This window comes from Saccopteryx bilineata, chromosome 5 (genome assembly GCF_036850765.1).
Source record: "Saccopteryx bilineata isolate mSacBil1 chromosome 5, mSacBil1_pri_phased_curated, whole genome shotgun sequence".
Classification (NCBI taxonomy): Eukaryota; Metazoa; Chordata; class Mammalia; order Chiroptera; family Emballonuridae; genus Saccopteryx; species Saccopteryx bilineata.
This window is the reverse complement of record NC_089494.1, coordinates 209,521,314-209,665,492: the sequence shown is the minus strand read 5'-3', so window position 1 is coordinate 209,665,492 and position 144,179 is coordinate 209,521,314. Positions and strand designations below refer to the sequence as shown.

Sequence of the window (144,179 nt, the reverse complement as noted above, 5' to 3'; positions counted from 1 at the left end):
TGTTCTTTATTTTAAATATTGTATTTGTTCCCGTTTTGTTTTTTTACTTTAAAATAAGATATGTGCAGTGTGCATAGGGATTTGTTATAGTTTTTTTTATTGTCTGGCCCTCCAATGATCTGAGGGACAGTGAACTGGCCCCCTGTGTAAAAAGTTTGGGGACCTGTGCTCTACAATGTATTGCGTTGCCAGGTATTATGGATATTGTTTTGTGTTTCTGCACTCCATCATGTCTACCTAATGCCCATCTGTGGCTCCTGCTTCTGGTGAGAAGAAAAGGAAGGGAATAACTCTTGAGATGAAACTCAAGGCAATTGCCCAGCCATCATCTAAAGTAAGTGTTCTGAGCACAGTTACGGTAGGCTAGGTTAAACTATGATGTTTCGTAAGTTAGGTGTATTAAATGCATTTTTGACTTAAAAAATTTTCAACTTCCATTGGGTTATCAGGACATAACCCAAGCATATGTCAAGGAACATTACTAAGTCCCAGCCATCACCAGCCTTCTTTTAGTTATCAAAACACAAGCTCTTTCCAGCTTCTGTCCTTATTGTTCTTTCTGTTTGGAGACTTTTTCTCTAGGCTCTTTGCAGGGCTGTGTAATTTTTATGCTTCTGTCATCAGCTTAAAATGTTACTTCTTCAATGACTATTATTCTAATGGTAGGTATTGCCAGCCCATGTGGCTTTTATCAAATTATGAAAGCATTCTGACTCTTCATAGCATCTATTGCAATCTCTCTCTTTCTCTTTTTTTGTGTGTTTTTCTGAGTGAGAAGCAGGGAGGCAGAGAGACAGACTCTGCATGTACCCTACTGGGATCCATTCAGCAAGCCCACTAAGGGGCGATGCTCCACCCATTTTGGGCATTGCTCTGCTGCAACTGGAGCCATTCTAGCACCTGAGGCAGAGGCCATGGAGCCATTCTCAGTGCCCAGGCTGGCTTTGCTCCAATGGAGCCTTGGCTGTGGGAGGGCAAGAGAGAGATAGAGAGAAAAAAGAGGAGGAAGGGTAGAGAAGCAGATGGGCACTTCTCCTGTGTGCCCTGGTGGGAATCGAACCCGGGACTTCCACATGCTGGGCAAACACTCTATCACTAAGCAAATTGGCCAGGGCCGCAATCTCTATCTTGTTTCTTTTTTCCATTGTACTTTGACCTCTCCCACTATATTATAAACTCATGGCCCTGTTCATTATTGTATCTTGAGCTCTTAGCACAATAGAAGTATGACAAAGTAGGCACAAATACAGAAAAGTCTAAAGACAGTGAATCATAAATTGAGGAAATTACTACCAAAGAAAGAGAGAGTGAGCACTTGAAGAGAGCAGACAAAAAAAAGTGCAAAACTGTTGCGAAAGGGGATGGGAGAAAGATCAAGAGAAAATGAAAGTCTTTTTTTTTTTTAATTATGTAAATGCCTTTATTTGAACTAATACATTGCTATCAGATTACAACACTTTTCAGAGTTAGAGTAAGATTATAATCTTGAAAACTATAGCAAACAGCTTGACAAAGCTAGCGTACATAAGTCCTACATACATAGAAAATGAAAGTCTTTACACATCATTCAGTCAGTAGAAAGAATCTGGAGAACATGAGTTGCTGTAAATCTGAATAGCCAAGTGATTTTTAAAACTCTGTTTGGCACATATGGTAGTCATTAGTATTGCCATTTGTAATATTGTTGTTATTATATATATATTTTAAAATATTTTCTCACAGGTATACACTGAATCCTTGAGGAGAGAAAGAAGTTGTAAAGGTCACTCTAAACTCTATCAACTAGTCTTTTTTAATGGTTTGTTTTTAATGGTTTATAGGAGTGCTTCTCAAAAATACTACGCATAAGAATCTTGTGAAACACTTCTTAAAATACAGATTCCTAGCAATCCCCATCCTTGGGTCTGAATTCATAATTCTAGGGAAGAAGTCAAGAGTTTTTTTTATTGGAATATGGTTTATATGCTGTAAAGCGCACCCTTTTGAATTATACAAATCAGTGGTTTTTAATATATTCATAAAGTTGTGCAACTATCACCACTAATTCCAGAACATTTTCATCATCCCATAAAAGGAATTCCATCTCTCCTCAATCCTTTCCTTTACCAGGCCCCTAGAAACCACTATTCTTTTTGTCCTGTGGATTAGGCTGTTCTAGACATTTTGTGTAAATGGAACCATACAAAATATAGGTTTTTGTGTCTAGTTTCTTTCACTTAGCATAATGTTTTCCAAGTTCATCCAGGTTATAGCATAAACTGAGTACTTTCCATGGCTGAATAATATTCTAATATATAGATACATCACATTTTGTTTCTCCATTTGGAAGTTGGTGAACATTTGTGTTTCTACTTTTCTGCTATTGCAAGTAATACTGTTATGAATATTCATGGACAAGTTTTTGTGTGGACATATATTTTTAATTTTCTTGGTTATATACCTAAGCATGAGACTTCTGGTCATATAGCAACTATTTATATATATTTAAATTTTAAGGAATTGCTAAACTCTTTTCTAAAACTTCTGCACTATTTATATTCCCATCAGCAATGTATAAGCATTCCTACTTTTCTATATCCTTACAACATTCAACATTATCTGCCTTCTTGATTATAGCTATCATAATATGTATAAAGTGGTATGGTACATTTGTTTTACTTTTTTTGTGACAGAGACAGAGAGTCAGAAAGAGAGACAGATAGGGACAGACATACAGGAAGGGAGAGAGATGAGAAGCATCAATTCTTTGTTGCGGCACCTTAGTTGTTCATTGATTGCTTTCTCATATGTGCTTTGACTGGGGGGCTACAACAGACTGAGTGACCTTTTGCTCAAGCCAGTAATCTTGGGCTCAAGCTGGTGAGCCTTGCTCAAACCAGATGAGACTGTGCTCAAGCTGGTGACTTCAGAGTCTCAAACCTAGGTCCTCTGCGTCCCAGCCTGACACAGAGCCACCACCTGGTCAGGCTTTTTTATTTATTTACTGCATTTTTAAAAATTAATAATGATATGAACATTTTCTATGTGCTTATTGGCTATTGTGTATCTTCCTTGAAGAAATTTTAATTTAAACACTATGGCCATTTTTATTTGAATTATTTGTCTTTTTATTATTGAATTCCAAGACTCATTTATATATTCTGAATACTAAATACTTATTATATATATAATTTACAAGTATTTTCTTATGTGGATTGTTTATTTTCCCTTTCTTTATAATGGTAATGGTATTTGGTGAAGCTACATATTGTAATTTCAGCATATACTGTAAGTCAGATAACAGTAAAAAAAATGCTAAAGAATTCTTTTAGCAAAACAATGTTCTTAAAAAAAAATTGCAATGAAAGCATTTGAGCCAAAACAGGGCAGGGCGAACCAGAGAAGAGCACTTTAGAAGAATAAAAATTTAATCATTTTAGAAAAAAAATTTAGCTAGAGAAAACACAACTTAATTTTGTCCCCAGAAGTATTATCTTTTGTCTAACAATATAATTTCACAATTTAATAATCCAGGAAGAGAAAGAGATCTAGAATTGGTATGAGTCCAAGGTCAATTGACTGATTGATTGATTGGATCAAAAAAGCAGAAGGCATTCAATGCAAATGTAAGCCATACCCATTGAATATAAAACCAGAAAGATTTCATTAGATCATGTTACATTTAAGTAGAAGTAAAAGTTTGACTTACATGTAATGTAAGTCATGTGACAGGCTTATGCAATGGGTTAATATTTTGACATATTAATTAACGTGTTTGCCTTCAATCTCCTCACAGCAACAAAGTCAATAGATTCTACCCAACACTGACACTCCCAAGGAGCCACAGAAGACCTAACCTAACATCAGCAGATCATGCATCCCATTTCAAATGAGCACTACATATCACATTTGTTCAAAAATTACATACTTTCTTCTGGTCTCATTGAGGACCTACCCTTAGCATCATTCAGCATGTTATTCATTGAACATCAAGAAGTAATCATAACTACCTATTCATCTAAATTTTTCTCATCTTCTTTCTAAAATATACCCTATGGACAACCCATTTATCAATGTCCCATCTATATATAATTCCTCAAAATAGAAAGTCAAATCTTCCTAGAGGTTCAACAATAGCATGCAAAGGAAAGCCTGAACAGTGAAGGTAACTAGAAACTAACTGGAATTTTCCTCATCTCAAGCCAGAAAAAGGGTGACGCTGCTGCAAACACATACCTGTTATAGTTGTAATTCTCCTAACAATGCTGCCACTGGCTTTGTTCCTGGTTGTTGTTTGTGTGTTTGTTTTTGAGATTTGGCTAAGACTTATGGTCACCTACAAACATCTTATTTGGGGAAGAGATTCTAAATACTCTATTTAATATATAGCTAATGAAAGGGAGAAATTTCAAAAGCTAAAAATAAAAAGGAAGCATCCAAATTGGTCATTGCTACAGCCCATATGGGATGCAGCAGTCATTAAATGTTGATCTAAGTGTAACAAGACAGCCTTCAGTAAAACCTGATATTTGTACTTTGGACAGCTAAAAGACTTTGAGAACTCTTGAACAAGCATAAATTAGCTGACTATGTGAAAACTCCACCCTTCTTCATCACAACATGCTGTGGCATATCATCTATGCACAATGTGCAAAAATAAAAGATGAAATGTGCTTAGTTGTACATATAATAAAAGTTTCTTGCCAGTAACAGAATTAAGTTAACAGGTTTTAAGACAAGGAAATGAGACATTCCTCCTAAAAGCAATGGCAGAAATTTAAGAGACAAAAAAGCTAAAATGGACAAAAAAGGAAATAGTTAATGTTTAAGTATACCCTTAGATGAGGTGTAAAATTAACTTTCTGAAGCCATAAAGTTACTCTGGAAGACTTTTCCTGACACATCCTATTTAACTTTACAAACACACTGTAGTATTACCAGTGGTATTTTACCCTATTTAGCTTTTTGCACTTTACAAAACTTATCTAGGTTGTCCTTTCTTGGCTATTATTGAGCAACTGTTACTAAACTTACCTTTTGGCTAAAAACAATAAAAACTAAACAAAATTTATTAGGTAATGGCTTTCAGGCATTTTATAAGAGGCAGTGGAAAATCCTATTTATTGAGAGAAGGAGAACACAAGATGTGAACCCCTCAAAAATTCTGACATTCTGCCTTATGGGGTCTTTAACCTGCAAAGAGGAAGAACCCGAATAGAGCTCAAGCAGAGCTGACTTCTAAAGGAGCCTCAATGGGTGGGATGGAGTTCTGAAGAAAACAAAGTATGTAGGAATTTATGCAGTTTCCTGGCCCAAGACTGGGTTATTCAGGTACAGGGTGAGATTCTGTGAGACTTACAAAATATGACCAGTTATATGCCTGAGGGCTCTATAGTGATACAAGAGGACATATAGTGCTAGGAATGTTGTAGCTCTGGCCTGAAAAGAGAAAAGAGACCTTGCTGAATAGTTCCAGTATTCAGGTAAGATGAAAAAAACCTATAATGGTTGTCCTATACGTAAAGAACATATCCTAGGATTAAACTCAAACCCAAATAGAAAAATAATTCATCCTGCCAAGACCAAAATATTCTACCAATAATATAATACTTCCCAAAACAAAAGTCAATATCCTCTAAAAGAAAACAACATTCCAATTTCTGACAAGATTGAATATAAAATGTTATGCACATAATCCAGTGGTTCTCAAAGTGTGTGCCAGGGCACACTAGTGCACACTAGAAGATTTCCAGGTGTGCCCTATGGTATTCCAAAGAAATATATGCCTGTTGGGACCAAAAAAACCAGCAATTAAGAGTAAAAAGAGAGGAATTCTTCAATGTATCGACAAGGAAATGAGGGTTTGCCTTTCAAATATATGCTCAAACATTGAAGAAATCGCTAGGACACATCAGGCTCATATTTCTCATAAACACAAGAATGAAAAAACTTAACACATTCATGCTAGGACCTGCCTGATTTACTATGTCTTACTAAGAATGTATCTATATATATATAAAAAGATAATTTTTTTGTCATTTTAAATTTTTTACCCCCTCTTTTTTATGAATTCTAAAAAGCATAACTCAAAAAATGTAACATAAAAATGTTTTTTAATGTCAGAATAAATTTAATTTTGTCATATTCATTACATTTAATTGCCATAAAAGCATGCTTGGACTTTATAATATTTTTCTTTAATATTTGACTTAATTATTATAACATGTTGCTCAGAAATTTGTATATAGTACATCTACAATTATTTGTATGATTTTTTTTAGTATTTATTATACTACTTTTTTTATTTTAATGCAGTGACATTGATAAATCAGGGTACATATGTTCAGAGAAAACATCTCCAGATTATTTTGACATTCCATAAAACAAAAGCGATAACAAGTATATCTTCTATCACAGTTAGAAATTTTAATACCACTTACTCAGTAATTGACAGAGTAGAAAAACTACCACTTAATATACAGTTGTTTTGAAAAACACTATCAACCAACTTTACTCACTTGGAAATAAGACAATTATATCCATTCTCATTGTTTCAACCTTACGTTATGCTGGAGGCTTTATCTGGTGAAATAAGGCAAGAAAAAGTAATAAAGACTGAAAAGGAAGAAATAAAACTGTTTCTTTTTTATTCAAATAAAATAACCATTTATCTATAAAACATTTAAAAACAATCCACAAAATAAACCTGTGGAATGGCAACCTATGGAATGAGAGAAAATATTTGCAAACCATGTATCAAATAAGGAGTTAATATCCAAAATATATGAGAAATTAATACAATAGCCAATAAATAATCTGATTTAAAAATGGGGAGAGGATATGAATAAACTTTTTCCCAAAAAAGACCCCTATAACATGGCCAACAGGTTCATGAAAAGAAGTTTAACATTATTAATCAACAGGAAATGCAAATTCAAACTGCAATGAGATATCACCTTATATCTGTTAGAATGATTATTAAAAAGACAAGAGTTAACATGTGTTGAGGATGTGGAGATAAGAGAACACTTGTGCACTGTTGTTGGTAATGTAAATTGGTATAGCCAACTGGTAAAAACAGTATGGAATTCCTCAAAAATCTATTATCTGAATGTATCACAGTTTATTTATTCACCTATTGAAGAACATCATGGTTGCTTCCAAATTTGGACAATTATAAATAAAACTTCAATAAACAGGTTTCTGTGTAGATTTAATTTTCAATTCCTTTACCAAAGAGAATGGTTGCTGGACTATATGCTTAGTATGTTTCTTCTTTGTTTTTGTTTTTTAAGTGAGAAGAGGGGAGCTAGTGAGACAGACTCCTGCAGGTGCCCTGACAGGGATTCACTAGGTAACCCAGTCTGGGGCTGATGCTTGAGTACTGAGCTATTTTTAGCACTTGAGGCCATCACCTTTGAACCAGTCCAGCCACTGGCTGCAGGTGGGGAAGAGAGAAAGAAGGGGGAGGGAGAGAAGCAGATGGCCACTTTTCCTATGTGCTCTGATCAGAAATCTAACCCCAGACGTCTATACCTCAGTCTGATGCTCTATCCACTGAACCACTGGCAAGGGCTGTATGTTTCATTTTGTAAGAAACTGACAAACTGTCTTCTAAAGGGCTGTACCATTTTACATTTTGAATGAGCAGTGTATGAGAGTTTCTGTTGTTTCATAACCTTACCAGCATTTGATGTTGTCAGTGTTCTGGATTTTGGTCATTCTAATAGGTTTGCAGTGGTTTCTCATTGTTTTAATTTGCATTTCCCTGATGACATATGATGTGGAGCATCTTTCCATATGCTTATTTACCATCTGTACATCTTTTTTGGTGAGGTGTCTATTAAGTCTTTGTCATATTTTTTAATCAGATTATGTTCTTGTTGTTGAGTTTTAAGAGTTCTTTTTGTATTTTGGAATAAAAGTGTTTTATCAGATATGTGTTCTGCAATATTTTCTCCCAATCTGTGGCTTGATTTTTTTATTCTTTTGGTAGTGTCTTTTACAGAATAGAAATTTTAATTTTTGTATAGTCCAGCTTATAAATTCTTTTCTTCATGAATTGTACTGCCTCAATTTATTTTATTTCAAATCATCATTGAAAGTTAATTGAATATACTTCATAAAAAATATTCCACAAGTTTCCTTTATTACAAAGAACTAACTTGTGCCTGACCTGTGGTGGTGCAGTAGATAAAGTGTCAACCTGGAATGTTGAGGTCTCTGGTTTGAAACCCTGGGTTTATTTACCTGGTCAAGGCACATATGGGAGTTGACGTTTCCTATTCCTCCCCTCCTTTTCTCTCTCACTCTCTCTTTCCCTTCTAAAATAAATAAAACCTTTAAAAAAAAAGCACTTGTGCAAAATCACATTGTGAGAGATATCAGCTTGGATCTACCCCTAATACACTAGTCACTATTATATTTTTTTCTATTACATTATCCTTCATCATAGCATTTACCAGTCTTGTTCTCAAATTTAAATTAGGGAAAAATAAAAGCAGTCCCCAAGAAACATTCTGTTCCACAGAGAGTGACTTCCAGTCTGATATACTAAGGCTGAACGTTTGGAAACCAAAATTATTCAAGGCAAAACATTTTGTAAAATAGTTTGGTTAATTTACTCTCCAGGGGAAGTCATGCTTTAAATTCCAACTGGTTAGTAGTCATGGTCCAACATTAGCCAGAATTTCTAGGATTTTTTGACTCTTAGTTTGGCATTACAACATCACTTATGTCAGTGAGACCAATTTACTAATTCTCAATTCTTGTGAAAATAGTATTTCACAAGTGTATAAAGCTTGTTATGTAGTGGAAATTTACAATCATATTTATGAAAAAATTCATGGCAAGAAATCAACTATAGAAAGAAGTGTTCTATTCCTATTTTTCTCTTTTTATCTTTGGTTTGCTAATGTTGTTGTTTGTCTTAGTTCATCCAGGAAAATTTAACAACATACCATAGACTAGGTGGTGTATAAACAACAAAAATTATTTCCACCTTTCTGGACACTGGGAAGTCCAAGATCAAGGAACTGGTAGATTAAGTGTCTAGTGAGAGTCTGCTTCCTGGTTCATAGATGGTGAGTTCTTGCTGTGTTTCACATGGTGAAAGAGGTCAGGGAGCTCTGTGGGACCTCTTTTGTTAGACACTAATCTCCCATCTTAACACAATCACACTGGGGGTTAGGAACTCAATGTGAATTCTGGGGGAACAGAAATGTTTAGACCATAGCATTGTTGTTATTGTTGGTAGTGGGGGAGAGGGGTGTTATGTGTGTGTGTGTGTTCCTGTGTGCTAGTGGTTCAAGTAGTAACAAAGTAAGTAAAAAAGGATTTTGATTATCTAGAAAGTATATAAGTCACATGTAGAAATACATCAAAATTAGTCTTATAAGAACAGCAATCAATGAAGTTCTAATATATATTAAATGAGAATGTAAAGTGAAGCATCCACCGGGTATAAACAAATGTTGGAGACTTTCAGAGGTATAGATGTAACTTTATTGGCCTGTTTCACCCGCGCAGGGACGAATTCCCTGGTATCTGGAGACACCGTACTCAGTAGGAGCTGCAAATGGGAATCGTGCCTGGCGCTTACAACTAGTTCCTTATATGTATCCTAAGTAAGCAAGCATAAACAGAAGCAAAAATAGCGGTTACCTATTCGCTAAGGGAGTTGCACATAGCATAGCAACAGGGGCTGGGTCTAGCTCATTGGCGAACTTCAAACATAAACTTCTGATAAGGATCTCTAAACAATGGAATGCAAACGTTTGTCTTCCTTTGTTCTTAGCCTTACAGGGTCCCTATCCTTACCTCCCTGTCTCTGCGTCTACACTCTGGAAATCCCAGCACACTTTCCTGAATCTAACAATTTGATCTTTTCTTGATCCTTACATAAAGTATTGTGAGTTTATATAGAAGTGGATATTACTCCGAAAAATGCTATGAAGTTTAATGGTGTCAAAACAGTACAGTAAATAACCAATATTAAGCATAGCATTAGAAGTTTAACTTTTATAACGGGCCTCTGCAGTATCATACCAAAGACTTCTGAAAATTTATTTAAGAATAGTCAGAAATGTAAATTACAGCATAGGGAATATAGTCAATAATATTTTAACAACTGTGATTAGAGCCAGGTGGTATTTGAAACATCAGGAGGACTACTCTGTAAAATATATAGTTTTCTAATGCAATGCCAGTGGCTGAGGCCAGACAGGTTCACATTGGATTTTGGCAGACGGTAGAAAAACTGTGGAGCCATTTTGGGCCATTTTGTTTAATAAAGTCTCACAATGGTGGACAAGCACACTGGCAGGGGAAACCACCTCTCAGGCAAACAAACAGCAAAATGGCCCCTCACAGTGGCAGGCAGGCAATCTGCGCATCCGCAATCCCCCATCTCTCTTGGGCGCAAGCACCCACAGCCCTATACAGGCCATACCCATGTGCCTCTGCCTCATGCTAATGCACTAATCAGGTAAAGTGCTTGTAGCTGGTACACCAGCGAGCAAGCCTAACACAGCTGCCCCACATCTAACCACTATGCTATACATCTGAAACCAATACAGAATATAAACCATAATTGAAAAATAAAAAAACAGCTCAGATATATATATGTTTTTTGCTTAGCCTAGAACAAATTTCTGAAGAAAGCAAAGAATGCTTCCTCTTCCTAAAAAGTCCAAGGCTTTCTGAAACATTTAAAACTTTAATACTCATCTTCTTCTTTTACATATTATCTCTTGTCAACAAAAACTTTTTGCAGGCTTGCACAGCTGAATGAGACAACTAGCTTTCTTGTCCACCTAGGAGGAAGCAAGGAAAAGCTCACCTATGGTTACTTGGAGCCCAGCTCAGTTTGAACTCAATTAAATATTCAACCATTTATTTCTTTTTCAAGCAGACTTATTCTGAAATGGGTAGGAAAAAAAAGATTCTGGACAAAAGGAGAGGGAATATGTTTCTGACATTTCACAGTAAATATGGGCAATTTTGAAGCAAACTTATTACTTAATGATGTTGCCTCTTCAATCGACTGCCAAGTCCACTGTGGAAGGAGGCAGACTGCATTGATATCACAAAGTTAACCCAGAAGTAAATGGTTTTTTCATTTTCTTGGGCATTCAAACAAGTAATTCTATCCTCCACTTATTGATTGATAAATTCTTGTACTGTTAGCCTTGATGTGCTTAACTGATAATGATATGTGCATCTTTAATTACTGCAATCATACAGCATTGCCTAAAGATAATATAAAAAGTAGTAGGCATAAAAAATACAAACTTAAAAAACTATTTGAAAAGACTGATGCCATATATTGATTTGTTAGAAGAGACAATTTAGAATAACATTTCTAAACTGTTAACATTCAGCACAATATAACTTAATCAGAATTTTCCCTTGTCATTTATTTTCATTAATCTCTAAGTCACAGAAAATATGTAATTTGGTTGATACTTTAGTTGTACAACTCTTTTTTTTAATGTCAAATATCCAGCTCTCTTCTGAACATTCTTTTGAATAGTTCAGATTTAAAGACAAAATATCATTTGAACTGGCCCTAAGAAGAACCAAGAAACAATTTCCAACTTAGGGAAAAACCAACTCTAAATAGATTTTCAAATGATTACTGGCAGTGAATGGCTTCATCTTTCCTTTTTAACTTTAAGATTCACTTGTAATTTAAAGAACACTGCAAAATAAAAAGTCATTATCTGTCATCAAACGTTCATTGGCTGCTTGCCACTGAACTTGAAACTTATGGGAAGTTACATGATAAATATACGATATCACCACTGACTTTAAAGAGTTTATAGTTGGCTGGAGGGAAACAAAAATAATTAAGTAATAAACTCAGTTTCATGAGATAGTTATTACAAGTGCACTCATGTTCAAAGATCAAAGGTAGTAGCAATACATTTCAATTGGCTTTGTCAGAATAAACCTCAGAGGAGACAGGGCTTGGTACTGATCTTGAAGAGAGGGAATTAAAAAGCAGGTAACAGTTTCAGGCTGGTTAACCTGGAAGACTCTTGGACTTTTGACATCACTGTGGTCTCAAAGGCCAGGAGTAGATACTGGAGATTTCAACAGCTTAAAATATGATTGTTGGGCAATACAAATCAAATGGTTAACCAGATGTGGAGAGCCATGGCGTGTTTTGCCAGTGACTGTGAAGAAAGTGGTTTGTAATCTGGAAACCATTAAAAATTTATTGTGGCAGATTCTCTAGCACTTGACTTCCAATCCTGGATTTTCTACTTCTTAACTCTCCCTCTGGCTTTCCTTTCCTTATTTGAAAATGAGGATGGGACACTTTTGCTTATCTTCCAAAGAGAATTAATATGAAGTTTAAATAAAAATGAGCTTGGAAATATTTTGGAAGCTATAAACAATTAAGAATGTTTTAATTCTTATTATTTTACTATGTGGTATTGTAACTAAAATTTTATTGCTTTTGACAAATCAATCTGTCCATATATATCAGTATCATTTTGCGGATTGTTTTATGATAGCTTGGAACAAAAAGAACACTGCGCCTTTCATTATTACTTGGACACAATGCAGGTAAAACAACTGGCTTACCTTTAAATTGATGATAAAGAAGCGATTACTTTAAATAGCTCTGCCTTCTATGGTACATGGTACTGTCATTTTTAACTACAGGGAGTCTTGGACCATCCACAAGCCTATCTGTCTTTGTACAAGGCCCACATCAGAGATGCCTAGACAGGAGCCAGACATGGGCCATGTGCCAGATGATTTTAATGAGAACCCAGGTTAAGTTACTCAGTGCTTCCTGGTTAGGCTGGGCAAAGCAACAGCCCAATTTTTATTGGGGATTTTCTACTACCTGCTTGCCGGCTGGAAAAATATGTTTTTCTTTATATTATGTAAACAATGCATGTTAAATTGGTTTAATGTAGCAATGAGGTAAAGCACGATATTGATAAGAGTGTCAAGAGGAACTGGAAATCACATCCCATGACTCTTCTCTGATCTTAACACTTAGTGCCACAACTAATTCATGTTTACTTATATTTAAAATAGGTTATTTGGAATTCATCTAAAACACACACACACACACACACACACACGCAAATTCAATAACCTATGTCACCAAACTTTTTCTCACAAAGTCTTATTATACTGTGGTTTATTTCCTATGGTTAAGTGGAATTGAATTGTCCAAGGTTTTTAGTCACATGTTTGCAGTCTTGTCTTACCCACATTAGTGAGGTTTACCTTTTGTCTTTAGATGCATGGTAATCTCTAAAATGTCAGTCAATATGATAAATCTGCAGGCTGTTTTCCCAGATTGCCACTCCCCGAAGGATGAAGGAGGTCATTAGCTGAGTCAGGTATGATGCTGATGGTATCAGGAAGCTAGCTGTTCAGGAGAGAGATCTTCCCGTTTAGCTTCCCACAAAATGACACCAAACTTCTCAGCCTTCCTCAACTAGAGAGTTTTGTAAATTTCTTTCCAGACTAAATGATCTAAAAAGTCTATGACACCCCCCCCCCCCTTACTCCCCAGTAGAGGCGATGTCCTGACAAGGAGGATGAGTGGAGAAGTTAATAAAATTCTTCAGGGTCATGGAGGACAAGGAAAAGAATTTTGTTTCATGGCTGGTTTCCACTTGACATTATGTTTACTAATTGCCCTTGCTGACCTACTGTGAGGTCAAAGTTCTTGAGAACAATTTAAGAGAGTATCTAGTTAGATTTTCATGAAAGAAAGTAAATGTGCTATTCCAGCATCATAGCTATGCATGCCGCAGATTTAGACTTGTAAAAGTCCTGGCCATTAAATTCTGGTGTTCTAACTACTTCCAAGGATATCAGAGATAGAAAGGAAAGGGAGAGGAAACTGAAGCTACCTCACCCCTCAAATTCAGGGTACAGCGCTGGGCTCACTCCAATCAGGGTAGGTCTGCTAGGACACATTATTAATCATCAAGTCAAATGATTCCAGAAACTGGTGTGTGTGAGTGACCCTTCCTTCCCGTGAAGTCGTTTGATTAAAGCCAGAGTTCAGTGCTGTTTTGCTGCCAAATTGCTTCAAATCTCTACAAAAAACTTCCCGATGATCCCCTCAAATCCATCGCCCTCCACAGCGTCTCCAAAGTGGGTCAGTGACACACCTGGCTGAGGAGCCATAGTTAGAGCAGGCTGGGTCTCCCTGGCATTGCTTTAACCTGCACTACCCCCACCCCATCATACCTCCAACCAAGGACAGACCGCTTTCAACACAACAGTGTAATAAACAGTGAAAGCAAGGCATCATCATGCAGGGCAGTATGCTTGCTAAACAACAAGCTCAGAATTGCCAGTAAGCAGACTTGATTTTGGAGCCTTTTTCTGACACTGACTTAAAGTGGGAGAACAGACACTTTTATCATAATATCTTGGCTTCCAACGCTGGCTGCAAGCCAAATAATAAAATAATTTGAGGAACCTGGAATGACCCACCTGCAAGGAAAAGAGGTAGGGCTTTCAGCTTAGTGCAGTTCTAATCATGGCTTACATATCCTGTTAATAATATATTAGTATTAAGGATGATCATTCGTTTTCCTACAGTCAACTCCTCCCTCCCTGCTTTTGGTTCCAGCCTTCCTCTTCAGGTGGGAGCACCTGTTAGAGGGCTCTGTTCCCCAGGAGAAGCTGGTCTTCAGTAGCCCTGGCTGGCCCATTAGATGAAATCTCCCTGGGTGCTCACCTCCAGCAGGAGCAGCGGCTCCATCCCCCGCGGGGCCAGGCTACCACGTGCTCCGCAGAGGGGTCCAGGACACTCCCTCCTCCCAATCACCCCCCTCTCCAACTCCCACTGCCCTCTCCCTCCTCGTACCGTCCCCCTCCCGCCCCCTTCTACCACCAGCTCGATCCAGGGAATTTCCCAAGTATCCCAAAGCTTCAGTTTACTGCCCTGGGGGAGGAGGCGATTGCCAATATAAGGGATGCCCAAGGCTTGGGGACTCCACACTGCTCCGGAGTTTCAAATCTCCGCGCCTCCTCCTTCCTAAATCCGCGCCCTGTCGCCGAGCCCGCTTCGCCGCTATGAGTCTCCAGTCCAGCTGCGCCGCCCTGGTCGCCTGCGTCCTCCGCCCTTCGGGAACTCTGTGCCCGCAGCTCGCGCTGCTGCTGCTGCTGCTAACGCCGCCCGCGCCCCTGGCCAGCGGTGAGAGCCACAGCCTGCGGGACGCACGCGGCAGCGCGCTGCGCCCAAGCCTCTGCGGCGGCCGGGCGACCCGGCGGCGGGGGTGTCCCGGGACAAGCCTGCTGGAGAAGAGTTTTTCCAGCAACCTGCCCTATAACGGTGTCTCTCTTTCTGCCCCAGGTGTCTCTCTTTCTGCTCCTTCTGCAGTCCAGATAGAGCTGCGTTGCATATGTACAACTATCACAGCCCGGATTTCTCCCCAGCTGGTCAGGAATATGGTTAAGATCCCCGCAGGGCCGCAATGCCCCAGGGTGGAAGTAATGTAAGTCCTCGTGCATTGCGGTGTCCACTGTGACCTCGGCCTGGGTCTTCAGCCCCTGCGGCTCAAGAGCTCATCTCTGTCTCTCTCTCTTTTCTGCAGAGCCAACATGAAAAACGGAAGGCAAGTCTGTATGGACCCGGAAGCCCGTGTGGTCAGGAAAATGATTCAACTATCGACAGGTACCCTGACATTTTGATCTTCGCGGTTTTTAAATCAATTTTGGAATGTAGCCTTTTCAAGGTCCTTATTCCCTGCATAGGTTTGGCTACTACGTATCAAGCCATTCATAAAATAAACAGCTTGTTCAAAGGAAAAGAGAAAGTTGTTCCAAAAAGTCCTGGAAAAATCTTTATCACCAACCTTTCATGTAATAGCTTAAGTGGTTACACAGAACTCATGACTAATATATATAGAGAGACTATAATCCTTGAGTCCACTCTTGCTTTTCATTGAGTTTAAGCTTTGTATTTTAAAAAGTAACATAAAAGAGAGTGGAAATTTGGTGAAACTGACATAATTTTTTTTTCTCAATAGTGAAAAGCAGAAAAATTAAGAAGGACCATGCATTGGAATAACTGCCCAGTTCTTCAGCAGAGCAGTTTTCTGGGGATCTCTGGACCCAGTGAAGACAGAAAGCAAGGATTAATTTTCTCCAGTGACCCCAGTTTTGTCATGAATTCCCCACTTTGAGAATGAATTGGAATGAGGGACCTATGCTTGTCCTTTCAGCTTTCTGCTCACCTTATAAAGTATTTTACATAGTATTTACTGTTATTTATTTGCTGTTTTATCTGCTATGCTATTGAAATCTTTGGCCATTGACTAAATAATGTCAAGAATCACTGGTTGTTACCCTTTCAAGGTGGCTAGTTTATTTCTAGAATATGTACCCTAGAATGTTATTGGAAAGGCTATGGCTTAATATGTGAATGTCATATATAAAGATAAACAGTTATCCCCACTCTTCACATGTAACTATTTTAGTATTATTTCTTAAGGACTATATCAGAGAATTTCCTTACTCTTACCGTGGAATCCTACTTAAGTTTTATCGCATTAGAAAGCTAGGCACACCCTATCAGTGGAGAATATATTTCCTCATTTAGAATTTATAAATGTTTAAATTCTAAAAGGAGTAATATATTTATTCTTTTCCTATAATTTTAGACAGTTGATGTCTTTTTAGTATGGCATAATGTCATGACTTATTCATTAAACTTTGATTTTTATATTGTATTTATTAACTACTTTTATTATGAATACTATTTTAGTCACTAAATATTTGCTTTGTGTGAAGAAGCTGGGAAATAGGTACATTCCTTATGGCTAGTTTTGTTGTTGTTTTGGGGGTTGTTTTTTTGTTTAGTGAGAGAGAGACATACTGACAGATAGGAAGGAGGAGAGATGGGAAGCATCAGTTCTTCATTGTGTCACCTTAGTTGTTCGTTGACTGCTTTCTCTTATGTGCCTTGATCTGGGGGGCTTCAACTGAGCCAGTGACCCCTTGCTCAACCCAGCAACCTTGGGCTCAAGCCAGCGACCATGGAGTCATGTCTATGATCCCATGCTCAAGCTGGTGACCTCGGGGTTTCAAACCTGGGTCCTCTGTGTCCCAGGCCGATACTCTATCTACTGCACATCACCTGGTCAGGCCCTTATGGCTAGTTTTTACAGAAATAATCCCTTTAGTTTTTGTAAAAGTAAGACAAACTTAACAATGATCTGTACTCTGAAAGTTTTGAAAATATATTTGAGCTATTTGAATATAAACTCATCATTTAGTTTTCAAAAAATACACAACATTGCAAAGATTTGTAAATCCTTATATTGTATCTTTTTAAGGTTTTGACCGTTTTTGTTATAAAGAATTATAGATGTATCACATTTACTATATTAAAATTGAACTTTTTAGTTCTGTGTCTCATTAGTTTCTAATACTTTTATTCTTTGGAAAAAATAAAATATTTTAAAATTTACTTATGTTGTTTCTTCTTATACTGTTATAAAATTGTATTTTTCTTTAATTCTACTTTATTTTGAAAATCAACTGTTTGTTTCTGGCTAGCAGAGAGGACCCTTGTTTCCCAATGCCGTTGCATTAGTTCAGACTTTCCATTACCCCTTCATAGCACCAATAGCCTCTGGGTCCTTAGAAAACACAAATAGGTAAGACTTCCATATCTTCAATCCTCAACTGGCTTTTTATTTCCTAGACATGAAATAAAAGTTGTGAAAAATGGCAAATTATGTTCAGGCTCAGCCGACTCCTGGTTTCACCCTCACCTTCACTTTGCATCCTATCTTTGCAGTCACGTGCTTAGTTCTTCCCTGGGCCCATGTCTTGCATTTGCCAGGGCCTCTACCTGGAAAGGGCTTTTCCTCTTCCGCCTCTAGGAGGAAGCTTATTCATCCTTCTGCACTCAGCTCTAACAATACCTCCTGCATAAATTTTCCTTGACACTCCCAGCAGAATTTATGGTTTCTGTTTTGATGTTGTTATAGCATCTTCTAGATCAGGGGTACCCAAACTTTTTACACAGGGGGCCAGTTCACTGTCCCTCAGACCGTTGGAGGGTCAGACTATAAAAAAAAAACTATGAACAAATCCCTATGCACACTGCACATATCTTATTTTAAAGTAAAAAAACAAAACAGGAACAAATACAATATTTAAAATAAAGAACAAGTAAATTTAAATCAACAAACTGACTAGTATTTCAATGGGAACTATGCTCCTCTCACTGACCACCAATGAAAGAGGTGCCCTTTCCAGAAGGGGGCCAGATAAATGGCCTCAGGGGGCCACATGAGGCCCACAGGCCGTAGTTTGGGGACCTCTGCTCTAGCCTGTCAAAATTATTTCATTTTGTGTTGTGCTCATGACTGTATCTATCTGACTCAGTGCATCTCTGATTGCGCTGGTAAATTGTTCCTCTGTGTCTCCTCCTCATAGGGTAACTGAGCGCTAAAACTTCTCTCTTTTTTTTTTTTTTTTTTTTTTTATTTTTCTGAAGCTGGAAACAGGGAGAGACAGTCAGACAGACTCCCGCATGCGCCCGACCGGGATCCACCCGGCACGCCCACCAGGGGCGACGCTCTGCCCATCCTGGGCATCGCCATGTTGCGACCAGAGCCGCTCTAGCGCCTGAGGCAGAGGCCACAGAGCCATCCCCAGTGCCCGGGCCATCTTTGCTCCAATGGAGCCTTGGCTGCGGGAGGGGAAGAGAGAGACAGAGAGGAAAGCGCGGCGGAGGGGTGGAGAAGCAAATGGGTGCTTCTCCTGTGTGCCCTGGCCGGGAATTGAACCCGGGTCCTCCGCACGCTAGGCCGACGCTCTACCGCTGAGCCAACCGGCCAGGGCCTGAAACTTCTTTCTATAGTGCTACAATTTCTGACAGGGAAATTACTAAGATTGTCTTTCTTGGCATCTCAGAGACTCATGTTTATTTGTGTTTCATTTATCTGTAAATTTCTTAGTTTGTTCTGGTATATGTCCAATTTGGTGCTTTTCTCTTTTAATACTTTAAATCTTCAAAAATCTTGTAGATCCTAAATTACTCTATATGACAAGTATCCTCTTTTTAATTTTCTCCTGGTTAGACTTCAAGGTTCTGATGATTTTAAAAAAACAATATTATCTCATAGGGGTATTTTTTCATCTGTTTTTGTTATTAATATACATAATTTTACTTTAGTTTTGCAGTTTAAGATCTTTAGACTCTTGTGTCTTTCCACATCTTCCTTGAAAATTTAATTCAAGTTGAGTTTATCAGAATAAAATAGACACATACTGAAAGCCAAACGCAGGAGTGGCGTCAAACAGAAATGAAGCATTACCTATCAATAGCTTAAAGCAGGGGTCCCCAAACTTTTTACACAGGGGGCCAGTTCACTGTCCCTCAGACCGTTGGAGGGCCGGACTATAAAAAAAACTATGAACAGGAGATGACGTCAGAGTAATGGCGGGGTAGGAAGCGCTACCGATAAATCTCCCCCAAAACTCAACAAGATCTTCAACCAGAAACAGAAAAACCTATACTTGGAGCTTCCAGATGCTTCGCAATACACCCAAAGGTATGATTGAGTGAAAAATTGGCTAAATATATAACCAAACCCCAAAGGAAATAGGGAGTAAGAAATGCTCTGCCTTCCTCACTAACCTAAACAGGGCGGCTTTCTCTGGTAACTGTGAATATAGAAACTGAGGCGGGCAAAGGGGGTGAATAGGTCCAGGCCGCCGCGGCACAAACGGCCGAACCAGGCTGTGGCACGGAGATCCAAGCCAAGGAAAATCTGATCCTGTGGCAACCCGGGCAATACAAGCTAACACTCGCGCCAAACCCAAACAAAGAAAGACAAGTGGAGCGGCCATTTTACCCGGTCTCCTGGTCGGTGCGCAGTTAGTGGGCGAGAATTTCTTCCTAGGCCCCGAGAGTGGGTGCCCATGTTGCCCCATGGAGAGGCAGGGTCAGAGGCCTTTCTGTGGGCCGAAGGCAGAGTCTCTGGGCAGCCCCAGTGCCCTGGAAAAGCCACGCACGGGAGGGAGTGAGAACTAATTCCAACGGTGGAGATTTTCCGTGCTGGAGGGTGTTTCACTCAGAGGGAAACGCAGCCGGCCTCATATCCTGGTTTGCACGTGCAGATAAGGAGTGAGCAATTCCTCCGAGTGCCTCGGCAGTGCGCGCCCGTGTTATCGCACAGAGGGGCAGAGTCAGGGGCCTTTGTGTGGGCCAAAGCGGAATCTCGAGCCGCCCCAGCGCCTTGCAAAAGCCGCGCACGGGGACGGAGCGAGACTCAATTCCAACGCTGCAACTTTTCCCTGCGGTTGGGGGTTTCACTCAGAGCGTGAGACTGCTGGCCGGATATCCTGGTCGCAGACAGTGAGTGAGAGTTTCCTCCAAGCGCCCCGGAAGTGGGCGCCCCGGAAGTGGGCGCCCGCTTGTGTTACCAGACAGAGTGGCAGAGCCAGAGGTCTTTGAGTGGGCGGAAAGCCCGCCTGATTATGCTAGCAGCTCTGACTGACTGAGCCTTACCCAGAGCCCTGTGCTGAGTGGAAATAGAGTGGGGAGTTGCCAGCTCTTTGAGCCTCTTACTATCCAGGCAGAGGCAGCAGCAACCCCATAGTTGGATTATCAGGCTACTAACTGAGGAAGGAAAGACTAGGAAAAAGGCTCCAGGAACACGGACTCTCTCACTGTCGGAGCCTATAAATGCTAATGAGCTTCGACTGCCAACGAGACTAAAGCACAATACATGACATTGCCATAGAGACTTATCAACTGCAAACCTCTACCTGAGCGTGCCAAAGGGGCAGAACCCGGGGTACAGAGTCACCGACCAGGAAGAGGGAGAGAAAAGAAAAAGCAAGAAGATAACCTCTCAAAATCAAGAATAATCTGCAGACTTTACAACGTATCCCATTTTATTATATTTGTTCGTTTGTTTCTCTTATCTTCATTCTTGATACTTTTTTTTCCTCCTCCAATTTGGCCGATTAACTCTCTACCAGTCTTACTCTCTCCTCTCCTTGAACTACACTACCCATAAGTGTTACATCTCCCATTATCTTTTCTCTTCTCTTCCTTTCTCTCTATGAGGGTTGCACTCCAAAACCCTTAACTCTCTCTCTCTCTCTCTCCTTTCTTTTTTCTTCTTTTAGTGGTTCCCTCTTTTTTTCTCTCTCTCTCTTTCTTTTCTCCCTCTATATTAGTTTCTTCCTTTCTCCTTTACATCTCCTCTCATTCAAACCTCAATAACAAACAAATTATCTTATCTGGGACTCAAACCTATGTTTGTGGCATTTTGGGGGGTTTTTACTTCACCTTCTTAACTCACTAGCAGTGCTCCCATCCCTGGCTTTCCATATTACCTAGTTCTTGTTCCACTAAATACAATAGTAATTTTTTAATTTGTCCCCCCATTTTTCCGTTTTCCTCTTATTCCTCTCATCATAACTCTTAGACAACCAACACCTAAAAGCAAATCATTTTATTCTTGACCCAAATTTTTTCCTTATTTGCTTTTTGTGGGTCCATACGCTCTTTTTTTTTTCTTTTTTTTTTTTTTTTTGCCCCTTTATTACTTTTCCCCAATTCAGGCCCTCCATCACAGGCATTGTTTGTTATAATTCACAGTCCACCACAAGATTTTCTCAAGAAAGAGGGGAGAGGAGAGGAGAGAAAAAAAGGAGGGGGAGAATAATTTCCTTTTTTAAAAATTTTTATTTCATTTTATTTTTCTTTATTTCATTATTAATTTTTTTTTAAAAAAACAACTCTTCGATTTTTTATTTTTTTTAACTTTTTATTCTTTATTAAATCTCATTAATACCATCAACAAAACCACCCTCAGATGCCATTAAGGAAGAGAAAATCGAATATCATGGATACAAAAGAAAGAGAGGTAACAGCTAGATGAGAAAAAATCTATGGAGAAAAAATTTAATATATTGGAAACCTTGGAGCTAAATGACAGAGAATTCAAGATAGAAATCCTAAAAATCCTCTGAGATATACAAGAAAACACAGAAAGGCAATTTAGGGAGCTCAGAAAACAACTCAATGAACACAAAGAATATATGTCCAAGGAAATTGAAACTATAAAAACAAATCAAACAGAGATGAAAAACTCAATTCACGAGCTGAAAAACGAAGTAACAAGCTTAGCTAATAGAACAGGTCAGATAGAAGAGAGGATTAGTGAAATAGAAGACAAGCAACTTGAGGCACAACAGAGAGAAGAAAGAGACTCAAAAATTAAAAAAAATGAGACAGCCCTACAAGAATTATCTGACTCCATCAAAAAGAATAACATAAGAATAATAGGTATATCAGAGGGAGAAGAGAGAGAAAATGGAATGGAGAACATACTCAAACAAATAATAGATGAGAACTTCCCAAGCCTGTGGAAAGAACTAAAGCTTCAAGTTCAAGAAGCAAACAGAACTTCAAGTTTTCTTAACCCCAACAAACCTACTCCAAGGCATATCATAATGAAATTGACACAAACCACAGCAAAGAAAAAATTCTCAAGGCAGCCAGGGAAAAGAAGAATACAACATATAAAGGAAGGCCCATTAGATTATCATCAGATTTTGCAGCAGAAACTCTACAAGCTAGAAGAGAGTGGACCCCAATATTTAAAGTCCTGAAAGAGAGGAACTTTCAGCCAAGGATACTATACCCATCAAAGCTATCCTTCAAATACGAAGGAGAAATAAAAACATTCACAGATACAGAAAAGATGAGGGAATTTATCATCAGAAAACCCCCACTCCAGGAATTACTAAAAGGGGTTCTCCAATCAGATACAAAGAACAAAAAAAAACAGAGCCACAAGTAAAAGCTCCAAGAAGAACACAATAAAACCAAATTTAAACTGTGACAACAACAAAAAGAAAGAGGGGGAGAAGATGGAGATTAACAGTAGCAAAGGACGATGGAGTGCAAAAGTACTCACAAAATAGTTCGCTACAATGAACAGGGTAGGGACCCTTTTCATTACTCAAAGGTAACCACCATTGAAAAAACCACCACAGAAGCACATGAGATAAAAAAGATAGCAACAGAGGAAAGATGTATGAATACAACCAAATAAAAACAAAAGATAGAAAAACGAAAGAGAAGGATCAAACAAGACACAAAACTAACAGAAAGCAAGATATAAAATGGCAATAGGGAACTCACAAGTATCAATAATTACACTAAATGTAAACGGATTAAACTCACCAATAAAAAGGCACAGAGTAGCAGAATGGATTAAAAAAGAAAATCCAACTGTATGCTGCCTACAGGAAACTCATCTAAGTAACAAGGATAAAAACAAATTCAAAGTGAAAGGCTGGAAAACAATACTCCAAGCAAATAACATCCAAAAAAAAGCAGGTGTAGCAATACTCATATCGGATAATGCTGACTACAAGACAGGAAAAGTACTCAGAGACAAAAATGGCCATTTCATAATGGCTAAGGGGACACTGAATCAAGAAGACATAACAATTCTTAATATATATGCACCAAACCAAGGAGCACCAAAATATATAAGACAGCTACTTATTGATCTTAAAACAAAAACTGACAAAAATACAATCATACTTGGAGACCTCAATACACCGCTGACAGCTCTAGATCGGTCATCCAAACAGAGAATCAACAAAGACATAGTGGCCTTAAACAAAACACTAGAGCACCTGGATATGATAGACATCTACAGGACATTTCATCCCAAAGTGACTGAGTATACATTTTTCTCCAGTGTACATGGATCATTCTCAAGAATTGACCATATGTTGGGCCACAAAAACAACATCAGCAAATTCAGAAAAATTGAAGTTGTACCAAGCATATTTTCTGATCATAAAGCCTTGAAACTAGAATTCAACTGCAAAAAAGAGGAAAAAAATCCCACAAAAATGTGGAAACTAAACAACATACTTTTAAAAAATGAATGGGTCAAAGAAGAAATAAGTGCAGAGATCAAAAGATATATACAGACTAATGAAAATGACAATACGACATATCAGAATCTATGGGATGCAGCAAAAGCAGTGATAAGAGGGAAGTTCATATCACTTCAGGCATATATGAACAAACAAGAGAGAGCCCAAGTGAACCACTTAACTTCCCACCATAAGGAACTAGAAAAAGAAGAACAAAGACAACCCAAAACCAGCCGAAGAAAGGAGATAATAAAAATCAGAGCAGAAATAAATGAATTAGAGAACAGAAAAACTATAGAAAAAATTAGTAGAACAAGGAGCTGGTTCTTTGAAAGATCAACAAAATTGACAAACCCTTGGCAAGACTTACCAAGGAAAAAAGAGAAAGAACTCATATAAACAAAATCCAAAATGAAAGAGGAGAAATCACCACGGACACCGTAGATATACAAAGAATATTGTAGAATACTATGAAAAACTTTATGCCACTAAATTCAACAACCTAGAAGAAATGGATAAATTCCTAGAAAAATACAACCTTCCTAGACTGAGTCAAGAAGAAGCAGAAAGCCTAAACAGACCTATCAGTAAAGAAGAAATAGAAAAAACCATTAAAAACCTCCCCAAAAATAAAAGTCCAGGCCCTGACGGCTATACCAGCGAATTTTATCAAACATTCAAAGAAGACTTGGTTCCTATTCTACTCAAAGTCTTCCAAAAAATTGAAGAAGAAGCAATACTTCCAAACACATTTTATGAGGCCAACATAACCCTCATACCAAAACCAGGCAAGGATGGCACAAAAAAAGAAAACTACAGACCAATATCTCTAATGAATACAGATGCTAAAATACTAAACAAAATACTAGCAAATCGAATACAACAACATATTAAAAAAATAATACATCATGATCAAGTGGGATTCATCCCAGAATCTCAAGGATGGTTCAACATACGTAAAACGGTTAATGTAATACACCATATCAACAAAACAAAGAACAAAAACCACATGATCTTATCAATAGATGCAGAAAAGGCTTTCGATAAAATACAACACAATTTCATGTTTAAGACTCTCAACAAAATGGGTATAGAAGGAAAATATCTCAACATGATAAAGGCCATATATGATAAACCATCAGCTAACATCATATTAAATGGCACTAAACTGAAGGCTTTCCCCCTTAAATCAGGAACAAGACAGGGTTGTCCACTCTCTCCACTCTTATTTAATGTGGTACTAGAGGTTCTAGCCAGAGCAATCAGACAAGACAAAGAAATAAAAAGCATCCATATCGGAAAAGAAGAAGTAAAGGTATCACTTTTTGCAGATGATATGATCCTATACATCGAAAACCCCAAAGAATCCACAAAAAGACTACTAGAAACAATAAGCCAATACAGTAAGGTCGCAGGATACAAAATTAACATACAGAAGTCAATAGCCTTTCTATATGCCAACAATGAAACAACTGAGAAGGAACTCAAAAGAATAATCCCCTTCACGATTGCAACAAAAAAAATAAAATACTTAGGAATTAACATAACAAAGAATGTAAAGGACTTATATAATGAAAACTATAAACCATTGTTAAGGGAAATCGAAAAAGATATAATGAGATGGAAGAATATACCTTGTTCTTGGCTAGGAAGAATAAATATAATCAAGATGGCTATATTACCCAAAGCAATATACAAATTTAATGCAATTCCCATCAAACTTCCAATGACATTTTTTAAAGAAATAGAGCAAAAAATCATCAGATTTATATGGAACTATAAAAACCCCGAATAGCCAAAGCAATCCTAAAGAAAAAGAATGAAGCTGGGGGCATAACAATACCTGACTTCAAACTCTATTATAGGGCCATGACAATCAAAACAGCATGGTATTGGCAGAAAAATAGACACTCAGACCAATGGAACAGAATAGAAAGTCCAGAAATAAAACCACATATATATAGTCAAATAATTTTTGATAAAGGGGCCAACAACACACAATGGAGAAAAGAAAGCCTCTTCAATAAATGGTGCTGGGAAAACTGGAAAGCCACATGCAAAAGAATGAAACTGGACTACAGTCTCTCCCCCTGTACAAAAATTAACTCAAAATGGATCAAAGATCTAAACATAAGACCTGAAACAATTAAGTACATAGAAGAAGACATAGGTACTCAACTCATGGACCTGGGTTTTAAAGAGCATTTTATGAATTTGACTCCAATGGCAAGAGAAGTGAAGGCAAAAATTAATGAATGGGACTACATCAGACTAAGAAGTTTTTGCTCAGCAAGAGAAACTGATAACAAAATAAACAGAAAGCCAACTAAATGGGAAATGATATTTTCAAACAACAGCTCAGATAAGGGCCTAGTATCCAAAATATACAAAGACCTCATAAAACTCAACAACAAACAAACAAACAATCCAATAAAAACATGGGAAGAGGATATGAATAGACACTTCTCCCAGGAAGAAATACAAATGGCCAACAGATATATGAAAAGATGCTCATCTTCTTTAGCTATTAGAGAAATGCAAATCAAAACGGCAATGAGATACCACCTCACACCTATTCGATTAGCTGTTATTAGCAAGTCAGGTAATATCAAATGTTGGAGAGGCTGCGGAGAAAAAGGAACCCTCATACACTGTTGGTGGGAATGTAAAGTAGTACAACCATTATGGAAGAAAGTATGGTGGTTCCTCAAAAAACTGAAAATAGAACTACCTTATGACCCAGCAATCCCTCTACTGGGTATATATCCCCAAAACTCAGAAACATTGATACTTAAAGACACATGCAGCCCCATGTTTATTGCAGCATTGTTCACAGTGGCCAGGACATGGAAACAACCAAAAAGCCCATCAATAGATGACTGGATAAAGAAGATGTGGCACATATACACTATGGAATACTACTCAGCCATAAGAAATGATGACATCGGAACATTTACAGCAAAATGGTGGGATCTTGATAACATGATACGAAGCGAAATAAGTAAATCAGAAAAAAACAGGAACTGTATTATTCCATACGTAGGTGGGACATAATAGTGAAACTAAGAGACATTGATAAGAGTGTGGTGGTTACGGCGGGGGGAGGGGGGAATGGGAGAGGGATAGGGGGTGGGGAGGGGCACAAAGAAAACAAGATAGAAGGTGACAGAGGACAATCTGACTTTGGGTGGTGGGTATGCAACATAAGTTAACGACAAGATAACCTGGACTTGTTATCTTTGAATATATGTATCCTGATTTATTGATGTCACCCCATTAAAAAAATAAAATTATAAAAAAAAACAAAAAAAAAAACAAAAACTATGAACAAATTCCTATGCACACTACACATATCTTAAAGTAAAAAAACAAAATGGGAACGAATACAATATTTAAAATAGAGAACAAGTAAATTTAAATCAACAAACTGACCAGTATTTCAATGGGAACTATGCTCCTCTCATTGACCACCAATAAAAGAGGTGCCCCTTCCGGGTGTGCGGCGGGCGCCAGATAAATGGCCTCAGAGGGCCGCATGTGGCCCGCGGCCATAGTTTGGGGACCCCTGTTCTAGATATTTGAATTTATTTGAATAACAAATATTGCATTACCTTTACCTGGTTAACTGTTTCCTTACTCTACCCTACTAAGATCTTTCCCAGAGCATCAACCAGATTTCATTTCCATTTGCATCTCCCATGCCTGACACAATTGGCTTAATGAATTAATAAATTATCCTGAACCTCAGGTTGTCAATGTCTTAAAATCAATAACCTGGCTCATGGTCAGTGTCAAATAAATGTAATCACTTTACCTTTTATTCTCCTTCTTGTCTACAAGTAATCCAACCAGATCTGTAATATATGCTGCTCACTCAACCTATAATACCCACCCTGGCTAAGTCCTAGCCTTCCTTTGAGGTCAGTTTACCTGTTGTTTAGGGCCTCCCTGATCCTTATTCTCAACACATGAAGGCCCTTTTTATATTCTCTTATAAAACTTTATTCTTCACCTTTATAACATTTTGTCAGCAACATGGCTATAGAGTCTACAGAGACTCTAATATGTGGTCATTCATTTAGTATCTATTCCAACCTCACTGTAAGCTCCATCATGTCAGGGACAATGTTTACGATGTTTGTCTCAGTTCCTAAGATAGTATCTAGCTCATAGTAAGTGCTTAAAAAGATGTATTCTCTGGGCTAAACAATTCCACTCTCTCACTAGTATTGAAATAACAATTTTATGTAAACAGCTCATTCTTAGGAAAAGCAACAAAACAAAAAGAAAAAGACTTAATGCAATTAGTATACATATACAGACACACTCCAATTGAATTAATAGATATGCTTATATGGAAATGTATTTGCATATATTAGTATATGTTAGGATATTTATATGTAACTCATTATTCTACATCTTTTCCTCTCGTTATACATAAAATATCAAATCAATACATGTTTTTCTATTATTTATCAGCATATATGTAATATACATGCACACAGTAACAGATAAATACAAATATAAGAAGAAACCCAGAGTAGATTCAAAGAAATGGGTTTGCTGACAATATTTTTAGTAATGTACATACATAGCATAAAATATCTCAGATTTTAAAAATATATATTAAATTTCTGAAGTCATTTTTGTTATCTTAAGTAGTACCCTTTTTTTGAATTTATGAATTCTATATTAATCATGGGGAAATACCAAAACAAAAAAAAAACAAAAAAAAAACCCGACCAAATTGCCATAAATGTTTAAGCTATAAATTTTAGTGTTTTAAACAATGCCTGATTTTTTTTGGATAAGCCCCAACATACTCATTGAATAGGTGCCTGACAATAATAAATTAAAGCATATTAAATTCCCTTTGGGTGGGTGAAATGTACATTTTGCAAAGTAATAAACATTACTGGTTTACTTTTCTTTATTGTTATTCAAGATACTTGTTTTTCCTAAATGCAAGATTTATAAGTTTAGTTTGTTCATAAACCATAGTATCAGACCTATTTGTAATATCCTTGCAATTCTATTTGTCATACTTATACCATAATTGGCCATTCTATAAAGAAAAAAAATTATAGTATATTACTGAAATATAATCTATACAAAAACATCAATGACAGTTACTACTCACTAATTTTTCATCCAGCTACTTGCAAACTCAAGGACTAACATATCTGGAAAAAATTAATCTATGTATGTATATCTTAATATTTTCCTCATACAAACCCCAAAATACTATTTTTCACTTTGTTACCCACCTAAAACTCTCTCACATATATTAAATCACTGGAAATTGAATGTGTCAACCCAAATTTACTCTATATTACTGCCCCAATCCAGACAATTTCAATGTGAAATGTCTTTCATTCTACCAGACTTACCTGCTTACCTCTGGGTGTGACACATTCACATAATCCTTCAATTCCTGAAGGTATGACAAGAGCTATGATAAATACAACTAGTGGCTTTGTTTTTCTATCATAGCTTTAATTCTTTCATAAGGGAAAGAATTGCTGTGAGTAACTCATGCTGTATATAACTTCAAAAGTCCTTCCTGGATACTACAAATTGAGAAATTTACCAGACAGAAGGAGTACCTGGGGATTTCAATTTGCCTCCCTGACTAAATCACGGAAGCCAGGAGCACATGATGCTGACTTTGACTGATGGTCTGGGTGGCTTTTAGTCAGCAAAATTAATATATATTCCTGAGAAAGACTGTTCAAGCTTCAAACACATAGAATTAAATAATACCATAGAAAGACCTAGAATTTAGGTGTAAAATTTTCTTTCTACAAAGGGTAGAATCTTGTTTCTTAAATATTGAGAAGTTGCAAAATCACCCCCAACATTGAAAAATTTATATTCTTAATGGATGTGTTTACATTGCTATTAGGTATACAATGATTGTTTGTGACCCACTTCTAAGATTGGATTGAGAAAAATAGTTGATTCAGTTTCAACAAGAGAGCTCAGTGATACTATATAATTTGTGGTACAGTAAAAAGCCAGAGCAACTGTGTTTCAAATCTAGTTTTAAGCATTTTCAGTTATGCGACTTTGGCAATTTATTTAACATCTCTATCCCTAGTTTTCTCATCTGCAAAATTAGTACAATAATACCTGTCAGGCACTAAGGGCTATCCTTATAATAAACAAAGTAATTTTTTATTAGATAAAAAATTATTGTTTATCCAATAATAAAGTAGATGCTTGATGAATATTAATACCTTTTCCAAATCTCTTAATTCAAACTCCCTTGACAAATAAGAAGACTGAGAACTCAGCAGTTTATTTTTTTCAGATGTATCCATTTTCTTTCAACCTATGTGCAAATAATTAATTTTAGTGCTTCTAAGAATTTTTTCCCATCATTATTTTTTTAGAAAGCTTCTGAAATCAATGCATCCATATTCTGCTACAGTTTTATCAATGATGTGGTATCATTAACAAAATGTATAATGTCTTTTCCTTCTTATAAACATTACTTCTTCAAATATCAATATATTTGCTCTCATTTTTGATAAGTCTGTTACATGCTGGACCTTGTGCAGGATTCTTATGGTACAGAGATTACAAAGATGAGACACTTTCAGCCTAAATTAAAGTCTTTTGGCAATATATAATATACTCAAAGATTTTTTTTGACAAAACTTTTTTTAAAAGCTGAATGAAAAGAGATTAGATTTTTTAAAAGGGAGAGAGCATGTCTTAAGTAGAAGTCCCTAGAACCAAACTCAAAGAGATGTATGTGCAGGAAGTTTATTGAAGAACAAGGTGCCTTCACTAAAGGTGTACCTTTCAGGAAGTACAGAAACAGCATTGGGCAGAAGAAGAGTTGTTATGACAAAAGATTCAGATGGTTCATTGAGAAGCTCTGGAGCTGAGATGGCTTTTCAGAATTTTTCCAAATTGTGAGAAAGGAGGAATCTCTATATCCTCCCACTGACCAGCCTTTAGATGTGGGCAACCTCTGGAGAATGGGCATAGCTCTGCCTGAGACAGTCTCTTTAGGCCTTGGGTTATGTCCAGAGAGGGCCTCAGTGCGAGCTTTCTGTGGCCATAGTTCCAACAGCTGAAGAAAGGCAAAGCTGAATAGGCATCTAGAGGGTCATCGTGGTTTCCAGGGCAAGGGTGGGGAGGGCAGAAGAGAAGAGGAAAGGAAGAAAGGGGAAGGATGGAGACTGGAGGACTCCTGTCTTTTGTTTTTCTTTTCTCTCTTTTTTCTTCCTTCTTTTCCATTATTTACTCCCCTTTCTTCTCCCTGTCTTCCCTTCTCTCCCCCTGCATCCCCTTTTCCTTCCTTCTTCCCATACACTGTTCATTTATTCCTGAGGAATAAAGTGATGCTACTTAAAAGAGGAGGAGGAGCAAGAGGACCAATGTGTCCCAGCAGAGATCTTAGCCAGCACCAACCAACCAACTCTCATGGGAATGAAGCTCTTTTGGGCTTTTCAGCCATTTTGGATGCCTTGTGACTATACCCACTTATGTGAGCTCAGGCATGATGACAGCAGGAGGCCCTCTCATTAGCATACAGAATTACCACAAATAATAAACTGTTGTTATAAGCCATTAACTTTGGAGTTGGCTGGTTACACAGCAAAAAGGATCAGAGGAAGAGCATCATGCATTGATGTTCAACAAATGATATTAATCAACATAGAATTAAAAGAAAAATTCTCAGGCCTGCAAAATACTGCAGTGATCCTGTATAATAAGTAGCACCTAGAAAGATTCCCTTCAACTCCTTGGCCCTCCTCACTCGCCTCCACCCGACCCCATTCTTCACCTTCACACAGTATGCAGCCTCAATGGAACGAGTCCCAGCTATCTGAGGCCTGGATCATTCTTGTTAACTCAGAGTGATACAAAAAAAAAAAAAAACATTTGATTTCAGCACTTATAGGGAATCTTTTGTTGGCTAGTATTTCAATCTATTGATTAAAGTGCTTTAACAACCTGACCAGGTGGTGGTGCAGTAGATAGAGCATCGGACTAGGATGCAGAGGACCCAGGTTCAAGACCCCGAGGTCGCCAGCTTAAGTGCGAGCTCATCTGGTTTGAGCAAAGCTCACCAGCTTGGACCCAAGGTCGCTGGCTCGAGCAAGGGGTTACTCAGTCTGCTGAAGGCCCGCGGTCAAGGCACATATGACAAAGCAATCAATGAACAACTAAGGTGTCACAACAAAAGACTGATGATTGATGCTTCTCATCTCTCTCCGTTCCTGCCTGACTCTCTCTCTATCTCTGTAAAGTGCTTTAACAAACTGACCCAGATTTTTATCTTTAGGATTTTCTGTACCAATTATGTTTATAACTAACTTGCAGGAGATTACTTATTTTCCTCACACTTGGGAGATGTCAGTTTAAAATATTCTATCGCAGGCAGAGTTCATTTATGTCTTAATTCTAATGGATACTGGTCCTCCAGTGTCTCTAGATATTTTCTGTTAAAAATAGTTTACAAGTAAGTTCTGTTTTGAGTTTTAGAAAACTTGTTAGTTTCCTGAATGACGCTGCTACTTATACTATGACTTAAAGGCAAAAGAGATAAAGTAATTTACCACCGCTCTCCCCCCCCAATGAAAACCACCAAGAAAAGAAAAAAAACCCACCAGGGTGACTATGTAATATTAATGAAAAAGCTGTCAAGTTATTTTTAAACCCAAGAACTAGAACCTCTGACACTTATATTCTAGCATTTATTTAAGTTATAATTTTTAAATTTAATTTCTTTTGATTGAATAATGATTTTAAAATTTTGTACAATCAGTTTTTCAGTGTCTGTATTGTTTCTATTCAAGACTTTCAAAGAAAATTAAGTAAATTACAATAATATTAGATTAGTACTTATACTCCACAAATTTGCACAAATATTTGGGGTTTCACCTTTTTATTATTATTATTATTATTTTGTGACAGAAACAGAGAGAGGACAGACAGGAAGGGAGAGAGATGAGAAGCATCAATTCGTTGCAACACCTTAGCTGTTCACTGATTGCTTTCTCATATGTGCCTTGACTGGGGGGCTACAGTAGACTGAGTAACCCCTTGCTCAAACCAGCTACCCTGGACTCAAGCTGGTGAGCCTTGCTCAAACCAGATGAGCCCGTGCTCAAGCCAGCAACCTTGGGGTTTCGAATCTGGGTCCTCCGCATCCCAGTCCAACTCTCTATCCACTGTGTCACCACCTAGTCAGGCTGGGGTTTCACCTTCTGAATAGAAATAGTTAAATGACTAAATCACACAAGGAAGAGAATTCTATAATGCCAGGAACATAGTAAATACTTAATCAAACTTTATTAAGTAAATGAAAACGAGAAAGAATTTATTTACCTCAAATGCTGACTAATAAGCTCGCAAAATTTTAGTGACTCAAGAACTGTGTTAATACTGTCTCATGAACCTTGCTGACAATGAGACTTTTGTGACAAAACACAACTGTTGATTAAGACAATGACTTGATGATGCTGTGTTGCATATGTTCTTCTTTCCTGGTAACGACGAACTCAAACAGCATCATTATTTCAAAAGACTTTTCATATTGTTTCCCCTAAAGGATTAGGAACTTTTGAGTAATCCTACTAACAAATGAGGAAAGAAATTTGGATTGTGTGTGTGAGACCAGTGAAGGCAATAAATATTGTATACCATGAGGGTTGTTTGGGAGAAAAAAAGAAAGATGCTATGAATAGTGTTAAAACCCTTTATATCTCTCAAAATGGTTTTGAACTTATGTTTGAATAAAAAAATCATATTTGGCCCTGGCCGGTTGGCTCAGCGATAGAGCGTCGGCCTAGCGTGCGGAGGACCCGGGTTCGATTCCCGGCCAGGGCACATAGGAGAAGCGCCCATTTGCTTCTCCACCCCTCCGCCGCGCCTTCCTCTCTGTCTCTCTCTTCCCCTCCCGCAGCCAAGGCTCCATTGGAGCAAAAGATGGCCCGGGCGCTGGGGATGGCTCTGTGGCCTCTGCCCCAGGCACTAGAGTGGCTCTGGTCGCAATATGGCGACACCCAGGAGGGTCGCAACATGGCGACGCCCAGGATGGGCAGAGCATCGCCCCCTGGTGGGCAGAGCGTCGCCCCCTGGTGGGTGTGCCGGGTGGATCCCGGTCGGGCGCATGCGGGAGTCTGTCTGACTGTCTCTCCCTGTTTCCAGCTTCAGAAAAATGAAAAATGAAAAAAAAAAAATCATATTTGGAAATTAATAGTATATCAATCTCAGTGATGGCGAAAGGCTATAAAGTCATCACACAGGAAGCCCTAGAAGGAAGTTTGCTTTCCTTCCTCCATTTTCTGTGAGATTCCCTAATTCACTCCACATCTCAGTTCCTAGAAGGATATTAATTTCCAGCTTAAGATTTCCTTAAACTTATTTCTTAAACTATGAATTCATAGTTTGGGAGAAGTGAAAAATCATTTTAATTTAACAAGTTCTACTGCTAAATTGTAAGTTATTAGTAGAAAGCAAATGGGATGCAGAATACATTGAAATACAAGCACTAAGAACTTAAATCAGTAGTTATAACTGATAAACAAGAAAAATTGGCTTAAAAGTTTTTTTTTCCAAAAAGCTTAGAATAGTAATTACTATAATCATCCCTTTGATAAAAAGTAATTTTATATATTTAATATTTTGAGATCTTTTTCTAGAATTTTAAAGATATAAAAATTAGCCAAGAAGAAAATGGGAAGTTTAAATATTATATAAAGTTTGTATACAGTTTTAAGAGGAAGGCAAGTTGTGATCAGAGCCTTATTCTTTATGCCTAGCCTTCCAAATCACCTTTTATACCACAGATACTTTATGTGAACTTTTGTTTGAGAATTGTAGCTGGTTAGAAAGCAAAAGAGAAACATTCTTTCCTGTGATACATATTCATTGATTATTCACCAGCACTATTTAGGACCCACTGTTTATTGCATTACCCTACACACTAAAAGATACATGAGGCATTCAAAGAAACCTTGGACATGCCTCTACTTTCAAAAGTGTATAGTCTAGTAGAGGAAGCAAGTCTTAGAGATGGCACAGAGATCCATACAAGATCTACAAGCCTGTCTGTAATGTGTAAGTCCTCCTCAGGATCTCTGTGGGGGGTTGTCTATATCAAGTAGAGTTTGTGATCAAAATCCTTAATTAGGGTAAAAAAAATTAGAAATGAAGATCTTGTTGCAATTTTTATGGTACAAAACTGGAAATACCCTTGAAGTCACCAATAAGACATAAGTTGGACAATGATTGTCATTGCCATAGAATGTCACATAACTTTTAAAAAGAACGAAGCAGCCTGACCGGGAGGTGACACAGTAGCTAGAGTGTTGGACTGGGACTCGGAGGACTCAGGACCAAAACCTCAAGGTCACGAGTCTGAGCAAGGGCTCACCAGCTTGAGCCCAAGGTCACTGGCTTGAGCAAGAGGTAATTAGCTCTTCTGTAGCCTCCCCTCCCCCCACCCTGGTCAAGGCACATAGGAGAAAGCCATCAATGAACAACTAAGGAGCCACAATGAAGAACTGATGCTTCTCATCTCTCTCTCTTCCTGTCTTTCTGTCCCTAACTGTCCCTCTCTCTGTCTCTGTCCTCTTGCTATATATATATACATATATATATATATATATATATATATATAAAGAATGTGCAAAACTACATTAAGGTACTGTGAAAGGATGCTGAAGACATATTTTTGAAGGATAAAAGCTGTATAATGATCTCATTTATATAAAAAGATCTATCTCTACCTCTATGTATATATGCATAGCTCTATGTGTTCCGTGTATATCTCTATATCTCTATGTATATGTATATATGTATATAAAAATACAGATAGAAGAGAACACTAAGACCAAATTATTACCGATGGTTACCACCATAGAATGAGAATGTCAAGTAATAATACAAAAATTTGCAGGTTTTATTCCACATACAGCTATATATAGTATATGAAATTGTTGCAATAAATTATATATTTCTCTGTTAGATTAAAAAGAAAAGGAAATATAACAATGCTGGGTCTTGCTTCTTAAGGTATATTCAGACAGTAAAAACAAGTAGTTTTTTTAACACAAAAGAGGATGAGTTTTCTTTCACTTTCTGAATAAAACTACAATAAAATAATACATTTTGAAGACAAAAAACTGATAACTAATATGCAAAGTGAAGCTTTGATCATAATTGACTCATTTTATCCACATACTCCAAAAGAATCTCAACATTTAGCAACAATCAACATAGGAATATCTGTTTTTCTAGGCAACTGGAAAAGGAAGATCATTTTCTTTCCAAAAGCTCACATATTTATGTTTCAGGTGTTCATAAAGTATCCATCAGGCCTTATATAAATTATATTATAGGAAAGGCAGGGCATATTCCATAATTATGCAAAGAAATTATATGTAATATTTCAGTCTTGTTTTTACTTAAGTGGGTGTTAAATATATGTAAGAGGGATAGATATTGAGGTGAGGGGGTGACCCAAAGGTATCTATATCCTAATCTCAGAATTTGTGCATATGTTACCTTATATAGCAGAAGGGGTGTTGCAGATGTGACTAAACTAAGGATTTTTAAATGGGGAGATTATCTTGGATTATCCCACGTAATCACAGGGGTCCTTATAAAAGGGAGGCTAATCGCCAGAACGCTGCAGCCCTGTGTAAACAGCTTCAACTTTCTCGGGAAGCAGCATGGCAGATTGGGAAATCCTGCCCAAGGGGTCCTATACTACAATCTGTCCCTTCATTTGGAGTTAACCCTCAAGGACTCCTACCAGGACAACTTTGGCAAATGGATGTTACTCATATACCTTCATTTGGCAAACAGTCCTATGTCCACGTTACAGTGGATACCTATTCTGGATTTATAGTAATAAAAACAGGAGAGGCTGCTAAGCATGTTATAGCTCATTGTCATTATCTGTATGCATTTTTCTATTACTGGATTTCCTAAACTGGTTAAACTGACAATGCTCCTGCATATGTAGCAAAAGCATTTACTGTATTTTGTCAAACCTTTCGAATTATGGGTATTGTTAAAGTCAAGGTATTATTAAAGTGTACCCAGAAAATATTTTAAGGTCAATTTAAAAAAATTTAAAAGGGGGGAGTCATATCCTGGAACTCCTACAGGTCTACCATATCATGCTTTTTACTTAAAAAATTTTACATTTCTTTGGAATGCTGATGAACAGGAGACACCAAATCTTTTTCTCTGGCAAACTTTTACCTTCTTTTATTTGATCCAGCTAATAACACTGTTTTGTCTTTTTCCAAATAGCTCCAGATATACAGAAAAGATTTATATAGGCGGATGGGGATCCTCAAACCCCTCAGTGAGATCTTCTGAGCATGGCTTTTAAGGTACCAAGAGGCAGAAAAAGCCCAATAGAGATCAGGTGAACTACCAGGTTTTAGGATATGCCCTTAAAGGCTCCAATACCCCAAAGGGGTCTCATAGGTAGCCATCTGGGTCCTGCTTCAATAGTGAATAGGAAGGTCATTGAGCTAAAGCCTGCCAGGCTTACATGCCTTTGCTGTGAGAAAAAAGAGACACTGGAAGGTAAGAATCCCCCTCGCTCCTCTAAGGGAGGGTTCAGTCTCTTCCAGCCCTGCTCCAGCCACCTATGACCTCACCTTGCCCAGAATGCTGGGGTTTGCCACTGAAGGCTGATGGTGCCCAGGGCCGTCGGCCCCACCTACGACACTATGGACGAGCCTAGGATATTTCTTCCAAGAAGCAGGTAAACTGATCTCATTTGCACAAGGGCCACTTAACTATGTCTTGCCTGAATAGTCAGGTTTTTTATTCTTCCCTCGAAGATATCTGTTGTGGGTGTTCATAGTCCTATTTTCTGCTGCTTTGTTTAACATATAGTGTTTTCTTTATTCCTCCTACCGCGATGCCCCACTCATATTTCAGGCTGGGACCTACTCCTAATTTAGAGCTCTCTTTCCCCCTTTGCCAACTTCTATTATGAATTTACCTTTGCCACCCAGCTTAGTGAATCCCAAGGTTCTCTTTACCATGCCACAGTTGCAGAGCTCCAGGAAAAAGCAACCTGGACTCATCTCTCCAGGCAAAGGAGAACAGAAGCTCCATCTCCACACATGTTGCAGATGGCTTTTCCAGTCTACTTGAATCATTACCAGCTAGAAGCAGCAGTCATTGGGACTTGGACGTGAGCTGCAAAGTATAGAATTGTGACAACAATTCCAGTGCCATGCGGACTTTTCCTAGATGTGGACTTTTCCTGGACTTCTGCTCCTTATGACAGCTCCTAATGGACCGAACTGGGGTTGTGTTGCATTTGCAGGGATTTGGAATGGTGTTGGGGCCAACTTGGACTTGGTGAAAATGTTAAGGACACTACTCTTTTGTGGATTCTTGCTGTAATGGCCAAGAGTTTGCTTAAAGGCCTTAATCACTATAAAAAAAATAGAAGACTGGATAAAGAAGATGTGGCACATATACACTATGTTATACTACTCAGCCATAAGAAATGATGACATCGGTTCATTTACAGCAAAATGGTGGGATCTTGATAACAATGATTCCATACATTGGTGGGACATAGAAACGGGACCAAGAGACATGGACAAGAGTGTGGTGGTGACGGGAGGGGAGAGAGGGAAGAAGGGAGAGGGGGAGGGGTACAAAGAAAACTAGATAGAAGGTGACAGAGGACAATCTGACTTTGGGTGCTGGGTATGCAACATAATGGAATGACAAGATAACCTGGACATGTTTTCTTTGAATATATGTACCCTGATTTATTGATGTCACCCCATTAAAATTAATAAAAATTTATTTATAAAAAAGAATTTATAAAAAAAGAATTAAAAAATAAATAATTTGCATTCACTATCAAAAAAAAGGGGGGAGGCTAAAAGATCATAGTCAAAGAATAGAGATATGACGATAGCAACAAAGGTTAGAGTGATGTGCTGTAAAGATGAAGGAAGGGGCCATGGGCCAACGAATGCAAGTGGTCTGAGAAGCTGGGAAGGCCAGGAAGTAGTTTCTCCCTTCAGTGTCTATGGAAGAACCAGCCTTGCTGCCACCTTGCTTTCAGCCCAGTGAAACTGATTTTGGATTTCTAACCTCCATAACTGTAAAGTAATAAATTCGTGTTGTGTGTGTGTGCGCGCGTGTGTGTGTGTATTTCACATTTTTTTTAAAGAGTGGAGGTGTGAAGTAATAAATAAAATGAATTTAGCAGGAACATTGGTTTGCCTGTTGTTTATCTGGGTTGGGCACAACTTGACCGCCCTTATCCATACGTCACCACATACTCTCGCTTCCCCTGCTCTTATCTTCTTTCTCTTTACTGGCCTTGAAGGGTTGTGTATAAAAAACATCAGAAGAGCATGAAAGGTCACTTAGCCACAGACCCCTTGGCAGCAATCTACCCTCACACTGAGGTCTCCTGGCTCTGGGAACAACTTCAGCTCAGTTCTCTTCACCATGAGCTTCAGAAGCAGTTCCACTCGTGTTTTACAGGTGTTGCTGCTGCTGTCTCTACTCCTGATTGCTCTGGCTCCCTCCACCATTGGAAAAACCTGGAAACTTACAGGTGGAGTCCTTGCTTTTCTGTGGCTGTGGCTGCTTTTGTTGCAGCTGTGTCTAGGGGAAAACTATTATGGTACTGCTGGGGCTGGAGAAGGCCATTATTCTGATAATTCTAAATGGGGAAGATGCATTTAGTGGATACTTACTATGTGTCAGGCATTCTGCTTGGGTACTTTGCTATAGGTTTCAGATCATTATTCACAATGATCCTCTGAGAGCTATAATTCACGAAGAAGGGGACCAAGGAATCAAGTCAAGAGATAAGATCCTTAGGTAATCATGACCGCTGATGGAGTCACAATTTCTATCCTAGCTGAGAGAGTGAACAGAGAGCGGTATGCTGAACTTCGCTGCATGTGTCTAAAGACCACCTCTGGCATTCACCCCAGTAACATTCAAACGTTGAAGGTGATCAGGACAGGACCTCATTGCGCCAAAGTTGAAGTGATGTAAGTTCCTGATTCTGTATTATTAACTCATTGTGGAAGCCCTCCTCCTCTATCCCTATCAACACTATTTTGTTCAGCCTCATGGATCCCCTCTGATAGGCTACGACACACAAATAATTCTATTTTCTCTTGCAGAGCCAAACTGAAGAATGGGAAGGAGATCTGTCTCGATCCAGAAGCTCCCAGAATTAAGAAAATGGTCCAGAAAATTTTGGAAGGTGATGGGTCAGCTGCTTAATCTGTTCACTTTCTGTCAAACCCTTTTATCTCCCAGGAAGAATAGGAGTTTGCAGTCTTTACTTTCTGGAGGTTTTATTTATTCAGGATCCCTATTCATACTGTATTAAACTTTTATTTTGTTTTTCATTCCATCTCAAAAAGTCACTTTTTATTCTGAGAAGGCTGGTTGATAGATGAGAGAGAAAGGAAAATTAAGCAAACCTAGTTTCAGAACATAATACATGATTTACCCCATAACTCTTGGTTAAATGTAGTACTGTGCTTTGCATTTCTTTATTTAAAAATTTCTTTTTGAATACATTTGTGTTAACTTATCTTGCTCTGATTTATTGTTGAACAGACATGCCCTCGATGCTTAATAGAGTCCATAAAGGTCAATGATATTAGGAATCATACAGAGCCCTGCATAGCTCACTCGTTCAGTGAATGTTTGTTAGTATTGTTAGGGACTTAATAGAACTTTTCCTTGTCTTACTCCTAAGATGTCTTGTTTAAGAGATTCTATGAAAGATTTTTCTAATGTTTATTTTAGCTTTCAAACCCTAAAATTAATGAAGTTGTAGAATGTAAGTTTTGTAAGTAGTGGTTATTTATATTAAAGTGAATATATTTAATACTAGTAAGCAAAAAAAATATGATGACACATTAACAAGCTCCATAAAACACTCCAATGTTTTCTACAACAACAATAGCAACAATAATAATACAGATTCTCTTGGTATTAATTGTTTTACCTTGCCATGTCTGAATATAATTGCATTTACTTAATATCTGCAAGGTTACAATTATAGTATTAAAATCAGCCTTGACAATAAGTACAATAACTAAAACTTTACCAGACTACTAATTATTATTTTATAATCAACAGAACTTTCATATTAAGGAATTATTTCTTAATCCTAAATTTATACTAATTTTACAGAATTATTAGCATAAAATCAAAATTTGTTACTACTTTGTTGTCATATATTATTAATTTGAATAGAATTGTTGAGGAAGAAGGCCTTAATTATTTTTTATTTCATTTTATACTTTGGTATTCATAATACTACCAACAAAAATCACTAGTTGCTAATCTGTTGCATTTTTAATGTACTATAATATTAGCTAAACTTTAGGAATAATTTTTAATATGCCAGGTATGTTAAGTGTGTTACATGCATAGAATAAATAATTCTTAGAAAATAAATATGATCTGGTTGAAATCCTGGGCTCCTAGAGAGAATAACTGGGTAACTCAGCTTTACCACTTGCTAGCTGTACAACTTTGGGCAGGTTGCTTAACTTCTCTGTTCCTGAGTTTCTTCACCTTTAAAATGAGATAATAATATTGCTTATATTATAGAATTGATGTGAAAAAAAAGAGTTAATAAATTTGGTGTGTGAAAATAAATCATGGTACACAAAATCTCATATAGAAGTGTCATTGATTATTTGTTATTAGCACCTCTCTAATATTAGACAGAAGACAACTGAAGTTCAAAGAGATTAGGAAATTTGTCCCAAGATCAGATAATTAAGAAGGTGACAGCCTGACCAGGCGGTGGCGCAGTGGATAGAGCATCGGACTGGGATGCGGAAGACCCAGGTTCGAGACCCCAAGATTGCCAGCTTGAGCGCAGGCTCATCTGGTTTGAGCAAAAACTCACCAGCTTGGACCCAAGGTTGCTGGCTCAAGCAAGGGGTTACTTGGTCTGCTGTAGCCCCACGGTCAAGGCACATATGAGAAGCAATCAATGAACAACTAAGGTGTTGCCACGAAAAACTGATGATTGATGCTTCTCATCTCTCTCCATACCTGTCTGTCCCTATCTATCCCTCTCTCTGACTCTACCTCTGTCTCTGTAAAAAAAAAAAAAAAAAAAAAAAAAAAAAAAAAAAAAAGGTGACAGAGTGAGGATTTGGAGCTGTGCTCTTAACCATGACACCAAACCACTTTCCTTGATTCTTCCTTCTCTAATGAAGAGGTTCCATTATATGATATATCACATAATGTTAATGACACAGAAAAAAGGACTTGATACATAAACAGTGTGCTGCATATACTACAATAAATATAGGAGAATAAATTCACCTACCCCAATTTACACATGGAATTTCAGAAACATTCATGCATTAAGCATTTAGTTTACAAACTTGGCATTATTTAAACCTCCTTTTGTAATCTCCTCACCATTACAACAAGTTCATTGTCTTAAAATGCTTTATCTACAAAATAAATGCATTTATTAAATAGTAGCTAACCCAAAATGTATATAAATAAACATGTACAAAGCAGTATGAGCATTATCAGTTTCTCTCCAATAATTCAAAATAGTTCAGCATCTCATGCATTTTTCCAGTCATTTCCTACTGAAATCCAACAAGACTAGCTCCTGAGACATGCCACAGTTTTTATTCTACATTAATGCCTCTTGAGATGTAGATGTCTTTTATTTTTGTATGCACACATGAGAATTATTCTATTTAGATGCAGAGAAAAAAACGATTTAATTATCATTTACCATTCCCTGGGATTCCTTTACATTTCAAATATTGAAATCTGGGGGTAAGGTTATGCAAATCCATTATGTTGCCCATTCATCTCCAAAACCACTCTTCTTATTCATTCCCTCTGTCATTAACCTGGTTTCACATTTCAGTTCTATAAACATATTCTGTACCAACCATTGTGTTGGATGCTGGATATTCAAAAATGTATAACTCACATAAAATTGCCCTTGCAGAGACCTCTGTCTGGTGGGACAGGCAGATAAGTTGACATAAACTCACAACCACATGTGACACTTATTAATATAGAGGTATGCTCCAACTGCATAAAGAAACAGATATATGAACAAGTCAAAGCCTCATCATTATTAATTTCAACATTTATTATCCTTACTAAATGTGATAACTTTATATTGAGTTTCTGTAGTCCACCAGTGTGATAGTGATAAACGTTATGATCCCTCACTTCATAGATCCTCTCATTTAAGAAAATAAACCACTTTAAACACTTTTAAACACACACACAGTCACATATATGTCTGTATATAATATGTGTGTGCGTGTTTGCATGATTTGTGATAAATAGGATAAACAGAGTGCTACAAGACACAACCACAGGGAACACAATGACCTTCAGCTGTAAGGGAAAATTTTCTGAGGAAGTAATATTTAAGCCAGTGGTTCTCAAACTGTGCGCCAGGGTGCACTGGTGTGCCTTGAAGATTTCCAGGTGCGCCCTATGGTATTCCAGAGAAATATGTGCCTGTTGGGGACCAAAAAACCAACAGGGTTTTTGGAGTTTAGATTTTGGGGGACAGAAGTGTGGGCTGACAGTCTGTCCAACCCCCCACCTCACTTGCCTGATTAGGTTGCAAAAAATTGTTGAGCTGTGGTGCTGGATTGTTTACATTACACCCCCCATGTTCCCTGGAAAGATAGGAGGCAAGTTTCTTCTATCCTTTGTTTGTTGTAAAGTTGAGATGATATATATGGTGGGGGTTTTCTGCACTCAACACAATTAAGAGTAAAAAGAGAGGAATTCTTCAATGTATTGACCAGGAAATGAGAGTTTGCCTTTCAAATATATGCCCAAACATTAAAGAAATCACTAGGACACATCAGGCTCATGTTTCTCATAAACACAAGAATGAAAAAATTTAACACATTCATGCCAGGACCTGCCAAATTTACTAAATCTTACTAAGAATGTATTTGTATATATTGATATAAAAAGATGACTTTTTGTCTTTTTTTTTTTATTTTTTCACCCCTCTTTTTCATGAATTCTAAAAAGTATAACTCAAAAAATGTAACATAAAGATGTTTTTTAATGTCAGAATAAATTTAATTTTGTCATATTTATTTTGTTTAATTACCATAAAGGCACGCTTGGACTTTATATTTTTTCTTTAATATTTGACTTAATTATTATAACATGTTGCTCAGAAATTTGTATATAGTGCGCCTAGAATTATTTGTAGAATTTTAAATGAGCCCTGACTTCAAAAAGTTTGAGAACCACTGATTTAAGCTCACACCAGAAACATGAATAAGACTTAGCCATCTGCAAGGGCAGGTGGTGGGAGAGTAAGATAAAGAATATTCTAGGCCCAGGAATTAAATTGCATATCCCTGCAGAAGTCTAATCCTGCTGAGCATTCGGTCAGCTAGTTCCACGCAGTGGGTCGGGATGCCTGCACCACTGTTCATCAGTATGACGGAGAGCCTCTGGCTGTGAGATAAGGGTGTACTTTACCTTGATCGAGAGCCAAAGTCATTCTCTTTCATGGAAGGGAAGATGATCTATGTTGATCTCTCATCCTTTCCTGCACAGGATTCTGCGGCATACCCTACTCTCTCTCTTCCACATCTTTTCCACACAACTCCTAGATGCTCTGTGTCCTGAGAGCATCGCTGCTGCTGCCGACAGTGCAGCCCGTTTCCCGGGCACTGGTACTGGCCCAGCTTGCAGCAGGCGCGGGGAGATGTGGCCTGGGAACTCTCCGTCTTGACCTTTGTTCTTGGTTGAGCAGAATGGAGAAACACCCAGGCACCATGTTTTACAGAAAATGCATAAAAATATTACTTTCATATTTTTTCTTAGAGTGAGAGGATCAAGGAGATTAGCCCTTGCTGCCAAGTATATATTGGACAATAGGTTGGTAGAGCTGGTGCATCCCATTCAAGAGACTGAGTAAGCCTTCCAGTCAGATGAAGTTCAGAACTGAGTCATCGCCTAGAGGCCAAATTCTACCTGTTAGTAGCCGAAAACACACCTTGAACACACAAGCCACTAAACTCGGCTTAATGGTAATCAACAAGAAAGGCAGTACGGAAGGAGCAGTTCTTGATAAGGCAGCTAGAAGTTGGCGAGGGATCAGAAACTGACTCAGTCCCTGAAGGTAAATGCTGTGTAAGTTGCAACGTGGTGACTGCAGGGAACTCTACTGTTCCTCATAACAAACAACATATATTCTATAAGGTTCGAGTACTATCTCTAATTCTACTAATGTACACGTACAGGAAATTGGGTTGGGGTGTGGATCCTGCTACCAGCTTGCAGCCAAGACAGCTGATCAAGGCCCCCCACCCCCACCCCCTAATCTTGGCTGACCAGAGCCCAACTCCTCTGGGTTTCTGCACCACAGCTCCTCACCCTCCACCCCAGGCTTCCGGGCAGATGGACAGTTGGGGATAAAACGGGTCTGGAGAGTCTCAGAACCACCGGTCTGCACAGCGCCAGCGGGGATTGTCCTCCTACTCCGGTCTCCTTTTGGCATCTTAGCAGCATGAGCCTCGGAGCCAGCTCCCGCGCCTCCCGCCCGCGGCCCGGCCCCGGCCTGCTGCTCCTGGGGCTGCTGCTCCTGCCAGCGGTGGTCGCCGGCGTCAGCGGTGAGAACCGAACCAGGCGGGCAGGGCCGGGGGACGTCCGGGAGAGAGGCTGGGGACCCCCGGGGGTGGGGCGGAGTCTGTAGTTGCCCTGAGCACCCACTCGTTTTGCTGACACAAGTTAGGTTTGCGCGGGCACGGTGTCAAGCGCTGCTCCGTGTGTTTCACCATCCTGGCAATAATACTTCTTACCGAGGGAGGTATAGTTTGTGAGGGCAATGAGAAATACCGCTAAAGAACGTCTGGTCATTCTAGGAGTCACAATTCCCTCCCTCATTCTCGTGTCCCCTACTCTGGTCCCCTCCCCCAGCAGACCCTGAAGAAGGGGATCGGGACTTGCAATGCGTGTGCGCGAAGACCACCTCCCGAATCCACCCCAAGCGCATCATCAACCTGGAGGTGATCGGGGCTGGACCCCACTGCCCCACCTCCCAAATGATGTGAGTCCTCGCGCTTGCTTCTTGTGTCCTCCCTCTGCCTCTGCCACCTATGCCTGTCACCCCTCCACACCCCTCTCCACCCAGACCCAATTCCCAGGTTCAAACCCAGCGACTGAAGGGCTCCTCTCTTCTTTTTTGCTGGCAGAGCCACGTTGAGGAAAGGAGAGAAGATCTGCCTGGACCCTCACGCCCCCATATATAAGAACATAATCAAGAAACTTATAAAAAGTACAGAAAGTAAACTACTGGCTAACGAAATCCGCACATTCATTATATAAGGTGTTTTGTTTTTTTTCATCTTCAATCTAGCTGTGGAAAAATCTAATGATTTTAGTATCCTTCAAATTCTAAATAAATAAAATCAATCAAGTTGTGGTACATTCAAAATATTTCTTACTAGAGCAAAGCATCATAATTTTATATAAGAAAATATCTCCAGAATTTTAAGCAAAAAAATATTTAGAAGGAAGGCTTGGTTTAATAAACACTGGTTTCGTTTGGTGTTATGTTGGCTGAGACATATTTGCATATTTATATGACTACATGGCTTAATAGCTACCTATTTACATTTTAATAGTGTAATTAGTTTTGTAAATAAATAGTAATAACCCTTAAGCTTTACTGGGCTGCATTGTAAAAAGAAGTCAACTAAGTCAGACTCTGCTTTTATTCCCTTAAGATTTTGACTCTACCCTGTATTAGAAAATTAATAAAAATAAAACCAGAACCTCTACTACTTAATGGAAATATACTGATATGATATTTTCCAGAGAATGACATTAAAATATTTTACTCTTTATTGATCCTTTGATAATCTTGACATTTCACAAAAATAAAATGTTAAGAACAGTTCTCATATCCACATTACTGCTTGTAATGAATTTTGCATTTGGCAAGCCTACAAAATCGGTTTTTACTATATTCCATTTATAGACCATGAATGATGCTGTAAGCATGCAAATTTCATGCTTAGATTTTTTTCCTCAGCATTCTTAGTGAAACCTTATTTTTAGTTTAACGCTGTTCCATAAAACCCTGAACATTGGCGATAGCTCAGTTATTTGTTAAACAGCTGTGGAAACCTGAAGAGACACAAGGTTGTATAAAATATTTTCATTCATGCTTTAGACAGAAATCATTATACTTTGGAGAGAAAGGAATTCATTTCCTTGTCTTTCTCAGTTTCTAGAGGCAACCTGCAGGTCCACAGCTTGTGGCCTCTTCCATCTTCAAACTACATCACTCCAAACTTAGCTTCTGCTGTCACTTCTGACCCACTACTTCTTATACCCTGCCAGCCTCTCAAAAGCACCCTGGTGATTAAATTGGGCCTACTTGGATGATCCAGGATAATGATGCATCTCATGATGCTCGCCACAGCTGAGAAGTCTTTTTTTTTTTTTTTTTGGCCATATAAGGTAACGTTTTTACAGGTTCCAGGGATTACAGCCTGGACATTTCAGGGGGAGGGGTCATAATTCAGTTTACCATAATGGGCAAGAAGGTGGAATCCAGTCGCTGCAGGAGAAAACTACAGACCTTCACTCGTGAACTAATCGTATTACAACCCAATGTGGTAATGTTTGTGAGGAGGAAGGACTGGAAGCACGAGGAAAAAACATAGAGTGGTACAATTAAGTCTCTGTTGGGGGTGGGGCGGGAGAGGGAGCAGGAGAGGCTTTGACAAGCTCTTTAAAGAAACATTATTTATAGAGGCTTATGAAGTACCACAGTATCTATTGTCTAAATCTCCGCATCCAGTTTGCCTGTTAGGCAATATTATTCACATTATAGCGTTGAGATAACAATCTCCCAGAGCCTGAAGACTCTCCCATGGCCACAGTTTATTAGAGGCTGAGCACAGCAGTCTGACCGCCAACTCCCTGCCCATGCGTCCATGCCAAGCTGCCTATCACACAGCCCAGTGGCATGTTAGCTAACCATCCAGAGGAGAGTTTGTCAATGTAAAAAAACTTACAAACCTGTAAGAATTTTTAAGGAATGTATTTGAGCCAAACTGTTGACAGTTGCCAGGAAACAAAGTCTCCACAGATTAAGAAAGTACTCCAGAAAATGGTGGTTTTACCACTTATTTTATACAGAGACATAAGGAGGTTACATGAAATTGATTGGGTTGGTGATAGATGAGGGAGGTGGGAGCAAATATGGCAGGCAAATCTCTGGGATTGGACAGAAAGTACTGAAACTTCTTTTACATAGGCAGGAATAAGATGGTTCATAGTTAATTAACATGATAACAACAATAAGCGGATTTGTGGGGTTTTGCCCTTGTGGGACACTTGCCCTGAGGGCAGGGCAGGAAAAGAATTTCCTGCATGTTATTAGGTGCAATATTGTAGATGCAGAAGTGTAGAGCGAGGGTCGCCACCGTCATGGCCATTCACATGCAGGTTCACACTGAATTCAGACAGGCGGTAAAAAAGCAGTGGAGTCAAAAAATAGTAAGCCATTCCATTATTAAAGTCTCACACCGGCCGACGAGCAAACACACAGGGAAACACTTCCCTTTCACTCAGGACTGCGAAAGCCATTGACACATTTTCTGGTCCCACAACCATGAGAATCTTCTCTGGTTCCTCCTGGAATCAAAGGCCCCTACAAGCCTCAGTAGGGTTCCCACAGACCCTCAGCTCTGGTTTCCCATCTGCACTCTTTCTCTTTCCCTGCCAACATAGCTTCACCTTTTTCAACACTCTGCATTCTCCTCTCACTCTGCAAACATGGCTTCTTTCTGTTTCTTCTCCTTTTTCCCTTTTCTCTTTTCAAAATTTTCTGGTGCGAAAACCTCTGCTCCAGCAAACATTAGCAAAACAATGGCCCTTCCCAAGAAGGAAGGTAATTTGCAATTTCACAGACCACATATACCTGGCGCTGCCCAATGCCCTTTTCTAACAATAAAAGTGAGCACACTAAAAAAATACAGATTTTACAAACTCATTTAACCAACAAAAAGAAACAGTCTAGCCTGACCAGGCGGTGGCGCAGTGGATAGAGTGTTGGACTGGGATGTGGAGAACCCAGGTTTGAGACCCCGAGGTTGCCAACTTGAGCACGGGCTTATCTGGTTTGAACAAAAGCTCACCAGCTTGGAACCAAGGTCGCTGGCCCAAGCCAGGGGTTACTCGGTCTGCTGAAGGCCCACAGTCAAGGCACATATGAGAAAGCAATCAATAAACAACTAAGGTGTCGCAACGAAAAACTGATGATTGATGCTTCTCATTTCTCTCCGTTCCTGTCTGTCCCTATCTGTCCCTCTGTCTGACTCTCTTTCTGTCCCTGTAAAAAAAAAAAAAAAGGCAACAGTCTAGATTAACCCTTTGAGTAGTACAAATGTTCATGTACATCCTTGTTTCTCCTGACTATCCAGAGTAAGATTGTACATGTGTAAGGCAACATTAAAAAAAAGCAAATGTGGCCCTGGCCGGTTGGCTCGGTGGAGCGTAGGCCTGGCGTGCGGGGGACCCGGGTTCGATTCCCGGCCAGGGCACATAGGAGAGGCGCCCATTTGCTTCTCCATCCCCACCTCTCCTTCCTCTCTGTCTCTCTCTTCCCCTCCCGCAGCCAGGGCTCCATTGGAGCAGGGATGGCCCGGGCGCTGGGGATGGTTCCTTGGCCTCTGCCCCAGGCGCTGGAGTGGCTCTGGTCACGGCGGAGTGACGCCCCGGAGGGGCAGAGCGTCCCCCCCTGGTGGGCAGAGCATCGCCCCTGGTGGGCGTGCCGGGTGGATCCCGGTCGGGCGCATGCGAGAGTCTGTCTGACTGTCTCTCCCCGTTTCCAGCTTCAGAACAACAACAAAAAAAGCAAATGTATGTTCTTCTTATTTCCATAAATTGATTATCAAATAAACATAATTTAAATTAATAAAACTGTAACTGAAACTAATTTTATTTTTTGAAGAAAAAAAAACTCACTCTCGGGGTCAGTAAGCATGAAAGAACTCACTACGCAAAGGGTTAAGGTAAGCATTGACTTTTGTTAGAGAAAAATACTTGCCTAGGACATGACTACACGTGAACTGCTTCTAGTTAGAAAATTTTCATTTCAGACCACCCTGTGTGGTTACTCTAGGTCTCCGAGTCTGTAAGGCCACCATGGAAGCTTTACCTGAGCAAGTCAGGTTCAGCATGTGGCCCCTTTTTATCCACAAACTGTTATTTAAGCCAGCTCTGCAAAGTGGAGTAGAAAGTTGCTAGGAAGACCGAAGAAAGAATGGAACCGTTGTGATAAGGTGCCAAGGAACTGCAAAATTGTTAACATTAGTATTTTAAAAGGAAAAGTCAGGCCCCCTTACTCCTCCTTTCTGAGGAACAAAAAAACAAGAAGAGGTTGCAGGGGCAAAGATCATCTAGTCATAGTTTAATTCCTATAGTTCTCTGGAAGGACTGACTCCACTTGCTAGACCAGGGATCAGGAAACTTTTTGGCTGAGAGAGCCATGAATACCACATATTTTAAAATGTAATTCCATGAGAGCCATACAACGACCCGTGTACATTACACATTATCCAATAAAAATTTGGTGTTGTCCCAGAAGAAAGTTGTGATTGGCTCCAGCCACCCACAACCATGAACATGAGCGGTAGGAAATGAATGGATTGTAATACATGAGAATGTTTTATATTTTTAACGTTATTATTATTTTTATTAAAGATTTGTCTGCGAGCCAGATGAAGCCATCAAAAGAGCCATATCTGGCTCATGAGCCATAGGTTCCCAACCCCTGTGCTAGACAGAGCAAAGAAGATAGAACCTATCTGAAAACCTCTTCCTCTTGTATTTTCTTAAAAGCCTTCAGGAAACAATGTTTATGTACCTTAATTAAAAATTCCTTCACTTATCCTCCTGGAGTCATAAGAGTGAGGTATATCTCTAGACGAAGGGATCATGAGCCCCCCTACCCCACCCCCTTGCATGGAAACTTGTATTCTGTAACCTTTTATATGTTTTCTAATAATCATCATTTTGAAATTCTTTGTATGTACAAAACTTGTAAACTAAGCAAGCGGGGATTAGCTTTAGACTGCCTAATAAGCTAACCCCAACACTCTTAGCAAAAGTAACTTCATTTAGCTTCTCTCCTTATCCTAAACTAAACATTTCCCACTATTGTGGTGACAGGGATAGGCTGTAATTCCTAGAAAGTTTGGGAATGTCTTTGTCAGGTATGTAAAACATTCATCACTACTGTGTTATCTTATGGTCCTAATGTATAAGAATGTTTCTTCCTTTTGATAAATCCTATAGGTAAATGTTGTAACAAGACAGTAAAAACTGAATAAGCTTGTTAGAAATGACTTTTGTACCATGCTCCCCTCCTTTTCCCCCCAACCAGTATGTGATTAGGTCTGTAAAACCAGCCTCAGAGCTATATTCAGGCGTTCATGATTTGGGTTTGATGATGCCCTGTGCATGTCCCCGGTTTAATAATAAAACTCCTTCTAAAATTTCTTCTGTAACCTGCCTTGGTGTCTCTGTGGAACTCGCGAATTAAATTACTTTACAACACTGTCACAAAATGCAAAATAAGTAGAAAGATACAGGATCAGTACATTTTCAGCATGTTTATTGTCCCACAGAGCTAGAGTGTCTATGGGGAGAGTAACTGATGGTCTTCCACCTAGTTTTCACCCATTTGGTGTTTTTCACCTTCAGATCACTTTATGCGTAGTCATCCAAATCATCTTCCCAAAACATGGACACCTGCCACATAAAACCTTCAAGGTCCAAAGTCCTGAGCACAGCACCTGTAAGGCCAGTGGCCACCACCATGGCCATGCGATTCTCATTGTATTCAGGCAGACAGTGGAGCCAGAAAATGGTGGGCCATTCTGTTTATTAAAGTCTCCTAAAGGTGGACAAGCTAACGGGCAGGAGAAGACCGCTTCCCTTTCACTGAGGGCTCCCAAGCCCCGACTCCCTCTGGACTCATTCTTCGGACTCTTCCAGACTCACAGGCCCCTACCAGCCTCAGCAGGGCTCCCAAGCCCCTTAGCACTCTCCAGAAAAACAGGCTGGGCAGAACCCCTTCTCAGGCAAAAAATGACCCCTCACCACAATGGGCAGGCAGTCCGCAATTTGCTACCCTGAGGTCAAGTACCCGCAGCCTTTTACCATAAACACGTGGAGCTGCCCCAATACAAGTGAGCAAACCTAAAAAACACTTGTTTACCTAATAGCACCCAAGTCTCTGCCCCACTAACTTCTCCTCTGTGCCTTAGTTTCCTCATCTGTAAAATGCGAATATTACGAGTGTCGGCTTCAGAGATCACTGTGAGGACTAAATAGATGACATACGAAGAACATCTAGCATAGTGCCTCATATATAGTCTGTGCTTAAATATCAGCAACTATTTATTATTATCACTCTCAGTGTGCCATCCCAGTCATTTTGGAGTGTTGAATAAGTCATTTAACAGTGTGGTTCTTGGTAATAAGCAGCAAAAATAGTTGCAATGTCAATAAAACTTCCCCAAATCAAACAAAGTTTGGGAGAGAAAGCAATGAAAATGGGGCCTGGGTAGTAAGTACAATAGCTTGTCGTTTATTTTCCTTTTACTGCCTACCTCAAACAACACACACAGTTAAAATCAATATTTAGTAGGTGTGACTCAAAGGGCCAAAGGACCAAAACACATTTTTTTTTTTATGTCAGCCAATGCTGGCGCTCTGTAAACGACTTTCAGAATTATCTTGGCTAAAGAATGCTTTCAAGCTACTACCTTTAACAGCAATAGTATCCAAGGAGGGCCTTCCTGCTGGGAAAGGGCCAGGTCAGGTGCAGTTTACTGTAGCTTCCTGCTGTTTTAAACATTTATAGAGTGATAAAGATCAAATGTTCTTAGACTTTTTTTTTTGTTTGTTTTCTGGCTTGAAGCAGTCAGCAGAAAATGTTCACAAACCAGGCACTTACTACGTAGTCAAAACCCTATCATAAAACAAAACCACCAAAGGTTATTTGACTCTTAGAAGTTGTCCCGCATTTTTCTCTTATTTTTTCCCTCATCTTCTAAAGCCTTTAGTGATTAAAAAAAAAAATTTCTTCTTCAATGCGTAAAGCATTAAGGGTTAGTTTCAAACATATATATATTTTTCTCATTATAAAAGACAGTGAATGCATGCTTATTATAGATAACAGAAAATACAGAGGAAATAAGGAAGAAACTTGAGAAAACTATTTTCACTACTCAAAATTGTTTCTTTCCTCTTGAAAATATTAGTCATTTCATATTGTTGGGGAGCAGGATAGAATTCTCCGCTCTACCCTTATTTAGTTCTTACGGCTGGACTAGTAATAAAATAAGAAAATTGACGGAAGACTAGATTAGCAGAAGAAAAAAACAATTTAATGTGTGCACGCAGGAGAATCACAAATGATGATATAAAATGAAGCTCAAAGTAATGACTGGCCTAGGACATTTTTATACTTTTTTAGAAAAATAAACAATAAATTTGTAAGACAGAGACAAGACAAAGAAAGTGCTCATTTTAAAGGAATCTAGGCAGGTTTGGGTGTTCGTTGGTGAGTAATCTACACAAAGTTTGGGCGTTACAGGGTTTATTTATACATGCTTTTTCAACTCTAGATTTTATAACTTATGTGATAAGGTTGCCTCTCAGTCCTTCAGGAGCAGGAAAAGCACCTGTTATAGAGATTTATTTCCTGCTTTTGAGGGGATGGAAGAAAGAGAGTTCTTCCTGCTCTTGTTGCCCCTCAGATAATTTTAATTCAAAATAATCAGTACGTCATTGTGGGATATCTTGGGGCAGCCTGCCCTGAGCACCGACAGTGTGCTTATCAGGTGAACTGATAATTTTCAACAAAATGCCGTTGTAAACAACTATAAAGGGAACATTTATTAATAATTTCATTGCACCAACAATAGTTCAGGAGCATTTCTTGTGCCAGTTTGGGCTAATAGAATAAGTTTTTTCCTGGTCTGAGAAAGAATGTGATCTAACATGTACTTATACATTTATAGGTACTGTGTATGTATAAGTGTTGGGGGGAAAAGTTTATAACAGGTTTGCTCACTTATAATTTGCCTAAATTGGTGCGTTAGCATGGGGCAGCACGATTTGTGTGTAGTCTGTGGAAGGCTGAGGGTCCTTGCCTTCAGGGAAGCAGATTGCAAATTGCAGATTGCTTTCCTGTTTGGGAGGGGCTATTGTTTGCTGGAAAAGGGGTTTTTCCCCCCAGACTGTTTTGCTGGAGTGTGCAGACAGAGAGAGAGAGAGAGAGAGAGAGAGAGCTGAGGGGGTTGAAAGCCCTGAGATTTTGTCCTGGGTTGTTTGGCTGAGCCCTGCTGAGGCTGGTGGGGCCTGTGAGTCTGGGTGAGTCTGGAATGCTGAGGGGCTTGGGAACCCTGACTGTTTGCTTGTCCAACGTTATAAGACTTTAATAAATGGAATGACCCACCATTTTCTGGCTCCATAGTTCCTTTACCATCTGCCCGAATCCAATGGGAACCTACATCTGTATGGTCACAGCAGCAGCCACTGGCCTTACATCTGGCACAGCTGGCAGGATTCAGATCAGATTGGTATGGAGCCGCAGCCACCCTTGAGGAGTGGGGTAGAGGACTGGTCGTTGCTCCCCAGTGTATGGTTCCCCATGGCGGTCCTTTTGGGGACTATGAGCTGGCTGTGTTTTACAGTCCTAGGAGAGGTCATCCAAGGTCAAGAGCTCCAGAATGAGCTGCAAACTGAGTGGCAGCAAAGGCTTGAACTGGAGCGAGTGCTAGAAAATGAGGCTGACTAGGTTCAAGAGCTGCTGAGCACTAATGGCGCCTGGAACTGGAGTGATCTGCAGGTTCGTGAATTGCAGTTTGCCCTGGAAGTTGAACGTTGGCAGCAGCAGTCGTTAGAGGTTGTTAGAGGAACAACTGCCTTTTCAGCTTCAAGCTGAGAGCCAGCAGCTGCAGGAGCTGAAGAGGGAGCTGTGCAGGTAGAGTGGCACTGAGTTGGCAGGAGCAGGCATTTCCAGCTCCTCTTCTGAGGATGAGGAAGCTTGGGCTGAAGCTGCCATCTGCACACTCAGAGCTTGGCCAGTGGTTGCCCAGAAGGTAAAAACCCAGCAGCAAAGAGTACCTCTTGAGCCCCTGTAGGCTTGCTGAGGTTGTGGGACATAGGGGTGGATGGCATCATGTTCTCTGGAGCAGAGATGGAGAGGTTGGCCAGCATTGCCACTTGCTCCTCCTTAGGGCAGCATCTTCAGAGCTGCATGACAGCAGGAATGAGGGGGGAGGCCTGAGGCCCCATCTGAAATGGACTCTTGGACTGCGACCAGAGGGGGGCACTGGCTCCCCTGTTGAATGGATATGCCACTTTTGGACAGTATGAGAGATCTGATGTGGGGGCCCAGCTCTGGTGGAGGCCCTCCTGTACCAGAAAGTTTTTCATCCAGTTGGAGAGATACACCAAGAACATTTTAAGATTTCCATGGACACAGCCCTGGATTATACAGGCCTTCACACCTTCTGTGAGGTAGGGGGCTAGAGATGAGCCTCCAGTTTACGTCTTAGGCAGAGTAGAGTGCTCAGGGAGACATTGTGAGGGCATCTTTGTAGTTATTATAATTGTATAACTGTGCTGTTGCTATAATTTATGTAATGTACCTCATTCCTTGTACAAGGATACCTGTGAAGCCAGCAAAAGAAGTGGAATGCTGGGCAAACAAGTTTATAACAGGTTTGCTAGCTTATATTTTGCCTAAATTGGTGCAATAGCATGGGGCAGTGCTGCTGGTGCTTTCCCTCAGGGCAGCAGGTTGTAAATTGTGGATTGACTTCCTGCTTCAGAGGGCCATTTTTTGCTATTGTTTGCTGGAAAAGGTTTTTTTTTCCCTCCCAGCCTGTTTTGCTAGAGTGTGCAGGCAGAGAGAGAGAGCTGAGGGGATTGGGAGCCCTAAGATTTTGGCCTGGTCTGTTTGGCTGAGCCCTGCTGAGGCTGGTTGGGGCCTGTGAGTCCAGGAGAGTCCAGAATGCTGAGGGGCGTGAGAACCCTGCCTGTTTGCTCATCCATCCTTATGAAACTTTAATAAACAGAATGGCCCACCATTTTCTGGCTCCACAGTTTCTTTACTGTCTGCCCGAATCCAATGAGAACCTGTATGGCCATGGTGGTGGTTACAGGCCTTACAATGAGTCATTGTGTGTTTATGTATATATGTATGTATATATGTATGTATTTACATACACACATCCCTGAAACAAGTTTACAATATTTGCTTTGTATAATGCAGGGGTAGTCAACCTTTTTATACCTATCTCCCACTTTTGTATCTCTGTTAGTAGTAAAATTTTCTAACCGCCCACCAGTTCCACAGTAATGCTGATTTTTAAAGTAGGGAAGTAACTTTATTTTATAAGATTTATAAAGCAGAGTTACAGCAAGTTAAAGCATATAATAATAATTACTTACCAAGTACTTTACATTGGATTTTTGCTAAGTTTGGCAGAATAAATCTTTATAAAACAACTTACTATAGTTAAATCTATCTTTTTATTTATACTTTGGTTGCTCCGCTACCGCCCACCATGAAAGCTGAAACGCCCACTAGTGGGCAGTAGGGACCAGGTTGACTACCACTGGTATAATGTATCCTAATATTTTATTTTCTATAAGTTGGACAAATGAGTTGTAAAATCTGTATTTTCTGTTTTTTTCTCACTCTTATTGTTAAAGATAGCTGCTCACGTGATGATGCTCTCAAATGCCTTTCAAGCTTAGGAAGGGGCTTGGTTATGCTAATGTGTGCTGGAGGAGGGGGTTGTCTCACCAAAAAGTTTTAAAAAGAGGAGCTAGGAGGCCATTTTGGGGAGAGAGACCACGTTCTTTTTGGAGAGAGGAGGAGCCCATGTCCTAATAGGGCAGAGAGGTCACGTGGAGGAGAGGAGCCAGCCAAAATGCCGGAATGCTGAAGGAAAAGCCAGTTTGAATAGGAGAAGGAGATGAGGAACAGAGGTGAATAAGACTGGTGAGGGCCTTTGATTCTAGAAAAAAAACTGGAAAGATTCTCCTGGTTGTGGAACAGGAGGACATGTGAGTGGGTTTTGGTGCCCCGTGTGTTTGGTTTTAACTTGTTGGCCGATACAAGTCTAGAATAAAGGAAAACAGCCCACCAGTTTTTGGCTCTGCTGTTTCCTTACAGTCTGTCAAGATTAAATGCGAACCATGTTTGCCATGTGACTGTGATGGTGGCCGATGCTACTGGCCTTACACTATACAACCCTGTCCTACTTTATCCATTTAAAAAGAAAAAGTTGGCCAGAAGCCTATAAAGTGATTTTATAACCAATTGCTGGATTGTAACTCATAGTTTGAAAACATTGCTCTAGTTATTTGACTAAAGAGTGAAGTTTTAACATTCTATGTTGGAGTCCACACTCTAATAAGTGCTTCTCAAGACACTGAGGAAGTCAGTAGGGGCAGAATGCCCAGGACAGGCCAGATAGTCAAATCTTTTTGCCTGCAGTCCACCTTCAATCTCAACTTCCAGGCCTGACCAGGGTGGGAGTCTTCAGGAATGCCATGATGAGCAGATTTTGAGGGGAAAATGTTATAACAAGTAGAACATTGTCTAGATTGTTGAGCATTTGTGTTTTTTACTGTCAGGGGTTCTTATTTATATTCACTGCCCACTCTGCTTCAACCATGCACACCCCGTCTGGGTCTCATGCATACTGATTTGAGGGCTGGAAATACATTGCTTTATAGGAGGACTTGGAAAAAACATGTGAACTGAATTCATGTTCTTGTAACTTCCCCTGTAGCTCTTTCCTCATCTCTGTAGTTTCTGACTTTAACCCACTGGATTTTTGAATAAGGTAGTCTTGAGTCACATCTCAATTTGACTCTGTGTGACCCTGGGTCTCCTCAGTTTCCTCATCTGCCAAACAGAGGCAGTACTATCCACCTCACAGGACTCTGGGTAGGTGGACAAATCTCACTTATACTAGGACTGAGCATGGGTCTGACTCAGAATTAAAATCAAACAAATACAAGTTACTTTCCCCTTTTTTCCAAGTTTTACCCAGAACACATATTTACAAACAGTGGTGACCACAGTCCTAGAGCTAATAAACAATCCATTAAGAACACCACCAACAATCTAGACCATACCCCTGTACAGAACTAAAACCCAAAGCTTATATGTTGATAACTAGCTTAAAAAAAAAGAGTTTAACATGATAGACACAAGCTGTATTTTCCATTCATAGTAACAGCTAAACAACTAAAAAAGTCAAATAAGAAAACCACAATGTTTATCAACCAACATATCTATAACATTGTAAAATACACAGGGCTTCTGGTGATGGGGAGCCTGGCTTAACTGCTTATCTACTAAAGAAAAGAAGAAAAAGAAATAATCTTTGGATGTGACGTTGTCAAATATTTATTTCATTGCCAGAGCAGACCCAACATGGGGATCATGCTATCCTTGGCTGCCTTGCGGTGAGAGGCAGTAAAAGTTGAAAGCAGGGTAGTTATCAGGCAGAGTTGGAATGACCATCTCTTACTTACCAGCTGTGTTTGGAGAGTTGGCCTTCTTTTTTCAGTAATACTAGGGATCACAATAGACTCTACTGAGGAATAAAGAATAAAGCAATGTATATGTATCTCCACAAAATATGATTAAACTGACATGTAATTATTTGTTTATCCGCTTTCCTCCTTTAGATCAGGAATAAAGGTCATGCCTATTAAACTCTCTTTGTTCCCAGTCTCAGAAAAATGACTGACAAAGCAGTTGCTAAATAAATGTCAGATATTAAAAACAGAGAAGGAAATATAATGCAGTTAGCACTGGGATACAGCTGTGTACTGAGGAAGGCACCTAGAGAACAGAATATTGGTTAAAGACTACATTTCTAACTCCTGACCTTGCAGGCTCAGAGACAGAGACCGCACCAAATTATTTGTAGACATTATAACATATTCATGCCCTTTGCCCCATCAGTGATTTGCATGATTTTTAGAGTCACATTTGTAACTATTAGGGAATCTCCTAAGAGTTTTCCTCACCTGTTCATTTACCTCTCCAATCATGCAAGTATGCTGTAATATGTGCTCATTAAAAGTTATTTGATTGTAGACATTCACATTCAATGTATAACACACACATATGTAAAATTCACACAACCAAGTCATTCCTTTACCACTTCCACCATAATTAATTAGATCTATATTTCTATAATGTTCACAACTACTTTAGAAATGTCAATCAATAGATTAGCTCAGTTTTACACTTGCAGAACCACCTCTTTGAAATAAATATCATTTCAAATTCTTTGCCTCCCAGATTGAGTATATGCATAAAGTCTAGAAAAGAAAAAGAAAAACAAATATATTTCTGGCCAAAAATTGGAGGATAATGAATATTGGGAAATACTGTTGACATTATGTTCAATATCAAGTTTTTTATAATTATACATAATTTTTCTAGTTGAAGACTGTTTCTTTATGCTATGCATACTGTGTTTTCTTCTGTAGTTTACACATTCATCTTTGAACTTCCTAAAATTTGTTTCCATATATCATAATGTCATGATGAAGTTTTCATTTCCAAAATAAGTATCTTATGTGATTATTTCTAAAAAAAAATTTCTCACTTCCTTATTCTTTTGCAAATTTGGCAATTTTGAATTTCCCCTTGTTACACTAAATGGTCATGATATCATTTATTTAGTGAATAGCATTTCCAGGAATTTCAGGAAATAATTTTAAGATAGAGATAAAAAGCCATTTATAAAAATATTTTTAAAAACCAATAAACACTAAAAAAAAAAAAAATACCTGCTTAGAGCAAATACAGTGTGTCCATAAAGTCATGGTGCACTTTTGATCGGTCACAGGAAAGCAACAAAAGACAATAGAAATATGAAATCTGCACCAAGTAAAAGGAAACTCTCCCAGTTTCATACCTATTCAGTGCAGTTCGATGTGGACTCATGCACAGATTTTTTAGGGCTCCTTAGGTAGCTGTCCCGTATAGCCTCTATAGACTCGTCACTGACTGATGGCCTACCAGAACGGGGTTTCTCCACCAAATTGCCGGTTTCCTTCAACTGCTTATCCCACCGAGTAATGTTATTCCTATGTGGTGGCGCTTCATTATAAACGCGCCGATATTCATGTTGCACTTTGGTCACGGATTCGATTTAGCGAGCCACAGAACACACTGAGCTTTCCTCTGTACCGTCCACATCTTGACTGGCATGGCTGTGGGCTACTCCGCTGTATACATGGTGTAACATCATCATCTGCGCATGTGAACATGCTGCCACATCATCCTACAGAAACTGGGAGGGTTTTTCCTTTTATTTGGTGTAGATTTCACATTTCTATCTTTTTTTTTTTTTTTTTTGTATTTTTCCGAAGCTGGAAACGGGGAGAGACAGACAGACTCCCGCATGCACCCGACCGGGATCTACCTGGCACGCCCACCAGGGGGCGCCGCTCTGCCCACCACGGGGCGATGCTCTGCCCCTCCGGGGGGTCGCTCTGTTGCGACCAGAGCCACTCTAGCGCCTAGGGCAGAGGCCAAGGAGCCATCCCCAGCGCCCGGGCCATCTTTGCTCCAATGGAGCCTCAGCTGCGGGAAGGGAAGAGAGAGACAGAGAGGAAGGAGAGGGGGAGGGGTGGAGAAGCAGATGGGCGCTTCTCCTGTGTGCCCTGGCCGGGAATCCAACCTGGGACTTCTGTACACCAGGCTGACGCTCTACCACTGAGCCAACCGGCCAGGGCTATATTTCTATCATTTTTTGTTGCTTTCCTGTGACTGGTCAAAAGTGTATCATGACTTTACAGACACACTGTATATCAAATGGTTCTCAGTGTTAAGTGAATGTTTTAAAATATTTGTAGGCTTTTTATATCATCAGATTTTCATGCCAGGAACAGAAAAATGAATAATCTAACATTGCAGAAGAAAGTAGACAGGCTAAAGGAAGAATTTAGGTTAGCAGTTGAACTTTATTTGACCTGTGGTGGTGCAGTGGATGAAGCGCCCTCCTGGAATTCTGATGTCATCAATTCAAAACCCCGGGCTTGCCCAGTCAAGGCACATTTGAGAAGCACCTACTTGGAGCTGATGCTTCCCGGTCCTTCCCCCACCTTTTCCTCTCTCTAGCCTTTCTCTAAAATAAATAAATCAAATTTTAAAAAATGTTGAACTTTATCCAGCTTACATATTTTATTACACCTATCACTTTACCTTACATACACAAATAAAATTTTAAAACACATGGGATGAATAGCTATTATCCCCTCACTTCCTGCCCTCACCTTTTACCTTTAATTAGCAAGAACTTCCCATCGACCATGAAGCAGATGGTCCTTGAAGGCCAAACACACTTCAGCTCCATTTGTGATAGTCAACCAGGGCCTTTCTTGCTTTATTCCTGACACTGCTCCCATTCTGTTCTAGACCTGGGTGTCTCAGGCCCTCTGGCTTTGGATATACCTGCAGGTCCCACTTGTGTTCTTTGGGCTTGCTGGTGGACATTGGCCTCAGAACTGTCCAGGAACTTTGGTTCAGACTCATTTCTCTGGCTGCCCCAGGTGGAATACTCTTCCCCAGCTCTCACCCACAATTCAAACTCTTGCTCATCTCGATTCACCTCCACTTGCTGAGAGGTTTTACTCGTGCTGAGTGGTCCAAAAATGCAAAAGAAATGGAATACTACTCAGCCATAAGAAATGATGACATCGGATCATTTACAACAAAATGGATGGACCTTGATAACATTATATGGAGTGAAATAAGTAAATCAGAAAAAACTAAGAACTGCATGATTCCATACGTAGGTGGGACATAAAAACGAGACTAAGGAACATGGAAGAGTGTGGTGGTTACTGGGGGTGGGGAGGTAAAGGGGGAGGGGGAGGGGCACAAAGAAGACCAGATAGAAGGTGACAGAGGACAATCTGACTTTGGGTGAGGGGTATGCAACATAATTGAATGACAAGATAACTTGGAGATGTTTTCTTTGAACATATGTACCCTGATTTATTAATGTCACCCCATTAAAATTAATTTTAAAAATGCAAAAGAAATTAAGGACATTTTAGGCTGTTGCAATCTTCCAAGGACCGTTTCTTGATGTCCTGACCTCAGGACTCATTGGCTACAGGAAACAGGGCCCTGAAACGATTCGTTCGTGCATTATTTCAGCAAACCCTTGTGGAATGCTTAGTATGAGCCAGATACATATTGGAGATGGGCAACACAAAGAGGAATGAAGTATGTTATCTCCCTTGCGGAGTACATAATCCAACATGGGTGTGTGTAAACCAATGTTTTGCCAACTCCTGCAATGTGATCTGTATCCAAGGACCAAGATAATCACTGGGATGAAGTTATGGGCTTTCTGGTGGAATTTGCATTGGAAATGGCTCCTGAGGGACAAACAGGAGCCTCAGGTGACTGGGTCAGGTCTATTCTCATGCTCTATCTCTCTGCACTCCTTGCTTTGGTCCAAAGCTCCAGATTAAAAAATAAATAAATAAACTGTTCCCTTTTGTTCTTGGTCACAGTTCATTGCTTCCAGTTTTCATGTCTTTGTTTATTTGGTCCTCTTTTTCTGGAATAGGTCCTTTCTCCACACCTTAGGGAGCACTCTCCTCTGAAAAATTTTTGCTGATAGCTCCTACCCTTCTGAGAAAGGGCATCAGATGCCCCCCTTCTTCTGAGTGCCCATAAAGCTCTGCACGTTGCTGAGGATCTTGGACCTCCAGACAATTCCATGTTTTTCTGTCCTGCTCATATGGAATGTGAATTTGGTAGTGGTAAAGTAAGTCTTTCCCATATTTGTAGCTTATAAATGGTTATAAATGTTGAAGGAATAAATGGATAGATGGATTTAAAATAGAATAAATAGAGCAGTTTGTGTTGGAAAGTTATTTCTAGCAGAAGTGTGAAAGATAGATGGTGTTAAGGAGAAATCTTTCACTGGCAAGAGATAGACATCTAATTTAAATGGTATGAAAGAAAGAAAAAGAGAAAGAGAAAAAAGGAGAGAGAGAAAGAGAGAGAGGAAAGAAAGAAAGAAAGAAAGAAAGAAAGAAAGAAAGAAAGAAAGAAAGAAAGAAAGGAGGGAGGGAGGGAAGGAAGAAGGAAGGAAGGAAAGAAGGAAGGGAGGGAGGGAGGGAGAAAGGAAAAAATAAATCTGGTGGTCTCTACCAAAAAGCCCATGACTAAATCATAGGTGCCCAAACAAGGCTTTTAATAATTTCTGTCTTTGCATGTGCTTGCCTCTGGGTGAGTGTCATTCTCAGGCAGGGTCTTCAGCAAAGACTGGCTAATCTGTAGACCCCATTTTCACCAGTTTAGCACAAACCAGGAAGACTTATGAATTTCTTTTTCATTGTTCCAACAAAAACTCTAGGGACTGTTCCTTATTTGACCACTTGACCATCTCTGAATCAATCAACAGGGCTGTGGGGTGGGCTTCTACAGGAAGGAACCAAGAAATGGGTCATGCTCCCTGAACCCTATGGACTGTACACAGGCAATTCTAGGGTGTGTTATCAAAGAAAGAGAAAAAGGATCCAGTTACACAATCTCCAGGGAGAATGAATAGAATGGCGGACGCTGTTCCTAGTACACACTCATGCCCTTGGCTTGAGTAGATAGATGGGTAGATAGATCCAAGAGCTTAATGTCATGTTCAGAAATCTACTGCCTTCTCCCCACAGAGCCAGAGTTATTTGATAATTTTAGGGAAACAGAGATGGTAGTTGTGTGGGAATAAATTCTGAAGGCAAGCTAGTAGTAGAGAGGAGCTCCCCTGCCCATTCTTGCCTGCCAAGTCAGCAGGCTCATTTTCAGGATGCAACGGTGTCTTAGCCTAAATGCCCTCAACAAAGTTGAAAGCCTGTCATGCAGGCAGATTTATTTGGGGAAATATCCCCAGTGTACAGGACTAGAAAACTGGGAAGAGTAAAATAAGATAAGCGGGTGTGGGCAACTTGGGTTTAAACTTACTGGGGACTCTCTGAAAAATCAGGTAGAATATCTGCCTAAAACATGAAAGAAGAATAATTATTTATTGATTGCCTCCTGTTCTTTGTTGGGCAAGAGATTTTCCACGGTAGTGACAGAGAAACTTTGGGGCAGAAAGATATCTGGTACAACTGCAGTGAGAAGATGTAAGTTTACATCTGCACACAGTTAGTGGAGGCAGTAAGAGTAGGAGTAAAACAGTGGGCCTAGAAGCTGTGATCATCCTGGATTGTACTAAATAACAATTCTGAAAGATGCATAATAATTACAGGGCCAAAGGAATTTAAGCCCCAAAGTTTCCATTTTAAAGATTTTTTCATTTCTTTAAGAGTCATTGCACCTTGCTTTAGCCAGTTTGCTCAGTGGTAGAGCGTCTGGCGTGTAGATGTCTTGGGTTCAATTCCCAGTCAGGGCACATAGGAGAAGCACCCATCTGCTTCTCCACCCCTGCCCCTCTTGCTTCTCTCTTTCTCTCTCTCTCTCTCTCTCTCTCTCTCTCTCTCTCTCTCTCACTTCCCTTCCTGCAGCCATGGCTTGGTTGGAGTGAGTTGGCCCCAGTGCTGAGGATGGCTCCATGGCCTCCACTTCAGGGCTAAGAAGAGCTTGATTGCTGAGCAACAGAGCAATGACTCAGATGGGCAGAGCATCGCCCCCTAGTGGACTTGCTGGGTAGATCATGGTCAAGGTGCAAGCAGGAATCTGTCTCTGCCTCCCCTCCTCTCACTGAAAAAAAAAGAAAAAAAAAGAGTTATTACATGGGTTCAAAGACTTTGCATAAAAACTTGGGGATCAACTCTTATAAAAGTCATTGTCTTGGAGAAATACTCAAACAAGAGAATAAGCACTAGACTACCCATACCTGTACTTATAAATATTTGTATATTTTGATTGGTGGAGATCTCATGGATTAAAATGTCATGTGAAGAAGAAAATAACAACAACTGAAAAGAAAATTTTCCTTTATATTTCACTTCTAAAAACAAATGATGTTTATTAAGTCATTCCCAGGGATCAAGGCTATACAATCTGCAAATGTTGGCTATTCTGGACAGACTTAATTTGTTTCATCTTTTTGGCAGCTCCTGTAGATAAATTGGAATTCTAGTTTTTCTGTCTGCTCCACATTTGCGTCAGTTGCATGTTGGGTCTGGAGATCATTACAACAAACACTTTCTGTTTTTCTTCAGTTACAAGAAAGAGATGAGAGATTTAGACATAATGATTAATGCTGAAGACAAACTAGTTAAGTCTATGAAACATGATGAAGTGTCCAAACTGGGAAAGCAGATATGGATTGTCATATATGAGTAAATGTGAACTGAACAAGTTAATTCTTTTTCTAAGGAAGCTAGCAGAAAAAGTATGCATGGCCTTTAATTTTATTTTGGTGACATTTTAGATTGATTGAGAAAGCAAAACATTTTTAAAAACAAACTTTTTATTTTGAAATACGAGGAAAAGCATGAGTGTTCAACTGAATTTAATTTGATGGCACTCTAAATTGATTGAGAAAGAGAAACTTTTTTAAAAACAAACTCTTTATTTTGAAATAATTTTCTATTCAAACAGGTTGCAAAGATAGGACAGTTTCAGTGTACGCTTCACCAAGTTGCCCGTTGTGAACATTTTATATTACCATGATACATTTGCCAAAGCTAAGAAACCAGCAATGACACATTACTATTAACAAAACTCCAGACTTTGTTTGGAGTTCACCAGTTTTTCCACTTGCTGTGCTCTTTCTGGTTCAGGATGGAATCCACATTGCAGTTAGTTGTTATGTCTTCGTACTTTCCTCTGAACTGTGACAATATCTAGCCTTTCCTATTTTCATGACCCAACAGTTTGAAGAACAGTAGTCAGATATTTTAATATTCCTCAACTTAGTTTTGAAGAATGTTGTTCTCACAGTTATATATGACTTGGCTTTTAAACTTTTGGAAAAAAATACCGAAGAAGTGATGAACCCTTCTCATCATCATATTATACCAGGGGTACATGACATCAATCTGACATCACACTGATGATATTAATCTTAATCATTTAGTTAAGGGGATAGATGTTTTTTGCCAGATTTCTCCATGGTAGAATCTTGGTAGAATAACTATCAGAATTGTACACTTCAAGAAACTCTAACAAGCTATATCAATGCCACAGGAGAGAGTTGTGTTGTTAGTGAAACATATCAATGAAGTTGTAAGACCATCTTGCTATGTTTGCATTCTAGAAAAAGCAAGCATGAACCATTCAGCCAAGGAAATAACATAAAGATTTTTTTAAAATCATTATTTTCTAGAAGTTCTTACCCATATATGACAGAACATTGTCATAATAGCATAATAGTTAAAAGTTATTCTCCTGTGACCTTAGAGAAGTAAATTAATCTCTCTGCACTTCAGTTCTTTATCTGTAACCTTAAAGTCCAATAAAGATAACAATAATATCTATTTCACATGGAGGTTTGGAAGGCTGAATGAATCAATATTTATTAAACTGTTAGAAGAGCACCTGGAATTTAGCACAAAATAAATGTGCTGTGCCTTGAGGTGGGCGCGGAAATTAAGTAACTTGCCCATGGTCTGTAGCAATAAAGGACGTAGCCCGTTTTATATTTTTGCAGTCTTGTAAGCTCTTAGAACTTGTCAACTATTATTTGTTGAAGAAAAAAGCAAATTTCAAATGACCTTTTAAAGTTTATTCCATAAACAAAAGTTAATAGAGATGAGAGAAAAAAATAATCTCTTCATGCCTTTTTGATTTTTATGAACTTTAAAGAGTCTATATTAAATTTAGAATTAAAAACAAAACAATACATCTTTCAGGTTTTAAAGAATAACTTTGGTATTTCTGGGCCAGTTTTCCATTAAATTCTAGTAAGTGATTGATAACAAGAGGTGTGACCACATAAACTCTCGATTACTCATGAACTAGTCACATATTTTATAAGCTTTAGTTTATTTCTCATTTCCTACCACTTAACACAAACTTTAATGGCCCTTTAACTTCCCTGGTTTTTCTCTCAGGTGGTTCTGATAAACACTAGAGTATTTTAAAAGGTAGTCACTCATTTTGTAAATCATTTCCAATAAATGAGATGAAAAGTCTTTAATTCAAGCTCCCTTTTCACAGATGAAATGACTGAAAGTAAGACAATATGAATCAATGAGAGAGCTCAACAGAAAAAAAAATCCAAGTAAGTGCATTTTCTAGTAGAGTTCAGCTGTGTCCTGCTTCTAGAAAGCCTGACACAGAAAATTTTAAATGTGAAAAGAAAAATTGAGGAGTGAATCTTTTTTCATTATAGGATTTACACAGGTTGAGTTTCTCTTTAGGCAATGTTGGAAAGAGCTATTTCCATTTTAATTATTTAACAAACATTTATAAAGCCCTTAATCTACACTGGCTCTCACAAGTGATTTATTTCTCATAACTACATTGGGGTAGGCAAAGGAATCTTTAATGTATAAGGTGATAGGTGGCAACTTGATGCAAGTGGCTTCACTGCAAGCCCGGGGGCTGGCTATGAGGTGCAGACACTTATCCACTGAGCTAGGCTACCTGGACACTCATCCCTGGGCCAGTGGTGTTGGGCAAATGAGTTTGTAAAATTTGTATTTTTTGAGTGTAAAGCCAGCAGCCGGGGCCACCATCACAGCAGCCTGGCCCATGCAGGTTCGCATTGGATTCGGACAGTCGGTAAAGAAACAATGGAGCCAAAAACTGGTGGGCCATAGTCTTTAATCCTACTTTGCACCCGGCGGGCAAGTAAAAACACACACTGGGTTCCAAAACCCACTCACATTCAGTGCTCACAAAGCTACTGACTTATCTGAGTTTCCTAGATTCAAAGGTTTCTAGCTCACCAGACTTATTCACCTCTGTTCCCCATCTCTTTCCTTCTCCCTGCACAAACTGGCCTCTCACTCAACACTCCGCCATCTTGGCTGCTTCTCCTGGCCACATGGCCTCTTTCTGCTCTCCTCTCTGCTCTCTCCTCTAATGATAATCTCAGGAACCAAGAGCAAGCTCCCGTTCTGCCCCTATTTTATAGTGTAGAAATCCAAACCTTTAATCCAATATACAAAATAGGGAAGTCTCTAATACAAAGTCACTTTCTGGGGCATGATGGGATTGTACCATCCCACATCAAAAAAGGGTGGGAAAGGCTTGGTCCTAAAACCAAGCCCCAGGCTACAAGGATTCTGCCTGCCCACAGCCAGCCCCCAACACACATTAATATCACCTGGGCAACGGCCTCCACGTGGGCAGCGTCATCTTTAACAAAATGAGCATAATACATTTTATCTGCCCAACATTGAGTTTGCTCACTTGCAGTTTTAAAAAATGGCACTGGGCAGCGCTAGGTATGTGATCTATGAAATTGCAAATTACCTTCCTGCTTGGGAAGGGCCATGGTCTTGCTAATGTTTGCTGGAGGAGAGGTTTTCACACCAGAAAGTTCTGAAAAGAGGAAGGGGAGAATGAGAAGAGGCAGAGGGAGAGAGAAGTCATGTCTTGCAAGGAGAGCGGAAAGAATGCAGAGTGCTGAAGAAGAAGAAAGTTCTGAGGAGAGAGAAGGTGTGCAGGTGGGGAACCAGAGGTGAGGGGCTTTTGCAAGCTCCACTGAGACTGGTGAGGCCTTTGATTCTAGGAGAAACTGGAGAAGATGCTCCTGGTTGCGGAACCAGAGAATGTATCAGTGGCTTTGGGAGCCCTGTGTGTTTGCTCGTTGGCCGGTGCGAGACTTTAGTAAAGGAATGGTTCACCATTTTTTGGCTCCACTGTTTCTTTACCGAATCCAGTAGGAACAGGCATGTGATTGGCTGCAATGGCGGCCCCTGGCCTTACAAGTGGCCATTTTCTTCTCCTCCCCCACTTCCCAACCTAGAGAATTACAGCTAAACCCTCTACACCTAATGTTGAATCAAACAATGTTTTACTATTTGGAAAAATAAAAAAAGTAAACCCATCAAGTTAAAAGATTAAAATTCTTGGTCAGAAAATAGAGACTTGTCAATGCTTGTTCCTAGAGAAGGGAGGACCAGCACTGCAGGTCCTATAGTAGATGAAACGGGGTTTTATGTGTGATGCAGGATTTCATATTTCATGCCCTTACAACCAGAACAAGGGGGCAGCAGTTCCCTCCTCTCCACTATTTTATCCAAGAACAGACCAAAACAGGTGAACCCGTGAGTCTGCCCTGCTGGACCCTTCAGTTCCAGAGTGACCTCCAGTCCTCACAGTTTAAATCTGAACCTCTCAAATAGAAAAGGAGACCCCCCCCAGGAATTTTGGAAGTTCCACCATTACAGAGGGAATAAGGAAGTTTATTAGGACGCAAAAGAGGTCATAGGGATCATATTACACCCCTCAATTTTCATTGAAATTAACACTAGACTCAACTTTTCATACAGATTTCTCTTATCACCAAATGAAAAATAAAATAAAGATGTTCTATGTGTGATTTGAGAATATATAATAAGGGAACAGGTAAGAATATTCCTCTCTGGATCCGAGATAACGGCGATACTTTTAACAGAGAGTATTCATTTCAGACACATATATGCAAAACCGAAATCTAGAGCGACATGGAATGCATATAAATATAATATATATGGATAGCTAAGCAAAATTTATTCCCTAGACCCTCTGGATTCCCTCAGGTCAGTTAACTGATAAGACAACTTTTCCCTCTAAAGATGTGCCACCATTTGATTGGAGGGTCTCATGCCTCCACCCCCAACCCCTCACCGCATGCGCACAGGTGGCCCCCAGCCACCCCTCACAGGCGGTAGTTCCTGCGTGGTGATCACCGTCAGCCGCTTTGGGGATTTGGGCGGAAAGAGAGCACGCCACTGTCCGCCGCGTCACGCCAGAGGCCGGGCGGGGCGGCTCCCATGGGTCCCCCACTCCAGGGACGGGGCCGCATATTCCTTCTCACCCCAGGAACGACCCGCAATTCCGGGAATTTCCCGGCCCGGAGGCTTAGAGCTTTCCGCCCCGACCATGGATAAAAAGGCTGCGTGCGTCTCGGGGAGCCACAGAGCCCGCTCCGCCAGCTCTCCCGCCAGCTCCCGCGCTCCAGGCACCGCCACCCAGACCCTCCGAGCTGAGCCCCATGGCCCGCGCCGCCGCCACCGCCGCCGCCCCCCAATACCCCCGGCTCCTTCGGGCTGCGCTGCTGCTCCTGCTCCTGGTCGCCGCCTGCCGGCACGCAGCAGGTGAGACTCGGGGCCCTGGGAGCCCGAGGGCGGGACGGGACGGGACGACCGGCGGGTGCCCAATGGAGACAGTCCCGCTAACCGAGTCTGTTGTCCCCGCAGGGGCGCCCGTGGTCTCCGAACTGCGCTGCCAGTGCTTGCAGACCTCCCAGGGAATTAACGTCAAGAACATCCAGAGTGTGAAGGTGACACAGCCGGGACCCCACTGCGCCCAAACCGAAGTCATGTAAGTGCCACCACGCGCTGCTGCTATCACAGTCCTTGTCACCTCCACCGTCCAGAAACCCGCACCCTGCCTCCAGCCCGCCCTCCTGTCTCACGTTGATTCTCCCTTCTCTCTGCAGAGCCACTCTCAAGAATGGACAGGAAGTCTGTCTCAACCCCGCAGCCCCCATGGTTAAGAAAATCGTCAATAAGATGCTAAACAAGTGAGTGATGGGACTAGAATCATTGGTGACAGATACTGCCATCTGCCTCCTGAAATTTGTATCAGGCAACCCAGAGTTTAGCTGAAGAAGTGAAAATCATTATTTCACAATTAAATTTGCCATTAAAGTCTTAACCTGCTTTGGTCCAGAAGGCTATTTCCAGTGCTCTCCATCTCTGTTCAGATTACTGTGGGTGAAACTGCCCTCATTAAATTCTCCTTGGCGCTGCCCAATTATGCTAAAAAGCGTACCACCTGTTAAAAAAAAAAAAAACCACAAGTGCTTTTTGCCCCCCAGTTCTTTCTGGTCTTTACACCTGAACAGCAGAACCCCCATTTCTCTGCAACATTGGTCCTAAAGCTTAGTTAGTGGTGAAGAGCAGGGAGGGACTTTGCAGTGACCCTGTACTGAGTACAAATCTGGGTTTGACCACCTATTAGCCATATAGCTCAAGGACAATTCTTCAGCTTCTCTAGACGCAGTAAAATAGGGAAAACAGTAGTGGCTACTATCTGGGGTTACTCTGAGGCTTAAGTGAGTCCTGATGTGACAGATGATCCGATATTACTCCTCTTGACACTCACCTACCCAATAGGTCCTAGCTATTTGCAGCCAGTAATTTGGTAAGGACCACAGACACCCCCACCCCCTACCCCCTGCACCACCTTCACCCCTGGCATTCCTAGATAACATCCAAGAACCTAGAGGTCTCAGCCACACACTCTCTAGAAGCTGCCACTTCGTGCCAGACTGGGGAAACTAGGTTCAGAAAACTTTGGAATCTAGAGGACAGGACAGAAGAGTGCTGTGTGGTTGGCTTTCCTGAGTGGTTTACTAAGGACGACCTTTTTCTCATTAGAGGGGTAGCTCCAACTGACCCGGGGAAGCAAGATGCTGATTGATGGCTATATCTGAAGCAGACTCTGCCCTACAAAAATCAAAGAAGAGGAATCAGTATCTTCCAAAGCCACCTGGATTGGGCTTAATATGTTTGAGCATCTGTCAAGAGAGTTTTTATATTTATTTATTTATTTAATGGTTGGCTTTCAAATATTCTATGTTAATATTTTACATGTAAAGTCATTAAGGATGTGATTGACTCTACTTGCACACTGTACTATTATTTTCATTGTGTATTTTATGTGTAACTCATTAGTACAATGCTCATTCTTATTTAATTTGAAAGTAAAATGTTTGCAAGTATTCTCTAGTCAGTAAAGTAATATTTCCAAGGAGTCCTCAGTGATGCCAGCTACTGTGACAGAGGCTGGGGCATCCAAGCAATAGTGAGGTCATTGTCAGGGCATGAAAATGTATGTGTATATCTATTTTGTAACTATTCAAAGGAATGTCAGTTGTTACTTACTAGAATAATTTCACAGAATGTGAAACATTTCTAATGTTGAATATCCTTTGGACATTTTATGTCTTTCTTGTAAGGCATAATGCCTTGTATAATGTTAATTATGCAATGTTTGTGTCTTAAAACAAGGATTTAAGTATTTATTGATGTTTTTGCAAATAAACCTATAAAAATAAAATATTTCAAAATAAACAGTGTTCATTTCACTTTATGGGAAAAAAGCAGCTATCTTTACTGGATGATCTGATGAGTTACATCAATGTTTCTCAACATTCTCTTTCTCCTTGCCATTCAATTGGCTACACATATAAGTCAAACTATAAATTATGCTTAAAATCATCTGGCATCTGACCAGGCGGTGGCGCAGTGGATAGAGCATCTGTAAAGCCAGTTGCCACGGGCAGCATCACAGCTACCTGGCCCATGCAGGTTCGCATTTGATTCAGACAGACCATAATGAAACAACGAAGCCAAGAACTGGTGGGCCATTAGCTTTAATCCTAGCTTGCACCGGGCGGGCAAGAAATACACACAGTGGGAAAACACTTCCCTTTCCATTCAGGGCTCCCAAAGCCGCTGATTTATCCGAGTTTCCTAGAATCAAAGGTTTCTACCTCACCAACCTTATTCACTTCTGTTCCCTATCTCCTTCTCTCTGCACAAACTGGCTTCTCCTTCAGCACTCGCCATCTTGGCTGCTTCTCCTTTCCTCCACGTGGACTTTCTCTGCTCTCCTTCAGCATGGGCTCCTCTGCACCATTTTATATTGTAGAAATATAAATTAAAACCTTTAATCCAATGTACAAATAAGGAAGTCTCTGATACAAAGTCACTTATCTGAGGCCTAATAGGATTACTCATGAGAGTGCACCTCCCCCACATCATGCACAGTCAAGAGTGTGGGGAAAAGCTTAGTTTTAAAAAGGTCTTAGTATTAAAAAGGTGGGAAAGGCTTAGTCTTAAAACTAAGCCGTAGGCTATAATGACCCTGCCTGCTGACAGCCTGTCCCCCACACCCAATGCAAAGTATAAGCAAGCAAACATCTATATCATATTTACAAACTTATTTGACCAACAGTGTCAGACTGGGATGTGGAGGACCCAGGTTCGAGACCCCGAGGTCGCCAGCTTGAGCACGGGCTCATTTGGTTTGAGCAAAGCTCACCAGCGTGAGTCCAAGGTCGCTGGCTCGAGCAAGAGGTCACTCGGTCTGCTATAGCCCCTGGTCAAGGCACATATGAGAAATCAATGAACAACTAAGGAACCACAACGAAGAATTGATGTTTCTCATCTCTCTCCCTTCCTGTCTGTCTGTCACTATCTGTCCCTCTCTCTGACTCTCTCTTTCTCTGCCACAAAGAAAACAAAATCATCTGGCATTAACTGTCACTCCCCTTGGCTCTCACCTACACAAGAATGTGCTTTTTCAACTGTGGGTTGTCCCCTACCCCACTCAATGCAAGAGTCTCTAATATCCAGGGGTGAGCAAACATCGGTTTACAATTATTTGTATGGAAAATACATTAGTAAATAAATAATAATGCAAAAAATAAATTGTTTCTCATACTCATAACTAAACCTTTTGCCCACCACTATATCACTGTTTTTATGTGTGTGTGTGTTTTTTAATAAGGAGCTTTTGCTACTCAAGATTATTTCCTTAAAAACATTTACATTTTTATGGTTCTCTTAACAAGAACTCCTATTTCATTGTCTTAGCTGAATGGCTTTTCAAACACTCATTGACAATTTAATGAAGCTAGCAGTGAAATGGTGGTCAGTATTATTTTCTTCAAAACAAGTAATTTGCATCATCTGTAGAAGCAGAAGAAGTGAATGGCTGAGTGTTTCACCCAGGTAAAGATCTAACTCAGGGGTCCCCAAACTACGGCCCCCTGAGGCCATTTATCCGGCCCGCAGCACTTCTGGAAGGGGCACTGTTGGTCAAATAAGTTTGTAAATATGATATATATGTTTGCTCGCTTGTGACTTATATTGGGTGTGGGGGACAGGCTATAAGCAGGCCAGGTCGTTGTAGCCTAAGGTTTGGTTTTGGGACTAAGCTTTTCCCCACACCCTTGACTGATTGTATGATCTGGGTGGTGCACTCTCATAAGGAATCCAATTATGCCTTGGATAAGTGACTTTGTATCAGAGACTTCCTTGTTTGTATATTGGATTAAGGGATTTTGGTTTTCTACACTATAAAGTGGGACAGACCAGGAGCTTGGACACACAGTTCCTGCTATCACAATTGCAGGGGCTTCCCTGATCCCTGGCCCTTCATGGGAAGAGCTGGTTTTCTGCTTTTCCCTTGTCTTCTTTTGTGGTTTGCCTGTCTTGGTGAGACACCAATAAATAGGATGGCCCCCCATCCTCTGACTCTGCCATTTCTTTATCGTCTGCCCGAATCCAATGGGAACCTGCATGTGAATGGCCACGATGGCGGCTCCTGGTCTTACAGGCACCTCTTTCATTGGTGGTCAGTGAGCATAGTTCCCATTGAAATACTGGTCAGTTTGTTGATTTAAATTTACTTGTTCTTTACTTTAAATATTGTATTTGTTCCCATTTTGTTTTTTTACTTTAAAATAAGATATGTGCAGTGTGCATAGGGATTTGTTCATAGTTTTTTTTATAGTCCGGCCCTCCAACGGTCTGAGGGACAGTGAACTGGCCCCCTGTGTAAAACGTTTGGGGACCCCTGATCTAACTGATAGTTGGGTTCCATTGTTAACCTTCATTTATAAGGAACTACCAGTGAGTTTAATGTTTTTCTCAATACTTTATACCAATTTATCAAATAAAATGGTTTTAAGATTTGAGTGCATTAGTTCCCACTTTTCCTAGTACAATTTTTCTAGAACCCTATAAATTGTTTAGTTGGAGAAAGTACTCTGGAATTTGGTATTCAGTATTGCCCCAGGATGACAACACTCTAGGTTTCCTAGATAAACAAAATTAGTATGTCAAAAGAGGAGAGATCACTATAATCTAAAAGAAACTACCTTCCAAACCTTAAAAGCAGGAGTGTTTGTGGATATGCAGGATAACATTGTCTCTGGTTTAGGACTTATTCAGGAAATCCTGAGCCCTGGGTAAAAGACTTTAGCAAAGGCAAGAAGCAGGACTAGCAGCCTGCATATTTGAGATCAAGTTCTATCTTGCCTCAATTTACTGGGTAAATAAAGTCTCTAAGTAGCAAGAAGCAACCTCTGTGAGTTTTGGGGTTTTTTTGCACCTAAAAGACTTAAAAATAATGATCTCTTCATAACTCCACTGTTGTTAGTTAGTTTTAAATGAGATGAAAAGGAAGAAAATTTGTGAATTGTATAGAAGTAACTAGAGGCAAACCATCCTAGAAGCTCCATAAATTCCATTCATTCTCTAGTCAAAGAACATAAAAAAATATTTTCTAGTAGGACCCCAATGACTGAATAAAGACCTTACACCCAAGACCAGTTCTTGCACTCAGAAGTTGTCTTGATTCTTCTGGGCTGTCCACTATGGAACATAGAACACAAAAAGGAGAAAGGAGCTGTTTCTGTTTATATGGTGGTTAAAGACATAGGTTTCAAAGAATCAAATAAACTTTGGAGTAAATTTCAGCTCTACTATTTGTTGACTGTGTGATCTTGGAAAATTTCTTGACTTCATCTAACTTCATTTTCCCTTTACAAAATGAAGATAATCACAGAGTATGCTTTCTGAAGTTGTTGTGAGGATGGCTTCAGAAATCTGCCATTGGTCCTCAGGCCAACTCCATGGGCATTGTCTCAGTGTCAGTCCTGGATTGAGTGGATATATAGTGCAGCTTTTAAACCAAATTGCCTCGAGACATGACAAGTACAAAGCAGTCTTTCATTAAGAGAATCATGGCAGGAAATGAGACACAAGGGTACGTGAGATTGTGGTTACAGGGTAAAGGAAGTAAAGAAGAATACTACATGAAACATCACAACTTCGATCGTCATGATCAGGAAGAGCAATGGCAACAATGACTGAGGTCTCCTGAAAGGTGTTACCAAAGGAACTTGAGGGGGAAAGAAGGAAACATGACTGATCCTATTTTGCCCTTGTCAGTCTTTCTTTGTGAGTTCTACTGAAATGTCCTCTCAGGACTTCCAGAAGTATCTAGAGACACTGGGGGATGGCAGAGATGGCAGACCTGCAGTAGCATAATAGGGGCAATCTGGAGTAACAGATGATATTGTTACTCTTTTTTCTGACTACCCACACAAATAACAATGGAAAGGGCTAGATCTATTTTCACCGTTGATGCCCCACTCTACATCCCTTCTGCATACCAATTAGTTCCACAGCTGCAATGGGCAACATCCATTCCTGCCAACAGCTTCTCAACTCAATCTCCTCTATCCTTCTGACTCTTCATTTGAGTGTTGGGAGGAGAAAATGGCAGGGAGTTTGCTCTGCCCACAGGCAGAATGAACTGTGATTTTATGCCCTCAGAGGCAACCATCACTGAGGGGTAGGAGTAAGTGGATGAATATTGTATTTTCCAGTCCCCTATGGCTGGACAGTTTTAGAAGTTGCACTATATATCTATTTTTGTATCAATATCTATATCTATATAATATCTATATCTATAACTATATTTATATCTATATCTATATTTATATCTATATCTATCTGTAGCATCCTTAGCTATATTTATATCTATACTTGCCACTTCTCTTATCATTATGTTTATATCTCTTTTAAACCCTTGAACATATTTATAATGGCTGTGTTAAAATTCTTGTCTACCAATTCTATCATTCTGTCTTTTCTGAATCTATTTCTATTGACTGATTTCCCCCCCTCTGGTTATGGCTCACATTTTTTTACATCTTGGCATGTGTGGGAATTTTTTAATTTTGTTTTGATGAATGTTAACATTTTGTTTTCTTCCTTTAGAGTCTTAATTTCTTTTCTGACGAGCAATTAAGTTGCTAGAGCATCAACTTGGTGTTTCTGAGGCTGTTTTTAAGCTTTGTTACAGTGGTATAGAGAGAGTTCTTTGCCCTCTGGCTGCACTACTAAGTTATGGCCCTTCTATGACTTAGACTTCACTGAATGCCCTGATTGTTCACAAGTTCTCTCTACTCTAACAAGTCAGACTTCACATATCTCCCTATCCCATGTGAGGTCTGAGAATTGCTCAGTTTCACCTTATACCTTTGTGATGGTGCTCAATTGTGAGCATTGGTGAGCTCAATTGCACATAATACATGTCTGGTGGTTGGTGCTAGCTGTTGGCTGGGTCTCATATCTCTCTCAGATGAGCTCAGTTATCTTCTCATGGTGACAACAGCATTTCAAGAGGGCAGGAGCAGAAGCTCCTAGGTTATTTGCATTTTTTACCTATTGGTAAAGTTAGCGATAAGGTCAGCATATGATCAAGGGGTTTGGGAAACAGATTCCACACCTTGAAGTAAGCAGCTGCTAAAAATTTGTGGTTAATCTTTTACAATTACTTAATCTTTCTGGGGTATTCAATTTTTTTTTTCTTTTTCCGAAGCTGGAAACGGGGAGAGACAGTCAGACTCCCGCATGCGCCCAACCGGGATCCACCCGGCATGCCCACCAGGGGCAACGCTCTGCCCACCAGGGGGCGATGCTCTGCCCCTCCGGGGCGTCACTCTGCTGTGACCAGAGCCACTCTAGCGCCTGGGGCAGAGGCCAAGGAGCCATCCCCAGCGCCCGGGCCATCTTTGCTCCAATGGAGCCTTGGCTGCAGGAGGGGAAGAGAGAGACAGAGAGGAAGGAGGGGGGTGGAGAAGCAAATGGGCGCTTCTCCTATGTGCCCTGGCCGGGATTCGAACCCGGGTCCCCCGCATGCCAAGCCGACGCTCTACTGCTGAGCCAACCGGCCAGGGCCCGTATTCAATTTTTTTATCTATAAAATATAAATATGACTTCTAAAGTTTCCAGATAATATAAAAAGTGTTCATAGAGGTGTTTTAACATAAAACAGAACTCAATGAATGATCATTACTATTATTACATTGCATTGTATCTGTTAGTGTACATATATATTTTGAAAAATGAAACACAAGATTACAATTAAAAATAAGAAAATTTTAGTGACACATGTTTGTATAGATCTTAGACTTGTGTGAAAATTCAACTAATAAAATAGATTGTCTATGAAACCTTAGTAGTTGACAATCTGAGCATTTTAAACAATCTAGATCCAATTTTAAATTGATTCTGCCTTAGATCTAGCATAGATTTTTAGTAGGTCTAAAATTAGACACCTAGATTCAATAAAGATAATCTCTGTATCTTTTATCACTGTCTGTTTAACAAACTTTTTAACAGCCATCATGATGCCTACAGCCTATATATAAAGTTTTTAAAAATGGAATTATTTTGCATCTTTTAACATTTGATTATCACACCTGTGTACTTCTTTATTATTATATATCTACACATGTTGATAACACAGCATTTTTTTACTTCTACTTGGTACAGAAGGAAAATGAGACTTTAGAAATTATGGTTATGTCTAAATAATGTTTCTAACTGACTTGCAGCTTTTGGGTTTGTATAAAGGCCAAGATCTGATCAGTCGATTGAATGTTGTCAAGTTATTAAAATTTATCTCATTTGGAGATAGCAATAATTTTTCCTCCTTCCGTGACATACCAGGTCCCTTGTCTTAGTCCTGTTCAATCTGCTGTAACAAAATACCACAGACTGGGTGGCTTATAAACAGCAGAAATTTATTTCTACTAGTTCTGGAGGCTCAAAGTTTGAGATCAGGGTCCCAGCATCCCAGACTAGTCCTTGTGTCATCACATGACAGAAAAGTCTAGAGCAGGGGTAGGGAAACTTTTTGGCTGAGAGAGCCATGAATGCCACATATTTTAAAATGTAATTCCATGGGAGCCATACAACGACCCGTGTACGTTACACATATCCAATAAAAATTTGGTGTTGTCCCAGAGGACAGCTGTGATTGGCTCCAGCCACCCACAATCATGAACATGAGCGGTAGGAAATGGATTGTAATACATGAGAATGTTATATATATAAAATATATATATATATTTTAAGATTTCTTTTTTTTTACATTTTTTAATTCATTTTCAAGAGGAGAGAGAAAGGAAGAGAGACAGACAGAGAGGGAAAGAGAGAGGAGAGAGAGACAGAGAGAGAGGTGGGGAGGAGCTGGAAGCATCAACTCCCATATGTGCCTTGACCAGGCAAGCCCAGGGTTTTGAACCGGCAACCTCAGCATTTCCAGGTCGACGCTTTATCCACTGCGCCACCACAGATCAGGCAGAATGTTTTATATTTTTAACGTTATTATTTTTTTATTAAAGATTTGTCTGCGAGTCAGATGCAACCATTAGAAGAGCCACATCTGGCTCACGATCCATAGGTTCCTGACCCCTGGTCTAGAGAGTCTCTTATAAGGGCACTAATCCTATTTATGTGGGATCCACCCTCCTGACCCAATAACCTCCCAAAGGCCCTATCCCTTACCAACACCATTTTGGAGATTAAGATTTCTAAAGGAGAATTTTGGGGGAGACATAAACATTCAGACTATAACAACTCTTCACAAAGCCATGCCTCTGTGAATATCTCTCTCAGGAATGTTTGTCAGCCTTTTGTTATGATGAGCTTCTTTTTATCTTTACACCAATGTTACCTTCCCTGTGAATTCTTCCCTCTTCCCTCCTCTGGCCAAGTGTTCTCTCCTCTGCCTCATGGTGCCTTAGGTACATATCTAGCATAACAGAGATCACTTTTTAGTTTAATTAGTTTACATGTCTGTCTCCAAACAGGCTGTGAACTTCTCAAGAGCAGAAACTCAATTTTTATTCTATAGATACCTAGAGTCCAGCAAAGGTCCTGGAAGGTATTAGATGCTCAGTGAGAATTGGCAAAATTATCTTATGATTTAGGTTAAGCTTACCTTTGGACTATATCAGCCCTTTTACAATCACTGATTCTTCAGATAAATGTTGTTTTTGGGTTAAAATATGTCCCCCTCCAAAGTCATCAGTTAAAGTCCTAACCCCCAGTACCTTATTTGGAGATGGGATATTTACAGAAGTAATCAAAGGAAAGTGAGGGCATTTGGGTGGGCCCTAATCCAACATGATTGGTGTTTTTATAAAAAGGAGAAATTTAGAGGCAGACATATTCACAGGGAGAACACCATGTGGAGATGAAGATGACCATTTACCAGCCAAGGAACGATGCTTAGAATAGTTCTGTTACTCACACCCTTAAGAAAGAATCAACCTTGATTTTGTACTTCTACTCTCCTGGATTCTGAAACAAAACTTTCTAATTTTAAGCCACCTAATCTGTGGTACTTGCTATGGCAACTTGGGAAATTAATACAAATACTTTAGCATTTGATTTGTTAATGCCAAAAATTAATGTGGTCAGTATGATATAATTCAGGTCACTTATAACTCTTAAAGAAAAAAATTAAAGCTCATAGTTTCCTGTTAGATAATTCAGTGTCAAGTTAATTGAAACTGCTGCCTTCAAACCAAAAGTAAACTGTAGTTTGCTATTCTTAGGAGGACAAGGGTTATTGTAGTCTGAACTTCAGTTTCTTTGTAGGTTATCTGTACTCTAAGTATAGTTAAAGCTTAGCAGATTCTATCATTACCTTGAGTTGCATTGTGCAAATAGGCATAAAAAGCCAAAAGCAAATACTTGTTGAGGAAAAGAATCTTAATTTCCTACTTTGTACAAATATAACCTTTCAAAAAATATATAGACATTCTTGTGATTCCATTCTGTAGGTCACCATTAACTAGCGCTGGAACTGACCCCTTCACAATTACATAGTTTCACCACACTCAGGAAGCAATAGGTTCATTTTTCTATTCAACGAATTCACTTCATTCTTCCCCAAGCCCCAATTTAAACAAAACTTGAAAAACAAACCCAGTTTTCATTTTGGCTTCTAAGTGTCAAACATGACCCTTTATAAACTGCTCTTTTCACTCTTCAGTGGGGAGAGAGAATGCAGGAACAACAAAAAACTCTCAGGGCTACTGACAGCACATAAAAGAGGGCTGTCGTGTGGATTCCGCCATTCAGACAAGGATCAAGGTGTAGCACAGACATGGCAGCTGAGAGCTCATGGACAGTTCTACTTCTGGCTGTCCTTGTCCTGGACATCTTTGGTAAGCCAACCAGGCCTTTTGTCCTTTTCTTCTAGGTACTGAAAAGTTTAGAGAAGATTTTAAGTCTAATGAGATTGTATTTGACATTGGGCAAAATGTAGAAATTGTGAAATCAATATCTAAACAAAACATATATTTAGTTTGCAGAGTGTCAAAAATTTCTTAAATTAATTTTTAAAAATATGTTTAACTTTCTAGAAATATTTGATGGTAATGGTCTGCATTTTTCTTACTAGAGATTACAGTAGGAACATTACTGCAAATAGGGTTAGACTATTTTAATGATGGTAGGTAGCTAGAAATCGTCACCTTTAACTGATAGAATTCACACAAAACCTTGATGTTTATGTCTCTTCATTAAGAAAATAAATTCAACTTTACCATTAAATAAGTTTTCTTATTGACCATACCTACTTATACTTAAAGAATTATTGAACTAGTATTATCAGTTTTTCAAATGTAGTAGATGCTCAATAAATGTTTGTTGGCCATCATGATATCGGATGATTAGGTTTGTGTGATTGTCTCCTAAATATTTCTATCAGTACTTATTTTGTGTGTTGAGTGTCCTGTTGCAGTGATTTCACATTTCAAATAAAGAATTAAGCATCATAGCTGTCTTTGTTCTTAATCAGGGTTTTGTTATTTTTTTCCTCACATAGCTGATCCCTGTGAGAGTCAAGAGTTGCGATGTCAGTGTGTTCAGACATATTCTGACTTTATTCCTCCAAAATTCATTACTAATGTTCAGTTGATACCTGAAGGCGCCCGTTGCAGCAGAGAAGAAATTATGTAAGTAGTGAAGATATGGGGGAGGATGGAAACTTCTATTATTGGACTTTTCCTTTCCCTTTAACTTTCCCCCAGTTGTATTAAGATAAAATTGATATACATTACAAGTTTAGGATGTACAGAATAATGGTTTGAACTAATATATTGTGAAATAACTATCATAAGTCTAGTTAGTTCCCATAAACTTATATAGATACAGGAAACTACATATAGATACATATAGATGCAATAAAAAGAAAAAGAAAGGAAAATATATTTTTTCTTGTCATAAAAATTCTTAAGATCTACTCTCTTAACTAACTATATATATATATATATATATATATATATATATATATGACATCTTCTTTATGTATTCATCCATCAATGAACACTTAGGTTGTTTTCATGCCTTAGCTCTTATAAATAATGTTGCTATGAATATGGTGAAGAAGATATCCTTTTGAGGATATCTTAATTAATTTTTGTGGGGTTTTTTTGGCTATGTTCCCAGAAATGGAATTGATAGATTATGTAGTTTTATTTTTGATATTTTTCATACTATTTTTCTCAGTGGACCAGTTTACAATCCCACCAGAAGAGCACAAGAGCACAAGTGTTCCCTTTTTCTACATCTTCGCCAGCATTTATCTTGTCTTTCTGATGATAGCCATCCTAGCAGGTGTGAAAGGATAGCTCACGGTGGTTTTGATTGGCATTTCCCTAACGACAAATTATATTAACCACCTTTTCATTTCTGTTGATCATGCATGTATTTTCTTTGGGGAAAAAATATCTATTAGAGTTTTTTGTAGTATTGTACTTTTCAACTGGCATTGCTTACAAACATACTAAATTAAGAGTATAGGCAGCTGCATCTGAGCATTTTCCCTGCACAGTATGGAAAGGTAATTGTCCAGAGTCTATGTTCTCATTTCTAAAAACATCATGTACCCTCTCCAAAAATAAAAGGCTCTCAAATAGGAACATGATTAGGGTATGAATTCTTCTGAGTGAACTTTGAAGTCAATGAACATGCATAACAAACAAAGATACATGGTCCTCCTCTGTAACGATACAGGGGTACAGGCCTACAAATAAAGACCCTAGAGGCTGTGAGAAACACTTCTGCATTTTATTGAAGCTTTATAAAAATTGTAAACTTTATCATGCATGCTATTTTAGTTGTTCATTGCTTAGTAACACATCACCACTACTGAGTGACTTAAAATAAATCTGTTTATTATTTCATCATTCTGAAAGTCAGCAGTCCAGGTGCCTGGACTGTTAGCTAACACCTTTATCATGTCACATAATTATTTTTTGTTTGTTTGTTTTGGTTTTTTGAGGTGATAATTCTTTGGGTTTCATAAGGGGCTAAAGTGAAGGTGTCAGCTGGGTTCAAGTCCCATCTGATGAAGAATTCTTCTCCTCTGGGGAAGAATCCACTTTCAAGATTATTTATGTTGTTGGTTGAATTCTTTGCAGTTGTAAGACTAAGTATTCATATTCTTGGCTCAGGGTTGCTCTCAGCTTCTAGAAGCTTCTTTCCAATCTGTCTCTCGAATTTATCTCATGCTTTAAATCTTTTTCACTTCCTCTTATGCTACTCACAGAGACAACTCCCTGCTTTCTCTCTCTCTCTCTCTCTCTCTCTCTCTCTCTCTTGTTGAGAAGTGGGGACAGAGAGAGAGAGATTTAGGAAGAGAGAGCAATGAAAAGCATCAACTTGTAGTTGTGGCACTTTAGTTGCTCATTAATTGCTTCTCATATGAGCTTTGACTAGGCAATTCAAGCAGAGCCATTAACCCCTTGCTCAAGCTTACCGAAGACCTATAAACTGACAAAAATAGCATAGATATAATTATGAAGTGTATAGTAAGTGGTTAATAATTTTCCAGAGTTTAGCACTGTACCTTTTACATCCTAAGACCAATATATGTTTGCTGATTAATTAATACCTAAAAATTCTCTAAGAAAAGATGTTGGTCTTTATTAGTTGATTAAAAATAATTTAGTTGTACATACTGATGTGACTAAAAGTCATGTTCTACATGTTCTAATAATATGATTAATATATTTTGAGAAAATTGTGTTCAGTTCAAGCATATGCATCAACTGTTGTAGAAATTCTAATTAATAAATTTAAATCATTATTAAGGACAATTATAATTTAACCAAAACACTCTTTCATTTTCAGAGCCACACTGAAAGATGGGAAATTAATTTGTTTGGATCCTAAGGCTGACTGGGTGATGGCTATTACCAAAAAGATTAAAGACAGGTACAATTACTGACAGAGATTCTCACATTCATATTTGTGCCTTCTGTTTTCTTTTAATTAAGTATTTATTTAAAAATAAAAAATTACAAATATTTGAATAAGTCTACAAGAGAATCCAATAGTCCCCAGACCAGCAAAATTAACATTACCTGACAATTTGTTAGATTCAAATTCTTGGCTTCACCTCCAAACTATTGAACCAGAAACTGAGGGTGGGCCCAACAGTCTGTTTTAGCAAGCTCTGTAGGTGATTCTGATGCATGCTTAAGTTTAAGAACTACTGGTCAAGACCTTCTATTTAACATGATATCAAAATCAATGTGTTACAAATGCCCTCCTTGAAATATGAAAGTGATTTAAAATTATTAAAAGCTATTTTATGCAGACCAGCTAGGAAGGCAACTGACTCATTTGATGAAAGAAATTTTAAGAAAAAAATATTCCCCCCCCCTTCGAAAAAATGTATTTCTGACAACAGTCTAGAAATGAAACTCCATGTTCAATTTGTCGATTGGTGCATGGAGCAGGTATAGTGAGGGCAAGTAAGTGATAACTGGAGTGAGTTTGAATTAACATATGAAAAAAGTACTTTTTAAGACTTTTAAAACATAGCAATAGTAAGAAGAAAGAAGTAATGACAAAGAAGTCATAATGAAGTCATAAAGAAGTCATAATGAAGAGAAACTACATTTTGTGGCTTTTATAAAATAGAAAAATAAAAAGGAAAACAAATGAAGGTTATGTGAAACTTATGTTTCACCTGAGGGTCACCTTGGCAGTTAAGTGACTGAATGTGGGGGGAAGACCTTGGGTGTTTTAATCCTGTAGCTATGGTTTAGTGTTCCAGATCCACCAGCTTTGAGTTATATCATTCTGGATAATTTACTTAACATTGAGGCTTAGAATGCTTTCAATTGTTCTTACTTTGATCTGTCATGAGAGAAGTAGAGATAATGTAAGTAAAGTATTTAATTGTGGCTATTGTTAGTTTGCTGCTTACCAATACAAAGACTTCATTATTATTTTTTTTTTACAAGGGACTACGCATGAGTCATCCTGTGTCTCTGTGTAGTTACATATCACTCTGCTTATATTGTAGTGCCCCTAACTGATGGCCACACAGGAACATCACACCCTATGGATATCAAGAGCCCTGGGTTTCATCATGAGCTTGGACAATCTTCAGAATTTTCTTTGAAAGTAACAGCAATTAATGCTCATTTAGAAGTATAATGAACTGCTTTCTCTATTTATCCTGCAGACCTAAAGATTGCTTTTTAATCCGGTGACTGGTTGTGTTTGAGGGGAATAATGGAGGGAAAGGTGATGAAATTTCTATTTGGCAGGAAGGATAGCTCTCAAAACCCACATAATAGGTAAGAGGTTTCTCTGTTAAGCTCAATATATCTTAACAGATTTCACCTCCTCCATGATCTCCCCTACCAACCTTTGTTCCATTTAACTTCCTTCCTGGTGTGGCATTTGATCACTGGTTTTCTCTCTACCCCATCCTTCAATGTCCTTAATAACATCAGTATATATATATATTTTAATTAACTTATCAACACTCTGGTCTGAATGCTCAATCTTTCGAGTTCCAAAGGTCTTAACCTCCACCCCATTTTAGTCACTCACAACCTTGGATCTCAATATAAAGTAAGAATTATTTATCTACAGTGTTTAAAACTAAAATACTCCTTTTAGAAGAATTTTTCATTCATTGTAAAATCTGAAATATAAGAAATGGCACGTCATACATTTGTATAATAAAATTATCTTAAATTTTAAGAATGCATTGTTAAATTAAGCAAAACTAATAGATAACATCAGCCAAAAGTAGAAATGATTCATCCTAGGAAATTGTAAAGTTATCACATGAGGAGAGGAGGGGGGGTAATTTATGACCATCAAGACCCAGGGAAGATCACAGAGATGCTGCCTCAGAAAGAAGAGATGGGAAACAGAGCTAAAGCAATGTTCTCATAATTGAACTTCTTAGAATTTCTGTGCATGTAACACCATATTGAGTGAATAAACATCACTTTTTTTTTCACTGTTTCTGAAGGAAAAAAATGTGTTAATAGATGAATGATAGTCTCATGAATCAATGACTGGGCTTGTTGCTTCAGAGAGCGTCTTAGTCATGGTACTATGACAGACCACCATGGACTGGGTGGCTTAAACAGCAAACATTTCTTTTCTTACAGTCTGGAGCCTGGAAACCCAAGGTCAGGGCGCCACCATGGTCAGGTTGCTGGTGAAGGCCTTATTTCTGGTTTACAGATGGCCATCCTCTTGCTGTCTTCTTGTGGTGGAAAAAGAGAGAGCTAGCTTCAGGTGTCTTAAGGGCACTAGAAATGCTCTTGACCTAAAGCCCCACCTTCAAATACCATCACATTGAGATTTGGGTTTCAACATGAACTTTGAGGAAACACAAACATTCCGTATGGAGTAGAAAGAGATTCAGTCTATTGGCACTAGAGTTCTTTGAAATTTTCTAATCATCTGTTGTATATTTGCCTCTCTCTGTTGGCTTGAGGTTTCTTTCTTTCTCTCTGCTCTCTGGTCTCTATGGCAAGTCATCTACAAAAAGTAGCTTGCTTTCCCTAGGATTCAATTTTCCACTTTTAGGATAGAAGACCTTATTGGCTGTAATACTTCAGGTATCTACACAGGTCCAATCAACTGTAGCCAAGGGAACATAGTTCCATGGTGATAACGAGGCCATCAGGGACCCACCACTGTAGAATGCATAAACAGCTTCCAGAGAAGTGACAGTTTTTCTGAGTCAGGCAGGTACCGCCAAAGGACTCAACCACTGCACATGTGCATCAGTAAGTGTGAAAGGGCAAACTAAGCCAAGTGGACTGAAAGAGAAAACACACTTCCTCAGGAGAAACTATTGCTCTTTGGATAGGTGAGAAGCACAAACAGCCACAGGCAAGAAAAGATTGTGGTGCTATGGTTCTGAGTAAGTATCCGAACTTCTCTATCCTGGGTTGTAAGTGTGAACACACGGCAAAACAGAACGAAACAGAGCATTTCCATCCCTCACAAGGTTGTTCAAAGCAGTTAATAGAGTTCAAGTTGCTTTGAAAGCTAGCATAAAATATCATGAAGTGTTACCATTTTATTATTAAAATTATTAAGTTACTTCTCAATTGGTTCTTAATAAAGCCAGCTTTTTTTTGTTGTTGTTTTGTTTTGTTTTGTTTTTTTCCCCGAAGCTGGAAACGGGGAGAGACAGTCAGACAGACTCCCGCATGTGCCCAACCGGGATCCACCCGGCACGCCCACCAGGGGGCGATGTTCTGTCCACCAGGGGGCGATGCTCTGTCCCTCCGGGGTGCCGCTCTGCCTCGACCAGAGCCACTCTAGCGCCTGGGGCAGAGGCCAGGGAGCCATCCCCAGTGCCCGGGCTATCTTTGCTCCAATGGAGCCTTGGCTGCGGGAGGGGAAGAGAGAGACAGAGAGGAAGGAGAGGGGGAGGGGTGGAGAAGCAGATGGGCGCTTCTCCTGTGTGCCCTGGCCGGGAATGGAACCCGGGACTTTTGTATGCCAGGCCGACGCTCTACCACTGAGCCAACCTGCCAGGGCCAATAAAGCCAGTTTTACAGTACTTGTTCATTGTTTTATCCACAAGTATATAGACCAAGCCACAGAAGCAGGTGGCAAGTTTCATTGCTATGGATCATGGCAAGAGAAATAATTATGTTATTAAGCTGTACACTAACAATTAGCTCTGAATTGAGCTCAATAGAAGACCTATCTTAGAACCACAAGTAGAAGATTCAGAGTATTTTAGAATATAAAATTCCAAATTTTAAGAGAAAAGGATCCAGTTAGCACAGTTGAGCCAGGCACCCACTTACTGTCTAGAGCCCTGTGGACAGGAGAGCAGGAGCACGCCACAGAGACAGAGCCATCAGGAGCCACCTGAGGGAGGCCGGCCATTTCCCACAGCAGCTGGCAGACTACTCAGCGGCCTCTCTACAACTGAGAGCACTCTTCTCAAAACTAAGGGAAGGGTAAATGAATATGGCACTTTTGAAGTTCCAGAAGGTGGTGTACTTAAAAAAAAAATGGACAAAATATCCTAGAAACCCTTATACTAGATAAGATATGAATTAAGTCTTTTCAAATGAATAGCTTAATTCTCCAGAAAGTAGGAAAATCTCAGGAACTTCCCCCAGACCCCTCAGAAACGGAAGCAGAAAGTAGGAGGGAAATTTTCTTAAGTAAGTGATGTAGGTTGTGCAGACTGAGGAACGAAGATATTTGTATCAATAACCTAGAAGTTGATGTTTTAATCTCACATCAGGACAGTGACATGATTGTTCATCTTGGTAAAACTGAAAGTTGTAACAGAGATCCTTGTATGAAAATCAGAACCTTCAGTAAAACTAAAGCTCCTAAAAACATAGGTTTTTGATAAGGAAGCATGTCTGCTTCAACAGAAACAATGATTGGGAAAAAAACAACACCACAACTTTCCCCCTGAAAAGTCTCTCCTAAGAGTTTACCTTCAAGCAGGCTCAGAATCCCGTTCTAACACCCAGGTAGCATAGAAGGCAGGCCAGAAAAATGTTTGGCAGAAATGACAATAAAACTGCCCCAGCAGCAGGGCCCTGCAGGAATCTCCATGATAAAACCACACTGAAGATGAGCCCATGGTCCAAATTTATAAAACTTTAGAGAAATCATTCACCCTAAACAAGTGTTAAGACCCGCCAATAAACAACAGCCCTAAACTAAAAGTGTTAAAATCAACAAGGAGACTTATAAATATGTTTCAAATCATTTGCCATCCAAGACAGAATTGAATCATAAAGAAAGGATAAGATATTATGAAATCACGAAGATTGTTGGGGGGCAGACAGTAGGTAAAGGAATAGTAAAGTAAAAAAGAAAGACCGAGGAACTTTTAGAAATAAAAATAGAATGACATAAAGTAAAATCTCATTGGATGGCTTAAGCAGCAGATCTGATTCAGCTAGAGAGACAATTATTTTAAATACATCTAGGATGCAACAGAGATACAAATATAGTAGATACAAAAATGAGGTTAAGAGACTTCGATAATAGCATGAGACTATCCAGCTTATTTCTGAAAGTATTAATAGTTCGGACAGTGAGGAGAAGGAAAATGGGTGAAAAGTAAGTAATATTTGAAAGATTAATGGTTGAAATGAAACTCCCATGTTCACCCCAAAAGAGTTTAAGCAGGATAGAAAAATAAAATTCACACCCATCTACACTGTAGTGAACCTCTACGAGCCAAAATGCAAATAAAAGTGGAATGCTTAAGTGTGACCTCCTAGGTGGTAAGTGCTCCAAAGGGAGGTCTCCAGGGAAGTCAAATCAGCCACCGGTCTCTTGGAAATACGTGGTTTTGCTAAAATGGTATGGCTCTCACTGAATTAGTTGTAGAAGAAAATCGAATTGCTCTGTGTTTTTTTTAATGTACATTTGTAATAGACTATCAGGGCCACCCAATTTTGCTGGTGTTAATTATGCCTAATATGAGACAGTGTCTAAAGGATATCGTGGATTACGAAGAAGAAATCAGGGTTAGGGATTCACTGATTTATTTGATTGGTTTTACAAGAAAATTTTGCTTCCTTAAGTGTGTGGTTCAAACATTATCTATTTAATGATATATAATTACATTTCTTCACTGTAATTTTTTTTTCTTTAGGTTCAAAGAGTTTTTCAAAGTTTAACCTGCTAGATATCTTAAGAAAAGCATGCTTTTCATTAGTGCTGCCCCACCCACCTGTCTTAATATGTTAATGTGGGAAAGTGGTAACATTTAATAGTTAAAACAGTATCGGGGGTGGGGGAAGGTACACAGACCCTACTAGTTCTATTATTTATAAGATATGTGATTTCAGACAAGTAATGTCTGAAAATTAGTTCTTACTAATACTGTTATTAGAACTCATCCTTTTACTCCTTTTAATTAAGATCTAGATATCTTTGTTTTTTTCTATACATCTAAATCAAGGTTGAATGCTTTCTGAAAAAGTTGTAAAACTTAATTTTCATCATTCTTATTGTCTTTATTATTATACATGAATTAACACCTTACAGTTATTTGACAAACTTGTGTTGGACCGTAACCTACAGTTTCCTTCCCCAGGAGATCCACTTTTAAGCCCAATGACTCAATTTTTCAAAAGATTTTCTACAATAATCTTTTTATTTTTTTAAAACGCCTCTGCTAAATTCCCTTTACTCAAAAAAAAAATCTGCTATATAGAAAGTTATTGTGATAAGAAAAGAAAGCTGCCTCCTACTATCCACCCCTCTCCAAAACATATATTCTCTAGTTCTGGACTTCTGGAACACAGACTTCTTAATGAGTGAGTCACATACATCATTTCTAAGGATAATAAATCCACATTTAAAAAATTATTTTCAGTCTAGGATGTTTTAAAGTAGTTTACGTTTTAAAATGGATCTATACATTATGACAGTGTCATCCTCTGGGAAGCATAAATGTAACTTTAGACTTTACTCATGGATATATGTGTGTGTTTGTGGATGTGTGTATTATATGCATTTATGTTTGTGTATGTATATATTAAGTAAAAGCCATATATAGTATTTTATATTAAATATATCTGTACATAAATATTTTGTATTTTATATAAAAATGCTATACACATATTTCTATGCAAAATATAGTACAGCCCTGGCTGGATAGGACATTGGGTTAGAGCATCATCCTGAAGCACAGAGGTTGCTGGTTTGATCCCATGTCAGGGCACATACAGGAACAGATCCATGTTCCTTTCTCTCTCACTCTCTGTCTCTCTCTTCCTTTCTCTTCTGCTAAAAATCAATAAATTAAAGAACATACTAGGTATATTTGTATACAAAAGTGCTATATACATACAGTTTTTCACCGTAAAAGAGATTTAACTACATTACAATATATTTTGGATAATGGATGAGAAAATAATTACTTAAGCCTCACTATAGAAGAAAGAAGCTGGAGGTATAGTGCTACGGGGAGAAATGTTTGGAGGAGGGGTTCATAAGAAATTAAATGGAGCCCTCATCCCTCCTTGTCTCATCAAGAAATAGAATGGTGTAGGGTATTTTGTGTGAGGATATTTGGAGAATTAACCAACATACTCATAAAAGTTAACATGTGCAGCTGGTTATAAAATAATGCATGACAAGCCAGTATCAGCCAGGAAAAAACCACAAACACTACCAGTTAAGTAAGAAAAAATTGCCCTCTTGCTAGAGAAGGAGAGGAAATTGAAGGTAGAGGAAGAGAAAAAGAACACATCTTGGTGATTTCATTCAGTCTCATGACTTCAAATATCATCTATGGACCAATCACTCCCATACTTATAACTCCACCCTGGAAACCTCTCCTGAACTCCAGAGTTGTCTATCTAATGTCCTACTCCACATCTCCACTTGAATATCTAACAGATGTCTCAGAGTTAACATGTACATTACCCTGGTCTATCTACAACTTTCTCCAACAGTCCATGGCAACTTCATCTTTTCAATAGGCTAAAAATCTTGAAGGTTTTCTTCAGTTCTCTTTATTTACATATTGCATATTATTTTTGTCAGGAAATCCTGTGGTGTCTACCTTTAAAAATATATAGAATTTGACCACCTCCAACTTCTCACCTACTGTTTTCCTGATTTAAGCTAGCATCACCAACTGAAAGCAATTGTAGAAGTCACCATCATGATCAATGACCAATCACAGTACTTCTTGTAAAGCCTGTTGGTGTGATTGGTCACTGTATGTCTGTTATTAGTGCACACACAGACAGCCACAAGTGGAGTTGTGATGCCTCCCTTTTTCTCTAGTGGTAAACACACAAAATATTTTCCAAAATGGATCATTCGAAGAGAGAATTGGCCAATAAATAAGACAGTGAATAAAATAAATGCAAAATTATAAATCTGGACATGAAATTCAAGTTAAGTATAATGTATTTATATACAAAATAGCTAACCATAGAAATGTTGACTCTGACATTAATATAGAAAAAAATGACATAAGGCAAGGAAGAAAAATAAATAGACAAGGAAATTGCTAGAATATTTTAGAAATACTTTTATGAAGAGGGTGTCATTTGGACAAAAATAATAATAAAGTGATGAAAGAAGTCATGGGACTTTCTGGTGGAAGAACATTTCTGGCAGAGGGAAGAGCAGGAGCAAAATTGCTGAAATGAAACCGTGAGTAGCAAGTGTGAAATAGAATAAGGGGAAAAAGTTGAAATAATGGAATAAATGAGAGGAAGGATCTCAGAAATAAAGCCGAAATGGTAGCTAGGGACTTTAATAAAGGACTTTGCAAACATAAAAAAGATTTTAGATTTTTTTTGTTAGGATAGTGAGAAGCCATTGGAAGACTGAGAGCAAGAGAGTGAAATGTTCTGTTTCATTTTAAAATATCAGCCTGGCTAGAGTATGGAGAGCAGTGAGGGTGGGGGGAAGAGTGAAGGCAAAGAGACAAGTTTGGTGGCTGTTACAGTAGCTCATTTGGCACCGCGATCATGGCTTGGACTAAGGAGTTAACAGGAGGAGGAATAAGAACTATTGAATAAGTAATATATTCTGAAGATAGAGTCAACAGTATCTGCTGATTGATTTGATGCAGGATGTACAAAACAGCGAAGCATCAAGGCAGGCAACACAGTTTTGGTCTTAGCAACTGAGTGAATGGTGGTGCCTTTTACTAAATAAAGATTAGGGAAAGGCAAGTCTGTGTTGGAGGAAAGCTAGAGTTCTTTTTAGACAAGCAGGATTTGAGATGCCTGTTAGACATCTGTGTGTTGAAAACACCCGTTCTGATGTTCAGAAGAAAGGCGAGAGGTGGAGGTACCAATGGAAGCAGCATCAGCATTCAAGTGGTCATTAAAGCTATGGAACTAAGTAAGTTAACCTTTGCCTTGATTGTAGATCATCTGAGAAGAGGTAACAGGATGAACTTAGCCAGCATTTAGGAGTCAGAAAGTTGAAGATGATCCAGCAATGGAGATTTAAAGAAAAAAAACCTTTGTATTTTACACTCATATATTTCAAGTGGCTAACGATCCTGGCTACAGCATGAATGTGCCAGATGTGACACCTCACAATAGTCTGTCACATCCTTCATGAGGCAAGTTGCTTTTTTATTACATGTTCTCAAGGGGCATTGATCTGTGATGAGTGTATTTTGAAGATAAAAATTTTTTGAAAGGGATTACTATTCAATACTGAGTTCTGTAATAGAAATTACTTTGTGGCAAGAATGATGTCTAAACTGGATATTCTTGACTTAAATATTCTCTCAGTATCTTATTTTAAGATAATTACAAAAGCAAGCAGATTCTTTCTCAGTTTATGCATGAATGTGGTCGTATCCTTACCAGAAGCAAATAAATTTAATTGAACTTGATATTGAGTGCCTGTAAGCTGCTTATTCTTTCTCCAAGTCAATTTGTGCTCCAAATTGCTACCAGTCCAAGACTACCTTAGATCTTAGAGCTTGAGATTTAACATTACCTGGACTTAACCATTCAGTGTGAAATATGGTTGAGGGTTGGTTTGCACTTGGTTCTCTTATATCCTGCCTGTGCAATCTCCTGGGTTATGAGCTTATGGAAAGCAATCTTCTATCACATTATATATGGGTGATCAAAATTAAAGCTCATATTTTTTGGAATTAGCAAACCTCTTTAGGGACAACAGGTTTTTTCATTCCCTCCACTTATTTTCTGAGTTCCTAGTTTTCTTCAAATCTTTTTCTAACCTTTTTTTTTTTTTTTTTTTTTTTTGGTTTGACAACTTTTAAAATACTTTAAAAATATTTTAGGAAACTTTTTTATCTATTTTCTGTGGGAGTGTGACTCTAAACAACCTAGCCTACTATTACTGGAAACCAACAGTCTCAATTCCTCAAATTCTGCGGAAAAGTTTACCCATAACCGACTGTCCAAATGATGTGGAGATGTTTGCCCCAAATCTATGTACTCTAGTTGATCAATGTCACCCTGTTAAATTTAATCTTCTAAATAAAAAATTAAAATAACTAAATAAAGTCATTTAAGAACAACAACAAAAAAATGGTTTCGAGGCTCTGTCATTGTTTCCACAATGCTCTTTTGTTTATCTCGTACATACATGACTTGTTTCTTCTTCAAAACCCTGGATCATCCGTCTCTTCCTTAGGAGTGCACTCAGGGTTTTCTCACGTTGGCTTCTTAATGGCAGGTGCAATATCTTATCCCTTGAAGCAACTAGTTTAAGCTTTGCACAAAGCAGACACTTAAGATTTGTTTAATTGAAAAAAGATTTCCAAGTATTTCTTGAGAAACCTACTCTGAAACAATCGCTGCGGTTATTTCCCACATTCCTCAATCGCAACAAGGAATCGTCTTGAGCAATAGGAAAGTTCTCAAGCCTTTCCCCTCACATTCCACTTAACCAGAGTTTACATTAAGTAACGTGACAGCCCTAGTTTATTCTTCTAAAAAGCTCAGCTGTTGAAACAGTCAATGACTGTAGTCCAGCCTGTGATAATAAACATGTTTCATCAAGCTACTTGACTGAACTCATAAAGTAGCTTTAGTTCACAGGGAAAGAAAGAATTTGACTCCCAAGGAGCATAATTCTATACAGATGTGGTCAAGCAAGACTGAATGCCAAATTGCATGACATTATATGAAATGATGTGGTAAAGGGAGGAAATCATTTGCATAAAACAAGAAACATGTGTTATCTTAATTGCCAGTAATCTCCATCCACAAAGATAAAATGAGGAAGCATAGGGATGTATGGATCGGACCACCTCAAGAGAGTAGAATAACATTTGCTGCCTGTGAATTTGGAAATGCAGAAGAAGATGATCTCACAAGTTTGAACTACACATTGATCTGACATCTTTGCAAGAGAATGGCACTGATCCTAAGGGGAGGATGTTTATTAACTTCTCTAACATAAAGGGATGTTCAATCACCAATTAGGAAGTGAAAGAAAATGCTGTTAATGAGCAAAAGCAAGACTCGGATGAACACTGAATACAAATTTTAACATAAGGCTGATTTTGTTTGCAATGATTTATAAATTACTTAAGAGGTCTTTAGAAGACCTTGGATTTAATCCATTGCAATGTACTAGACAGACATAATTTGTAGTGATACAGTATAATTAACTATATATTTTACAAAGCCTTTCCTCTTTCTAATCAAATCAAGATGGGATGACAATCACTCCATAGGGTTGATTAAATAAAGTAATTCATGTCAAGTGTCCAGAACAGTGTCTTACATTTAATAAGCAGTACATAAATGTTCACACACACATCAGTGATATAGATACTTTGGAGAGAAATGAAAATAAGGTAGGTGAACAAAAGATACCTCGTTTGTGCTAAGTCTACAAATGGCGTTGGAGGGATAGAGCAGGCATCTGGAAACAGATAACCTGGCATCCAATCTCAGGTAAATTGTTCCTGAATCTTTCTGAGACTCTTTCTTTCTCTATGAATTGGATATAGTAACAGTATCTATTTCATAGAGTCATGAGACTTTATTTAGATAACATGCTAAATGCTCAGAAAAGAGCCTAGTGATCTCTTACAAAAGGATAAAATTTATTAACAAAAAGTATACATGCAAGGAGCCTGTGTTCTCATAACTCTTTGCATGGTCAAATTATCACATGATGGCAAGAATTGAATGTTCCCAGGCATAATAACAGATCATACATTTGTGAGGGTTTTTTTTTTGGGGGGGGTGTTGTATGTGTGTGTGTGTGTGTGTGTGTGTGTATTTTTCTGAAGCTGGAAACAGGGAGGCAGTCAGACAGACTCCCGCATGCGCCTGACCGGGATCCACCCGGCATGCCCACCAGGGGGCGATGCTCTGCCCATCTGGGCGTTGCTCTGTTGCAACCAGGGCTATTATAGCACCTGAGGCAGAGGCCATGGAGCCATCCTCAGCGCCTGGGCCAACTTTGCTCCAATGGAGCCTTGGCTGCGGGAGGGAAAGAGAGAGACAGAGAGGAAGGAGAGGGAGAGGGATGGAGAAGCAGATGGGCGCTTCTCCTGTGTGCCCTGGCTGGGAATTGAACCCAGGACTCCTGCACGCCAGGCCGATGCTCTACCACTAAGCCAACCGGCCAGGGTTTGTGAGGTTTTTATATGGAGACATTTCCAAAGCAAACCTAGGGAAGTAACTAGATGGGGTCCAAATAAATAATAATAAAAATTGTGCTCATTCCTGGTTCTTTCTGAGGTTGGGCTTACAGTCAGTTCACCTAAAACAATTTTTTTGAAGGATTTGAAGAATTAACTGGTATTGTCTAGGGAGAAGAGAAGGAAACAGGACTGGGTCATTCTCAGAGTAAAGAGATTAGTAGTGAGTAACTTCTCTTGCCAAGGACTAGCAGGAACTCCTCAGAAGAGGCAACAACTGTGTCTAGTAAAATGTCTGCCCCAGCTGGGTCTGCCTGTTACCAACACAGTGGGAATTCTTCTTCCCCTCATTCCCTGGTGTCCCTCACATATCATGCACTGGCATAGAAAGACAGCAGAGCAAGGGGTAACTGGAATCACAGACACCAGTAAAATCTGTAGACTCTTTCTCTCAAATTTGATCATTAATCACATTGATTTAATTAATAGTTAATTTATTAATTTACCTTGACTTTTTATTATTCAAACTCAGAATACGACCAGAATGAACATTTGCAAAGTCCCAGAAAAGAGCCAGCTTTTACTACAGGCATCTATAGTCAATTCTGGTTAGAATGTTACAATGTGCTTTTACAAGCAATTCAATTTTACTTTTAGAAATAGTATTTACATTGATAGAGAGTATTTTTTCTGAAAATTCAAGATGTGTATAGCATTGGGTAATATTGTCTCAATTTTAGGTCCAAGTAGGAAGAATCTATGACCATTTCATCTAAAACCAAAAACATTCTGAAATAATTCTAATGGTCTTAGATCTGATTCAGGACTTGGATATTTCTGGAACTCATCAGTTGTGCTGCATAGTAATCTTTTAAGAGGCCCTGGCCAATATAGTGCCATGACGGCGAATACAAATTTTACTGGAAGAATTCAAAGTGTAAATATCAAGTTGTTGTCTGACACTGCTCAGCCTGAGGCACTGGGATTTTCATTTATGTTTAGGAAAATACGTTGAGGACCAAGCAAAGACATCATTAAACGTCACTTAATTCAAATACATTTATCATATTACTCGGTTAGGCCTTAATTCAATTACAAGCAGTCTCTGGACAGAAGAATTCTCATTTCCTTCTTCTCAAAGAAGCCTGGCTTTGATAAAGAACTCAGATGATTTTATTTTATTTTGCCAAACATTTCATACTTAGCATAACATTAATCTTTATTGGGGAAAAATAAGCATCATAGCATTTAGAAGGAAAGGGAACAAGTAAACGAGGTAGGGACAGAGTAAGGTTCGATGGTTTTCAAAATGTGATCTGGGGACCCTTAGAAGGTCATGGGAGCCCTTCATGGTGTCTGTGAGGTTAAAACATTTCACAACGCTAAGATGTTATTTGCCTCTCCCCAGTCCCAACTCTCTTATGAGTGTATAATGTAGTTTTCCAGAGACTATGTGATGTGTGATGATTTCATTGTACTAATGGGTAATTGAATGTGTTAGTATTTAAAATTTTCTGTTTTAATTTCTAATACAATAAATATCAGTTATAATTCATATACTTAAGAGTCTTGAAGGTCCTCAATACATTTTAACCATTTCAAGTGTCTCAAGAACAAATAATTACTGGTCTAAAACAAGGTCATCCTAGAGAATTTATTGTAATAATGGAGATATTTTATAAATCTACATTGCCTCATACAGAAGCCATCAGACACATGTGACTGTTGAGCACCTAAAATGTGGTTAATGGCTAATGCAACTGAGGAATTAAGTTTTTAATTTTTATTTAATTTAAATTTAAATGTCAAGAACCTCTGTGGGTGATGGCTACCATATTGAGCAGTGCAGAACTAAACTCTCAGTAATCTAACTCCTGACTTAATGTGTTTGTTGATCTTTTTTACAGTTAGAAAGATTTATTTTCCTGCTAATTTAAAATTTAAAATACTAATTGAACTCTCAGCTTGGTTTGTGTGGCTTGTGAGGGATTTGTCAACAACAAATATGCAATAAGAGATTTATTATGCCAAGCTCAGAAATGTGAATTAATTCCAGATCAAATATTTGACTCAGAAAAAGAAAATAATTTTTAAAATATTCTAGTTTCTCCTTTAGGAGTTTTATAGAGTTCAAAACAATGTTTCTTTATGCCACACCTTGAATTAACTATATAGGCTTTAGACCAGGGGTCTCAAACTCAACTCAGCATGTGGGCCGCAGAGCAAGATCACAGCCAATCGGCGGGCCGCACTAGGTCTACAAAAGGCAACTGTTACGCAACACTTTTCTCACTGCAGTTGAAAACAAAAAAAAAATCAGTACAACAAGCACAATCGTACATGCAGTTTACTCAGTGTCACAAAACGACCAGAAACTGTAGTTCGCATCACAACTGCTGTTAACTAAGCTAATATCTAGCTAGGATGCTAGAGAAATGAAAAATACAAGTAGGCCCCTAGGCTTACTTAATTTTATCCAAAATATTTTGAACTTTGTGGATTAGTCTGTGGGCCGCACAAAATTGTTCGGCGGGCCGCATGCAGCCCGCGGGTTGCGAGTTTGAGACCCCTGCTTTAGACAATAGTTTTTAAATTATAAGTGTTGTTTTAGGCTGTGTTCCTGTAGCAGTCACATAGAGTCAAGAAGGTAGGTGTTGCAGTTATGTAGAAAGGTGAGCTGGGTGTTCAGGCCTGCCACAGGGTAGTCATAATTCACTAGAATCTGAATCTCAGTAGAAATCCTGGATTTCTCAATTAGAACTGCCTGGATGTTGTGCCCCCAGCTCTTGCTAATTATACTATCAAGAGATATAGGAGCACACAGGAAAGTCTCAACTTGGAAATAAAAGTTTTGAATTGTGAAATCCTATATGAGTTACTGAAGCTCACTATGCTCATTATCCCTAGGAAAATGGGATAACTGTACTATTAGTGATTTCTCTGTATGTTGTTGAGAAAATTAAATGAGATGATCATCTAAAACACTTAGTAAAACTCTTAACAGATTGTAAACATTTGAGTGGCAATAATTTCCCAAATTATTCAATTTGCTGTATTTACTTAACACATTTTTACTGAATGGCAATTCTGTGCCAGATGGTATGTTAATGCTGGTGAGTAAGCAGATGCGGCCCCTGCACTCACGGAGCCTAGTGAGGGGGACAGGCCAATAATCACACAGACGGCATGGAGTTCCAGAGAGTGCTGAGAGTCCTAAGAGAACAAAGCTGGGCCAGACGTTGGGCTATACAAGGAGAAACTGTTTGAATCCAGAAGTTTGCATAGTCTCTCCGAGGAAGAAATATGTAAGCTGGGACCTGAAATACCAACAGCATTTACTATTAGTTGAAATGTGTTGCAGGGTGTATTAGTTGAAGGTAGTGGTTAATAAACGGGTGCTAAAATTCAGTGACTAACCAGTACAGAAGTTTATTTCTCTTTTGTTTAACAGGCTAGGGTCATTAGTCAGGCTCTTCTCAGTCAAGTCGTCTGAGGTTTCAGCTTGAAGGACAGCTCTGTCATCCTACCTTGTGACTTTACTCTTGCTCCACCATTACCACTTGCAGTCAGCAGAAAGCAAAGGGAGATGGACACTTAGGAAGAATTTTTATTTTTTTTAATTTTTTTTAGAGAGAGACAGACAGAAAGGGAAAGAAATGAGAAGCATCAATTTCTTCTTTAGAGCACCTTAGTTTTTCATTGATTGATTTTTACATATGTGCCTTGCCCAGGGGACTCCAGCCAAGCCAGGAACCCCTTGCTCAAGCCAGTGACCTTGGGCTTCAAGCCAGTAACCTTTGGGCTCAAGCCAGAGACCATGGGGTCATGTCTATGATGCCATGCTCAAGCCAGTGACACCACACTCAAGCTGGCGAGCCAGCATTTAAGTTGGCAACCTGGGTTTTGAACCTGGGTCCTCTGCATCCCAGGCTGATGCTGTATCTACTGTGTCACTGCCTGGTCTGGAAGGAAGAATTTTAAACAGATGACTTGAAGTTGCCCTCATGTAGGAAGGTCAGCTGGATGTTCAAACAGTCTACAATGGAACTGGCCTTCCCTGGTTTGGTTATTGTTCACTAGGACATGGATCTCAATTAAGGAAATTCACGAACTGTCTGGATAGTGTGTACCCAGTCCCTGCGAGCCAGAGTCACAAGAGATGTATGAGCATAGAAGAGTCTTTGCATTAAAGCATAAACTCTCAATTGACTGAGTTTCTAGAACTTTCTAAAATATTGTCTTCCTCGTGAAGTGGGATAATGATAATATTAGTGCCTTCTCTATATATTGTTGAAAAGGTTAAATGAGATTATCATTTACACTTATATCCACATGGTTTTGTGATCTGACTATACCTCGATGAAAGGGCAACTAGAAAATGTAGCTTCTCACAAGACAGTTCTATTTGAGGGAAATGGAAACAAATGATGATCTCCCCTGAATGTCTAACACACAGGCAGAGGAAACCAAAAACACAAAACCCAGACATGGGGAAGAACTTGGCATGCTAAAGGAACTCGATGGAAAGTAGAATGGCGTGGGGAAGGCGGTATAATATAGGCCTAAAAGTCAGAATCCTCTTCTCCAGTCAGTTCACCGTCCTTGAGGAGAGCTAGAGAAGTAAGCAAACAAACACTGGGTTTTGGTAGCAGAGAATCAGAACAGATTAATTTTTTTTCCAGGGAGTTTGTGGAGAATGGGACATTTTAGATGGACCTCTGTGACTGAGAACATGGGTGTGAGATGATGGATGGGAGTGTGAGAGGGAGGGAGATGAAAGACATTGGACAGACCAAAGTGCTAAAACAAAGGCAAGGAACCAGGAAATAAATAGGGTGTGTCCTAAGAGAGATGAGAGCTGTGACTTAAAACTATCAGAACGAGAGTCTCCCTCTGCTACTCTTAAATATCCTGCAAAGGAATTCTATACTGTGGTCATACAATCAGAAAGGGATTATAACGAAAAGATCATAGGGTCAAGATATAATATAATTTCCTTGAGTTCGGTTTAATAGCAGCTTGGAAAACAGTGCTCTTTATCTTTATAATGGGCCAACTTTATTCATCTTCCCCACTAAGAAATAATTCCTATGCATCAACACCTTGTTGAACAAATTAATTGTACAATTTTAGTAGAAACAGAAAAGATTGATACACTCTTACCTGAAACATGAAGCAATACAGAAATCACTTTTATTTACTATGAGATTTCATTCAGTTCAACAACACTTAGAACTTCTGTTTTTGCCTCAAAACTAAACACAGTTTAATATTTGCATTTACTTACCTGTACATCCATTCATTCAGCAATATTCATTAATCTTTCCTAGAGTTGAGAGGGATTAATTTAATAACATGCAAAGTGCTCTGGAAAGAGTGTGGCACCTAGTGATCTCTCATAAAAGGATAGTTTATTATCAAAAAGTGTTCATGCAAGGAGCTTGCAATCCCCTAACTCTTTACTCCTGGCAACTCCCAACCCTGGGGATGCTATTGATACAATGCAAAGAGCACAGAATTTGGAATCAGTTGAACTTGACATGAATTCTTGTTCTGCCATTTAAAATAGTGACATTTTGGGGTTTTTTTTCTAAAAGTAGGCCCACTCTGTATCTCCCTGAGATAATTAGAATATTTCCCACTTCAGAAAGTGGCTGTGAAGATCATGTGAAATAATTCACAGTAGCCAGACTGGTGCCCAGTGAGCAGGTCGTAGCTGTCGCACCCCCCACCCCATCGTTTTCAGGCTTTCTCTCACATCTTCTTTGAGAAATGAAAGTCACACAACCTGACCCCAGCCTGGGAATGTCTAGTCTCAAAGACAATCTTGGTTAGGAGCCAGGCAGAAGATTAAAGCATTGTTTTGGATCATGAGTTATGGATTTCAGAAAATGACAAAAATAAAGCTGAACTAATTCAACTCCTTCACCTGCCAGACCCCTTGTTGTCTGTCTCCTACTAACACCTAACAGAAATGAACCATAGCTCGCCAATGTACAGGTGAACCATTGCACAACGTTCTCAAATGGATAAAGCATGAAAAATAAGGAAAGAAGGAAGGGCCAACAGGGCATTGGGTAGGGGAGTGAAAGTATAAAGGGTTATTTTAATGACTATGGGGTAGGAGGACAGCACATACATTAATTTAGAGGGAGGTGATTTTTCATTTGTTTGTTTATTTGTTTGTTTTTTTCCACATAAAAACACACCGATATAGACTACTTAAAGAAATAAACTTTCTTTATATTTGGGAGGTGTTATGGTACAGACATTAAGAAAGCTGGCTTAAGAATAGTGGTTATTGAGTTCAAACCCTGCCTGGACCACTTGTGAGAAGTTATTTGAAGTTTCTGGGTTTTAGTTTCCTTAGTAGTTCCTAAATCATTACATTACTGCAGAAATTAGATGGCCTAATCCACACTAAACAAGTGACAAAGTCTTGGCACATAGTACATATTAAAAACTATTAGCTTTTATAATTGAGATTTATGATTTTAGCCGAGTCAACACTACTCGGAATTTGGAAGGCGGGAGTAACTGGATCTCCTTTGTTCGTGACGCAGATGACAAGATGAATCAGCCATCTCTCTCGCAGCCTGAACGACTTTTATTTCTGAGATTAACTCAGTATAGAATACTCTCCTGAAAATGTCTTTCTTACTAGAATCCATCTTCTTTTTCATTTAAAAAAAAACTTGTATTTTTCTAATTGTCTGATATATGGCACTTCTCTCTTTCTTGAGAATCTGCTTTTATTAAAAATTTTTGTCAAGTGACTTGCTTCTGGGGTACCTTCAGGCTTGGCTGTTGCTCATAGATTCTTAATCTAGTTATTACCATGCCTCTCTGTGGTTTGGATCATACTGCCTTTCCTTCTTACTCAATGCAGTCATTATAATCTTGCTAACACCCCTTGGAGGCAACAAAGCCCTTTTCACCTTCTAGTTTCATGACAGCATTCTCTTTACCTGGACAGTGCCCTTCTGGCTGCCACCTAACATCTGCCAAGCACCTATTTCATGCACAGAGTTGCGCTGGGTACTCTGAGTTTACAGATGCAAAATGTGGGTCTCGCCTTCCAACACTTCAGAATCTAATAGAAGAAATCAATCTTCTTTGCATGAAATGAGTGGAGAACAGAGTCAGACAGTTATGAACATAAGGAGGATAATAGAGTAAACACTGGTTATGGGCCCACCCACCAGAGGAATGAGAGTAGATATTGTTTTCTTGGAAACAGTGATTATTACAGCTGGAAAGGTGAAGGGAGGCAGTGAAGAAATATTTCTGTTGGTTAGATGGATGACTGGCCACCTCACAGTTGGGGCTTTATACTGTTTGATCTACTGCAGCCTTTCTTGCCACATAATGTACTTTCCACTAGAGACACAGCATAACTACCTCTTAGTTTCCCACATAGTGTACACATGGAGATTAAATCCAAAGAGCAACTGAACCATAGAGTACACGAGTACATTAATAACATTTGTAAACACTGCAGTGTAAATGAGCTTTGCTTACTTTGCCTTACTTAATATTCAGAACTAACCACCCTAGGAAGGAGTTTTACTTACATTTTCAAATGAGTAAAATAATGTTAATAGAAATTAAGCTAGTTTCCTAAGGCTATTAATTCAGTCCATGGAGTTGGCTGGTGGATTATTTCCATGTTCTATTCCCAAAACCTGTGCTATATGTTGCTTCACATTTAGGATTAGAAAGAGTATAGGGGTATGTGTGTGTGAGTGAGTGTGTGTGTGTTGGGGATGTCAGAAAAAGGGTTATTCAGTGAAACAACCCATCATTTAGAACATTATTTCTAGATAAACATTTCAATAAGAGCATGCCACTTGGGCTTAAATTATTTTTTTAAGACTATAACCCAGGTTGTTGGAAACTGATGACAGGAAATGCAAACCTGGACTGCAGCTTAATATTTTATTACCTGTTTTCTCTGTCAGGCAAAACTATATGAATTTCCTTTTCAATATAGTCTTCATATACTGGTTTACTAGATCCTTAGAGATCTATTAGTATAGGTCTGTTTTTCTTTTTCACATTAGATTGACAATTGCCATGCCAGAAATAAAAGGATTTCCTCTACCACTGATAGCATGCTTCTTTGGTAAACTGTATAATGTGTTAGTTTACAAGGAACTTTCTGCTATAAAACCTCATTACCAAAATGGTGTTTATATTTTACTTAGTTTGTTTGGTTTTACATTCAAATAAATTCCACGCTTTATTTCATTTTATAGACTAGTTTTCCTTATTTAAGTTCAACTTTTTGGTCATAGACAATCAAACCATATTTTCTTTTCTTTTTTTATTTTTTGTATTTTTCTGAAGCTGGAAACGGGGAGAGACAGTCAGACAGACTCCCGCATGCGCCCGACCAGGATCCACCCGGCACACCCACCAGGGGGCAATGCTCTGCCCACCAGGGGGCGATGCTCTGCCCACCAGGGGGCGACGCTCTGCCCACCAGAGGGCTATGCTCTGCCCCTCCGGAGCGTCGCTCTGTCACAACCAGAGCCACTCTAGCGCCTGGGGCAGAGGCCAAGGAGCCATCCCCAGCGCCCGGGCCATCTTTGCTCCAATGGAGCCTTGGCTGCAGGAGGGGAAGAGAGAGACAGAGAGGAAGGAGAGGGGGAGGGATGGAGAAGCAGATGGGCGCTTCTGTGTGCCCTGGCCAGGAATCGAACCCGGGACTTTTGCACGCCAGGCCGACGCTCTACCACTGAGCCAACCGGCCAGGGCCCAAACCATATTTTCTTAGTGAATTCTCAAGTCTTCCAAGCTCTTGGCTGTCCTGAGAATATCTTATTGGCACTTTATTTTTTTACATGTATTCCAACCACAACACTTTCTTGGCACAAAAAATTTCATTAATAGAGATACATGTTCAAAGGTGTTTTGAAGAAGACAGTTTTCTTTTCCATGATTCCAAAAATCTGTCAGCATATTGTTGACAGCATGAGTCTGTAATTTTCTTTTTCTGGGAAATAAATAATCTAAGAGATGCGCTGTAATCAATTAATATTTTTACAAGGCTTTGTTCTCTGTTTGAGTTGGCCAAAATCTTAGAACATTTTCATTTGGCCAATATTTTAGAATGACTTTAACTGTTATATTCTAGAATATTAGAACTATTTTCTATTATTTAAAAATCTTATAAATATGAATGTCAAACCATACATTAAATTAAAAAGAAATTTAAAAATAAAAAATATTAAAGCACATATACATACACTTAAAAAATGACATACCGTAAGTTATACACTGATCAGTGACTGACTTCTATTCCCACCTGTTCTCTAAATTTGTAATTTTTCTTATAGACAGTGTTTGTTATTGTAAAGTAATTTTCCTCATAATTGGCCATTGAGAAAGAAAAGTTAAAATAACTTGTCCAAATATGTAAAGTGATTGTCAAGGCTGGGATAAGTCCCCAAGTTTTCTGATTCTTATCTCCTAGGCTTAAACTTGATCCTTAGGGTTCAACTCCCTCTGATTCAAATTTCTATAAGGCCGGTACCAATGTCACATCTAAGCAAGAAGCTGCTGTGGACAATACAGTTGATCTTTGATGGTCTTCTGCAGGCTCCCCTGGTAATCTTTGCAAGAAGATCACTGAGCTCTTTTTAGATTTTTCATTAAAAAGCTGCAATGTGTTGTCAACAAACTAACTTATATTAACCTGTCTTTTGTTTGCTGTGTGAATTTAGTACCCAGTGTGCAAATGAAAATTAGAGCTTATCGGTTCACGGAGACTTTGTGAAGTGTTGAGTCATGCTGTGGAGAATAATCACATTCCTACCTATCTTCGGGATCTTGGCTTCTAGTCAGGTCATGTCTGTGAGACATTTCTGTAAATTGGGAGATTATTTCCCTTTCCCTCCTGTCTTGACACAATATGTTACCCAACAATTTCGGGTAAAAGCCTGACCACAGTGTGCAGCTCCCAAGGGAAGTCAGGGGAGTTAGGAGGATGTGCAGCTGTCCTCAAATGCAAGGTCCGTTTGTCAAGGTCCCCTCCTCACACTCCCCTCCCCTGAAAAGCCTTCCATCACCACAGAAGCTAGGAAATAATAGAAATAGCTTGAACCAGAAGGTAGAGTCCACATTTGAATAATATTGTGAGGCAGAGAGAATTTTGAAGCCTGGAGGATAGAGACCTGGAAAATTCAAGAAGAGCCAAACTTTCTAGAGTGAGTGGCAGCAGACAGAATTCTGGAGCCAGAAAGTACTAGAGTCCAAAGCGTACTTTTAAGTAGTAAAATGACTTACATTTGGAAATTAACTTGTCCTCTAAATGACTGGAAATTTGGATTTCTGTAAGGGTAAAAGTCACTACAGAAAAGTAAATAAGGGGTTGAAAAGCAGAAGGAATAGATAGGAAGTCTCATGGGAAGTTCTAAATAAATTTTCACCCAAAAAGTTCTGAAGCTTTGAGACAAAAGCCGTCTTTGGCATAAAAATTAAACTTTTAAGAATGTATCCTAAAAGATAATCTTAACTGCACAAAAAATTTTCAACATGAAATATCACTGTAGTAATTTTGTGATAAAGAATGAAAGTGGCCTTGGCTGGTTTGCTCAGTGGTGGAGTGTCAGCCAGGCCTGTGAAAGTTGCAGGTTTGATTCCCAGCCAGGGCACATAGGAGAAGTGCCCATCTGCTTCTCCACCTTTCCCCTTCTCCTCTCTCTCTATCTCTTTCTTCCCCTCCCACAGCCAAGGCTCCATTGGAGCAAAGTTGATGGGCACTGAGGATGGCTCCATGGCCTCTGCCTCAGGCACTAGAATGGCTCTGGTTGCAGTGGCGCAACACTCCAGATGGGCTGAACATCGCCCCCTGGGGGCATGCAGAGTGGATCCCAGTCAGGTGCATGCGGGAGACTGTCTGCCCACCCCCCTCTCACCCCCCCCCCCCGCTTCTCACTTTGGAAAAATACCCCCCCAAAAAAAGTGAATGAAAGCAATGTATATTTTTAAAAACAAGAAAATGGTTAAATAAATAAGAATATATCATAGAAAATAAAGTTTTAATAGTCAAACAACTTAAAATATTTTAAATTGTGCATCATGCTATACAAATAAAAATCATTAAAACTTTTAAGTAGCATAATACTCTATATGTGCACAGAACTTTAAAAATATAGACAATGGTTATTTCTTAGCCATACAGTTATGGGTGACATTTATTTCTCATTATTTTCTAAACTTTCTAAAGAACTGAAGAAGCTTTCTAACATAATGTGTTAAAACTCAAATCTGCATTTGGCTATCTGGCTTCTCATTTTTCCTGGCTTTACAATCTCACTTATTTTAGCAGCTTTGTGATTTTGGGTGTTTTCCTTAAATTTCCTGGGCCCTCAGTTTTCTCATCTGTGAAAATGGAGTAACATTAACACCTATCTCAAAGGTGCTTTAAAAATTAAATGAATGAAGAAAAGGCAGATGGTGCTTGTATTATTTTGGGGCTCAGCAGCCCATCCTACTTGTAGCATATAGCAGCTGAGAAGAGACACCATAGTGCCTGTACGCCTAACCCATTCTGTAAGTGTCTACAAAAACTGTAGAACATACCCGGACAAACCAGAGTGCATTTGTACTCATAAAGCAAGGCATGGCAGAGGTCTCATTGGAAGTCCAATTCGGGTTGGCTCTAGAAACGTGCATTTCATACTGAACTTTGCATCCACGATTCCCTGACTCCTCACATAAACCACCTTCCAGCCTGGTCCCCAGGCCACATTCTTTTTCTCTAACTCATAGTTTCTAAACTCGAGAGAAATTATTCTTCCTGTGCTCTGTCTCTCAAAGAGAAGCGAGAAGATTCCAGACCAGACCCTGGCACCTTCTAAAAGCAGGATCTCTTGTACGTTGTCCTATTCTATGACAGTGGCATTTGCTTAAGCCAGAACTGAGGAGCTTCGCGCCTTTCATTGAACATTTAGAAATATATTTTAGGTTGTCTTGTTTATCTGTTTTACTAGAAGCATGCATGACTTTAGTAAGCAGAAAAATAAAAAAATCAAGGATTTTCTTTTTTAGCTATAAAATATATTTTATTATTGGTAGCACACTGGTCAGAATTGTTACTGTATTTTATTTTTGTGGATTGTATTAAGGTATATATCTAATGTGGAAGGAAAAGATTAAGTGAAATAATGTAAAGTACATGGAACAATCCTGGTACGCAGTAAACGATTTGATAAATCATTTAACTATTCATTACCTTTAAAAATACATGTATGTTTGTGCGTAAGCAAACATGTGTGAATGCAAAGACATATATACACATACACATTTAGGTTTTATTTTTTTAATTTTTTCCAAGTGAGAAGAAGGGAGATAGACTCCTGCATGCGCCCTGACCGGAATCCACCTGGCAACCCCATCTGGAGTCATGTGCTCAACCGATCTATTTTTAACACCTGAGGCTGAGGCTCCATGGAGCCATACTCAGCACCCAAGGCGATGCACTCAAACCTAGCCATGGCTGCAGGAGGGGAAGAGAGAGAGAGAAAGAGTAGGGGAAAAAATGGAGAAGCAGATGGTCATATCTCCTGTGACCTGACTAGGAACCAAACCTGGGACATCCACATGCTGGGTGACACTCTACCAATGAGCCAACCGGCTAGGGTCATTATTTAGGTTTTAAAACAGTGGAACTAAGCACAGCTGTCCATTCATTTAAAAAGCTGAGTATTGTTAAAAACCCAATTTAATCATGTATTATTTATGAGAAAGACCTGGGGAGGAAACTGATGAAGGTTAGTCTGGTCAGGGCCCTAAGTGCACTTCCTGCCAAGCAAAGTGTGCCTCCACCCTGTAGCTTAATTCATCACTGTTCCTCATGGATCACATTTGTCCGCTTCTCTCCTGATTTCTCAGGACTTTGGAATGGATTGAGATTATTAACAATGTTTTATAATATGATATGATGCACCTAGAAGTATAGATTTTTCTACAAAACATTGAATATGGGAAGTGCAATGCTCAAATACTTTTTCTTCATTTACCAAGGGCTACAAACAGTATTTTCTACAACTTGGCTGTAGAAAGGGAAGAAATATTAGAAAAATGCATTGAATTGACTTTATATGTTTTTCCAGTGCCTTCCAAGTTATAGTAAATCTCTATCTCAGGATCTTTCTTTGCTCTAAGAAGGAACAAAATGGATTGCAGGGGCCAATTCCCCAAAGAAAAGAACCGCTGGAAAACTAAACAGTTTAATCTCTGTTCTCCATAGCAAGCTCTATCCATGAAGCTGTGTGTGTTAGTAGAAAAGCATGGATTGGATTTAAGATCTGGACTTACTATATAAATTTATCAGATTTCTGAACATTATATTTCCCATTTATAAGTCAAGATTGATTGGAAGGATTAATGAAATATTACTTGGGGTAAATCATTGTGGTTTGTAGTAAGCCTTTATTAAATGGTAGCTACTAATGTACAAGAACCAGGGAACAAAAGAATATGTAGAATGTTCATAATGATCACAAGAGCTAATACTTGCAAATATTTAATATGTGGCAAGCACTATTTTGAACACTTTATCTATGATATGCAGGTAATCATCACAACAGCTTTAATATTATTACCTTACCTAATATTAGTTTACACACTATTAAATACCTCCATTTTATAAATAAGGCTATTAAGTATGAAGTTGAACTTGGAGTCATTTTAGAGCTCTTTGCAACACAGTATCTGTATTATAAAACGTCGCTCTCACTCTAGATTGTGAACTCTTGAATGACAAAAGTTATATTTTTATATCCCCAAGCTTTCTGACTTATAGAATATATAAAATAAACATATATTGAAGAGAACCTATCTGTCTCTGTGGATGGAAATCAGTACTATGCTCATCACAGAAATTCATGTTATTTATTTTTTAGTTTTCAATATTTTGTTCAATTAAAGTCTATATTCAATATTATTTTGTATTTGTTTTAGGTGTATATTCACTTCATTTAAGAATTCAGTGATTACAAAAAATTTAATTCAATGTATCTTCTTTATCTAAAATATATATTTTCATACTTGGAGATCAGACCTTTGCAATAATTATTAAGATTATTCATCACTTTGTATTGAGTAACAACCCACTGCAGATTTTATCCTCAGTGTTATGAATTATACTGGGATTTTTGTTTCTTTGCTGCCAATTCAGTGTTTTCATCATTTTCAGCTCTTTTCATGAACTTACCAAATCAACCACAACACAATCTGTTTCATCTGGTTTTGCTCAAGACCTGTGTCCACATAATTAATCAAATAAAATATGTAAAAATTTGAACCAGCCTTTAAGCAATAGAAATAACCAAAGGCCAGGCCACAATCTTAGGAGACTGGTTAAGTGGCCACAAGCATGGCTGACGTCAGACATTGGGATTTGCACATCAGTGGTCGGTATCCCATGCAATAAAATGTATACTAACAAAAAATCCTTTTTTAAAATTCTTTTTAGCATTATGACATCAAACAAAGCAAATGCCAAAGAATGTTAAAAGTCATAAGTGTATTTTATATCTGAAAGTCTCATTCAAAACTTCTTGAAAACAGTGAATTGCCTTGAACATTTTAGAAAAGAGAGATTAAAGGACTTTTATACAATGTTTGTTTTCTAATTATATGAATATTAAAAAAGTACTTTCACATTAAAACTATTCATATGTAAGTGGTTTGTGGTGGTGGGTATTTAACCTTCTGAGTTAGCATTTTATTAGCTGTGAAAATGCTGATTGTTCAGGAATGTGTTTTGATATTCCCATAGGGACACAGAGTAGTTAGAAAAGTTTATGATTTACTTTAGACTTTTGTTCTTCTGTAATACAAAATAACCTTCATTAAATATTCAATTCACCTAATCTAATGATTTCAATAAAAATCTCCATTCAAATAAGCATGCAACCTTTTTTTGGAGAGTCCCAGAGAAGAACTCTATCCAAAAACATAGTTGCTGGTAGAGGCAGAACCTCACACCCTCTGCGTGTGACCTGAGATGTGCACATCTGTACACACAGGCAGAGCACGTAAAGTCTGGGGTCTGTGGAGCAGGTAAACAAGTAAGGGTAATGTTTGAAGAAATGCATACCAGTTATTAGTGTTGGCTTAATTTTTGATTAAAACATTAATTAACACAATTTATAGCGAAATGGGTAACAATTTTAGTCCATAATAGAGGTATGCAAGAAATATCTCTTTTTATTTTTCTGTAGTCCAGCTCAATTCCTATTCTTAATCCTAGTGAACCTGTGTGGTGGACATACAATTTCACTTGATAGTTGGTTCTTTCCTTTTCTAAGGATTATTTCTAAGTTAGGAGGTAGACACAGAACTGAGATCATAGGGATAACCCTCTGGACATCATTGTCAATTATCTGATTGTCAGCCATGTTATATCCACAGTTTCCATCTACCTGAATTCCTTAGGTACATGGCTCTCTCCATAGCTCCTGGCAAAATATCAAGAAGAGATGAATCATTATGTCTCCTCCATGCCATTACTGTGGCATATTTCTGTGCTCTGTATGGTGACCTGAAGTCTCTTTTGCCCAGATTTCTTCAGTAAACTGCTTTTTAAAAAAATCAGATCCTGCAAATCCATTTCTCCAACACTCTTCTGGCAAAGAAAGCACAGGGTGCCTCTCTTTCTGGAACTCACCAGTATCTACTTTATCACGATCCCTTCCCACCCCTTCAGTCTACTTTACCCCACACCAGCAAAAACTTTTCTTGTCTCTCAGAGGCAGATAATGGCAGTTGAGGCCCCAGGTGCAGAAGAAAATATTGGGCCTCTTAAAAAAAGAGAGAGACAGGGAAAACAAAAATACATGCTAACCATACTTTTTAAATACATTAAAAATATTTTGTACTATTAATGTTAAAATTGCACATATAAAACCAAACTTGGTGTCATTAGAAAAAAAGTGTCAGGTTGGGGTTTTTTGGGGCTCTTCAGAAGTAGGGGCCCAGGGTGTACGCCCGCCATTAAATCCACCTCTGTTGTCTCTAGGACAGAATTTCTCAACCTATGTACAATTTGCATTTTTGACCAGATAATTCTTTGTTGCCTAAAGTTGCCTTGTGCATTGTAAGATATTTAGCAGCATCCGCAGCCTTTACCTAATAGACACCAACAATACCCCTCATCCCAAGCCATGACAATCAAAAATATTTCTGGACTTTGCCAATAGTCCCTTTAAAAGGTGGGAGGGATCACTCCAGTTGGAAATCACTATTCTGGTAGAAGCCCCTTTGCTAATCTCACCTCTTTCAAATATTTTGTCCAAGCTCTAAATCTTCAAAATGCCTTATGGCCTATCCTAGCCCATCAGCATTGGAAGCAGGGGAACAACGTACAAAAGGAGAAAAAAAAAGTATGTTAAAAAAATTCTTTCATAATAACACCTGTTCTTGATCATGCAATAATTCCGTCCTGTTGGGTAGATGAATAACAAAGCTTTCACGAAGTCTTTGCAAGAGCTCTCATAGTTGTACTAGTTACATTTTCACAGTGGGTGTAGAGCTAATAAGACATCCTCAGTCTTGAATATTCTTTTCTTTATTCAGTTGATTAGTTTAAAATTTGTTATTGTTAAATATCTCAGAAATTCAAAGCAGGGTAAAAGTAATCTAAAAATAGTATGTCCACCATTCCCTTTAGAAACTAAAATATTGCCACGGTAATCAAAGCCCTCGTGGACTGTCCTTGATTGCATCCTCAGGGGCAGGTAGCCCCTATTTTGAATCTGATGATGAATTAAGTACAATCACATGACAGTTCTCCCTGCTGGGCAACCATATAACCTATATAGCTCCTCCAATATTCAACGCTTTGGATCTGGCTATTGGCAGTAGAAATTTTCAAAATCAAAAATGTTCAGAGAGAATTAGGACAAGGAGCTTTGGCTCATTTTACATGAAAAATCTGCCAATGTTCCAACAAAACAGAACAACTCAAAATAGCCACTCGCACAGCTAGATGCTTCTCTGAGACCCAAGTCGGTCTCAGTCCCATTCTCCCAATCCTGTTTCCGTCCTCTTTCAACCCCTTATTCCAGCTGCCAAAGGAGGAAGAAACTTCTTAAGTGGAGAGTTGAGAGTCACACAGCCTTCAATTTTCTCTCTACTTCTCTTCCTGTCTTATGTTTTTTCACAATATCACTCATTTTATTTATAATAAAATGCAAAAACTTCTTCATATTGTGCTTTACTACAAGCTCTTGTTTGTGAGCAATGTGGTGTTGTAGGAATGTCACTTTTTATTACTACCCAGTCCCATATATGTTTTTGTAAGTTTAGAAATACTGTCAAAGGATAACTATAGGTTTTTGTCCATGATCAGTAAAATGATATAATTTCTGAGGAGTAAAAATAGATGGCTTGGGCAATAGTGAAGCCCATGTTGTTTTGGGAATGAAGTTATTAAATAGCAACAATGCTAATGAATGCTTTGAGGGGGTGTTTAATGGTGACCCAAGGAAAGGGCATATACATAACACTGTGAAATGAGGCTGTGTTTCCAGCTTGTACTCCAGGTAGGACTTGACCCTTCTTGCTAGCATTTCTTATGTTGTCACATGTTGCTGAGACGTCTCACTATGGCAGAGGCTTCCTCTTGCTCCTCTCCCCACCCCCCACAAATAAAACAGAGAGAATTCAAGTTAGAGAAACAGAGTTACAAAATCACACAACGTTTTTTCAAGATAATAAGCATTGCACAATATTTTGCAGATCATATTGAAGGAACTCAAGACTTTCTAAAGACATGGAATAATAAAAACAAATAATTGAAGTTTCTTGATTGAAAGATGTATAACTACAGAATAACAATGATCAAGAATAAAAAAATACAAACCAGGAAACAGAAGAAAGCAGGAAATAGACATTCCTACAAAGACAGTGTAGGACAGAAGCAGCAAGGGACATTCAGAAAAGAATCAGAACCAACACAGATGCTCCTTTAGATACTCCGATGAACGGTTTCCTGGGGCAGGAAGAGAAACTATATAAGAATTCATTGTATACTTAAAAGTTTGTTCAATGTAAATAGGTATGAGAAGAGTAAGTATTCTCCATGTTTCTTCTTCTTTCCTCCTTCATCTCATGATGGAGCTAGCATGTTCCAGGGTCGTTGTTGTGTTCATTGGAGGAGGGAATGCTAGGAGTTTTGGAAGAAGCTAAAGTTAAAATCTAGATTCATTTTCATTAGAAAGAGCAGTAAACTCATCCAAGAAAAGCCAATTGAAACTCGAAGACTGAAGGAGGAGATGGATAGAAGAATTGAGAATAAAGCTCAGAGAGCCAGAGTGTTGCGGACCCGCCGCGACTAGTATATGCAGGTCCCGAGTGAGAATGGTGCAGAACTAAAGAAAATAGACAATTAAAGCATATAAAGATGGGTCTGGGAGGGCTTTGCAATTACTGCTGGCAGAAACACCAGCCTAGCAGAGAAAACACGGCTGTGCCAGAAGCCGCATCCTCCTTTATTTATAGGGCAAAGTGGGCCATTAGCAAATAAATGACTTTTCTGATTACAGTTTCCAAGGCAACCCAAGAATTCCACCAAGTGCAAAAAACCCCACCAATACATAAACATACACAAAAAAGCCAGTCTTTCCTTCCGGGGAACATGGGGGGAAGGACGAGCATCACAGCTAACAGGGAAGTGTGGGGAAGGGTTTAGCTTCTTGAAAGTGAGGTGGGGGGTTGGGCAGCAGCCAATTCCCCACACCTCTGTCCTCCAGAAATAACTCTAAAAACCTTGTTGATTTTTCGGTCCCCGACACCAGAGTTAAAGTGTTTTCATAAACTTTTTGGAATTGACAGAGAGAAGAGATTTAGGGGGAGAGAGTAATAGGGTTTTAGGGAGATAGTACAAGTGGAATAGATTTCTGACCCAAACCATGCGGTTCCCCCTCTGTGACAATGTAGACAGATTTTGGTAAGTCCTAACATTTACTTTCCTGCTGGAGTGAATCAGCTCAGGGATTACACTCAAAGGTTGGGGCACCATCTTCCAGGATGTATTCAAACAGTGGTAGTTACACGGTGCTAGCACACTCAGATCTATGAGATACCAGGTAGAAGTGGTACTCAGCTCTCTAACCACCAAGCCCAGCAGACCACTTGCAGATATTCTGCTTCTGGAACTGACAATGCTAAGTTCCAACAAATCAAAGTTTTTGTTCCAAGGAGTAGAACATTGGTACTGGTGGCCACCGAAGTGGTCCATTGAACCTAATACTACAACTTCCTTCTGTTCACTTTGAATTCCTCCTGCTCATGAACCAACAGATAAATATAAATAAAAAAGTTACTGTCCTGATTGATATAATTGGCCTTGATTACCATAAGGAGTGAGGACTGCTGATACTTATGGGGACTTGTGATATGTCCATGGGAAAATGAAAAACAGGCAAGTTCAAAAACTGTGGCCAAATAAAGGCAAGACAACTAAAAGTTAAACCCCTCAGGGATGAAGGTTTATGTTATCCTACTAGGTAAGCAAATGAAATCAGCTCAATTTTAACCAAGGATAACAAAAATCTAGAATAAATATGGAGAAGGGAGATGACGAATACCAATGCTGGCCTAGGGCTAGTGGCAGCAGTAGGGAGTGTGGCTTGTCCTACTAAGACTCAGTGACCAAGTGAACTCACATGGCATTCTAGTGAATCTCTGAGTGGTGCAAGGGGAAGCCTCTGACATTTATTTATTGTTCTGCACATCACATACCCCAAACTTATCTATGATTTCAGTCACAACTGTGAGGAAGCACTCCATACAATCTTAGATCCACCTTGCTCAAGAGCAAGAATCTTTCAGCCTTTTGCTTTCAGAACTTTCCCCGAGGTAATAAGAGTCTGCGTGACTATTGTGTGAAGACAGCTACAAGGAGTGGGAGTCAATCAATGCTCCTGGGATCCAACATTTCGGTGAAATGAACTGATGGTTACACATCCCAGACTCCAGGTCTTTAAGGCAAACAATTCTAGGAGGCAGTCTGTGTGCTTACTAGATGTTCCCAAGAACTAGAGATTCGTTATTTACAACAGTGACTCCATGAGGCACGCTTTACCTGAAATGCTTTTCACCCTTCTCTTCACCTCCTCACTCTGGTGTCCCGGGTCCCTTTGCAAATAAATGACCAGCTCACAAGGTCTTGTATTGGGTTCTGATTTTAAAAGAGCAAAAATTATGGCAATTCTTTTTTTGTTTTTTAAGGTTGGCAAAAAATATTTTTGGCTACAGAAGTACTTTTCTCTCTGGGTGTTCCATAGATTGTGAAATCATTTCGCTTTCCATTATCCTATGGCCCCCTTTCAAGTTCTTTGGTTTGCATTTCTTTGGTCCTATGTTGTCTCCTCTTTCAGGAAATATCCAGTTACTCCAAAACATCCACCTTCATTTAGTCTCAGGATGGCAATAACGGGGTCTACAATGCTCTGCCCCCTCACTTCCTTTAGTTTTACAGTACAGTAAACAAACCAGAATTCTGAGGTGGTTTAACACTTGCTCAAAAGGTTACAGTTTTGGTATGTTTTTTTCCAAATGACTTCTTTCCTCACAATCTTTGTGATTAGTTGTGTCTAGAGATATTTGGTTATTAATTAAACATTTAAACATGATTTTTCTTTAGAAAACACTGAACTGTGAATCAGAAACCATTGATTCCTTTTCAGAATTCCAGTGTAGAAACCTCCCACTCTCTCTCGGCAGTTTCTCCATCTCTCATGAAGTCCTCCAGCAGTTACCAGGAGCCCAGACTGAGAGAAACAAAGTTAATAGCACTGGGAGCCTCTTTGATACTTAAATCAGGAATGGGCCTAATTCTACTGCACTTTCTTATGTTTATACCAGTGGTCCCCAAGCTTTTTTGAGCCATTAATCGGTTTAATGTCAGAAAATATTTTCACAGACCGGCCTTTAGGGTGTGACTGATAAATGTATCACGTGACCTAGACAAGCGTCAAGAATGAGTCTTAGACGAATGTAACAGAGGGAATCTGTTTTTTTTTTTTTCATAAAACAAAACATCATAATATAAACATTTTAATGATGTTTATTCTTCCTAACCATGAGCACGGTATATGCTTCCACTTGTTTGTATCTTCCTTGATTTCTTTTATCAATGTTTTATAATTTTCAGAGTACAAGTCTTTAATCTCCTTGGTTAAATTTACTCTGAGGTACTTTATTTTTTTGGTTGTAATAGTGAAGGGGATTGTTTCCTTAATTTCTCTTTCTGACTGTTCATTGTTGGTGTATAAAAGTGCATCTGATTTCTGAGTATTAATTTTATATCCTGCCACCTTGCTGAATTCATTTATCAAGTCCAGTAGTTTTTTGACTGAGACTTTAGGGTTTTCTATATACAATATCATATCATCTGCAAATAATGATAGTTTTACTTCTTCCTTTCCAACTTGAATGCCTTTTCTTTCTTCTTCTTGTCTGATTGCTGTGGCTAGGACTTCCAGGACTATGTTGAATAAGAGTGGTGAAAGGAGGTACCCCTGCCTTGTTCCTGATCTTAAGGGGATTGCTTTTAATTTTTGCCCATTGAGTATGATGTTGGCTGTAGGTTTGTCATAGATGACTTTTTATCTCCATAGGCAAGTAAAATAAAAGACAGGATAAACAAATGGGACTATATCAAACTAAAAAGCTTTTGCACAGCTGAAGACAATATGAACAGAATAAAAAGACAAACTACACAATGGGAGAACATATTTGACAATACGTCTGATAAGGGCTTAATAACCAAAAAAAATTTTTTTGTATTTTTCTGAAGCTGGAAACGGGGAGAGACAGTCAGACAGACTCCCACATGCGCCCGACCGGGATCCACCTGGCACGCCCACCAGGGGCGATGCTCTGCCCCTCCAGGGTGTTGCCCTGCCGCGACCAGAGCCACTCTAGCGCCCAGGGCAGAGGCCAAGGAGCCATTCCCAGCGCCCGGGCCATCTTTGCTCCAATGGAGCCTTGGCTGCGGGAGGGGAAGAGAGAGATAGAGAGGAAGGGGGGGGGGATGGAGAAGCAAATGGGCGCTTCTCCTATGTACCCTGGCCAGGAATCAAACCCGGGTCCCCCGCACGCCAGGCCGATGCTCTACTGCTGAGCCAACCGGCCAGGGCCAATAACCAAAATTTATAAAGAACTTATAAAACTCAACACCAGGAAGACAAAGAATCCAATCAAAAAATGGGCAAAAGAGCCTGACCAGGCAGTGGTGCAATGGATAAGAGCGTCAGACTGACTGGCCTGACCTGTAGTGGTGCAGTGGATAAAGTGTTGACCTGGAAATGCTGAGGTTGCCGGTTCAAAACCCTGGGCTTGCCTGGTCAAGACACATATGGGAGTTGATGCTTCCAGCTCCTCCCCCCTTCTCTCTCTCTGTTTCTCTCTCTCCTACTCTCTCTCCTCTCTAAAAATGAATAAATAAAATTAAAAAAAAAAAAGAGCGTCAGACTGAGATGCGGATGACCCATGTTCGAGACCCCGAGGTCGCCAGCTTGAGCGCAGGCTCATCTGGTTTGAGCAAAGCTCACCAGCTTGGACCCAAGTTCTCTGGCTATAACAAAGGGTTACTGGGTCTGCTGTAGCCCCAGGGTCAAGGCACATATGAGAAAGCAATCAATGAACAACTAAGGTGTCACAACGAAAAACTAATGATTGATGCTTCTCATCTCTCACTGTTCCTGTCTGTCCTTCCCTATCTCTCTCTCTCTCTCTCTCTCTCTCTCTCTCTCTCTCTGTAAAAAAATAAAATAAAAAGGTTTCTTTAAAAAAAATGGGCAAAAGAAATGAATAGACACATATCCAAAGAGGACATACAGATGGCCAATAGGCATATGAAAAAATGCTCAACATCATTAATCATTAGAAAAATGCAAATTAAAACCACAATGAAATATCACCTCACACCGGTTAGAATGGCGCTCATCAACAAAACAACACAGAATAAGTGCTGGCGAGGATGTGGAGAAAAGGGAACCCTCCTGCACTGCTGGTGGGAATGCAGACTGGTGCAGCCACTATGGAAAACAGTATGGAGATTCCTCAAAAAATTAAAAATTGAACTGCCTTTTGACCCAGCTAACCCACTTTTAGGAATATACCCCAAGGACACCATAGAACTGTCCCAAAAAGAGAAATGCACCCCCATGTTTATGGCAGCATTGTTTACAATAGCGAAGTTCTAAAAACAGCCCAAATGTCCGTCAGTGTACGAGTGGATTAAAAAGCTTTGGTACATATACACTATGGAATACTACTCAGCCATAAGAAATGATGACATCGGATCATTTACAATAACATGGATGGATCTTGATAACATTATACGGAGTGAAATAAGTAAGTAAAAAAAAACTAAGAACTATATGAATCCATACATAGATGGAACCTAAAAATGAGACTCAGAGACATGGACAAGAATGTGATGGTAATGGGGGGGGGGGGGGGGAAGGGAGCTAGGAAGGAGAGAAAGGGGGTGGGGAGAGGGGAGGGACACAAAGAAAACCAGATAGAAGGTGACGGAAGACAATTTGGCTTTGAGTGAGGGGTATACAACATAATCAAATGTCAAAATAATCTGGAGATGTTTTCTCTGAACATATGTACCCTGAGTTATCAATGTTACTGCATTAAAATTAATAATAAAAAATGTAATAAAAATAAATAAATAAAACATCATTCAGACTTAAATATAAATAAAATGGAAATAATGTAAGTTATTTATTCTTTTTCTGCAGACCAGTACCAAATGGCCCACGGCCTGGTACCGGCCCACGGCCTGAGAGTTGGAGACCACTGGTTTATACTCTAAAAGACTTCTATTAGTTGTCTTATTTTGATGTAGTTAGAAATATTCTTTGACTATAAAAGAAGGAAGAATGATCTTTCTTATTTTTATGTAATAATTTACTCCTGATACAGAGAGAGTAAGCTATCTCTGAGGGAAACAAAATCATTTAAAATACTGAATGGCCTATTAGTTCTTTATATCCCTTTCTGAACTTGATCCCGGTCTTGTCAATAACTATGTTGTTTTCTAATTTTACAAGGATGCACTCTTCCAGATTAAACAATGCACAGATCCACAGGATACTTCTAGGAGGCTAAGCATGGCATTTAAGAGCTCAGTGTTATAACATATGTATAAACCCATGCCATAGTTAAAGCTCTGTGTATGAAGGCATGGGTTGGGAGAGAGGAAAGGGAAGCCGTATGGGAGCAAAGGTTTGTGTGTGGCTGCAAAGCTCATTATTTTGCAATTTTACTTTTAGTGTGGGAGAGTGTGTGTGTACACGCACTCATGGTGCATCTGGCCTCCTATTTGTACATTATTAAGGTGTTGTTACAAAAGAGGTAGTGTAATAAAATATAACTCCAACATGTCATCCTATTAGAGATGACTTTCGGTTCTGCAAGTTTTCTTCCAATTTCTTTGAAAAAAGTTTTGGATCATTCATTTATCTTAGGTTCAAGCACTATAATCAGGTCAATTCCATATTGATCTGCAGCACTGAAGTGGGGATGGAGCTGAGGCAGGGGCAGATTTTTTATCTGGAAAGACAGGTAGATGCTCTGAAAGGCAGAGTCTGGTCTACCAGAGAGCATGACAAAGTGACAAAGTTCTAGGTGTCAGGGTGTAAGGACAAAGGACTGGTGGAGGAAAATGCTTGGGAATGAAGGTGGGAAGGTAAAAAAAAAGAAAACTGCTAAATGATTGCTGACTTTGCAATTTGGCTTACTGAACTCGAATAGTAACTTGTCCAGGTTCGTAACAAAAATGGCAAAACTCCCTATTAGTTCATTCTGTTGTTCCCAGTCAAGTCTGGTCCCTAACCATAAAAAAGAGAAAGAGAAAAGAGTTACTTAAAAATACCTGTAAAAGCCTGACCAGGCGGTGGTGCAGTGAATGGAGCCTTAGACTGGGATGCAGAGGACCCAGGTTCAAAACCTCAATGTCAATGCCTTGAGCGCAGGCTTATCAGCTTGAGCGTGGGGTCGCTGGCTTGAGAGTGGGATCATAGACATGACCCCATGGTCGCTGGTTGAGCCTAAAGGTCACTGGCTTGAAGCCCAAGGTTGCTGGCTTGAGCAAGGAAGGGATCACTTGCTCTACTGTAGACCCCCAAGGCCTGGTCAAGGCATACCTGAGAAAGCAATCAATGAACAACTAAGGAGACTAAGGAGTCACAACAAAGAATTGATACTTCTCATCTCTCTCCCTTCCTGTCTGTCCCTCTCTCTGTTTCTCTGTCACAAAACAAAATGCTATAAAAGAAAGAGAAGTGTATATATTACTACACACAAGTAATTGGGCACACACAACCTCCCTCATTCTTAATTGCCAATCCATTCAAACCATTAGTATTTATATCCCAAAATATTTATCTTCTATAATCCTTATGCAAAACATCAACAATTCACAGAAGAAATGGGTGGTTTGGAGCAAGAAAAATCAGGTGGGTAGTACAGGGCTATCTGCAGGACGCACTTAATTATAAGGAGGGTTTTGAGATAAAGGTGAAGGCGGTATAAAATATGCCTGAAACTAATAAGTATCTGAACTTCAAGTTAAAATGGCAGTTTTATCACCAATTATTACTCCACAATATCTTTTAAATTCAGGCCAACCACTCCAGCTCCATTGCCCTATCCATATTTCTGTCACCTGGAATAGTATTACAAACCAACTTAAAAGTCATCCTCAGCTCTCTCTTTTCTCACACACTCCACATCCAACACAACAGGAAGTCTTGTTGGGTCTACTCTCAAATTTTAACTGCTTACACTGGTACCTTCCTGGTCTGGGCCACCATCTACAGTCACCTGAATGACTGCAATAGCTTCCTATCCAGTAACCTTATGTTTGCCTGTGTCTATTCTTGACCACACTTTCCAGTGAGGTCCTTTCAAAATATAAGCCAGACCAGGACTCTACTCTGTTCAGAATTCACCACTGGCTCCCCCTCTCATTCAGAGTTAATGTCTAAGTTCTTAGAAATAGTCACAGGGCTTTGCATGCTGTGGCAGTGTTGACTGCTTTCCCCCTTGCTCACTCCAGCCCCACTGGCCCTTTATTTTTCTTTAAACATCAGTAACCATGCCTCCATTTTAGGAATATTTATTCTGCTTGGAATTTTCTTCCACCAGATATCTATTTGGCTACATACCTCACATTCTTGAGATCTTTGCTCACATCTCCCCTTCTCCAGGAGAGCTACTCCCTAAGCTAGATCCTTTGTTGTTGTGTTTATATATTCCCCTGTTTTTTAGCACTTTTATACTTTCTGGCCTAAGAAGCTACACCAGGTTCACTTCATATTTTTCCTTCAGTTGCTCTCACACTTCATTAATGTGCTGGGTACCTGTATTATTCAGTGTATGGATGTTGTTGGCCATAGGGGATGACATAAGAGAAAGCAAGTAAGGGCTCAACATTCAACTCTCCAGTGACATCTGCTCAAGGCAACATCTACCTGTCACAAAGGGTCATAAGGCAGAATTCCAGACAATCACAGTGCTTACATTCACTCCTTTAGGACTCCTTTACATCTTGGATTCTACTTGTTTTTCTTAAATAAATTAAAAGTAAACACATTCATGTCCTCTTAAGATTGTATGTTCTTCTGAGATCCTTGATTGTACCCTTTCATATTTGAAACCTCAGATTTGAATATAGTTTTTAGCACTTAGTAGGAGCTTACTAAATATTTAATCAGGGAGAGGAAGGAAGGGTCACCTTATCAATTCTGTCAACAATTCAGATAGAAATTATTAAATGAAATGTGCATAAAGCTTGTAGCCAGTACCTGGCAAATAGTAGGTATATTGCCAAAATAACCATAATAAAAGTTGAAGAGATTTCTGCAATCTGCTGGCTCCAAAATATAACAAACAGAAGAAAAAAGTTTTTGGTTTATGATATTTTCCACATTCCCACTGACATGATAGCAAACTGGTAAAAACTTGTGAGAAAGCACATCTTATGCTATTCTTGTTTACTCTCAATAGTAGGACAGGTTTAAGAAATCTATTTTATAATGTAAAGCTAAATTGAGTTTTTCTGATTGACTCAAAACAAAGTAAAGGATTATAAAGAAAATCACATGTAAGTACTATATCGAAACCACAAAACCAAATGATGAATTCTGAGAAGAAAGTATAAAATCCGAGAATTATGCTTCTGTTGTTTATATTAAATCTATGACTGCCAAAACACTGATGTAGTTTTACACAAACTAAACAAATGTTATCAGTGAATTAATGTCTAGGCTAGTTTTGGGAAATAACTACACGTCTAACTGTAAGAATGAATCAAAGTTTCTGGTTGTAATTAACTCTTGAAGCAGAGAGGCAAAACAGTGGAAGAGCCCATAGATTTGATAATAGTAATAAAAGCTCTATCTTCGATGTTCACAGTATGTGTTCATGCACATTTATTTCATTATACTTTTCATTTGGTTTTATATGTAACATCTGTGGTAATGTTTCTTTCACATGTATTAATTGTTTCATAATAAAATAATACATAGTCAACATTTTGGGAATCATTAATCTAATGTATCAAGCTCTTGGTTCCCTAATATGTTAAATAGTAATAATAATACTTATTATTGTTAAAATAATGTATAAAAATATGCAGTAGAGTGCATGGGTTCTGTGTGTGTACACACACATTGTTAACTCTGTACCTATGTATACATATGTATGGATGGCTGGATATAAGTAACTATTTACGTTAAAGTTTGTTTCAATATTTAGTCATTAAAAGTACAATTTAGTTTTTGATATATTTCAAAAGATCATGTATACATATTGAATTTTAATCCACCTTGAAATCTGTTAGGTATACAGCTATATTTTAATGAAAGCAACTGTGCCTTAACAACATGTATCTTAGAAAATAAGCTCTGGACAGCTTTCTCAAAATACAGAGAGATGTACCACAGCTTTTTATCCACTCATCTATTGGTGGGCATTTGGGCTGCTTCCAAACCTTGGCTATTGTAAATAACAGTGCGAAGAACATAAGGGTGCCTATATTTTTTTAATTAGTATTTTGGATTTCTTCAGATACATTTCCAGAAGTGAAAGCTGTAGTGCATTTGCACAGTGGAGCACTACATGGTTGTATACAGAGAGAAAATCTTACCTTTTGTGACAGCATGGATGAACCTGGAAAGCATTATGCTGAGTGATGTAAGTCAGTCAGAGAAAGATAAGTAAAACAATTTCACTTATATGTGAAATCTAATGGATCAAATGAACTAACAAGAAAAATAGAGACAGGCAAGGCTGGGGAAGGTGTGGAAGGATTAAGCAAAAAAGAGAAAATACTCATGGACACAGACAACAGTGTGGTGATTGCTTGGGGGGCAAAGGGGAGGGGGAGGTGGGAGAGGACATAGGAGAGAAAAATGGTGATGACACAGACTTGACGTGGGCAGTGAACCCACAATATAGGGTACAGAGCACGTGTTCTGGAATTGCGCACCTGAAACCTGTATGTTTTTATTAACCAGTGTCACTGCAATAAACTCAATAGAAGAAAAATAAATAAATAAATAAATAAATAAATAAATAAATAAATAAAAATGAAGGGAGAATATTAAACATATGCCTTACATTTAGTTTTAACATTGTTAGCTAAAGTTTTGGTCTTGACGGCTAACTGCAAAAGCCCTTGCCACAAATCAACCAACAATAGAATTTTAACAATTCATGTAAAAGATTAAGTTGGAAATTCTGAGTTTCAGCGAGTCACATTTGATTATGAATTGTGGTTTATTTACACTACAGTTGGACTGTCTAATTTTGCTCTTTAACTTTTAAGATAGGTACAGGAAAAACTTCTGTAGATTACTAAATGTAACAATTCCATCTTTCTGTTTCTTTTTCTGAGGTAAAAGTCAAATATGTGGGAGAGCATGCACAATCCAATCAAATCTCACGTACTTTCAAAAGTCTATGACCTCACTCAAAAATATAATTTTCTACATTTTTTGGCTAAATTATAGACTCAGATCTTTCTATTAAATTCCAGGTTGCACTCTTCTAAGCCATGTTTGTCTGTCCACACTTCTGACTACCTCTGCCTTCCAAAAACAAACAAACATGGAAGATATAGCATCATTTAGAGCTGGGAATTGAGGTTTAGGTTAGAATCAGTTGAGAAATCTTAGCAAGGATACGTTTGGATCTTTCCATTGGATATTAAATTAATTCTTTTCATTATCCCATTGTATTTTGAGTAAAAGCAGTAATAAAAGGTACTATTATGTCTTTACCGTGGTCCAGACAAAGTGTTCAACACTTAACATGCTCTCTCTTTTAATTCTTATAAAACCTCTAAGGGATACATATAATATCTTAAAGCAGCTTATCCAAACTACATTATTATCAAGTTAAACCAGAATGCTGAATATCTGACTCCAGTGTTAAGACCCTTAGCTACATATAATAGTTCTTATATGCTCAGTTCCCTTGTATTAATTCTTTCACCACTTTTCAAATATTGTCTGTTAGTTGCAATCCGTTGCTAAGCATTGCCCTAGCATTACACCATTTAGCCTAGAAATAATTTTCTCTGCCTAGAAAGAAATTTTTGAGGCTCTGCCTTAAGACGTCAAGGATTCTGAGATAAGAGGAAGAGGTAATGAATTAGTCATGGTCTTCTAAAATCTTTAAGCTGAGGCTTTCTTGAAAGGATCTTACATCATTTATAATCTATTGTTTTTCTCTGTGTTTCACATAGGAGAGGATAAAGAGGTAAGAAATGGTTCTGAAACCGTTTTTGCAAGTATTCAAGTAAAGCCAGAAAGTCAGTAATTGCTAAATAACCAATTCATAAAAGAGGGAAAAGGTAAGATTAGAGGTTTTTCTCAGTCAAACATGCTAGGCCATGTACTACTTGAAGTGTTCAGTGTCAACAGGATGATTCATTTACCAGTTCTATGGAAACTAAGCTGGAAGAAAAATGTCTGGACACATTTAACAGCCTTCTTGCCTTTTTCAAATACGTGAGACTTGCTTTTCTCTCTTCTAGCCAAATGGACAGCTGGTTAAATTGACCATCTACACTTTGGATTATTACTGTGGATTTTTGTTGCAGTATCTCTTTGCTGTTTGATTCATTTTCCATGAGTGCAGAGTCAGGAAAGATATGAATTTGGGGCCACCTTGTGACAGAATTAGAAAATTCTTGGAGATAAAACCATGGGATTAGAGTTTTTGGTTTCTATTCCTAAATTATTACTTTTCAATAAATATCTGTTGCAAAAGTGTAGTATGGTAACAGATGATTTTTACTAATGAAAACATAGTTACCAGTATCATAAGATAGTCACTTACACATAGTGACTGATTTCTTTGTGCCAGCCACTGTCATAAATCATCCAGATTGTATCATTTAGCACTCGCAATGATCCTATGAAGTACATGACATCATATTTCCATTTTACAGATAAGGCGACTGAGGTTTAGAGAGAATAAAAATTTGTCTAAGTTCATGCTGAGAGCAAGTGAGATCTTCAAAAGCCTCAAAATATCCTGGTTAAAAATGTGAAAAAGTTGTTCTACATGAAATTGTAAAATTACAGGAAAATGTTAAGAACTGAATCAACATGATTTCCCTTTAATAATATTTTTAAGAGTCAAATTGCATCTTAATAGCATATGTTGGATTAGAGATGCTGTTCTTATAAAAGCACAAAACACAGAAAATAAATATAAAAACCTGAAAGCCATAAGAATTGATAACATTATAAATAAATTCAATAGTATAGACATTAAAAAGCTTAACTATATTACATTCTTCATAGTTAATACTCCTGTGATTTATTCTTGACCTTTAATTATGTCATGTTAAAAGAGGGTTTGTGTGTGAGTATGTACCATATGTAAAAACAAAAGAGCAGATATTTTTTTTAGCTAAAATGAAGTCTGAATACTCTTGGAGTCTATTTTCGGTGTGCTGAAGCTGTCATTAAATCTTGTGACTCATATTATTCCTTCAGAAATCTTAGACAATGTCTTTGAAAGTGCAGTCATTATTTTTCTCTTATGTAGTCATTGTATTTTCTATCTCAACAAATGGTAGCAGAATGGTGTTCCACTGTCCAAACCTCCCTCCTTCAACTAAGAGCTTGCTGGAGCTGCCTTGATCCTTCCTGGGTTAGCCTGCATCCAGTGGCTTAGTCCACTCGTCCTCTGACGGACACTTGGGCTGTTTCCAGATCTTCGCTATTGTGAACAATGCTGCTATAAACATGGGGGTGCATTTCTCCTTCTGGAACCGTTCTATGGTGTCCTTGGGGTATATTCCTAAAAGTGGGATGGCTGAGTCAAAAGGCAGTTCGTTTTTCAATTTTTTGAGGAATCTCCATACTGTTTTCCATAGAGGCTGCACCAGTCTGCATTCCCACCAGCAGTGTAGAAGGGTTCCCTTTTCTCCACATCCTCACCAGCACTTATTCTGTGTTTTTTGTTGATGAGCGCCATTCTGACTGGTGTGAGGTGATATCTCATTGTGGTTTTAATTTGCATTTCTCTAATGATTAGTGATGTTGAGCATTTTTTCATATGTCTATTGGCCATCTGTATGTCCTCTTTGGAGAAGTGTCTATTCATTTCTTTTGTCCATTTTTTGATTGAATTGTTTGTCTTCCTGGTGTTGAGATTTACAAGTTCTTTATGAATTTTGTGAATTTTGGTTATTAACCCCTTATCAGACGTACTGTCAAATATGTTCTCCCATTGTGTAGTTTGTCTTTTTATTCTGTTCTTATTGTCTTTGGCTGTGCAAAAGCTTTTTAGTTTGATATAGTCCCATTTGTTTATCCTGTCTTTTATTTCCCTTGCCCGTGGAGATAAATCAGCAAATATATCGCTGCGATAGATGTTGGAGAACTTACTGCCTATGTTTTCTTCTAAGATGCTTATGGTTTCACGTCTTACATTTAAGTCTTTTATCCATTTTGAATTTATTTTTGTGAATGGTGTAAGTTGGTGACCTAGTTTCATTTTTTTGCACGTTGCTGTCCAATTTTGCCAACACCATTTGTTGAAGAGGCTGTCTTTACTCCATTGTATTTCCTTACCCCCTTTGTCAAATATCAGTTGTCCATAGAGCTGTGGGTTTACTTCTGGGTTCTCCATTCTGTTCCATTGATCTATGTGCCTGTTCTTTTGCCAGTACCAGGCTGTTTTGAGTACAATGGCCTTGTAGTAAAGCTTGATATCAGGAAGTGTGATACCTCCCCCTTTGTTCTTCTTTTTTAAGATTGCTGAGGCTATTTGTGTTCTCTTTTGGTTTTGGAATATGTGATCTATATCTTTAAAGTATGTCATTGGTATTTTAATTGGTATTGCATTGAATTTATAAATTACTTTGGATAATAAAGACATTTTAATGATGTTTATTCTTCCTAACCATGAGCATGGTATATGCTTCCACTTGTTTGTATCTTCCTTGATTTCTTTTATCAATGTTTTATAATTTTCAGAGTACAAGTCTTTAGTCTCCTTGGTTAAATGTACTCCTAAGTACTTTATTTTTTTGGTTGTAATAGTGAAGGGGATTGTTTCCTTAATTTCTCTTTCTGACTGTTCATTGTTGGTGTATAAAAATGCCTCTGATTTCTGAGTATTAATTTTATATCCTGCCACCTTGCTAAATTCATTTATCAGGTCCAGTTGTTTTTTTTTGACTGAGACTTTAGGGTTTTCTATATACAATATCATATCATCTGCAAATAATGATAGCTTTACTTCTTCTTTTCCAACTTGAATGCCTTTTATTTTTTCTTCTTGTCTGATTGCTGTGGCTAGGACTTCCAGGACTATGTTGAATAAGAGTGGTGAAAGGGGGCACGTCTGCCTTGTTCCTGACCTTAAGGGGATTTCTTTTAATTTTTGCCCATTGAGTATGATGTTGGCTGTGGGTTTGTCATAGATGGCCTTTATCATGTTGAGGTATGTTCCCTGTATTCCCACTTTGCAGAGAGTTTTGATCATGAATGGGTGCTGGATTTTATCAAATGCTTTTTCTGCATCTATTGAAATTATCATGTGGTTTTTCTCCTTCCTTTTGTTTATGTGATGAATCACATTGATAGATTTGTGAATATTGTACCAGCCTTGCCTCCCCAGAATAAATCCCACTTGATCATGGTGTATGATTTTTTCCATATATTGTTGGATCTGGTTTGCTAATATTTTGTTGAGGATTTTAGCATCTATATTCATCAGGGATATTGGCCTATAATTTTCTTTCTTTGTGTTGTCTTTGCCTGGTTTTGAAATCAGAATTATGCTTGCTTCATAAAAGGAGCTTGGAAGTCTTCCTTCCTCTTCAATTTTTTGAAATAGCTTGAGAAGGATAGGAGTTAGTTCTTCTTTGAATAGTTGGTAGAATTCACTTGTGAAGCCATCTGGCCCAGGACTTTTCTTTGTTGGGAATTTTTTGATAACTGTTTTGATCTCAATTGGTGTAATCAGTCCGTTTATGTTTTCTGATTCTTCCAGATTGATTTTTGGAAGATTGTATGTTTCAAGGAATTTGTCCATTTCATCTAGGTTGTCTAGTTTTTTGGCATACAGTTCTTCATAGTATTTTCTTATGATCCTTTGTATTTCTGTTGTGTCAGTTGTTATTTCTCCCCTCTCATTTCTAATTTTATTTATTTGAGTCCTCTCTCTCTTTTTCTTGGTGAGTCTAGTTAAAGGTTCATCAATCTTGTTTACCTTTTCAAAAAACCAGCTCCTAGTTTCATTGATGCTTTGTATTGTTTCTTTACTCTCTATGTCATTTATTTCTGCTCTGATCTTTATTATTTCCTTCCTTCTACTACATTTAGGCTTTACTTGCTGTTCTTTTTCTAGTTCTTTTAGATGCAGGGTTAAGTTGTTTATTTGAGCTTTTTCTAGCATCTTTTCACTTGTGAAGTGAAAAGATGCTTTTTCTGCATCTTTTGTTTTAAGGTGTGTCTCTTGTAGACAGCATATGTACAGGTCCTGTTTTCTTATCCATGCAGCTACCCTATGTCTTTTGATTGGATCATTTAATCCATTTACATTTAAGGTTATTATTGATATGTAGTTGTTTATTGCCATTTTATTCTTTAAAGCTGTAATCCTCTTTTGCTATATTCTTTTCCCACTTTGATCTGTTCACACCATGCCCCTTAACATTTCCTGCAGCATTGGTTTGGTTGTAATGAATTCCTTGAGCTTTTTTTTGTCTGGGAAACTTTTTATTTCTCCTTCAATTTTAAATTATAGCCTTGCTGGATAAAGTGGTCTTGGATGTATGTTCTTGTTCTGCATTCCTTTGAATATTTCTTGCCATTCCCTTCTGGCTTCAAGTGTTTCTGTTGAGAAGTGTGATGTCATCCTTATGGGGGCTCCTTTGTAGGTGATAGCCTTTTTTTCTCTCACAGCTTTAATATTTTCTCTTTATCACTTAGCTTTAGTATTTTAATTATGATGTGTCTTGGTGTAGGTTTCTTTGGGTTTCTTTTTAGTGGAGTTCTCTGTGCTTCTTGAATTTGTGAGAGTTTCTCCTGCATTAATTTAGGGAAGTTTTCAGCTATGATATGATTGACTAAAGACTCTATCCCTTGTTCTTTCTCTTATTCTTCAGGAACCCCTTTGATGTGGATGTTATTTCTCTTTATGTTGTCACAGAGCTCTCTAAGAGTTTCCTCAGACTTTTTTTTTTGTATTTTTCTGAAGCTGGAAACAGGGAGAGACAGTCAGACAGACTCCCGCATGCGCCCAACCGGGATCCACCCGGCACGCCCACCAGAGGTGTCGCTCTGCCCACCAGGGGACGATGCTCTGCCCCTCTGGGGGGTCGTTCTGCGGCAACCAGAGCCACTCTAGCACCTGGGGCAGAGGCCAAGGAGCCGTCCCCAGTGCCCGGGCCATCTTTGCTCTAATGGAGCCTTGGCTGCGGGAGGGGAAGAGAGACAGAAAGGAAGGAGGGGGGGGGGTGGAGAAGCAAATGAGCACTTCTCCTATGTGCCCTGGCCAGGAATCGAACCCGGGTCCCCCGCACGCCAGGCTGACGCTCTACTGCTGAGCCAACCGGCCAGGGCCTCCTCAGACTTTTTGAGTCTCTTTTATTTCTTCTTCTCTGCTTTCATGCCTTCATTCCAGTTGTCCTCCAACTCTCTGATTCAATCCTCAGCTCTATCCATCCTGTTTTTAATTCCTTCCATTGTGGTCTTCATTTCTGATATTATATTTGTCATCTCCGACTGATTCTTTTTTAATACTTCAATATCCTTTTTTATACTTGCTATTTCTTTATTTAGGTGTTCATGATGACCATCCATTGTTGTTCTAAGATCCCTAAGTATCCTTACAATCATTATTTTAAACTCCGCATCCGGAAGTTTGATTATTTCCTTATCACTCAGTTCATCTCCTGAAGGTCTCTCTTGTGGTTTCATTTGGATTGCACTTCTTTGTCTTCTCATTGTGTCTGGATGTCTGGGTGTTTTCTTTGTAGAGCTGGTTGAGTCTAGGCTTGGTGTTGTCTGCCTCCAGTTTTCACTTGTGTTGTTTCTAGGTCTTCTTGGGTTGGCATCGGCTATGATTTGTAATCCACTTTAGGACTTGGGCTGCTTTGAAGTCTTGATTTGTTTGTTTTCTTAACAGGTGATTGTCTTGTTGCTGATCTCATCAGGGGGCTTATTTGAAACTGTATCCAGGAATGCGGTGGGTGTGACCTGAGGCTCTGAAGTCCTCTTCTGCCAGTTAATCTCACTGGGGGCGGGTTGCTTTCTCAGCTTCAGTAGGGAGAAGTGTATCTCAGATCTCCATGGAGACCTGAGTTACTGCCCCTCCTCCCCACTTCTTGTTTTCAAATGTGTCTTGTTGCACTGATTGGAGCTGGAGAGATGTCTGTATCTCTGTGGCCTGGAAGTACTTTTGTATTTTGCTTTGTGGAAGGATCAGCCCCTCCCCCAGTTATGGCCGCCTCCAGCACCGAATGAGTCAGCTTTTTATGTCATCACCTCTATTCCTCTTCCCCTCACCATCCGTCTCTCTCTCTCTCCTTTCTTTTTGGAAGGCAAGCGGGCCCTTTCAACACACCTTGTTCCCTCGTCGCCAGGCAAGTGGCTGTGAACAGTATTTACTGCTCTTTTCCTTGGAGTGAGAGCCCAGCCTCACCCCCCCCTCCACTCTGTTCCTGTAAGCAGGGGAGATTCAGGAGCTCCTTACCAGGTTTGTTGTGGCTTCTTCTTTCCTCCTTAGTTTTTGAAAGCTGTTCTTGTAGTCCAGATTTGGTTTATCACGCTGATTGTTCATGAGTTAGTTTATAATCCAGTTCGGTGGTGTGAGCTGGGAGTCTGTGCATCTGCCTACTCCGCTGCCATCTTCAGGTCTCCTTTGCATCCAGTGGCTTAGTGAGAATGCAAAGTGCACCATTCAGCTGTAAGCAGGACAACAATATTTGTTGTAGGGCTTGTCTTGCTGGATTAAGTCTAAGGTAGGGCTTGCATAAGGAATTCGACTCTTGTTCACTTGTGACCAATTCTGCTTCTTCCCATTTCTTTTCATAGGTTTTGATCCTTAATAAATGTCTTGAACTCCAAAAATCATCCCAGAATCTGCTTCCTATTTTTTTCATTGTGGCAAAAAGCACATGAACTAAAATTTACCTCCTCAACCATGTTGAAAAATACAGTACAGTAGTGTTAACTAGATGCATATATGTCGTACAACAGATCTCTCAAATTTCTCACCAGAATCTGCTTTCTGAAAGCCAGTCTGTGGCAACACATTTGTTTTAAAGTGGCCCTCCTTTACTCAGTAATACCATAACCAAGCTTGCGATATGAAATTGTGTTGATACAGATGACAGAAAACACGTAGTGCAAAGTATTTGCAATGAACACCCCCTCCCCCTTTTCATAGGACCTGTGAATATTTACTAATCTACTTGAGAATTTGGGTTTTTCTTTTTCTAGCCCTTATATAAAGTAGATAGGGATTAAAAGGCTTTTTCCTGAGAAGTTTGAAGCAGACCACTAATGGTACTTTTTACTAGAGACGCCCAGAGCAAGTTAGCAGGTCTCTAACAAAGGGCTTGACTTACAGCTTTCCCAAAGTCCTGAACATCAGCTTTTGAGTTTTTGAGTTAATTACATTTACTCAAAATTGATATCCTTTCAAAACACCTCTGTCTGCAACATGGGGAAGTCAGACCTATTGTGGCAATTTAAAGATGGCTGAGAATATTTTGCTACTCCTTCCATTGAAAGGGGGAATCTAATTCTCTTCCTCTTTAATCTGAGTTGATATTAGTGACTCGATTAACAAATAGGGTGAGACACCAATGATATGGTGTGACTTTTAAGATAAGTCAGCTAGACCTGCAGCTTCACCTTGATCTCTAGGAACACTATCCCTAGGGTCTGAGCAGACCCGTGTTTTCCTGGGGCCCATAATCCCCAGAGGCTTTTTAAAATCCCTAAAAACAATTAGTAACACAAAAAATTAAGAAAGAATAAAAGAATATTTGTTGTGCTCTTTTCTGAGAAATGAATAATCTTTATTAAGTTTTCTGTTTTGCTCCACATTTTCAGTTATTAAGAAAAATTGCCATTGCTGCTCTTTTTTCTATCATTGAAAAGTCAAGTGCATGAAAGAACCATTTTAAATAGTTGCAAGAAAATGGTTAATGCAATTCCATCAGATAAGTTGATTTTTCTGAGTCTTTCTTACTAGTTTCATGATAAATGAAGAGTTTTAATTGAGAAAAATCAACTCACCTTTTCCAAATTCTCTGTACAGGCTTCTGCACCATTTTCCCTGCCAATTTTAGCAGAGGTCTCTTTGCGAATGAGCTTCACACTGAAAAAAGAAAGGTATGAGTTATTTATCTGGTTTGGATATTCCTTTGTCATTGAAATCATTGTCTTTTGGGTTCAGTAGTAAGCTGCAATGATCCCAACCGGTTTTTGCACAATTTCCTGGAAGCCATGGGCTCCCCACGGTCAAAGGCCACTAAACCCAGGTGTCACAATGAGAGAAATTCCTAGGTTACCTGGGTCAGATTGCTGGGGTTAACCAACACGCACCTAGAGTTGTTTCAATCACACTAATTCCCAATGCAGATTTAGTTCTTCTTTCAGATACTCTCTCCTGCTTCTCTGCCAGCTTCCAGACCTTTGGAATTTACTTTTAGCCAAAACTAAACTGACATCTGTACCATGTTAAGTTTTATAAAGACAAGGCTCTTTCTTGCTATTTTGTTTACCACTGAGCACCCCAGCACCTAGGCATTCTACATTTGCAGAAGCCAAATTGTAAGCACTTCTGAAAGTATCTACATGATTTCTCAGTAGTAACAGTGTGGTCTATTCGGAATCATTTTTAATGCTTTGATATATATTGATACATTGGGGATGGAAAGGAGTAGACCGTGACCTGGTGCTCTGTCATGAAAGCCTTGCACAAGAGAAGCAGCGAAACAGTAAGGGAAAAGGACTCATTTCATCGAAAGGCACGACTCTGCTAGGTCCTCTTTACACTCAAATATGATGATTGTGAGAACCATGGACATGTGTTAATTTTAAGAAACAGGTTGTCGGAAAAAAATAATTTTTGGTCATCCTTGGACATTAATATTTTTTCTCTTACAATGATCCTTACAGATTATTTGAATAACATTCAATTAGAAGACTAATATTTATAGTTTTTAGTTTTTAAAATTAATATTGCACCTCCATGTGGCACTGTTTCTTCTATTTGATTTTGCAGAAACCTCTATGGTACCACAATACTCTCTCTCTCTCTTTTTTTTTTTTTTGTATTTTTCTGAGGTTGGAAACGGGGAGGCAGTCAGACAGACTCCTGCATGTGCCCAACTGGGATCCACCCGGCACGCCCACCAGGGGGCGATGCCATTGCTCTGCTGCAACCAGAGCCACTCTAGCACCCGAGGCAGAGGCCATGGAGCCATCCTCAGTGCCTGGGCCAACTTTGGTCCAATGGAGCCTCGGCTGAGGGAGGGGAATAGAGAGAGATAGAGAGGAAGGAGAGGGGGAGGGGTGGAGAAGCAGATGGGCGCTTCTCCTGTGTGCCCTGGCCGGGAATCGAACCCGGGACTCCTGCACGCCAGGCCGACACTCCACCATGAGCCAACCGGCCAGGGCACCACAATATTCTTTACAGGAGTCAAGCTATGATCTCATCAACAAAATGTACATTTAGAAAGAATTAATGGAAACATAAATATTTCACAAATATGTCTTATTTAAAAAAACAACCATTAATGCTCACAGAAGAGAAATAGACAAGTACAGAAACCAAGTGCTAAAAACACAATATTATTTGTCATAAGGCAGGATAGCATCTAGGAGAGTCTAGGATCCATCATGGGACCCTCAGAACAGACAGAAAATGATTGTGAACAGAATGCTGAGTAAAAATATATGGGTTATGTGAATTGACAATATTTGTCAGCTGTGACTTCCAATGGAATATAATATAAATGGATATAAGTATATAGAGTTATACATACATTTATAAAATTTAGCTAATATTTGCACATGTAACTATACATGTTATAGGACAAGATCTGATTTTTAACAACCAAATGCCTACATTAGGGGTCCCCAAACTATGGCCTGCGGGCAGCATGTGGCGCCCTGAGGCCATTTATCCTGCCCCCACCGCACTTCCAGAAGGGGCACCTCTTTCATTGGTGGTCAGTGAGAGAAGCACATTGACCATCTCATTAGCCAAAAGCAGGCCCATAGATCCCATTGAAATACTGGTCAGTTTGTTGATTTAAATTTACTTGTTCTTTATTTTAAATATTGTATTTGTTCCCATTTTGTTTTTTTACTTTAAAATAAGATATGTGCAGTGTGCATAGGGATTTGTTCATAGTTTGTTTTTTTTATAGTTCAGCCCTCCGATGGTCTGAGGGACAGTGTGAACTGGCCCCCTGTGTAAAAAGTTTGGGGACCCCTACATCAATTCAAATTGGCCTAAATCAATTCAAATACTATACTTTTCTCAGAGATATAGAGATAGAGCCTAAGTAATTAAAAATCTTACTCTAATCAGAGCTGACATGTATAGGCCCAGTAGGCACAGTAATTTTAGAATAAATTCTTTTATAAGTCCATAAAAATGCTTTAACTTCTTTTAAAATAAAAAGAAATGGCCCTGGCTGGTTGGCTCAGTGGTAGAGCGTCGGCCTAGCGTGCAGAGGACCCCGGGTTCTATTCCCGCCAGGGCACACAGGAGAAGTGCCCATTTGCTTCTCCACCCCTCCGACGCGCTTTCCTCTCTGTCTCTCTCTTCCCCTCCCGCAACCAAGGCTCCATTGGAGCAAAGATGGCCCGGGCGCTGGGGATGGCTCTGTGGCCTCTGCCTCAGGCGCTGGAGTGGCTCTGGTCGCCAACATGGCGACGCCCAGGATGGGCAGAGCATCGCCCCCTGGTGGGCAGAGCGTCGCCCCATGGTGGGCGTGCCGGGTGGATCCCGGTCTGGCGCATGCGGGAGTCTGTCTGTCTCTCCTTGTTTCCAGCTTCAGAAAAAAAAAAGAAATGGGGAGCCAGAGAGTGAAAAAAAGCATTCTCTTGCACACAGAAAAAGATAAAATTGGCCCCACAGAAGTCAAAGGGTCCAGGGCCCATGAAAGTCAGTGTGTAGCCCTGTCATGGTGAGATAATTCAAACAGAGATTTCATTTTGTTTGAATACAAAGCATTCTGGATAGCCTTGTTTTCTGATGACCATGGTTAGAAAACCTGTTCATCAGAAGGCCGGCCGTGCCTACTTCGCGATGGCTACAGAAAGCATAAAACTGCCAAGAGAGCAAAGGGGCGATGGGCAGCCTGAAACTCATGTTGACTTTGGAAGCTTTCTTTCCAGTTTCTTCCAGCCTCTAGGCACTGGTACGCTTAGCTATCCTCAGGGACTTTTGTTGGCTGGAGTGCTCCTGAGGCTTTTTCTATTATTGCAACACAAAATGTTTGTGGCTTTCATCCTTGTTACTGGCAATTACACAAAGTCCAATATGCTACACTGCACTTTGAAACTAATACTGGGAGAAACAAACAGCCCTAGGTCTCTTAACAGATGTTCAGCATGCTCACAACTTAACCTAATTTAGTATGATTACTATTTTGTTCAATGTACTCATCTTATTCTGTGCAAGATGCTATAACAAAAATACCATAGACTGGGTGGCTTAAATAGCAAATAACTATTTCTCACAGTTCTGGAGGCTGGAAGTCCAAGATCAAGGTGCCAGCAGATTCATTGTCTGGTGAGAGCCCATTTCTTGGTTATGGTTGACCTTCTTCTCATTGTGTTTTCACATGGCAGACAGGGTAAGAGAACTCTCCAGGGTCTCTTCTATAAGAGTACCAATCCCACCTGTGAGACTTCTACCCATGTGACTTAATCATCCCCAAAGTCTCCACTTTCAAATGCCATCACAATGGGGATTAGGTTTTAACATAGGAATTTTGGAAGGACACAAGCAATTATATGAGTGTATATCCTTAATTTTTATAATATTTTATATAACTTTAAATAAATAAAAATTTGCAAAAAGAGTAAAATGATTTCTCGAATACTCTTCACTCAGATTTCTATAATTTCCTAAGAACAAGGTAATTCTGTTATATAACCAGATTTACAGTGATTAAAAATAGAAAAATAATGGTGATACAATATTATTATTTAATTTATGGCAATTTTCCCAATGATATTTTTTTACATAGATAGATAGTTGGATAGATAGGTAGATGATGGATGGATGGAGACAGAGAGAGAGAGAGAGAGAGAGAGAGAGAGAGAGAGAAAGAGGAATGAGAGAGAGAGAGAGAAAGAGAGCAGAGAACCTATTCCAGGATCCAAACCTAAGATCTCGTATTTTATTTAGTTGTCATGTATCTTCAGTCTCCTTTATTCTGGAACAGAATTTCTCCAGTTTGGATTAGCCTAATGTTTCTTTATGATTAGATTCATTTGGGGTAGCAATATCTCGGGGTGATGCTATAACTTCTCAATGCATCGTTGTAAGAATATATCCCTAGTTCCATATGCACAAATAATAGTTAAAAGAATTCTGTGCCTCAGCAAATAAAACATTAAGGCATCAATTTACACTTTAGGGGGAAATAAAATTGCTGAATGAAACTCCCTTGCTCTGTTCCCACTGCTTTTCATCTTGTTCTGTAGGAATAGTTTCAGTGTATAATGGGCACTGTCCAAGAGTCCTTGCAGTAGTTGTAAATTAATAAACACTTTATTTTCATCTACCACCTTTCCTCTTTCCCAGAGCTCAATACAACAGTAGGCATCTGTTCATGGAAGGCATATGTATGTGTGTGTGTTTGGGGCGGGACAGATGAAATGTATTTTAGAGCTCACTAGTGAAACAAGGCAAATGGTATTAAGTATTTGGTTCTTCATGTTTGTACTTCTGCATTTTTTTTCTCAACTTAATCTTTGGTTCATTAATTTAATAATGCCATTTTGTCCTGGCCAGTTACCTCAATCAGAGCATTGTCTCTAAACACCAAGGTCATGGGTTGACCCCTGGTCAGGGCACATATGATTAAGCAACCAATGAATAAATGCACAACTAAATGGAACAACAACAAAAATGTCCCCCACCCATTTCTCTCTCTCTCTCTCTCTCTCCCTCCTCTCTGTCTCTCTACAATCAATTTTTAAAAATGTCATTTAATAAAATCCATGTTATTCATTATTTAGTAAATATTTTTCAACATATTATGTGCCAGCCATTGTGGTAGATGCTGTGAATAAGATAGAATTTCTTGCTTTATAGATCCTGAAATCTAGAATACAGACAGGTAAGTAAAATGCAGTGCGTAGAGTGTTATAGATATGTGTAGAGGCCATGGGAGCACATGGACAATATTGTTCAAGCATCTTGGGAAAGTTGATTTATGAACTGAGCTCTAGGTTTGAGCATAGAGTTCTTAAGGCACAGGTGGCACAGAGGAAAAGTGGCACTACTAGGGACAGCACAGACACCGAGCCTGTACATCGAGACAGTTCAAATAAGAGAAGCTACTGCATGGGATTTCAAGCTACTTTCTGATTCTTTCTGGGGAAAAAAAATGACCCCGAAATTTGAACCTTTGAAATCTCAGTGAAGTTGTTGGTATTACTCCTAGGTCCATTGGTAAATATATTTTATTGCCCATTTCTTAATACATCATTGTCAATATTATTATTATAGTTTATTTTCCAAGGACTCAGAATAAAATAAGCAGTTGACAAGGTAGTTAATGACTGGGTATTTACCCCATTGAGATCCTCAACATATACCAACAGCCAGGTCATCAGGTGGTCTGAGTCAGAGAAGCAGAGCCTGGGGCTGGACAGGGACTGGGCAGAGCTGGGCAGCCAGCCATGGCTCTGACTTCAGCAGGGCAGCCTCTATGCAAGACATCAGACTCAAAGGCTGCTGCTTTCTACAGCACATGTACCCCTTATAGACATCTCAGCAGTTACAGCTGAGCCAATGGGTAGTCAAGAGAACACAGTTTAATTACTCTCTTACCATGGCTTCCATCTTATATTTACTGCCCCTTCCTGCTGTATATCTGATGGATGTCATAGCCTAAAATGCTTACTATACAGAAACTTCTAGAACAGGTTAAGTTAAAGAGACCTCCATAGGAGCCATAACTCTCTCTCTCTCTCTCTCTCTCTCTCTCTCTTTCTTTCTCTTTGTATTTTTCTAAAGTGAGAAGTGGGGAGGCAGTCAGACTCCCACATGTGCCAGACAGGGATCCACCCGACATGCCCACCAGGGGTTGATGCTTTATCTGCGGTGTTGCTCCATTGCAACCAGAGCCATTCTAGCACCTGATGCAGAGGTCAAGGAGCCATCCTCAACACCAGGGCCAACTTTGCTCCAATGGAGCCTTGGTTGTGGGAAGAGAAGAGAGAGATAAAGAGAAAGAAGAGGGGGAGGGATGGAGAAGCAGATGGGTGCTTCTCCTGTGTGCCCTGGCTGGGAATCGAACCCGGGACTTCCACGTGCCGGGTCAACCCTCTACCGCTGAGCTAGCTGGCCAGGGCAACTCTCTCTTTCTTTATGGAATCATTCCTACTTCCCATACACCATTGTATATCTTTTCAACAGCTCTGAAATTTGTTTTTTATTCCTTTCTTCTTCCTTTTCCCCCTCTATTCCTCCAACCTTCTTTACTTCTTAAGATTTGTCATAGTTCTGTATTAAAAATAGGATTCATTTTAAGTATAGAAAGGTATAATAAAGAAAATAAAAATTGTCTGTCATGTCACTATCCAGATATTATGACTGTTAAAGTTTTAATGTATTTCATTTCAATCTTGTGTGTTGTGTGTATGCTACAATATTGTCCTGGTTATTTCACCTTCTATTGCATTGTTAAAATTTCTTTTTATCATTTTTTATTTTCCATTAGAGTTGACATACATTGTTATATTAGTTTCAGGTGTACACCACAATGATTAGACATTCCAGTGGTTATCCCAATAAATCTAGTACCCATCTGACAACGGTGTCACATAGTTACTAGACTATTAATGACTACATTCCCTATGCTGTACTTTACATTCCCATGACTATTCTTAAACTGATTTGTACTTCTTAATCCCTTCAGCAGTTTCAACCATCCCCCAACCCCCCTCCTATCTGGCAACCATCAAATGTTCTCTGTATCTAAGAGTCTATTTCTGTTCTTCTTGTTCGTTTATTTTATTTATCTATGAGTCTGTTTCTGTTCTGCTTGTTTGTTTGTCTTCTTTTTTGTGTGTGGTTTTTTTTTCCGTTTTTTGTTTTGTTTTTTTGTTTGTTTGTTTTTTAATTTCTTAACATCAGTCAATACTTCTACTTCATGATTGTTTTGGAAGTATTTTTAGTTCTCTTTCTACTTGCTTCTGCAAAGTATTCCAATGCGAAACTTTGCTTAGTCTTTTTTAAAAACTTCTTAGTGAATTCCTCTTTTCCTAGCCCATCTGCAACTAGACTGAGTGCCTCTGTCTCTGACCAGATTACCACTGAAATCTCCTCAGTGGTCTAACCTCAAGCTTTTCCCTGTTCAGTCACTTCTACCAAGTGAACTTTCTAAACTAGAAATCTGGCCATGCCATTTCCTGGCTTTAATCTTCAATACCTAGTCCCATGCCATCAGCTGTAGGATACACTTTACATTCTTGCCCTGATAAAAGTTTTCTCCTTCTGGCCCCTCCAGCTCTTTTCTACCTCCTGCCCTTAGCTTCCTTCTCTTAAATTCTTGTATCTCCAAGTCTGCTTATACTGTTCCCTCTGTTTGAAATACCTTTTCTCTTTCTTTGCATGACAAAACCTAAACATATTTTAAAATTCAATCCAGGAAACATAGCTCTTTGGGCACTTGGTAAAAGTTTATTCTTTTAACTCCCACCTCACCATTTAGATTCAGATCTCAAGGTCCGCTCTCTTCTGCCTGTGAGACTTCCTATAGCCCAGTGTACTTTTCCTAAGTAATTTCTTAGTGTCTTTCCCCTTAAAAAAGGGGAGCTGAATTTGAATCCCAAGCACCTATTTCTGTTCTGCTTATTTGTTTACTTTATTTATCATGCAGAGTGAACGATCAAGAAAAATGCACTGGAAAGGGGAAAACTTTCATGGTTACTGTGGCTCCACAGCCTGGTATTGCTGTGTCACCGGCTGGCTTCCTCCTGTTGATCCATTCTAATGTCAGCATGCCTGAAATGTGACTCACTAACTCCTGGACAGTATCATTTGTTGGCATGGTTATGAAGTCTGTCCACTTGCGGAATTTCCCAAGGATTTCAGAATCTCCCTTTAAAATCCCTTTCTCCAATCATTTCTATGAAAGGTGATTCAAAAAAAGGGGGGGGGGTAATAGGGCATTGTTACCTTGAGGATAAATCATCTATTAAAAAAAAATTCACCCTGACTTGTGGTGGCACAGTGGATAAAGCGTTGACCTGGATTGCTGAGGTCACTAGTTCAAAACCCTGGGTTTGCCTGGTCAAGGCACATATGGGAGTTGATGCTTCCTGCTCCTCCCCCCTTCTCTCTCTCTCTTTCTTTCTCTCTCTCTCTCTCCTCTCTAAAATGAATAAATAAAAAATTTTTTAAAAAAGAAGCAATATGGAAGTATCTTAAATAATAGTAAAAAAAATTGAGCATCACATTAACTTTGCTCTTAGTAGTTACAAAAGAAGAAACCAAATGATAGTTATTTTACAAATTTGATTAATTAAAATTGAATGTGTGAATTTTAATGTAACAGATTTGGGTGGAGAGCCAGAAACACAGAAAGAAATGCCCATGACTAGCGCAGAATACCACTAATTTCCTTTAGTGCCAAGGAAAGAAAAGAAAAAGAAAAAGAAAACCCAGATTTGTAGCATTTGCTAATTTCCTTTGAACCTATCTTAGGGGAGCTTTTCATAAAATCATTCCAGTGACCCAGATCTGATTCACCATTTTGACTGTATAGCAGAATCCTCTTATATTTGTCACTGTTGCCAGTTAATAGAGTCACAGCTATTAACTCAAAGGATGAACATTTTTACAGGCTTTAAGCAATGATGCCACTCAGACAGATAAGAACTTCACAGCTATAGATGGATGTATCATGAAGCTAATTAGCTTAAACTCCAGGACCTTTCACTAGTTCAGTCTTTTTTCAAGGAAGGGTACTAGGAAAGGTCATATTTTTATAAAATATGTTGAAATCATATATTTTTACCAAATTGGCAGGACTCCTTATTTTCTTTGCTCTCACTTTCCAGCTTTATAGATATTTCTCCTTTTGTTGGATGACATTGATGTAGTTGTTTTATTGTTGTTGTTGTCGTCGTCAATTTATTATGATGTCATTGGTTAATAAAATTATATAGGTTTCAGGGTTATAATTCCATAGTACATCATCTGTAGATGTCATTGTTTTTGAGGTCTGGCTAAGGGGAAGTTGAGTTGAAATATCTAAATTTAGTTCAGGTTTAGGAATATACGTTTTACTCATTTGCAGTCATATTATGAGTGGTTCTGCTTTTACTAATCATCCTGCTGTGAGACTGACTCCTAGAAATATCCTTTTGCTTACTGTGCCTGCTCACCCGGCTTTCTGATGAGGACATCAGAATGGGTCTCTAGGTACGCAACACCAAAATGATGAAGGTATGGGAGAAGCAAGGTTGAAATACACAAAGCCAGTATTGAGTCCGGGGAAAATTTTTCTAATCATCCAGATGAAACCTTACAAGCAGAGAATTCAGTTCATGTCAACCCTTAGACAGAATAAATTTTTTCATTTCAGGACTATACTTACTAATTCAGAGTATACAATTATAAATGTTTCCTGCTTTTTTTTTTCTACTTGACTGGAATCATGTTACAATGTACTCTATCAGAATTCCTGTGTTTGTAGACAATGCAATTATAGTACCATGACAAATAGTAAGAACATACATATAAATCTAACTACCTATAACAAAAACAAATTTTGATCAACCATCCTAACAGGAAAAAAATAAGCCTTTTTTTCTTTGTATGAAAGATTCTTTTAAAAATTATTATTATATGAAGAGGAAATCAAGAGTATGTAACCAGAGCATAGAATAAACATATTCTAGAGGTGTTGTAGGCAGTTATTTAATAAACAAATATTTTTTGAATGTTTTTGTTTGTGGTATTTTTCAGCTTTATATATTTATAA

The 144,179-nt window shown here is 39.0% G+C and overlaps 5 protein-coding genes and 1 long non-coding RNA gene across 8 annotated transcripts; 5 read left to right on the top strand and 1 right to left on the bottom strand.

The window, feature by feature from the left end:
- Positions 1 to 14,883: 14,883 nt before the first annotated feature.
- CXCL6 (C-X-C motif chemokine ligand 6) lies at positions 14,884 to 17,413 on the top strand. The gene is made up of 4 exons (XM_066279800.1): positions 14,884 to 15,166; positions 15,326 to 15,467; positions 15,567 to 15,646; positions 16,002 to 17,413. The coding sequence occupies exons 1-4, from the start codon at positions 15,046 to 15,048 to the stop codon at positions 16,040 to 16,042; spliced, it is 384 nt and encodes a 127-aa protein (XP_066135897.1). The 5' UTR covers positions 14,884 to 15,045; the 3' UTR covers positions 16,043 to 17,413.
- Positions 17,414 to 39,282: 21,869 nt separating this feature from the next.
- On the top strand, positions 39,283 to 41,575 carry PPBP (pro-platelet basic protein). Its single transcript, XM_066279783.1, has 3 exons — positions 39,283 to 39,487; positions 39,797 to 39,932; positions 40,068 to 41,575. Exons 1-3 carry the CDS (start codon positions 39,379 to 39,381, stop codon positions 40,168 to 40,170), a joined length of 348 nt encoding a protein of 115 aa, XP_066135880.1. The 5' UTR covers positions 39,283 to 39,378; the 3' UTR covers positions 40,171 to 41,575.
- Positions 41,576 to 45,001: 3,426 nt separating this feature from the next.
- On the top strand, positions 45,002 to 46,360 carry PF4 (platelet factor 4). Of its 3 annotated transcripts, none has more exons than XM_066280755.1 (4): positions 45,002 to 45,064; positions 45,331 to 45,554; positions 45,862 to 45,991; positions 46,137 to 46,360. In XM_066280755.1, exons 2-4 carry the CDS (start codon positions 45,452 to 45,454, stop codon positions 46,267 to 46,269), a joined length of 366 nt encoding a protein of 121 aa, XP_066136852.1. In that variant the 5' UTR covers positions 45,002 to 45,064; positions 45,331 to 45,451; the 3' UTR covers positions 46,270 to 46,360. The 3 variants fall into 3 exon arrangements, with proteins under 3 accessions (XP_066136852.1, XP_066136851.1, XP_066136849.1); XM_066280754.1 differs by having other exon boundaries at positions 45,044 to 45,144; XM_066280752.1 differs by having other exon boundaries at positions 45,057 to 45,144; positions 45,311 to 45,554.
- Positions 46,361 to 63,402: 17,042 nt separating this feature from the next.
- On the bottom strand, positions 63,403 to 134,373 carry LOC136306322 (uncharacterized). The gene is made up of 3 exons (XR_010725631.1): positions 134,230 to 134,373; positions 132,677 to 132,887; positions 63,403 to 64,738 (listed from the first exon to the last, which is right to left on the bottom strand). It is a non-coding gene; the product is annotated as an uncharacterized lncRNA (long non-coding RNA).
- LOC136306321 (growth-regulated protein homolog gamma-like) lies at positions 69,931 to 72,186 on the top strand. Its single transcript, XM_066232858.1, has 4 exons — positions 69,931 to 70,236; positions 70,339 to 70,462; positions 70,581 to 70,664; positions 71,524 to 72,186. The coding sequence occupies exons 1-4, from the start codon at positions 70,134 to 70,136 to the stop codon at positions 71,564 to 71,566; spliced, it is 354 nt and encodes a 117-aa protein (XP_066088955.1). The 5' UTR covers positions 69,931 to 70,133; the 3' UTR covers positions 71,567 to 72,186.
- LOC136338560 (C-X-C motif chemokine 15-like) lies at positions 81,106 to 85,431 on the top strand. The gene is made up of 4 exons (XM_066281043.1): positions 81,106 to 81,191; positions 81,854 to 81,983; positions 84,163 to 84,246; positions 85,346 to 85,431. The coding sequence occupies exons 1-4, from the start codon at positions 81,131 to 81,133 to the stop codon at positions 85,356 to 85,358; spliced, it is 288 nt and encodes a 95-aa protein (XP_066137140.1). The 5' UTR covers positions 81,106 to 81,130; the 3' UTR covers positions 85,359 to 85,431.
- Positions 134,374 to 144,179: the final 9,806 nt, after the last annotated feature.

Excerpts from the sequence above, each read along its gene's own strand:
- PF4 (XM_066280755.1), top strand. The coding sequence starts at position 45,452 with ATGAGCCTCGGAGCCAGCTCCCGCGCCTCCCGCCCGCGGCCCGGCCCC. Across the intron at positions 45,555-45,861 it reads GGTGGTCGCCGGCGTCAGCG|CAGACCCTGAAGAAGGGGAT; the intron begins GTGAGAACCGAA and ends CCCCTCCCCCAG. Across the intron at positions 45,992-46,136 it reads TGCCCCACCTCCCAAATGAT|AGCCACGTTGAGGAAAGGAG; the intron begins GTGAGTCCTCGC and ends TTTTGCTGGCAG.
- PPBP (XM_066279783.1), top strand. The coding sequence starts at position 39,379 with ATGAGCTTCAGAAGCAGTTCCACTCGTGTTTTACAGGTGTTGCTGCTG. Across the intron at positions 39,488-39,796 it reads AAAAACCTGGAAACTTACAG|CTGAGAGAGTGAACAGAGAG; the intron begins GTGGAGTCCTTG and ends TTTCTATCCTAG. Across the intron at positions 39,933-40,067 it reads TGCGCCAAAGTTGAAGTGAT|AGCCAAACTGAAGAATGGGA; the intron begins GTAAGTTCCTGA and ends TTTCTCTTGCAG.
- CXCL6 (XM_066279800.1), top strand. The coding sequence starts at position 15,046 with ATGAGTCTCCAGTCCAGCTGCGCCGCCCTGGTCGCCTGCGTCCTCCGC. Across the intron at positions 15,167-15,325 it reads GCCCGCGCCCCTGGCCAGCG|GTGTCTCTCTTTCTGCTCCT; the intron begins GTGAGAGCCACA and ends TTTCTGCCCCAG. Across the intron at positions 15,647-16,001 it reads AATGATTCAACTATCGACAG|TGAAAAGCAGAAAAATTAAG; the intron begins GTACCCTGACAT and ends TTTTCTCAATAG.
- LOC136338560 (XM_066281043.1), top strand. The coding sequence starts at position 81,131 with ATGGCAGCTGAGAGCTCATGGACAGTTCTACTTCTGGCTGTCCTTGTC. Across the intron at positions 81,192-81,853 it reads CCTTGTCCTGGACATCTTTG|CTGATCCCTGTGAGAGTCAA; the intron begins GTAAGCCAACCA and ends TTCCTCACATAG. Across the intron at positions 81,984-84,162 it reads TGCAGCAGAGAAGAAATTAT|AGCCACACTGAAAGATGGGA; the intron begins GTAAGTAGTGAA and ends TTTCATTTTCAG.
- LOC136306321 (XM_066232858.1), top strand. The coding sequence starts at position 70,134 with ATGGCCCGCGCCGCCGCCACCGCCGCCGCCCCCCAATACCCCCGGCTC. Across the intron at positions 70,463-70,580 it reads TGCGCCCAAACCGAAGTCAT|AGCCACTCTCAAGAATGGAC; the intron begins GTAAGTGCCACC and ends TTCTCTCTGCAG. Across the intron at positions 70,665-71,523 it reads GTCAATAAGATGCTAAACAA|AGGGGTAGCTCCAACTGACC; the intron begins GTGAGTGATGGG and ends TTTTCTCATTAG.